General features: G+C 47.2%; 2 protein-coding genes and 1 long non-coding RNA gene across 4 annotated transcripts; 1 reads left to right on the forward strand and 2 right to left on the reverse strand.

The window, feature by feature from the left end:
- The first annotated feature begins 1,234 nt into the window (after positions 1 to 1,234).
- Positions 1,235 to 41,298, forward strand: TNFRSF13B (TNF receptor superfamily member 13B). Its single transcript, XM_070226616.1, has 5 exons — positions 1,235 to 1,356; positions 26,531 to 26,668; positions 29,141 to 29,386; positions 39,977 to 40,162; positions 40,712 to 41,298. Exons 1-5 carry the CDS (start codon positions 1,296 to 1,298, stop codon positions 40,960 to 40,962), a joined length of 882 nt encoding a protein of 293 aa, XP_070082717.1. The 5' UTR covers positions 1,235 to 1,295; the 3' UTR covers positions 40,963 to 41,298.
- Positions 41,299 to 49,520: 8,222 nt separating this feature from the next.
- Positions 49,521 to 90,208, reverse strand: USP22 (ubiquitin specific peptidase 22). Its single transcript, XM_023653689.2, has 13 exons — positions 89,823 to 90,208; positions 74,965 to 75,097; positions 70,487 to 70,600; positions 68,729 to 68,830; positions 67,370 to 67,539; positions 65,821 to 65,968; positions 63,028 to 63,133; positions 61,273 to 61,431; positions 58,885 to 59,011; positions 57,955 to 58,046; positions 57,021 to 57,083; positions 53,463 to 53,612; positions 49,521 to 52,616 (listed from the first exon to the last, which is right to left on the reverse strand). Exons 1-13 carry the CDS (start codon positions 89,991 to 89,993, stop codon positions 52,574 to 52,576), a joined length of 1,578 nt encoding a protein of 525 aa, XP_023509457.1. The 5' UTR covers positions 89,994 to 90,208; the 3' UTR covers positions 49,521 to 52,573.
- Positions 90,209 to 121,721: 31,513 nt separating this feature from the next.
- LOC102147802 (uncharacterized) lies at positions 121,722 to 130,769 on the reverse strand. Of its 2 annotated transcripts, none has more exons than XR_002811728.2 (6): positions 130,599 to 130,769; positions 130,388 to 130,449; positions 129,509 to 129,627; positions 129,190 to 129,350; positions 126,294 to 126,414; positions 121,722 to 122,107 (listed from the first exon to the last, which is right to left on the reverse strand). It is a non-coding gene; the product is annotated as an uncharacterized lncRNA (long non-coding RNA). The 2 variants fall into 2 exon arrangements; XR_011423100.1 differs by lacking the exon at positions 121,722 to 122,107 and adding an exon at positions 122,792 to 123,162.
- Positions 130,770 to 143,736: the final 12,967 nt, after the last annotated feature.

The raw sequence follows: 143,736 nt of genomic DNA on the forward strand, positions 1-143,736 counted from the left end.
CTGGGTCGTGGGTTAGGCGTTTGTTCCACATTTAATTGACCCCAGCAGGTTGCCCTCTGAACTGGTGGGGCCGACCGGCTCCCTGCAGCAGGGCATGCACCCACATTTCCCCAGCTCACCCCCAGCACTCGACACCATCAGCTTGAAGACTTGGCCAGCCTGATGGCTGAAAGTTAGTTTTTCATTGTTAAGTTGTATTTTTCTGCTTTTTGACGAGATTGAGCATTTTTTCAGGGTTACCAGCCATTTGCATTTTCTCTCCTGTTCTGCTCATCATCATGCAAACTGGCCTTTGCTTTTCCCCTCCTGCCCCCTCCAGCCCCCTCCAGCCCCCTCCTGTCCCTCCTGCCCTGACCGCTGCCTGGAGGCCCGCCCTCCTTCCCTCCACCTGCTGGATTCCTTCCCATGCCTCAGAGCTTCCTTCCTAAATGCCCCGGGCTCTCTGAATTCTGAATCCGTCCCACTCTAGCCTTAAGCCACTGGGCTTCCTATCCTCACAGGGCTATGGTACTAACCCTCAGTATCATCTAGTGAGAACTTACTCTGTGCCGAGACCTTGCTCTAAGAATTTGTGTGTTAACTCACTTCATTGTCATAACGACCCATAAGACAGTTACTGTTATCACGCCAGTTTTACAGAAGAGAAAATGGAGGCCCAGAGACGTTAAGTAAACTGCCACCAAGGCTTCCTGCTGGTCAGTGGCCGAGCCCAGATTCGAACCCACGCTCTAGCAGCAGCATCTGTGGTGCTTTGATAGGGTAAGGACAGGGCTTAGGAAGCACAGAGAACGGCCACCTAACCTGGCCTGGGGCAATCAGAGATGGCCTCCAAGAGGAGGTGACGCCTCAGCTGAGCCCGAAGAAGGAACAAGAGGCGATGACGGGGCAATGAGATAGGAAACGGTTGTCCAGGACGAGAGAAGGACCTGGGCAGTGCTTGAAGGCTGGAGAGCTGGTTCACTCCGGCTGAGCCTGGGGCAGGAGACCAGGTCCAGGTGGGAGCTCAGGGCCAGATCTGGGCAGTACCACAGTTTACACCTCATCCCAAGGCAGGGCCAGGCCTTCCCTGCTTTGTGCCCCGGGAGCAGCATGCCTGGGGGCTCAGCGGGCAGCGCCACACAGGACTCCTGGAGCATCAGGCCAAGTCCACCCACCTCAGCACCTGAGACAGAACGCGCAGGCGCGGGGCGGGGATGGGGTGCCGCTGATTTACATCCTACAGGTTGCGGGGAAAACCCAGGAAGTGCAGCCCAGGCACTAATCAAATGCAAGGCTAATAATAAACGTCCTGAGTAATGAGTGGCCTGGGCCGCAGCAGGCGAGGTGGCCGGAGCCGGGCGGACCGGGAGGAGCGGTGTGAGTAGCTGGGGAGGTGGGTGGGTGGGAGCGAGAAGGGCTTGGTGGGGGGCACGCCGCATGGGCTCCGTGGGGTTCGGTGGGCATGACACCTGCAGCAGATGGGCAAGCTCGGGCAGCCCAGGGCCGCCCACAGGCCCCCGCACGTGGAGAGCCCCGAGTCTGGGGGCTTTGGGGTCTGTGCCTTGTGTTCCAGGAGAGGAGCTGGGGCCGGAGGGTCAGCCACAGGGCAGCAATCCCCTCTGAGACTCCCTGCCCCAAGCTGGCCGAGGACCCAGAGCCAGGCTGGCCAGGACATTTTAAAAAATACTTTATTTTGAAGCCGACACAGGCAGAAGTAAGGAGGAGAGTTTAATGCACCCTCCTGCATGTGTCACCCAGCTTCACGTCTATCGATATGTGACCAACCTCCCGTCACCTGCGCCCCCGGCTTCCCCTTCCAGCCCCACCGGGTCATTTTAAAGCTGATCCCAAATATCGTATTGTCTGATTTGTAGATACTCAGGATTTATCTCCTAAAAACAAAACCAAAAAAACTAACCATCATGCCATAACCGTCCCTCCGTCTCTCAAGCAGCCGGCGGGGGTTCAGACACTCCACATTGTCTCCTCCGTGTCTTTTCCGGTGGATTTGCTCACATCAGGGTCAAACAGAGCCCACAGTGTACCTTTGGTGACAGGTTTTACTCTTACACAGTTCCCATTTTTTTTCCTTGCTGCTTATTTGTTGAAGAAGTGGGATCATCTATCAGGACAGGTTTGCTCGAAAGCAAAAACCTGGAAGCATAGGTCACTAAGCAGATGGAAGGATCCAAGTGGTCCCTGTGCAGACGGGGCCTGAGGCTGGGTCTGAGGGGGTGTGGGGTGACGGGTGCACAGTCTGCTCTGTCCCCCACACAGCGTGTAGGGAGCGTGTCTCTTCTCTGATTCCTCAGACGTATCCTCAGCTCAGGGCTCAAATGTAGAAAATCTCGGAGAGAGTTGACCGGGGCAGGGAGCAGAGGTTGTTTCGACACGGGCTGAAAGGCCCTGGGCCCCGGACACGGATTGGGAACCAGTCAGAACTGTGACCTGGCGCTGATGGGAGTTGCCTCATGCAGCAGACTCAGCCCTGGCTGGGGGTCGGGAGTTCTAGCTTCTGCTTCTCACGGACTCGCTATGTGACCTTGGATGAGCCCCTCCGCCTCTCTGGGCTCCCTTCAGCTGTAAAATGAAGAAGAGCCTCTGTTCCACCAGATGTCCCTCAAAAACGCAGAAGCACGTTGAAGCTGCCAGAGCCCTTCTTGAAGAGTCACGAGCAAGCCTCTGAGAAGGGCTCCAGGCAAAAAAACACGCTTTGACTTTCTTGAACCCAGCATTTTCCACACTGATTTGACCACAGAGGTCTTTCTTGGTGCAGCGCCTATTAACAAGCCGCACGCGTGAGGAGGCACAGGCAGGCCTCTGAGAACTGTCCCTTCCGGCCGCTCTCTGGGCTACGGGCACCAGGGAGCCGGGCCGCACACCGCACGCAGGCTGCCCTTGTCTGATCTAACCCACTGTCCGCCCAACCATCACTCCCCAGTGGGTTGGGGTGGGTAGCAGTCTCTCCCTCTTTTAGCCCCAAATGAGGGAACAGTCAAGGGTCTCTTTTGAATTTTGTTTGATCCATTTGTTTTTTTAAATTTGCTTTTTGAATGTATAGTACAGTCACGTGGTTGGAAGCTCAGAAAGTACAAAAAGGTGTGTAATAGAAAGCTTTCCTTGCCTGCTTCTCCTCCGCCTGCTCAGTTCTCGCCTCCCCCACAACAAACGGCTTTTTTAAGATGTAATTTATGTGCTGTAAAGTTACCCATTTAAAGTGTACAATTCAGTGTTTTTTAGTATATTTACAGAGTTGTGCAACCATTACTATAATCTAATTTCAGAACATTTTCATACCCAGAAAGAAACCTTGTCGCTCCTCACTTCTCCCCACCTCAGCCCTGGGCTCCCACTAATCTACTTTCTGTCTCTATAGATTTGCCTGCTTTTCACATTGGTTTTTTTTTTTAAAGATTGGCACCTGATCTAACATCTGTTGCCTATCTTTTTTTTTTTCTCCTCCCCAAAGCTCTCTGGTACATAGTTGCACATTCTAGCTGTGGGTCCTTCTAGTTGTGGCATGTGGGACGCCACCTCAGCATGGCCTGATGCGCAGTGCCATGTCCGTGCCCAGGATCCGAGCTGGTGAAACCCTGGGCCGCTGAAGCAGAGAGTGTGAACTTAACCATTCCGCCACAGGGCCCAGCCCCTCGTTCCTTTTTATCACCAAATAATATTCCATTTTCTAGGTATTCCACATTTTATTTATCCAATCATCAGTTGATGGATATTTGATTGTTTCTACTGTTTGGCTGTGAACATTTGTGTGCAAGTATCGGTGGACATGTCTTCATTTCTCTTGGGAGTGGAATTGCTGTGTTGTGTGGTAGTTCTGTGTTTGACATTTTGAGGAACCACCAAAGTGTTTTCCCAGGTGGCTGCATAGTTTTATAATCCCGCGTAATGGGGGCCGGTCCGGTGGCCAAGTCGTTCAGTTCCCACGCTCCGCTTCAGCAGCCCGGGGTTTTGCCGGTTTGGATCCTGGGTGCGGACATGGCACCACTTGTCAGGATGCTGTGGCGGCGTCCCATATAGCACAACCAGAGGCACTCACAACTAGAATGTACAGCTGTGTACTGGAGGGCTTTGGGGAGAATTAAAAAAAAAAATCCCAGGGCCAGCCCTGTGGCCGAGTGGTTGAGTTTGCACGCTCCGCTACAGTGGCCCAGGGTTTCACCAGTTCGGATCCTGGGCACGGACATGGCACCACTCATCAAGCCATGCTGAGGTGGCATCCCACATGCCACAACTAGAAGGACCCACAACTAAAAATACACAACTGTGTACTGGGGGGCTTTGGGAAGAAAAAGGAAAAGTAAAATCTTTAAAAAAAAAAAAGTCCCGCATAATACCTGAGGGTTCCAGTCTCTCCAGACCCTTGCCAACACTTGTCACCGCCTGCATTTGTCATTATACCCTTCTCAGTAGGTACTCTGTGTGGTTTTGATTTGCATTTTTCTAATGAAAAATGATGTTGAGCATCTTTTTATGTGCTTATTAGCATATATCTTCTTTGGAAAAATGTCTATTTAACTCCTTAATCCATTTTTAAATTGGGCTGTCTTTTTGTTATTCAGTTATAAGAGTTCTTTGCATATTCTGGATACAAATCCATTTTCAGATATATGATTTGCAAATATTTCCTCCATGTCTGTGAACTGTCTTTTTATTTTCTTGATGGTGTTCTGTGAAACACATAAGTTTTTAATTTTGATGAAGACCAATTTCTCAATCTTCTCTTTAATCATTTGTGTATTTAGTTGTCATTGTCTAACCCCAATTCATGAAGATATACTCCTGTTTTCTTCTAAAAGTGTAGTTTTAGCTCTTACATTTAGGTCTAAGATCCACAGTGAGTTAATTTTTGTGTATGGTGTGAGGTAGGGATTCAAATTCATTCTTTTATTCGTGGCTATTCAGTTGTCTCAGCAGTATTTCTTGAAGACTATCCTTTCTCCCATTGAATTGTCTTGGTACCTTTGCTGAAAATCAATTGACCATAAATGTTAGGCTTTATTTATGGACTCTCAGTTCTAGTCTATTGATCTACGTCTATCTTCATGCCAGCATCACACTGTCTTATTCACTATTGCTTTGTAGTAAGTTTTGAAATTGAGGAGTGTCAGTCCTCTTGCTTCTTCTTTTTCAAGATCACTTTGCCTCTTCTGGGTCTCTTGCATTTCCGTATGATTTTGGGGTCAGCTTGGCAAATTCTTCAGAAATCCAGCTTGGCGTTTGATTGATTGCACTGAATCTGTATAACAGTTTGGGGAGTGTTGCATCTTAATGATATCGAGTCTTTCAATCCATGAACATGGGATGTCCCTCCATCTATTTAGGTCTTCTTTAATGTCTTTCAACAGTGTTTTGTAGTTTCCAATGTACAAGTTTTGCACTTCTTTTGTTAAATTTATTCCTAAGTATTTTATTTAAAACACTGTCTTTGGTTTCTTATGTTTCCTTACAGTGTTTCTTTATGTATATGCCAACACTTATAAGTATAGATTAGGACTTTCCCCCTTTTTGCAAAAAAAAAGAAAGAAAGAAAGAAAGAAAAAGAAAAGGAGCTTATGAGTCATGCTGTTAGGTACTTTGTTTTATTTTTATTTTTGTTTTTCCACTTAATATATCTTGGAGTTCTTTCCATGCAATATATAAAGAGCTTCCTCATTCCTCTTTTACTAGCTGCATAACAGTCCGGGGTATAAATGTACTATAGTTTACTCAGTCGGTCCTCTTTTGATTGACGCCTGGGTTATTTCCAGTTGTCTGCTGTTACGAAGATCGCTGCAGTGGATTTATCATTAAGGCTCTGGGGCACATCCTGGCTCCAACCACTGTGTGCAGGGTGAACACATCAGCGTTTTGACCAGTGTTGCCCGATTGCCCTCCCTCAGGGCTGTTCCTGTTTCCTCTCCCTCTCTCAATGAGAGTGCACTTCCTCATGACCTTGCCAACAGAAGGTGTTGTGAAGCCTCCGGAGTTTTCACAGTCTCCTGGGGGAGGATCGCGTCAGGGCGGTCTGAATCTGCCCGTCCCTTTGGACCGAGACCAGCATCTCTGTGCTGTTTGTCCCTGTCTGTGAACTGTCTCTTCGTCTTTGCCCCGTTGTCTGCTGGCTGGCTGGTCTTTTTCTTTCTGTTGACTCTGTAGACCTGAGTTGTAAATGTTTTGTTCCTATTTCTCGTTTGTCTTTGGACTTCCCTTGAGTGTCGTCTGCCATGCAGAAGTCTTTTGTTTGGTTGTATCCTTGTTTTGTGTCATCTATTTTATCAATCTTTCTTTATAGATTTCGGATTTGGGGTCATTGTTAAGAAGGCCTTTTATACCCCAAGGTTATAAAGAGATTATCAGATGATTTCTTCTTTAGAATTTTTAATAATTTTCTTCTTTTTCACATTTAAATCTTTGACTGGGCTGTTTTTTTAATCTAGGGGAAATTATTTTCTGTGCTGGTTTTCTGGCTCAGTCAATTCGTGCCAAGAATTCTCTCACCTAAGTTTTGAAAGCGACAGCTAGGATTTCCGCTACCCCGCCCTCCCCCAGGACACCTTCGCCCTGAGTCCTGCTTGAGTGCAGGAAATGCAGACAGGGGAGGAGGGCAGAATAAAACTAAAATATTACCCTAGCCTGTAACACAGGACAAGAAAATGCATTGCTGTTCATTCCACAAGTCTTTGCTGAGGACAATTAGGTATAAGGTTTTGGGTCATTTATGAGCATTTACCAAGCACCTACTATGTGCCTGTATTGTGGAAGGCACTGGATTCAGAGATGAATGAGACAGTGTAAGGAGGCAGAATGGCAACTCCCCCAAATGGCAAATTACAAAAGAAGAAGCATCTGCAGGGAAAGGGTGCTCAGGCCACACAATCGTCCAGCAAGGCCCAGGTGAGACGGCGTGGAGGAGAAGCACGGTGATGAGGCGGCAATGGGGACAAGTGTTTGGAAAGCTGTGATGCTTGATCCATGAGTTGAGGTTCTGGGAACAGTTCCCAGGCCTGGAGTGCTCGTGTGATATTACCACTGCTATTAATATTGTAATCATTTTGTATTACTATAAAATGGTTATAAGTAACCCATTATATTTTATACCACTTATATCGAAATAATAACTACCACTTGGCAACCATATCTTGGGCCAGTTACACGCATATCATGTGCATGTCCTTGGGAAATCTTCCTCTGCAAGGGAAAGGCTGAGATTCCCATTGTACAGAGAAAGAACACCAAGTTTTGTGCTGCCCAGGTCCTCTCCCCAGCTGACCCGGCGGTGACTCAGAGCTGTGCTTTCCCCGCCACGGGCCCCTTTGCTCTCACACACATTCTGTCACTGAACTGAGGCAAATCACTTTTCAAAATGAGCTAACAGGAGGCAAAAATCACAATGGGTAGAAATAGGCCGCTATTTCATAAACAGAAACTAAGCAAGTGACTTGACTAGTCCCCCAGGCCATAATGTAGTTCTGACTTTAGATCCAGCGTGGAATGGAGTCCCTGAAAGTTGGCTTGGGGTGGGGCTGGGGCTGGCAGGGGTAGGGCTCAGAGCTATTTTCAATATTTCAAAAAAGCCTGTGAGAAATTATGCACCGCTAACTGAAACGAAAAGCCACCTTTTTCTCTTCCTTCTTTTCCCCTCCCCCTCTCCCACCTCTTCCTCCTCCTCCTTCATGATTAAAAACGGCCATTGTCAGTTCTCCAGCGTGTCACCCAGGTGTCAGGCTATGGCCTCCTCAGGGCGCACACCCATCTCTTCACTCTGGAATCTTCTCCTTCCCCCATCCCACCCATGACAGCCTGGCTTGTAGCCCTCAGCTCACGTTGTGTTTGCTCAAAGACGGAATGAGAAATTTCTCCTGTCTTGAAGCTTTTAATGTCCTTTCTTTTCAAGTCACATCTTGTAAAGAGGAAGAATGAGGAGCCAACACTTCCGTCTTCCTGCTCCTTTCTCATGGGGCTGAGAGCCCTCTGCCCACCACAGAGAGAGAGAGGGAAGTGGCTTAGCCCCTTGTGGCAGGCATTGGCCCTCGTCTTTTTGCCTTCCCCAGGTCCAGGCCTTGGCCAGGGCAGTACTCTGGGGGGTGGAGAGCGGCCATATTAACATGGGCAGCGGCTCAAGGAGGGGGAGGCCTCTACTAATGTGCTCAGCAGCATGCTCAGCACAGCCCTCGCCATGCAGATATCACTCACCATGGCCCCGTGAAGCGAGCCATAGACCCCATTTGACAGGGAGGTAAACCTGGGTCTCAAAGAGTGCAGTGCCACCCAAGGTCACACAGCTGGAGGTGCTGGACCCGGGCCTCATAGTCCAGCGGTTCCCGACCATTGCTGCCTGCTGCTTCACCAGCTTGTCCTCAGAGAGCCTCAGAAGATAATATGCTCACACTGCTGGTGCTTAACTTTGCCATTTTAGACATTCTGTATTATTTCCTGCTTTCTAAGATGAGAACTTAACTCTTACATCACCTTACATCTGTGTACACACAGTGTCGCCTCCACCCAGCCTCCCATAGAGCGGTGTTTACTTAGATCCGTGTAGGCTAGGGGCAGTTCTGACGCAAGGAAGGGGCTGTCCCCATGGTGGACATAGTGACCCCAGGTGGATGTGGGAGGACCAGCAGACGTTACACCCAGACAGCCTGGCACCTTTGCCCACACTCGTGCCCTCAGGGGTTTCCAGAAAATCCATGAGCAACTGAAGTTGTCTTGGATCCCCCTAGCCAACACAGGTGCTCAAGGAGAGACGGTCCTCTTTCCTGCCAGCTAATCGGTTTGCCCTGAAATGTAAAACCCTCTGCGTTTTTTCTCTGTCCCGTCTCCTTCCTCTCTCTTCCTGTCATTGCCTTTGTTCATTGACGATGGTCTAATGACTGTCTCCCCGCACGCAAGTGACACAAGCCAAGGCCTCTGAGTCAGTCATTGGTAGCTGTTGACGTATTTATGACAATGTAAACTTTGTTCACAGCTGAGCCATCCGTGCACTGTGATTTTCCTGGAGCTGGCAACTCCTCAGTTTTCTCTGCATGCATCAATAAGTTAGCCCCAGCTCTGGGACAGGTCCAGCCTGGCAAGTGGTCGAACATCCTCTCTTATCTATTGTTTGCACGTGTTCGTTGGAGACACTCCTTCCTCTTTTCTCCTGATTCGTCTGGGATGGGTTTCCCCCGACGCCCACGGGCAGCTGTCCCTGGGGAGACCTCCTTCACCCTCCTTCCGAGAAATCCTGCCTTCGCCTCTTGGCTGAGATGGACCCTGCTTTCCTCCCCTCCTCGCTTTTGTGTTCACTCTCCAGCACGCGGAGGGAACGCGGGCGTGCTCTAAGGCAACGGAGCACGTCCCCCGGGAGCTGCCTGGGAACGGTGCGGGGAGGGAGGAGAAAATGTTTGAGATCTTGTGTGTGTCATTATATTTTTATTCGTGCCCATACTTGCTTGATAACATGTAATGTTCTAGATTGAAAATAATTTTCTATCATAAATTTGAAGCATTGTTTTACTTTCTTCTTCTTCTTCTTTTGTTTTTTTTGTGGTAAAATATATATAATGAAATTTACCATTTTAGTCATTTTAAGTGTGCACTTCAGTGGCATTAAGTACATGCATAGCGTTTTGCGACCATCACCATTATCTATACCCAAAGCTTTTTCATCACCCCAAACAGAAATTCTGTCCCCATTGAATAATAATTCCCAATTCCCCTCTCCCCCAGCTCCTAGTAACCTCTAACCTACTTTCTAACTCTACCGATTTGCCTACTTTAGTTACCTCGTATGAGTGGAATCACATATATTTGTCCCTTTGTAACTGGCCTGTTCCACTCAGCACAGTGTCCTCAAGGCTCATCCGTGTTGAATATCAGTACTTCGTTCACTTTAATAACTGAACAATATTCAAGTGTACGTGTATACATAGCACAATTTATTTATCCTCCCATCTGTTCATCAACAGTTTGGTTTTCCACCTTTTGGCAACCGTGAACAATACCGCTATGAATATTGTCTCTGTTTGAATCACTGCTTTCAGTTCTTTTGGTATCTGACTAGGAGTGAAACTCCTGGATCATATGGTAGCTCTATGTTTAATTTTTTGAGGAACTGCCAAACTGTTTTCTACAGTGACCGCACCATGTTATGTTCCCATGACCAATATGAGGTTTCCAATTTCTGCATATCCTCACCAACACTTGTTATTTTTCCCATTTTTGGTAATAGCCATCCTAATGGGTGCGCAGTGGTGTTTCACTGTGGTTTTGATTTGCATTTCCCTGATGGCTAATGACGCTGAGCATCTTTTCATGTGCTTGTTGGCCATTTGTATATCTTCTTTGGAGAAATGTCTATTCAAGTCCTTTGCCCATTTTTAAACTGGGTTGTTTGTCTTTCTGTTATTGAGTTGGAGAAGTTCTTTATGTATTCTGGATATTAATCCCTAATCAGATATATGATTTGCAAATATTTGCTCCCACTCTGTGAGTTGTCTTTTCACCCTCTTGATAGTGTCTTTAAAAAAATTTTTTTGTTTTTTGAGGAAGATTAGCCCTGAGCTAACTACTGCCAATTCTCTTTTTGCTGAGGAAGACTGGCCCTGAGCTAACATCCATTCCCATCTTCCTCTACTTTATATGTGGGACGCCTACCACAGCATGGCTTTTGCTAAGCGGTGCCATGTCCGCACCCGGAATCCAAACTGGCGAACCCCAGGCCGTGGAGAAGCGGAACGTGCAAACCTAACCGCTGTGCCACCGGGCCAACCCCTAAAATTTTTTTTTATTGAATTCATAATAGTTTACATCATTGTAAAATTTCAATTCCACGTTATTTTTTGTCTGTCACCGCATAAGTGCTCCCCTTCATTCCCTGTGCTCACCCTCCACCCCCTTTCCCCTGGTAACCACTGAACTGTTTTCTTTGTCCATGTGTTTGTTCATATTCCACATAGGAGTGAAATCATCTGGTGTTTGTCTTTCTCGGTCTGGCTTCTGTCACTTAGCATAATTCCCTCCAGGTCCATCCATGTTGTTGCAAATGGGATGATTTTATCTTTTTTATGGCTGAGTAGTATTCCATTGTATATATATATATATATATATACCACATCTTCTTTATCTGCTGCCGAGACCAGCTAGGCAGCGAGCCGAAGGAGCAGACAGAATTAATAAACAGAACACAATCTATATATTCAATGGGCCAGGGGACCATCAGTCTCAAGGACTGAGGTGAGGTCCCTCGGATCACCACATATTTATTTGCGGGTAAAGAATCACAGGCATGTACAATAGCAGAAACTCATGCCTGCAGGGATACTCAAGCCAAAGCCCAAAGGTTCTATCCTTCATCCCTCTGAAGCACACCAGCCCATCCCAGGTCATTCCCTTGGGGAGTATCTTAAGAACAATCAGCAAGGTATGCAGACAGTGTTCTGTTCCTGCAAGGGCCCCGCATTCCTAAGCCCCTTGCCTCCATGCTCGATAACATACTCCCCTCTGGCCTGAGATTCCAAAGCACAAGCAATCTGGTATAATAATTATGATAGTCAGCAGATCATATACCTCCCAGCCATGCGTTTGGAATTTATTTTGAGTAGGCTTAAAGCCTAGCAAGAATGCTGCTATGATCTCCTGCAGCATTTATCCGATCATCGGTCAATGGGCACTTGGATTGTTCCCATGTCTTGGCTATTGTGAAAAGTGCTGTGATGAACATGGGGGTACATATGTTACTTTGGATTGTTGATTTCAGATTGTTTGGGTAGATACCCAGTAGTGGGATGGCTGGGTCATATGGTAGTTCTATTTTTAGTTTTTTGAGGAATCTCCGTACTGTTTTCCATAGTGGCTGCACCAGTTTGCATTCTCACCAGCAGTGTGTGAGGGTTCCCTTCTCTCCACACCCTCTCCAACATTTGTTATTTTTACTCTTAGTGATTATAGCCATTTGAACAGGCATAAGGTGGTATCCTACTGTAGTTTTGATTTGCATTTCCCTGATGATTAGTGATGTTGAACATCTCTTCATGTGTTTCTTGGCCGTCTGTCTATCTTCTTTGGAAAATGTCTCTTCATATCCTCTGCCCATTTTTTGATCATGCTGTTTGTTTTTATGTGGTTCACTTGTGTGAGTTCCTTATATATTATGGAGATTAACCCCTTGTCAGATATATGATTTGCAAATATTTTCTCCCAATAGTGGTTTGTCTCTTTGTTTTGATCCTAGTTTCTTTTGCCTTGCAGAAGCTCTTTAGTCTGATGAAGTCCCACTTGTTTATTTTTTCTTTTGTTTCCCTTGTCTGAGAAGACATGATATTCAAAAAGATCCTTTTAAGTTCGATGTCAAAGAGTGTACTATCTGTATTATCTGCCAGGAGTTTTATGGTTTCAGGTCTTACCTTCAAGTCTTTGATCCATTTTGAGTTTATTTTTATGTACAGCATGAGAGAGTGGTCTTTCATTCTTTCGCATGTAGCTGTCCAGTTTTCCCAACATCATTTATTGAAGAGACTATCTTTTCCCCATTCCTGTTCTCAGCTCCTTTGTCGAAGATCAGCTGTCCATAGATGTGCAGTTTTATTTCTGGGCTTTCAATTCTGTTTCATTGATCTGTGTGCCTGTTTTTGTACCACTACCATGCCGTTTTGATAACTGTGGCTTGTAGTACATTTTGAAGTCAGGGATTGTGATTCCTCCAGCTTTGTTCTCTTTTCTCAGGATTGCTTTAGCAATTTGGGTCTTTGATTGCCCCATATGAATTTTAGGATTCTTTGTTCTATTTCCTCGAAGAATGTCATTGGGATTCTGATTGGGATTGCATTGAATCTGTAGATTGCTTTGGGTAGTATGGACATTTTAACTATGTTTATTCTTCCAATCCATGCGCATGGAATGTCTTTCCATCTCTTTATGTCATCATCTATTTCTTTCAATAACGTCTTATGGTTTCATTGTATAAGTCCTTCTCCTCCTTGGTTAGATTGATTCCTAGATACTTTATTCTTTTAGTTGCGATTGTAAATGGAATTGTATTCTTGAGTTCTCTTTCTGTAAGTTCGTTATTAGAGTATAGAAAAGCAACTGATTTTTGTAAGTTGATTTTGTACCCTGCAACTTTACTGTAGTTGTTAATTATTTCTAATAGTTTTCCAATGGATTCTTTAGGGTTTTCTATATAAAAGATCATGTTGTCGGTAAACAGTGAGAGTTTCACTTCTTCCCTCCCTATTTGGATTCCTTTTATTCCTTCCTCTTGCCTAATTGCTCTGGACAAAACCTCCAGTACCGTGTTGAATAAGAGTGGTGATAGTGGGCATCCTTGTCTTGTTCCTGTTCTCAGAGGGATGGCATTCAGTTTTTGCCCATTGAGTATGAGTGTTGGCTGTGGGTTTGTCATATATGGCCATTACTATGTTGAGGTAATTTCCGTCTATCCTCATTTTGTTAAGAGTTTTTATCATAAATGACTGTTGGATCCTATCAAATGCTTTCTCTACATCTATTGAGATGATCATGTGGTTTTTATTCCAAAATTTGTTGATGTGGTGTATCACATTGATTTGTGGATGTTGAACCATCCCTGTGTCCCTGGTGTAAATCCCACTTGATCATGGTGTATGATCTTTTTGATGTATTGCTGTATTCAAGTTGCTAATATTTTCTTGAGGGTTTTTGCATCTGTGTTCATCAGCAATGTTGGTCTGTAGTTTTCCTTTTTTGTGTTGTCCTTGTCAGGCTTTGGTATCAGAGTGATGTTGTCCTCATAGAATGTGTTAGGAAGTGTTCCATCTTCCTTAATTTTTTGGAATAGCTTGGGAAGGATAGGTATTAAATCCTCTCTGAAAGTTTGATAGAACTCCCCAGGGGAGCTGTCTGGTCCTGGGCTTTTATTTTTGGGAATGCTTTTGATTACTGTATCAATCTCTTTCCTTGTGATTGGTCTATTCAAATTACCTATTTCTTCTTGATTCAGCTTTGGGAGGTTGTAAGAATCCAAGAATTTATCCATTTCCTCTAGATTGCCCATTTTTGTTGGCATATAGCTTTTCGTGGTATTCTCTTATAATCTGTTGTATTTCTGTGGTATCCATTATTATTTCTCTTCTTTCCTTTCTAATTTTATTTATCTGAGCTTTCTCTCTCTCTTTCTTTGTAAGTCTGGCCAGGGGTTTGTCAATTTTATTTCTCTTCTCAAAGAACCAGCTCTTTGTTTCATTGATCCTTTCTACTGCCTTTTTTGTTTCAATAGCATTTATTTCTGCTCTGATTTTTATTATTTCCCTCCTTCTGCTGACTTTGGGCTTTGTTTGTTCTTCCTTTTCTAATTCAGTTAGGTGTAGTTTGAGATTGCTTATTTGGGATTTTTCTTGTTTGTTAAGGTATGCCTGTATTGCAATGAATTTCCTTTTTAGTACAGCTTTTGCTGCATCCCATGTGAGTTGGTATGGGATGTTTTCATTTTCATTTGTCTCCATATATTTTTTGATTCCTCCTTTAATTTCTTCAATGATCCATTGCTTGTTCAATAGCCTGTTGTTTAGTCTCCACATCTTTGTCTCTGTCTCAGCTTTTTTCTTCTAATTAATTTCCAGCTTCATAGCATTGTGATCGGAAAAGATGTTTGTTATTATTTCAATTTTCTTAAATTTATTGAGGCTTGCCTTGTTTCCCAACATATGGTCTATCCTTGAGAATGTTCTATGTGCACTTGAGAAGAATGTGTATTCTGCTGTTTTTGGGTGGAGTGTTCTGTATATATCTATTAAGTCCACTTGGTTTAGCTTTTCATTTAATTCCACTGTTTCCTTGTTGATTTTCTGTCTGGATGATCTGTCCATTGATGTGAATGGAATGTTGAGGTCCCCTACAATTACTGTGTTATTATTAATATCTTTTAGGTTTGTTAATAGGTGCTTTATGAACTTTGATGCTCCTGTGTTGGGTGCATAGATATTTATAAGTGTTATGTCTTCTTGGTGGACTGTCCCTTTTATCATTAAATACTGCCCCTCTTTGTCTCTCTTTCCCTGTCTTATCTTGAAGTGTGCTTTGTCTGATATAAGTATTGTGATGCCTGCTTTCTTTTGTTTGTCATTAGCTTGGAGTATCGTCTTCCATCCCTCCACTCTGAGCCTGTGTTTGTCATTGGAGCTGAGATGTGTTTCCTGGAGGCAGCATATTGTTGGGTCTTGTTCTTTAATCCATCTCGCCACTCTGTGTCTTTTTATTGGAGAGTTCAATCCATTTACATTTAGGGTGGTTATTGAGATATAAGGGCTTAATGCTGCCATTTTATGACTCGTTTTCCAGTTCTCCTGCATTTCCTTTGTTTCTCATCCTGTGTGTTTTGGTCTACCAATTGAGTTATGTAGTTATTAATGTTGTGTTTCTTTGCTTTATCCTTACTTATTATTTGTGTCTCTGTTCTGCTTTTTTGTTTAGTTGTTAACATGAGGTTTGTATTCAAAGTCTCATAGATAAGATAGTCCATTTTCTTTTTTTTTTTTAAGATTTTATTTTTTTTTCTCCCCAAAGCCCCCCAGTACACAGTAGTGTATTTTTAGTTGTGGGTCCTTCTAATTGTGGCATGTGGGATGCTGCCTCAGCATGGCTTGATGAGTGGTGCCATGCCTGCACCCAGGATTCGAACCAATGAAACCCTGGGCCACCAAAGTGGATCGCATGAACTTAACCACTCAGCCATGGGGCTGGCCCCCGATAGTCCATTTTCTGATGGCCTCTTATTTCCTTGGGTTCAGTCCCTTTCGTCCCCACGTCCTAAGTTGCTTTTCTCACATCTTATTCCATCTTGTGTTGTCAGATTGTGGTTAAAATGACAAGATTATCTTTGTTTTTGGTGTTTTCCTTCCCTTTATCTTTAATGCTATACTTAAGTATTTGCTAACCTGTTCTGAAGTATAGCTACAATTTTCTGATTTTGTATACCTATTTATCTCCTTACTTTGTGATTTCTAACCCTTTTCTCCTTTTTTTTTTTTCCCCAGGTATGAGGGCCTTATTGAGGATTTCTTGTAAGGTGTTCTTGTGTCTATGAACTCCCTTATCTTTTGTTTATCTGGGAAAGTTTTTATTTCTCCATCATGTCTGAAGGATATTGTCACTGGATAGAGTATTCTTAGCTGGAAGTTTTTGTCCTTCAAAGATTTGAATATGTCATTCCACTCTCTTCTAGCCTGTAAAGTTTCTGCAGAGAAATCTGCTGAAAGCCTGATAGGGGTTCCTTTGTAGGTTATTTTCTTCTGCCTTGCTGCCTTAATATTTTTTCTTTGTCATTGACTTTTGTCAGTTTCACTACTATATGTCTTGCAGTAGGTCTTTTTACAGTGACATATTTAGGAGATCTAATAGCCTCTTCCACATGGATTTCCATCTCCCCTGGGTTTGGGAAGTTCTCTGCTATTATTTCTTTGGACACACTTTCTGCTCCGTTCTCCTCTTTTCCCTCTGGAATACCTATAATTCCTATGTTGCATTTTCTAATTGAGTTGGATATTTCTCGGAGAATTTCTTCGTTTCTTTTTAGTCTTATTTCTCTCTCCTCCTCTGCCTGGAGCATTTCAACGTGTCTATCCTCAATTATGCTGATTCACTCCTCTATGGTGTCTGCTCAAGTGGGACACGCATATTTTGTTTTATCTCTTGCATTGTGTCTTTCATCTCCAATATTTCTGATCGATTCTTCTTTATAGTTTCAATCTCTTTTGTGAAGTAGCTCCTGAACTCGTTGAATTGTTTCTCTATATTCTCTCTTGAGTTTTTTGATGATAGCTATTTTGAATTCTCTGTCATTTAGATTACATATTTCTGTGTCCTCAGGACTGATTTCTGGGTACTTGTCGTTTTCTCTCTGGTCTGGAGATTTGATATAATTTTTGATACCGCTAGAGGGAGTGGCTCTGTTTCCTTACATCTTGGTGTTATTTGGTCACAGTGACCACCTATCGCCACTGGGTGGGGGTCAAGAGTCATGTATTCTTAGCCCTCTGTGTTCTGCCAAGATCCCAGGGGCTGAAGCTGGCCCTGGGCAGGTGCAGGGAGGGGCACTTTCTCCTGGGTGTTCTTGGGGTTTTCTTGCTCTGCCCTCACTATCTGCTCTCCTGGGGTGTTGGCCTGATGAGGTCACCCCCATGTTAGCTTTCACCTCCATAGCTTTCACATCCTAGGCTGTGAGGAGCCTCAAGGATCTTTGAAGTTCCCGTGAATGAGCGTCCCCACCCCCATTCCTTCCCTCTCTGAGGTTGCCTGTGGTCCCGGATCCCAGTCTTTTGGGGAAGGAGCAAAGTTTTCTCTTACCCTGTTCCACCTCCTTTAAGGGGGGCTCCAGCCTCTCTGCCTTCTGTCATATGGCTGCGTGGGTCTCTCAGACATCTTTTGTGTTGTGTTTGGATGTCCTCTGTTGGAGTATGAATGTCTTTTTCGTTGTATGGTGGAGGGGAGAGATTACTAGGAAAGCTCACTCTGCCATGATGCTGACATCACTCTCCTATAACTGGAAGTTTTGATAGTGTCTTTTGATGCACAAAACCTTTAATTTTGGTGAGCTCCAATTTATCTATATGTCATATGCAAAGCGTCATTGTCAAATTCAATGCATGTATGTTTTCTTTTAAAAATTTTATGGTTTTTTGGGGCCAGCCTGGTGGCATAGTGTTTAAGTTCGTGTGCTCCACTTTGGTGGTCCAGGGTTCACCAGTTCAGATCCTGGGCGTGGACCTGTGCACCACTTATCAAGCCTGCTGTGGCAGGTATCCCACATATAAAGTAGAGGAAGATGGGCATGGATGTTAGCTTGGGCCAGTCTTCCTCAGCAAAAAGAGGAGGGTTGGTGGTGGATATTAGCTCAGGGCTAATCTTCCTCACAAAAAGAATTTTAAAATTTTATGGTTTTAGCCCCTAATTTTAGGTCTTTGATGCATTTTAATTTAATTTTTATATATGTTGTAAGGTAAGTGTCCAATCTCATTCTTTTCCATGTGGATATCCAGTTTTCTCAACATCATGTATTGAAAAGAATGTTCTTTCCCCATTGAAATGTTTTTGCACCCCTATTGAAAATCAATTGACCACATATAAGAGTTTCTTTCTGGGTTCTATTCTATTTCACTGTTCTGTGTGCCCGTCTTTATTCCAGCATCACACTGTTTACTTTAGCTTTGTAGTAAGTTTCAAAATCAGGAAGTGTGAGTTTTCAAGATTGTCTAGACTTGTTTGGTGCCCCTTGCAATTCCGTATGAATTTTTAGGATGAGATCTTTTATTTGTGAAAAATGTCATTGGGATTTTGTTAGGGATTGTATTGAATCTGTACATCACTTTGATTAGCACTGATGTCTTAACAATATTGAGTCTTCCAATCCATGAACATGGAGTGTCTTTTATTTAGATCTTTAATTTCAGCAATGTTTTGTAGTTTTCAGGATGTACTTCTTTCCTCACGTGGTTAAACTTATTCCTAAGTATTTTATTTTTTTATGCCTTTATACATGGAATTGTTTTCTTAATTTCCTTTTAGGATTGTTCATTGCAAGTATATATCAATGCAACTGATTTTGAATCCTGCAACTCTGCTAAATTCTTTTATTAGCTCTAACAGTTTTGTGTGTGTGTGGAATTTTTAGGGATTTTACATCTAAGGTCATGTCATCTGTGAACAGAGATAATTTCACTTTCTCCTTTCCAATTTGGATACTTTTATTTCTTTTTCTTGCCTAATTCCTCTGGCTAGAACTTCCAGTACTATGCTGAATCGAAGTAGTGAAAGGGGGCCTTCTTGTCTTGTTGCTAATCTTTGAGGAGAAGCTTTCAGCCTTTCACCATTGAGGGTGGTGTCAACTGTGGAATTCTCATATACGGCTTTTATCATATTGAGGAAGTCTCTTCTATCCCTACTTTACTGAGTGTTTTTATCATGAAAAGTGTTGAATTTTGTCGAATGCTTTTCTGCATCAACTGAGATGATCATGTAGTTTTTTTCTTCATTCTGTTAAGATGGTGTATTACACTGATTGATTTTCATATGTTGAACCATTATTGCATTCCAGTAGTAAATCCCACTTGGTTATGGTGTATAATCCTTTTAATATGTTGTTAGATTTGGTTTGCTAATATTTTGTTGAGGATTTTTTTGTCTATATTCATAAGGCATATTGGTCTGTAATTTTCTTTTCTCATAATGTGTTTATTAAGATTTGGTATCTGCATAACGCTGACCTCATAGAATGAGTTAGGAAGTGTTCCCTCCTTTTCAAGTTTTTGGAAGAGTCTTAGAAGAATTAGCGTTAATTCTTCTTTAAATGTTTGATAGAATTCACCAGTGAAGCCATCTGGTCCTAAGCTTTTCATTGAGAAGTTTCTGATTACTGATTCAGTCTCTTTACTTGTTATAGGTCTATTCAGATTTTCTTTCTTCGTGTGTCCATTTTGGTAGATTGTATATTTCTAGGAATTTGTCCATTTATCTAGATTGTCCAATTTGTTGGTGTCCAATTATTCATAGTACTCCCTTATAATCCTTCTTATTTCTGTAAAATTTATAGTAATGTCTCCACTTTCATTTCTGATTTTACTAATTTGAACCTCCTCTCTTTTTCTTAGTCAATCTAGCTAAAGGTTTGTCAATTTTGATAATCTACTCAAAGAACCAACTTTTAGTTTTATTGATTTTCTCTGTTACAGTTTTTCTATTCTCTGTTCTATTATCTCTGCTCTGGTCTTTATTACTCTCTCCTTCAGCTAGCTTTGGGTTTAGTTTGCTCTCCTTTTTGTAGTTCCTCATGGTGTCCAGTTAGGTTATGATTTGAGAATTTCTTCTTTTTTAGTGTATACACTTGCAGCTGTAAATTTCCCTCTTAGCATTACTTTCACTGTATCCCATAACTTTTGGGTTGTTGTGTTTTCATTTTAATTTATCTCAAGATATTTTATAATTTTCTTTGTGACTTCTTTTTTGACCCATTGGGTCTTTAAGAGTGAGTTGTTTGATTTCCACGTATTTGTGAATTTTCCAGTTTTTCTTCTGTTATTGATTTTTCATTTCATTCTATTTTGATCAGAAAAGATAATTTGAATGATTTCAATCTTTTCAAACTTATTAAGACTTGTCTCGTGATCCAATATATGGTCTATCTTTGAGGATGTTCCATGTACAATTGAGAGGAATGTGTATTCTGCGTTGTTGAGTGTAATGTTCAATACATGTCTGTTGTATGCAATTGGTGTATAGTGTTGTTCAAGTCCTATAATTCCTTATTGACCTTTTTTCTGGTTCTTCTATCCATTAGCGAAAGTGGAGTATTGAAACACCCAAAATATTATTGTAGAACTACTGATTTCTCCCTTCAGTCCTGCCAATTTTTGTTTCATGTATTTTTTGGGCTCTGTTGTTAGGTGCATATATGTTTATAATTGTTATATCTCTGTCAGTATCAAACTTTTTGTTAATATATGTTGTCTTTCTTTTTCTCTTGTAACCTCTTTTGATTTAAACTCTGTTTTGTCTGACAATTTATAGCCACCTCAGCTCTCTTTTGGGAGAGATAATAATAATTGCATGGAATATATTTGCCCATTGTTTTACTTTCAATCTCTTTATGTCCTTTTATCTAAAGTGAGTCTTCTGTACACAGCATATAGATGGATCTTATTTTCTTTTAATCCACTCTGCCAATCTCTGCCTTTTAGTAGGGGAGTTTAGTCCATTTACATTAATGTGATTACTGATGAAGGATTTTCTTCTGTCATTTATCTATTTGTTTTCTATATGTCTTACACGGTTTTTTCCCCTCAATTCCTCCTTACTGACTATTTTGTCTAGTAGATTGCTTAAAATGTATCATTTTGATTCCTTTTTCTTTCCTTTTCTGTATTTTTAAAGTTATTTTCTTAGTGGCTACCTTGGGAATTAGTTAAAATCTTAAACATAACAACTTAGTTTGAATAATATCAGCTTAGTTTCAATAGTATACAATCACTCTGTTCCTATATCTCTGACCCTTTATATTTATATTGTTATTATTATGATAACAATAACAAGAGTCAAGATTAACTCTTTATACATTTTATACCCATTAACATAGGTTTATAATCATTGTTTTATGCATTGGCCCATGACATCATATATGAAAAAAGAGGAGTTGCAAACCACACAAGAAGTATAATAATACTGGCTTTTATATTTACCTATGTAGTTATCTTTACCAGTGTTCCTTATTTTTTCTTATGGCCTCAAGTTACTGTCTAGTGTATCTTCATTTCAGCATGAAGGTCTCCCTTTAACATTTCTTGTAGGGCAGGTCCACTGGTAATGAATTCCTCCAGCTTTTGTTTATCTGGAAATGTCATAATTTCTCCTTCATTCTTGAAAGATGGTTTTGCTGGATATACAATTCTCCATTGACAGTTTTTTCCTTTCAGAAATAGCTATATCACCCTACTGCCTTCTGGCCTCCATGGTTTCTGAGAAGAAATCACCTGTTAATTTCACTGAGAATCCCCCGTATGTGACAAGTGCTTCTCTCTTGCTGCTGTCACAATTCTGTTTTTGTCTTTGGGTTTTGAAGATTTTACTATAATGTGTCTTGGTGTGGGTCTCTTTGAGTTTATTCTGCTTGGAGTTCATTGAGCTTCTTGAACATGTATGTTCGTATCGTTCTTAAGATTTAGGAACATTTTGGCCATTATTTCTTCAAATATTTTTTTATGTCCCATTCTCTCTTTCTCTTTGCTTTCTGGAACTCCTATAAGCATGTGGTGGCACATTGATGGGGTCCCACAAGTCCTTCATGTTCTGTTCATTTTTCCTCAGTCTTTTTTTTTCTGGGAAAGATTTGGCCTAAGCTCACATCTGTTGCCAATTTCCTCTTTTTTTCCCCTCCCCAAGCCCCAGTTGTATATTCTAGTTGTAGGTCCTTCTAGTTCTCCTATGTGAGCCACCACCATAGCATGGCAACTGATGGGTTGGTAGTGTGGTTCCACACCTGGGAACTGAACCTGGGCCACTGAAGTGGAGCATGCTAAATTTCCACCACTAGGCCATCAAGGCTGGCTCTCCTCCTTTTTTTTTTTTTTTTATTTCTTCATCTCAGACTAAATAATTTCAATTGTCTTATCTTCTGGTTCACTGATCCTTTGTTCTGCCTACTCAAATCTGATGTTGAACCTTCCTAGTGAGGGGTTTTTTTTCACTTCAGTTATTGGACTTTTGAATTCCAGAATTTCTGTGTGATTCCATTTTTTGATGACTATTTTTTAGAGCAGTTTTGGATTCACAGCAAAATTGAGTGGAAAGAACAGAAATTCCCCGTAGACCCCCTCCCACCACACTTGCACAGCCTCCCTCACTTTCCACATCCTGCACTAAGGTGGGACATTCGTTACAATCAATGAACATGCATTAATACATCATTATCACTCAAAGTCCACAGTTTTCATTAGGATTCACTCTTGGTGGTGTACATTCTATGGGATTTGACAAATGTGTAATGACAGGTATGCACCATGATAATATCACCCAGAATAGTCTCACTGCCCTATAAAATCCTCCATGCTCTTCCTTTCTCTCTCCTTCCCCAACCGCTGACAACGACTGATCTTTCTACTGTTTCCATAGTTTGCTTTCAGGATGTCACACAGTTGAGATCATACAGTAGCCTTTTCAGCTGGGCTTCTTTCAGTCAGCAATATGCATTTAAGTGTCCTCCATGTCTTTTCATGCCTTGATAGCTCATTTATTTTTGGTGCTGAATAATATGCCATTGTGTGGATGTACCACAGTTTATTTATCTATTCACCTACTGAAGGAAACTTTGGCTGCTTCCAGGTTTCTCTCACTCTCTCTTTTTTTTTCAGGAGGATTGGCCCTGAGCTAACATCTGCTGCCAATCCCCCTCTTTTTTGCTGAGGAAGACTGGCCCTGAGCTAACATCTATGCCCATCTTCCTCTACTTTATATGTGGGATGCTTGCCACAGCCTGGCTTGACAAGAAGTGCCATGTCCGCACCTGGGATCCGAACCAGCAAACCCTGGGCCACCAAAATGGAACGTGTGAAATTAACCACTGTGCCATCGGGCCGGCCCCAGGTTGCTTCCAGGTTTTGATTCCTTTTTGACAACTTCTATCTCTTTATTCATATTCTCCTTTTGCTCATACATAATTTTACTGCTTTCCTTTAGTTCTTTGTCCATGGTTTTCTTTAGCTCATTGGACATATTTTAAACAGTTGATTTAACATCTTTGACCAATATTTCCAATGTCTGGGCTTCCTCAGGGATGGTTTCTATCAAATTATTTTTTTCTGGGAATGTGCCATATTTTCCTGTTTCTCTGTACGTTTCATAAATTTTTTGAGAACTGGATATTTTGAGTATTACTTTGTGGTAACTCTGGGAACCTGATTCTCCCCCCTCAGAGATTGCTGGGTCTTGCCTGTTGAGGGCTGGAGTCTGTTTGTGACTTTCCCAAATTGTTTTTGCAAAGTATGTATTCCTCTTGTGTGGTCACTGAAGTTTCTGTTCCTTTATCTCTGCAGCCAGCCAGTGACCTGACGAAGATTTCCTTAAATGTCTGTCTCTCAAAAGTGGGGGGAAGTAGTGTCTGTCTCTTTAAATCCCTGGAACCCACATCAGCCCTTGGAGGTTGAAACAATGGCCACCAGCCTCTGGTCTGGTCTCTCAGTGATCAAAAGCAGCAATAAGAGGGGCCGCCCCATGGTGCAGCAGTTAAGTGCGTACGTTCCGCTTGGGCAGCCCGGGGTTCGCCAGTTCAGACCCTGGGTGCAGACATGGCACTGCTTGGCAACCATGCTGTGGTAGGCGTCCCACATATAAAGTAGAGGAAGATGGGCATGGATGTTAGCTCAGGGCCAGTCTTCCTCAGCAAAAAGAGGGGGATTGGTGGCAGATGTTAGCTCAGGGCTAATCTTCCTCAAAAAAAAAAAAAGAAAGAAAGAAAAAGTAGGAATAAGCAATCAGAATTCACAATCCCATTATTTGGAGTTTGAGTGCCTTATTGCCCATCCAGGCTCCAACAAGTTACATGAGGAACGTGGGCGTTTGTCTCCAGTGCTGCCTACGTGCAGCTGGGGGCTGGAGAGTGGTATCCGCCATGATGGGATAGGCTGAAAATGCACTGAAATTCCTGAACATTACCAGCTCTCCATCCAGCTCTCCTCCGGACAACTCCAGAGTTCCAAAATAGTGACTGCAGACAGTGGCTGCCGGCCGGTGCTGTTGAGCGGGAGGGCAGACTCCTGGCGCTTCCTGCTCTGTCTTCCCTGACATCGCTCTCCTCACATCCCAGCTTTGCTTTGAGATGCTCACGGACTTCCTGACTGGCAACGCTCTGTGGTAACCTGCTTGTTCTCAAGAAGGTTTGAGAATCTGCTCTTCGTCCCCGGTGCTGCTCAGTTTCGTGACGATGGGTCTTGGTTTGTTAGAATTTATTGTGCCAGACGCCTGATGGGCTCTTTGAATCTGGAAGCTAATGTCCGTCAAATCTGTTTTTTCTGGAACTCCCATGAGTTAATCTTTGGACCTCCTGAAATGATACAATAATTTTCATATCTTTTCTCTCCCTATTTTCTGGGAAATGTCTTCAATTACAACTTACAACCCTTCTACTGATGTTTTATTCTGGCTATCATATTTCTAATTTCTAGTAATTCTCACTTGTCTTTGCGGCTCGCACGAGGCTTCTCGGCCCGCCTCCTTTGAGCTGTCTGTCATCCGGAGGCGGGGCTCCTGCCTGGGGCGCTCTCGGCTGTGGTTCCCCGCTCAGAGTGACGCACTACCAGCCGATTGGCAGTTCTGGGTAAACGGACAGCGTTGTTAAAGTAGAAGCTTTGCCCTGTGGTCAGGCAGCGCCTTCTCATTTTCTTGAGAGAATCTCGCAGTCTGTGCCTCCAGGTCTCTTCCTCTGAGTTGGGCTTCCCGGAGCAGAGGCTGATGATTTCCTGCCAGTTGCAGGAGGAGGAAGGAGACATTGTTAAACGCGGAGCCACGGCGCTCAGCTGTGCCCGAGGAGACCCCAAGTCTTCTGCTTGGATGGGCGAGGGGCCGTCACCTGCCTGGGCATGGCGATCTGGCTGGGCTCAAGCCCTCTTTCTATAAATTTCCAGCTACCGTTGCTTTGCCCTCCCTTCCCCCACTGTCGGAGACACTGGTGCCCCCAATTCCAGAATCTTCCTGGGGGGCTGTGGCTCAGATCAGCTTCCTTCCCCGATGGGCATCAGAGATCTTAAACTGAGGTCAGTCACCCCAGTGTGTCCACCAAACATCTTCCAAAATGTTGCTGACGTCTGTCCCCTGCTGGGGTAACTTATTCCATTCTCTTTATCTTTGAGGATAAACTTCCTTTTCTGTCCTTTTAGTAGGATTTCAAGGGGGAAGGAACATAAGCTCGTGTGTTTAAGCCGCTGTGTTAAACCAGGAGCCACTGGCCTCTTCTCAGGCAGTTTCATTCAAGAATAAACAAATGCCGTGCAGAATGTTTACAAGAAGTCGTTGGGGGAGCAACGGTGCTGAAATCAGACAGAACATCCTAGAAGAGGTGATGCATTCACACGAGAGGCTCAGCAGCACAAAGGAGCCTCCTCAGGGGCTCAGGGGTCTTGTGGAGCCAGTGACACCAGACACCAAAGTCCAGGAAGGGGCAACGTGAACAACCGACGGTGTAAAAGTCACAACGAAAGTTAGCTCTGGGAGTGGACGTCAGATGGGAGGGGACCCCAGAGCGTCTTCCGGGGGCCGGAAATCTATACCTTGGTGTGGGTGGGGGCAACAGGTGTAGACGTACAGAAAAACTCAACAAGCGCACACTTAGGATTTGTGTCCCTACATTGGGGGTGTCTCATCCCTCGGTGAAAAGGAAAAGGGAAGGAAGTTGACATTATTGAGTGCTTGCAGTATGCTGGGCACGGGCTCCATCTGCTTTTCTCTTTGTTCACTCATTTCATGAGCACCTGCTGTGTCCTGGGCACGATCCGGGCTCTCGGGGCCCAGCAGCAAACAAACATTCAAGTCTCTGCCTGCACAGTGCTCGTGGTGGGGGCGCTGGCACCAGCGCTCACAGAGAGGCGGAATGACAAGGAACGGGCGCATCAGTGTGCAGAGCAGGGCAGTGTCCTGTCTTGGGGAGAGTCAGAAAGTCTCCCTGAGGGAACGAAGCTGAATCAGAGGTCCAAAGGATGAGGAGGAAGTAACCAACTGAGGACAGGGAAGAAGATCATTTTATGCAAAGGGAACAGCATGTGCCAAGATCCTGTGGTGGGAAGAGGTGTGGCCCATTAAAGAAGGCTGAGAACAGGGCCACGGGGGCACTGACACGAGGGAGGGGCCTCAGAATGGCCGTTTCACAGATGGGGAAACTGAAGCTCAGGGAGGTGACGTGGCTGCCCCAAGTCACCCAGCAAGTGCAGCCGGGATTGGAAGCCAGCTTTGTGTGGTTCCCCCTCTGCTTGCTGAGACAGAGAGTGGGAAGGTGAGCAGGAGAGGCCACCCGGGTTCCAGCCTCCAGTGGGTGCCAGCTGCCCTCATGCTCCTTGCCTCTCAGCTCCACAGGGCCTGCGGCCGGGGGCGGCCATGCCATCCTGCCCCGAAGAGCAGTACTGGGACCCCCTGCTGAACGCCTGCCTCTCCTGCAGACCCATCTGCAGCCATCAGACTCCGCGCGCCTGTGCAGCCTTCTGCAGTGAGTTCCGGGCCCGGGCCGGGGGACGGCCGGCTCAGCCCCTGCTTTCCCCTACAGTGGTCCTTCTGGCCCACTGCGCCTGGGGCCTGAGGATGGCGTGATGGGAGGAGATGTACCACGTGGCACCCTTTACCCCTTGATCTTTCTGCTCTGGCCACACGGGCCTCCTTGCAGTTTCTTGAACATGCTGTATTCTTTCGTGCCTCAGGGCCTTTGCCAGGTTGAACCCTCTGCTCCCTGCTACCTAACCTTCGGGACTCAGCCCGAGTGTCAGAGGTCTTCTCTGACTGGCCAACAGAAGTTCGGCCCAGCTTTGTCATCCTCTGTTCTTACTTTCTTTTTGAACTTTTTCTTATAGAAATTATCAAGCATGGAGAGGACAGCATAACAGACCCCTGACTCCCCATCGTCAGCTTTAAAACTTCCGCCTTGCTATTCCCCAACCAAATTTTTTGCTTGTTTAAAGCAAATCCAAGAACTCATATATTTCACCTGTAAAAACTAGATCATGAATCCCGAACACACAAGGGCCTCTGAAATCGAACCTCGACATCTTAGCACCTCAGGCAGCAATTCCTCAACATCGTCTGGATTCAGGACAAATCTAATTTTCTCTGATTATCTTGAAAAATATCTTTTGCTTGCTGCTCTTTCTCATATTCGTTCTTTTCCTTGATGGAACATATGACAGTTTGTGTTGTGTTCTTTCATGTGTGTCTGTTTCATGTCTGTCTCTGTGAGCTCCTCAGGCCCAGCACAGTGCCTGACACATAGGAAGTGCTTCGCAAATACTGTTTGTGGCGAGTGGAGCTCAGAGAGGCTGAGTGACCTGCCCAAGATCGCACAGCATAATAGAGGGAAAGTTAGGATTTGAGCCAGGACTCCAAAACATGATTCTCCAAAACACCATTATCCATTAATGAAGTAGAACATTGATTGTGTCATTGCACAAATGTTCATGGAACCTTCCATCCCCTTGAAAATGACCCTTCAAAGAGGCTTTCGTTTAATGGGAGAAATGACTACATTTTGAGGTAGAAAGTACAGTACATAAAACGCCACACAGCTGGGTGAGACTGCCTCCAGCTGATGGGCTGGAGAGCAGAGATGTCTTCCTGGAGGAAGCAGCCCCTGAGATGGGTCGTGAAGAGTGCGTAGGTGTGGCAGCCCGATGACGGAAAGAGGGACTAGTGTGGGCAAAGGCCTGGAGGTGGGGAAACACTCAGGAATGTCAAGGCCCACAGGGGAGGTCGTGCAGCCAGACAGTGAGGGAGCTCAGGCACCACCTGCAACAGCCACACTAGGGTCCCTGAGGAGGGGCGGAGCTCACAGGGAACCCAGGAATACCATCGCCAGCAGGCTCATGACGTCTCATGTGGCTCAGTGGAACCCGGGGCCAGGCGGCGCCACGGCAACGGAGGCGATGGGGCCATCTGAGTCTGCCCTGAGGTCCCAATTCCACCATCTTTCTGGTCTTTTCCTTTCCTCTGTCAGGCACGTCAGTGTTGGTGTGTTTGCCTTGCAAAGAGGCTAAAATGAGTATTCTCAAACCTTCGCTTAACGGAGCATTTTTTATGATGTGTCAGGCCCTGTGCTGGGGACTTCAAATCCTCACGACCTTAAGAAGTCACTATTACTGTTATTTCTTTCTTGGGCATGAGGAAACTGAAGCACCGACAGGTGTAGCCCTCACAACCTGCAGGTGGTGCAGCAAGGAAGGCCTCCTGGGCCGTGGGGCCTTGCAGTCTGTGCCCTTAACCTCTGCCTCGCGCCGCCTCTGCAATGCGCCCCTCACACCTGCTGCATGCGTCACAGGTGCATGTAGAGAAAGTCTGATTGTAAAGACGAGTGACGAGGAGCCATGCCCGCAGAGCGCAGACCCCGCCTGCATCCCAGGAGCTCTGCCGAGGCCAGCGGGCCGGGTGGGCTTCGGCTCGCGGGCCTGCTGCTCCTTGGCGCGGACACCTGGTTAAGCTCCCACAATTCTCCTTCATTAAGACATAAGAAACACTTCATTCGAGCTTTCCGACCTTCCTGCCCCTCTGACCCTTACGTCACATGAAATGCGCTTCTCCTTTTTGAAGTTTGAAAACTGCAAGAACTTATTTGATGATGTGCTAACCTAATTTAAAAGATAAAGAGACAATCCTTATATGTTTAGAAACTAAGAAATGCACTTTTAAATAAGCTATAGGTCTAGGAAGAAATAATGATGAAAAGTAAAAACACTTTAAACTAGATATAGGAAAAAATACTACATATCAAAATGTGTGTAATGCAGCTAACAACCAGCACTTAGGGGACACAGCACAGCCTTACATTTGCGAATTGGAAAAGGACCTGGATTATCTGGGAATTGCTCTTGGGGAACCGGATTGTGATTTTTTTTTTCACTTTGATGCCCTTTGAGGCCAGACCCGCAGCTCCCGCGGTCTCGGTCACCCAGTGCCATCACTTGTTTCTGTTTCCTAGAGTCACTGAGTTGCCTCAAGGAGCAAGGCAGGTACTACGACCAGCTGTTGAGGGACTGTGTCAGCTGCGCCTCCATCTGCGGACGCCACCCCAAGCAGTGCACGTTCTTCTGTGAGAACAAGCTCAAGAGCCTCATGCACCCGCCCCCGGAGCTCAGGAGGCAGCGGCCGGGCCAGCTTGAAACCAGGTCAGACGGCTTGGGAAGGTACCAGGGACCAGAGCACAGAGGCTCGGAGGCAGGTCCAGGTAAGTCACCTGCGGCTGGCTTGCACAGTGTCTGAGGGTCAGACTGCGGGGAAAGCCAGACACCGGGCCTAAATAACAAGGGTCTGCAAAGCGGGAAGTCCAGAGTCCAGGCAGTTGGCCAGAAGCCAGCAGGGTCATCACGGAAGAGAAAAAAATTTAGACAAATTATCCAGAAGTCTGTGGGCAGGAAGGAAGCAGGAGGAGGAAAGACCTGAGGTTGGGAGCCTTATCATGGAGGCTGAATGAGTTCTTAAGACACAGGGCAGCGAGTAACCGGCAGGACTGGCCTTGTGAGCAAGACCTCTTATTCCATTCAGAGGCAAAGGAGACTTCCTAAGGATGAGAAGGAAGAAGTATTACACAAAAGCTGATGGGGGCCGGCCCCGTGGCCGAGTGGTTAAGTTCGCTCACCGTCCAGGGTTTCGCCGGTTCAGATCCTGGGCGCAGACATGGCACCACTCATCAGGCCATGCTGAGGTGGCATCTCACATGCCACAACTGGAAGGACACACAACTAGAATATACAACTATGTACTGGGGGCTTTAGGGAGAAGAAGAAGGAAAAGAAAAAAAAGAAGATCGGCCACAGTTGTTAGTTCAGGTGCCAATCTTTAAAAAAAAAAAAGCTGATGGTGGGGATTGGCTGCGTTGGATACGGTGGGAAAGGTTCCTTGAACTGGGCATCTGCTAAAGCGCCAAGCACTGAACATGATCTAATTATCCTCCCAGAAGACACTTCTTGGCTGACCTGCTCTGTGTTGTCAGGAAGGTCGGGAGGGGCTGCCATGTGGATCCGTAAACACTTGAGATGTTATGACGCTGCCCTTGGCCTGTCAGTGGAGAGACAAGAGGCTGAAGCTCCCAGCATGCGGATTGATCTCTTCCCTTTGCCGTGACTGCCTCATGATAGCATCCTTTCCAGGTGGCCGGGCCCTAGTGCCAAGATGCCCAAGGGCGAGCCTCGTGTGCCCTGATGAGGGAGGTTGCCCATCCCCAAATTCTGCTTGGTTGGACTGTTGTCTCTCACTCTCGTCTGCTGTCTTGTCCGTGAGCTGCTGCTGCTTCACAAACAGCCTCCAGATTCGGCGGCTTATTCCTCGGGAGCCTGGGGTTTGGCTGGGGCCAGCTGTCTTCGGCTAGCTCAGCCAGAGGTGGCTCCGCTCCATGTGTCTCTCAGCCTCCTCCCGGGTCCAGCGGGCTGGAAAGGCATGTCCTTCTTGTGACGACGGCAGGAGTGTAAGAGGTAGAAATACACAAGGCCTCGGGACGCAGGGGCTGGGAGCTTGCATTACACCATCGCTGCTGCCTTCTATTACTCAAATTGCAAAGCCAGCCAGGTTCAAGGAGGAGAAACAGACGCTGCCTCTTGGTGGGTGGAGAGGCAAAGAATTTGTCGCCATGTTGAGTTGTAATCTAGAACAGCAGAGAGAGAGGGAGGGAGGGAGGGAGGAACAGCACATTCCCACGCAGAGGGTGCGGACACAGAGGGAGCGACGAACTGAGCCGCAAAGTGGGGGCACACCTGCTCCTCCCACTGGCGATCCCGTGCCTGCCCTGCGGTCTGCGACACCTTTGATCCTTCCAGCCAAACCCAGAACCTTTCTCACCTCTGATGCAATAGATTCCTCTTCAGATCAATCCTACCTACTTTACAGGTCAAGAAACCAAGTCTCAAAATTTGACATGACAAGCTGAGGGTTGCACACTGGGTGCGTGGCTGAGCTGGGACTCGGGCCAGTCTGTAGGTTTCAAAGTTTGTTCACGCTGCAAGAGCAAAAGTCCCAGAGTGGTGTCCATGGGATTGTCACCCCCTGAGGGTGACCTGCTGCCCATGGGAGATGGTTAGCTATTCTGATTTGTGACCATAGCCAAGCCCCAGCCCTGGAGGGCGCTGGGTAGAAGCTGGGAGCCTCATCTTGGCACCAGGGATGGATCGCCCAGGAAGTGTGGATGGGGGTTGTAAGGACATGTTGGGGAGCCAGCATCAGCTGTCCCACTTGTATCAGGGAGGGCCAGGGGACATCATGGGCCCTCCCGGGCCTCGGTGACTTGGTGGTGGTCTTGCACGCTGCCCCTGCCTGAGACTCGCTGGAGCTCCGGGGCCTAGGTCCGCCGTGCTCTCTCCTCTGACGCTTCCGGGTGCCGCTGGGGCAGAAGCGGGATTTGAGGTCGATTGTAAACAGGAAGCACCAGGGCCACATGCCCAGAGGAGGGACCAGGTGTGGACCTGTTTGAGGGGACTGGAGAGCACTATGTGGCCAGGCCACATCTGGCTGCACACAGTGGTGGAGCTGATCTGTCCCCTGCCCTCTTATGGGCTCCTCGAATCCTGCCGTCCCCCCACTCATCCCCCCACAAGGCCCCACTCAACCTGCTCCAGGGCCCTCACGCATGCCTCTCAGAGTGGCCTTCCCTCATTTGATGCGTAACTGTGGAGGGCTTGCTGTGCATGAGGGAGGCAGCAAGAGCAGGGCAGATCCTGTTCCTGTCCCATGGACGTCACAGTCTGAGGGGAGAGACAGACAATGCACAAGACTCGTGCAAATGATAAATTAATCTCAGTGCAGGGTGGCAACACAGCTCAGCCTGGGGTGCGACGGGCAAGGAAGGCTTCCCGAGGCGGGGCCTGGCGGTAGACTGCGGTGGTGGTGCAGGCTATGGAGGCAGCCCCTGGTTCCATCCCTCACTCACTGTGTGACCTTGAGCAAGTTGCTTCACCTCTCTGAGCCTTGGTTCTGTGAGACTGAGGTGACGCGTCGTCATGGAGTTGATGCATGAGCGCTCGGTCAGGATCAGAGATGCCCACCCAGCACTTAAGAAGAAAACATGTGTTTCAGAGTCATGGTGGGGGATGGGTGTTCCAGGTGAGGGAACAACACGTGCAAATGCTGGTGGGGGTAGAGGAGCTGTGCCGGGGGGCGGAGGAGCTGTGTGCTGGAGGCAGACCTGGGGGGAACGAGACCAAATCCTGGCGTCAGGGGCTCCCAGCCTAGGGGAGAGGCCTGCACAGGCGCAGGAGGACGACTCCAGGCCCACATGATGAGCTCCCTGCCAGGGGCTGGACGGTCCAGGGAGCCGCCCCTCCACCGCTGAGACTGCGCGAGGCCCCCAGAACAGGAGGAGCACCGCGGCAGGAAGGAGGAGCACTGAGACGGGCGGCAGGCATTTGGGCGGCTGGACGGGGGCCTGGGAGGGACCAGACACCACATGACAGAGGGCCCGTCTGCCAGGCTGGGGAGACTGACACGCTCCGGAGGCAGGGGCAGCCGCAGAACGCGAGGGCCAGTGCTGGGCTGTAGGGAGACCCCCACCGCCCTGGGGTGGCTGGTGGCGATGGCGGCAGGGGCCCTGCGAGAGGCTGTTTCTGGCAGTAATGAAGGCTGCAGATGCCAAGGCCCTGGGATGGAGACAGAGGGCAGGTGCTTTGGCACAGGATTCGTGGGGCGGAAAGGCCATCATGAGGTGAGCAGCGGGGGCCTCCAGCACAGCTGGCAGCTCAGCCCTGCGGCCTCAGCACTGTGCCCAGAGCCCTTCTTGGGACGGTGTTCTCAAGCACGGAAGCTGAAGCCCCCAGGGTCACAGAGAAAGCAGGGTGCTGAGATGCTGCCAAATAGCATCTCAGGAGAGAAAACCAGACGAAATGTGAAATCAAATGATGTCACACAGATTGCGACATCAGACTGAATCTACGTGTTTCTCCATCAATGCATTCAATAGCAGGATGAGGGCTGGCCAGAGGACGACAGTGCTTTCAAACTCCCAGTGACCATAGGCGACACTTCAGGGTAAAACCACTGAGGTGGGGACGGAGACACCTGTGGTTCTGCTCTTAAAGCCACAGTCACTGCTCAGACAACCGGGGGCTGTGGCCTCCACGTCGAGTGGAAGCAAAGGCTAAATTTCAGTCGGCAGCCCGTGAAAATAAAGATTTGTTTTTCTCATCCCAGTCCACGGCGCCCCCCACTCCATCCGTGGCCCCCAGGTCCCCAGTTAAGAGCTCTGGGAGGTATGAGCAGGGCCCTCCGCCAGCCTGCCTGCCCCTGGATCCAGCCCCACCTCCCTGTGTGACCCAGGGAAGTTTCTGGACTGCTTGTGCCTAACTGTTCCCACCTGCCACCATCGCAACAGCGCCTACCTCACAGGGTTCTCGTGAGGCCCAAATGACTTTGGGTTTTGAGTGCACAGGACACGCCAGGCACTGGCAGGATCTCACTGGGCGCAGAGAGCAGAACATGGTTCTTCCCTGGGGGCTGCGCCAGCTTCCTGCAGCTGCTGGACAAGCGCCACCAGCTGGGGGCTCAGAGCATCACAATGTAGGCTCAGTTCTGGACGCCAGACGTCTGATATGGAGGTGTGGGCGGGGCTGCGTTCCCTCCGAGGGCTCTCGAGGAGAATCCTTCCTGGCCCCTAACGGCTTCTTGTAGCTCCAGGCACCCCTTGGCTTGTGACTGCATCACTCCAGTCTCTGTCTCCATCTTCACGTGGCTTCTCCTGTGTGTCATCTGTCTTCTCTCCCTCCCTTCTCTTCTAAGGACTCTTGTCATTGAATTTAGGGCCCACCCTAATCCAGGATAATCTCCTCTTGAGATCGTTAACTTATTACACCTGCAAAGGTTCTTTTTTCCCAAATAAGGTCATATTTGCTGTAACGAGGGGGCATCTCTTTGGGGAGCCACCATTCAACCTGCTGCATGGGGTCAGAGGGGAACCCAGATGGACTGAGATTGCTGAATTGGGTCCCCCCATGGGAGGGTAATGCCAGCCTTGGGGGCAGCCAGGATCCCCAAGTGGGTCTGGAGCTCTGGAGAGCATCTCACCTGGAGAACTTGGATTTCATTGGCCTATAAGGTGGCAGTTGTGGTCATAGGAATAGAAAAAGCTACCTGGGGACCCAGGAGGTGTGAGGGGAGAAAAGGACTGAGGAGGAGGCCCTCTGTGGGGGAGTCTGTACCCCAGGGGCCGACAGAGGCCCACAGACACGCTGGGGAGGAGCAGTCAGGGGTCAGAGCAGAACCCTGGATGTTCACCAAGGCATACAAGGAGGAAAGTTCTAGAAGGAGTAGGTCATACCACAGAGAAGGTGCAAATGTCCACCAGCTCTGGCCACAAGGAGGTCAGGGGACCCTATGAAGGGCCATTTTCAGGTGTCCCCAGGTGAAGGCGCCCTGACCCACGGAAATGGCGGGGGCGGGGGCAAGACGGGGGCTGCGGGCTCTCCACCCACAGGCAGGGGGCCCCTCTCACCATCCCTGAGACCAACAAAGCAGGCCTCTTCCTCTCCCCTGTCCAAACCGAGCCTCATCGTTTATCAGTCCCTTAATGTCCTTGAGTCCATTTTAATCAAAGTCCACCAGACAGGAATGCACGGGGCGGCTGGGGTCAGAGCAGCACAGACTGTCCTCCAGGACTCGCTTGTCCACTGTGAGCCCAGGATGCCCAGCCTAGCCCCGAGCCCCATCAGGAAGGTCACAGGCGGTGGGCCTGAAGCCGACAGGGGGCGGCTGGTGTGAAGCCACCGAGGCTGATATGGCAAGAGAGCTGAGATGGGGCAGCTCGGAGCTGGTGGGCTGGCCCACGACAGGCATCAGGGATGAGAAACCCAGCGGCCAGGCTGAGGGGTGTGCAGGACGCACTGCAGGGTGGGAAATAGCCGCTTTCTTGCGTGGATCACTTCCGTAAAGTCGGGATCAGCATGGTGGGGTGGCGGATGACACTGCTTCTGTCCTGGGAGTTGCTCAGTCTCCCTTCCTTTGGGAGTGGGAGCTGGACTGGGTGCCCCGTGGCTGGTCTGACAGCGGCTGTGCGTTTGTTTATCTCAGGGTGCAGTGTCTTCTCTCCCCCCGCCCCCCGACTGTGACATGCAGCGTCACCGTGGAGGTGTCCACGCCCCTCTGCCTGCCCAGGGCTAGAGCGAGGTCCTTGGAACAGGGTCATCAAGGAGACCTGCTTCACAAGACGCTGGGGGCAGAAGCCCAAGAGGAGAGGGCAGATGGGAAGGGGGCGGTGGAGAGCAGAGGCGGCGCAGCTTGGGAGTGGGCAGGCCCGGAGTAGGACCGCCCGGCTGTCTTGGTTCACTGAGAGTGGGAGCAGCGGGCTGGCCCCTAGGCGTGACCCAGGCCAGGGAGAAGGGCTGAAAGCCTGCAGCCGCCGCCCCTCCCCATCCTGCTGCAGCTGCTGGGCCGCTCCTGCCAGCAAGACAGAGGGTCGCTCTCAGGGAGGGGACACTGAAAGAACGGGCGCTCAGGGGTACCAGGTCCTGATGGGTTTGGGGGTGGGGGTGGAGCAGGAAACGTGGCATTCTGGAAACTGCAACCCCACCTGTCCTTTCCCAAACTTGTCTCCCAGAATGATGGCAGCCAAGTGTTACTCCCACACGCACACGCACGGAGGAGACAGAGGCACCCTCCGTGGGAAAGGCCACGGACGTGGACACTGGAGGCCCTCCAGGACCTGGCAGCGAGGCTCGCACTCCTGCAGGAACCTCCCTCTCAAGTGCGGACGTTCACGCGAGCGTCGGCAGCACGCGAGGATCGAGGGAAGCACGGAGCGTCAGGGCTGCGGGCGGCCGTCCTCGCCACGTGGCCACAAGCCACGCAGGGGGTCCTCCATGAGGGAGGAGGAGCAGAAACCTCCTGTGCCCAGCCTCACTCCTTCCCAAGGACAAACACCCAACCCCCCACCCCCCGCCCCACTGAGCTGCAGGGGTGTGGGGATGCTTGGTGACTTGCTGGAATGTTCTGCCCGGGCCTAGCTGCCTCACACGCATTCGCGTGCGCACCACGGATGCCAACAGCAGCGGTGAGAGAGGAACGTCACACCCCTTTACAGACAAGGAGCGGGGCCGAGAAGCGCAGGACCACGTCCTAGGCCACTGTCAACTCAAGCCATGCGGCTGCGGGCACAGAGCGAGCCCTCCTTCCCGCCTGGCTCAGCTGGCTGATCCCGGCCCGGCCCTGCCACGGCCCGGGGGCACTCGCCCTGCCGCTGAACGACAGGCGACAGCGCTGGGCCAGCGCCGGGGAACCTACTTCCAGGTGAGAGGGGCTTTGAAGACACTGAAAACGAAAGACCAAAACAGAGAGCAGCTCGGAAATCACCCGCCACCGCCGCGGGCCTGTTCGGAGCGCCCAGAGCCGCTTGGGACGCCCTGGGGCTGGTGCTCGGCCCCATCTTCACGCAGGGACGGAGGACGCACCCTTTTTCCAACAAAAACTCTTGCCTGTGCCCCTTCGCTCCCGGGGTCAGCAGACGCGCAGCACGGGCCGAGCCTCTCTGTCCGAGTGGCCAGGTCATGGAGGCCGGCGGAGGGCAGCTTCCGAGGTCGTGGACCCAAGTGATCTTTGTGACTGAACAAAGGGGAGCAGAGACATGACCGCTGCGGCGCCCAGGGGCCCTGGGACCGGGCGGCTCTCCTGGCGTGGCGCAGCGTGGGCCTCCGCCTCCTTCCCTAGGCCTGGAATGCACTCTTGAGAGCTGCGCACTGGCCTCAGAGCAGCTGGGAGCTGATTTTCTGTTTTGAATAGATGACTCATACAGATCATTAAAAAAAGAAAAAGAAGGCATTATACACAAAGGTTTTCGGGAGAAGCCTCCAGCCCCGCAGCCGCTTGGGTTCTCTTCCCGGAAGCAACGAGCCCTGGCAGCTTTGTGTGATCTTTTTTGGGGGGAGGAAGTCTCTTCTTGAACTAACATTCGCTGCCAGTCCTCTTTTTCCTTGAGGAAGATTGGCCCTGAGCTAACATCTGTGCCCATCTTCCTCTATTTTGTACGTGGGATGCCGCCACAGTGTGGCCTGACGAGTGGTACTGGGTCCGCCCCCAGGATCTGGACCCGTGAACGACGGGCCACAGAAGCAGAGCACTCGAACTTAACCGCTACGCTGCCACCCGCTGGCCCCCTGTTGGGTTTTGATTTGCGTTTCTTTTCTCAGCCCAGGGGCTTTGTGAGCTTGTGTTAGGGGAGGTCGCCAGGCAGGAACTAGTTCATTTCCCACAGGAAATCTCAAATCACTGGTCTGGGAAGAGGGAGGAAAAGAAGCTGGGACAAGTCCTTCACTCCCTCAGGAGCATCTCTGTGCTGGTCGTCCGCTGTGGCATCCAAGAGCACCCAAAACTGAGTGACCTGCAGATAACAACAATTTGTTATGTCGCATGGCTCTGTGGGTGACTGGGCTCAGCTGGGCAGGTCCTCTGCTGGTGTCGCTTGGGGTGTCCACATGGTCTCGGGCAGATGGTGCTGGAAGTGGAGTCACCTAGAGGCTCGGCTCCGATGCTGGGCTGGCTGGGCCTCGCCTCTTGTCTCTCTAGTCTCAGGGCCTACCCCTGTCCAAGTGGCCTCTCCAGCTAGACTTCCCAGGGCTCCCTGGAGAGCAAAAGCAGAAGCTGCCAGGCCTTCTCAGGGTGAGGCCAGGACGGGCACTGGGTGACCTCAGCTGCGTTCTCCTGGTTGCAGTGAGATCTCCAGCCCAGCCCAGATTTGAAGGGCAGGAGACGGGGAGGTGGTTCTTTGGGGACTAGCTCTGAACACTCGCTGCCACAGGCTCAGAGTTGGTCTGGGTGTTAGAATTCACACTGAAAACATCTGAAACATGTAGATGTTTAGTCTTTCTCTTTGAATCAACAAGGCAATTGGTTTGTACTTAGCAGCAGCCTGGTAGCTAGGCTTCCACCTCTGATGTGAAGGCTGCTGGCCTCTCCCCTGTGGACCCAGCCAGTACAATGTTTTCATGTTATTCTAGAGGTGAGTAGGAGCAGATGAGCAGATGGAAAGACCTGGAGTTGGGAACTGTGGACGTCACCCTGTTCTGCCCTCTGTCCCTGTGACCTTTCGCTAGATCCTCTCACCTCCTAGGGCCTCACTCTCCAGCTCTGTAGGTCCAGTGTCTTTGTTTTCGCTCCCCCATAGCCTCTCTGAACTCTGGGCAAGGGACACGAAGGACAGTGCCACAGGCCTGGGGTAGTGACACCAGCCCACTGAGAGCTTCCGTCTCCCTCTGTGAATGCTAGGGTGGCACCTGCTGGCTCTGTCTCTTGATAAATCTCCTGACTGTCAGGAGCGTGTGTAAGGAGGGAGGGCAGTGTCTGCCCCGTCACCCCCGCGCACTGGCCCGGAGCACTGGCCTGGCATCCGTCAGACTTGCTCCCAGTTGTGGCTCTGCAGGTGGGACAGTGTGACTTGAGACTTGATTTGTCATCTGCAGAACGGACTGTGAAATGGTGCAGCCGCTGTGGAAAAGAGTCTGGCAGTTCTTGAAAAAGTTAAACATGGCGTCATCCTCTGAGCCAGCAATTCCACCGCCAGGTATCCACCCAAGAAAACTGAAAACATACATCCACAAAAAAGCCTGCACACTCGTGTTCACAGCAGCATTATTCACAGTAGCAAAAGGCATAAACCACCCCGATGTGCCTTGATGGGTGAATGGACAAACAGCGCTGAACGACCATCCACTGGAATGTTACTCAGCCATAGAAAGGAATGGAGGCCTGAGACACTACCATGCGGATGAGCCTCAAAAACGTGCTAAGAGACAGAAGTCAGACCCAAAAGGTCACATAGTGCACGATTCCGTTCATGTGAAATGTCCAGAATAGGCGAATCCACAGAGACAGAGAGTAGAGCAGTGGTGCCAGGGACTTGTGGGGGGATGGGGAGTGACTGTTGGAGGGCACACGGGTGATGGAAATGTCCTCAAATTACATCGTGCTGATGACTGCACGACCTTGTGAATACACTAAAAACCACTAGGACGTACGCTTTAAAGCGCTGACTTTGCTGGCATGTGAATTACATCTCAGTTTCTAGGAGGGTCGTGAGTCCTCCTTCGCAGGAGCAGGGGGACTAAAGGAGGCACTCCGTCATCAGGGTTAGTACGTGGTCCAGTCATGACTATGCTGCACACACATTACACTAATCTGTCCACTCCTGGGGCCGGGGGACACCCCAACTCCAGGGGCAAGGAGAAATTTCAAGCGGAGGGCTTTGGCTCAGGGCTGAGTCTTCCTCTGGCATCCAATCCAGAGACTCAAGGCCCTGAGAGGTAGAGTGAGCAGCGCCCCATTTCCCCAGGGCCCTGTGGGTCACACCTGCTCCCAGACTCCAGCAACCACACCTGGCTCGCCCTCGAAGGACGTGCCCCCCTAGCAAACCTCCTCCTTGGAGGAAGGCCCAGGCCAGGACTGGACTATACCATCCACTCGTTCGTCTGTCCACCTCTACGGCCCGGTCTACATCCCAGAGCCAGAGGAGACGGCAAACAGGGCCAGCTCCAGAGGGGGCCAGCTCTGGGGTCCTGGAAGAAGCTGCTACTGGCCTGAGGTGGGGGCTGACTTCCTGCAGGTCCAAACAGCACATCAGCCGAGCGTCGGGGTGCGCGAGGGAGGCAGCCCCTCCAGGAGCCAGAGCGGCCCACAGCAGGCTGGGGGCTGGGGGCTGGGGCCTTGGCCTTCCGGGGGCACAGGCATGGCCATGTGGCTCGCTTGAGCCTAATGAGGGGAAAGAAAGACCCTAAGACTAAGGGGCTGCTGGCCTGAGGGGGGACACTTCAGAGAAGGGCCCCTGCTGAACTCAGGGCCTCCCGCTGTCTTGCAGCACCCTCAGGGCTGAAGCTGAGCGCCGACCAGCTGGTCCTGGTCTACAGCACCCTGGGGCTCTGCCTCTGTGCCATCATCTGCTGCTTCCTCCTGGCGGTGGCCTGCTTCCTCAGGAGGAGGGGGGACCGGTTCTCCTGCCAGCCGCCCCCAGGGCCGTGTCGGACTCCGGCCAAGTCCTCCAAGGGTGAGCATGAAATGGGGGTCCTTGCCCTCCCACTGCTGTGGGCCGAGCGACGGGCCGTCTCTCTGTGCTGGCACTGCCCCTGCTTCTAGATGGAGCGCGCTTGGTCGGCTCTCCCTGGGCCAGGTCTGGGCAAAGCCCTGCAGTAGTTTTCCTGTCTTGGTGAAATTAGGTTCAAAGCTCACGGCCAGGAGAGACAGGTACCTGAGGAAGGAGGGGGGCAGGGGACAGCCAGCAGGTTGCAGGGGCCTGGAGGGTTTGCCCGGATGCAGGGCTTTCAGGGCCAAAACCGAGAGAAGGTGGCCACCCTAGGGGCCTGGGGGCGCGGACAGAGTGTTAGCCAAGTGTGAAAGCCTGCTCCTGCACAAGCAGAAGGGGAGCTGGCGCTGGCTGGGGCTGCCTGGGGGCGGCCGGGTGGAAGAGGGCACCGCGGGAGTGCAGGACAGTTTACGGTCTCCCAGAAGCATTTCCTTCTGCTGAGAGCCCGGCCTGCTGACCCCTGGCTGCAGGGGTCGGGGACAAGGCCAATGCCCTCTCTCCTCCTGCACACAGATCACTGGATGGAAGCTGGAAGCGCGGCGGGCGGCCCGCCGGAGCCGGTGGAGACGTGCAGCTTCTGCTTCCCGGAACGCAGGGCGCCCACCCAGGAGACCGCGGGCGCACCCCAGACACCCGGGCCCGAGCGCGCTGGGTGGTGGGGGCGCCGCGGCCAGACCGTGGCCGGACAGCCCTGTGCGCATGCCCCCAATGGCAGCCTCGAGGTCGTCTGTGCGCCCGCCCAGGAGGGAGGCCTGGCCACGTGAAACGGGGGGAGGGAAGGGTGAGAGGAGAGGGATGGGGGGCGGGGACTGAGCCAGCGGGCGAAAGAGAGAGGTTGTTGGGGGAGAGATGGGGGAGAGAGGAGGAGAGAGCCGGAGCAGGGAGGGGATGGGAAGAGAGAGATGGTTGAGAGGGAGATAGCAAGAGAAAGGGAGGGGGAGGTGCCAGGACAGGACGCTGTCCCTGCCTTTACCCCAAGTCTCCACTGTAGGTCACCATCACCCAAACACACCTGCAATAAGGTCGCCCGCGCCTGCTGGACACAGCCCCCAAGAACCCTTCTGTAGAAATAAAACCTTCCACGGCTGCCCGCTCCTCACTGTCGTGGTTGTGGTCGTGTCTTCCCTGGGATGCCTCTGGACGGCCCCTCTCACCGGCCTGCCCCGGCTCATGGTGTCGGCACACACAGCGGCAGCTGCCGGCCGAGGACCCGCGTGTGGACTGCCGCGCCAGGCCCCGAGAGCTCGTGGACCCGTCAGTGGGGAGCAGTGGGTGCACACGGGCTCTGCTGCTTGCTTTCTTTGACGAGGGAAAGCGGAGGAAGAGGAGAAAGATGAAGACCGGCCTGCAGAAAGCATTTGTGGCCAACACCAGAACCAGGGCTGGGCTGCCTACATTTCTTCCAGGAAACAAATTCCCATCTTGCCTCCTTAGGGAGGGCATGAGGCACAGAGTGTGCATGCACTTGCGTGTATGTACACGCACGCATGTGTGTGCTGAGGCTGTATGTGTGCACATGTGCATACACATATGCGTGTATGTGCGCGCACGTGTGTATGCATTGGGGTGTGGGGTGGACAGGAAGGGGCAGGCAAGCTGAACCCAGGGCGCCTCGCTGCTCTGCAAGCCTGAGGCTGCTCCCTGGACCACAGCGGGCGTGCTCTCCCCCACGCCCACCTTCACCAGCTCTAGCCACCAACCTGCACTGTTAGTTGCTTAATATTTTTCTTTACATTAACTCACCTTTTCTTCCATACTTACTTAAACCTCATGCTAAATTTTATGGGTTCTGAGTGATAACACTAAGCAATAATATGTGAGTATTCACAAATTTTAGATGCTGCCTATATTTTATATTTCTATTTTTATTAGCATTGAAACCTATATTTTAGTAGCATTTAAACCTTAAAAATGCCTAACTATTCTTAGAAGCATTTACACTGTAAGATAAATACACAATTATGCAAATTAAAATTACTCATCCTTCACCACTCAGAATCACCTTGCACACCTGTTTGCACCACAAGCTCAGGGGACGCACTTTGGGAGGTGTAGACAGGACAGCGGAGCTCTGTCTTTCCACCCTCCGCAGGCCGACAGGCTGTGGGAGCTTCCTAGGGCTGCCGCACAAGGCACCACCCTGGGCGGTTCTCACGCCGACAGTGACGTGGGACAGTTGAGAGACGTCCAAATGCAAGGACTCGACTCCCCCCCCCCCCGAGGGCCGGGAAGGAGGCATCTGTGCCAGGCCTCTCCCCCCAGCCTGGGGCTTCCCCCTGCGTGTCTGCGTCCAATTGTTCCTTTCATAAGGACTCCGGTCATATTGGATTGGGGCCACCTCATGACCTCATCTAACTCGATCACCTCTGTAAAGACTCTACCTCCAGATACGGTCACATTCCGAGGTGCAAGGGGTTAGGACTTGAACGCATGAATTTTGGGGGACATGATTCGGCCCAGAACACAGGCCCTCCCGAAGTCCACCTGCTTCATCTCTGTCCGCAGGCAAATGAGCTTCTAGAGTACCTGTTGACACGTGTCTGACTCGTTGTACAGTCGGCCCAACATGGCAAACGGCAACACCGTGGCCACCAGTTTTCCTACCACTGTGCCTAACGCAAGGGGCTTATTACAGGCTTGACGCTAAAACCCTGTCACTGGTGTAGACAGTAGCTGGATGTCGGAGATGTAGCAGCACATTTGGGAGCTACACAGATGCTGCTTGGAGTGTTAAGGCTTGTCTGAAAGCTGCACAGGTCCCGTTCCTTCTACAGTTTTCAGATTCTGCTCACCTGGCTGGGGCTCCGGGGATGTTTCTGGTCTGGGGGGGAGGGTGGGGCGTAGTTAGGGTTGCTGAAAACACAGGCAGCTGAGTGCCCAACTCCGACTTCCATCTAACAAAAACCTTGCTTTTGTCAGTTTTTCAATTGACATTTTGTATAAGCTCTTGGTTTTTGTGTTTTTAAGACAGATCCCTTGCTAGAAAGAAAATCTGAAAGTCTAAATACTATCCCTTTACCCATGGTCTGTGTTCTGTTGGTTCCAGCTCCAAAATATATTGATTCCCACCACTTGTCACAACCTCTTGAAGCTGGGCTCCCGTCACTTCTCACCTGGGTGACTGCACCAGCCCCCACTGGCTTCCCTGTGGCCCCCTTGTCCCCTAGCCCAGGGCTCAAGAAGCTTTTCTGAAAGGGATCAGATAGAAAGCATCTTGGGCTATGTGGAGCAGTCTCTGGGGCAGGTCCTCGGCAACTGCTCAGCTCCGCCCAGCAGCACCCCTGCAGCCACACGAGAAACAAACAACAGGGAGCGGGTGCTGAGGAACCCACGGATACAAACAGGCAGGGGCTGGATTCGGACCTCGGGCCATGGCTTGCCAGCCCCGCCCTACTTCATGGCAACACTGAGCTTTTTTCTTTTCAGCTTTATTGAGATATAATTGACATATAACATTGTGTAAGTTTAAGGTGTACCACGTGTTGATTAGACACACTTAAATATTGCAAAACGCTTACCACCTAGCTTAGCGAACACCTCCATCCCAGCCCGCAATCAGCATTTCATCCCCTCTTCATAGTGAGGACATTTACGATCTATTCTCTTAGCAACTTTCAGGGACATGAGCTGGTGTTGTTAGCTAGTCACCACACTATACCTTAGACCCTCCTTGTTAATCTTACACCTGGAAGTCTGTGCCTTTGACCAACCTATCCCGTTGTCCCGATGCCCAGCCCCTGGTAACCACCACTCTACTTGGTTTCTCTGAACACTGATCTTTCTATTCATGCCTCTTTGAATTTTTCTTTTTTGAGGAAGATTAGCCCTGAGCTAACATCCATGCCCATCTTCCTCTACTTTATATGTGGAACGCCTGCCACAGCATGGCTTGACCAGCGGTGCTAGGTCCACACCTGGGATCCGAACCGGCAAACCCTGAGCCACTGAAGCAGAGTGCGCGAACTTAACCACTGCGCCACCAGGCCAGCCTCTAAATTTTTTTCAACAGTTGTTTACAATACACATCTTTACTTAATCACAATCAAGCCTCAAATAATATCACTCCACATGTAGTATAATAACCTCACAACAGCACACGCCAATCCCACCCCATCTTTTGTTCTGCTCTCGTACGTATTTTACTCCTACACATTCTATAAACTTGCAAGACATTGCTGCTATTTTTGCTTTAGAAATTCAGTATCTTTTACAGGGATTAAAAATAAGGAAAACAGCATCTTTTAATTGACTTTCATTTCTGGAAATCACTTTTTGTGTGGAGACCCCATTCTCCATCTCGTATTGCACTCCTCCTGTCTGCAGCACTTTCTTGAACGTCCCTCACAGTGCCGTCTGCAGGTAATGAGCTCTGTGCGTGTGTGTGTTTGGGAAGCCTCCATTTTGCTTCCACTTCTGAGAGGCATTTTTTCCGGGGACAGGCTTCCGGGTGCCGGCTTCCTCTCTTCAGCACAGTGAAGACGTCACTCCATTGTCTCTGGCTTGCACGGTTTCCGACGAGACATCTGCCGCGATTCCTATCTTTGTTTCTCTGCAACGTGTGCCTGCAAATTTTTCTCTTTATCTCACTTTTTAGCAGTTTGAGTATGACATGTCGAGGAGCTTTTTGCTGTGGTTAGGTGCGTTCTGTTATTTATCCTGCTTGGGATTCTCCAAGATTTTTGGATCTGTAGCTTGATGTTTTTCATTATTAAAAAAATTATTGGCCATTATCTCTTCAAAGTGTTTGATATTGTCCCACAACTCAGGTGCCCTATTCTTTTAGGGTTTTTTTTCCCTTTCTCTTTTTTCTTTGTGCTCAGTTGCGGTGGTTTATACTGGCCTTCAACGTTCACGCTTCTTTCTGCGGCTGTGCCAAGTTCACTGGCGGGCCTGTCAGAGGCATCCTGCTCTCTCCCCTTGGGTTTTTCTCCTGCCACTTCCCCGTGACTCTTCTTAGAGTGTCCACCCCTGTGCTGAAGCACCCATCTATTCATGCAAGCGTGCCCCATTTTCCATGACAGCTTTCAACACCTTCATCGGAATTATTTAAAATTTCCTGCCTGATGGTTTCGGCACCCAGCTCATCCTCGCGTCCGGCTCCACTGATGGGGCCCCACAGGGTTTTTTTTACTGAAGGCCAGACCTGTGGGGGCAGGAGTCAGACTGAAGTAAGCAGTATTTGTGCCCGGAAATGGACTCGCCTTCTCCCTGGCCCAGCCTTTAGTGTGAGGGATTCAGTCAGCCGAGTCCTGAGTTGGGCTGGGCTGGGTTTTCTGGTTGCTGGGGTCACTCTCAGGACCTCACTGGCTTCAAATCCCCTGCTGTCACCACATGCTCAGGTCGGGGCTGGGTTTCTGCTCCGCCCTCAGCAGTGCAGCTCCCTGCGGCCATGGCCTCAGCCAGGGCCTTTCACCACTTCTCCCCTCTGTTGGTCGGTGCCACCACCGGTACTTGGTGCTTGTTGCCCTGGGGGCGCTGTCTGTCATCCTGTTCTGACTCAGGCTCAGGCAGGCCCTGTGTTCCCTGGTGAGGGAATGAGGCTTTTCCAGTGGCCCTCCCCTCCCCCAGGAGTAGGAGCCGTCTCCTTGGTCAGGCTGGGGACAGTTTCCTGCCCGCTAACCGCAGTGGAGGGTATTTCCTTTCCCTTCCTACCACCCTCAATAGATTTTCACTTGCATCCGGACAAGGCTTTTGTTAGGGAAGAAAGGTCTGTGTGCCATCTGTGCACCACCTGCGTGCCCAGGCCTGTCCACTGCGGGCAGCTCTCTGGTCTGCCACTCTGTGCCCAGTCTTTGTTTTCATGAGGGTGCAGTGGAAGTCTGTGGAGAAGAATCTGCAAGTGGATGTCAGCTCCCCTCGTCTGCAGTCCCCAGGAATTCCCCGCTCTGGTGCTAAGGCACTTGCAGCCCTTGACCATTCTTTACAGCCTGCCGAGCAGCTTGGCAGTTTTGCCTTCTTCCCTGCGCTCGCCCACAGGGGTTCTCTCCTTGGAAGCACTGCCCTCCTTAGACAAGAGATGATTCTGCAGATTGTCCGGCTTTTCACTGCCAGGGAATGACTGGTGCCCTCTCTGGCTTTCTGCTTCCTCAGTGGCAGCCGAAGCCAGATCGATCTTTTCAAAAGCAATTAGATCACGTCTCTTGACCAAAACCTTCCAGCAGTTTCTTGACACACTATAAAGTCTCGCCTCTTACAAGGGCCTTGGACCCCCTGGTCTGGCCCTGCCTTCCTCTCCCTCTCAGCTCCTACCACGCTCCGGGGCCCACCGCCAGCTAGGCACACTTGCCCTGGTCCTCAGAGGCCCGGCTCCCTTCCTCACTCCTGCGCCGGCCCCTCTACCGTGATCCAAAGACGAACCCTCCCATCAAAGAATGAAAGCAGCCACAGTGACAGTCGCTACCGCATCCCCACTTAATGCACTGTGGGCCTGCGCAGTCTGATGGATCTCAGAGGACGCCCGCGAGGCTCTAACCTAACCAGGGCCGTCCATCGCAGCTGCCGGCAGGCTCAGTACCTTCACTGGAGCAAATCAACACAGCCCCCGGCACGAGGTCCGCATCCACTGACCTGGCAATGCCTTGTTCCCCATACCAATTTGGAAGGACCACCAAAGCGGTCTGCTTTTACCCAGCAGGGCCAACAGCATACCTTCACCATATAGTCTCAGGGCTGCATTAATTCTGCTTTCTGCTATCACAGTCTACAGACATACTGACCATCTTGACATTCCATAAAATATCACTCTGGCCCACTCTATGGATGACATTTTGTCATTGGCTCTGATAAGAAGGAAGCAGCAAATTCTATAGCTGCTTTAATGACAAGTGAACCAAAGCATAAGAAACAAACTCCTCCAAACTCAGGGGCCCTCAACTCAAGGAAATTTCTGGGTATTCAGTGGTCTGAAGCATATCCAGCTGCCCTGTTCAAGGCGGAAGACCAGCTGCTGCACCGGGCACCTCTCACCATGCGGAAGGCGGCCCAGCACCCGGCAGGTCCTGCTGGGTTTTGGAGGCAGCACGTACCACAGTTGAGTGTTAATCCGACCCGTCATCTGGTGGCACCACATGTCTCCCAGTTTCAAACGGGAACTGAGTAAGTTCAGACTGTTGTCTGTGCTGCAGTAGCACTCAGATCTCTTGATCCAGAAGATCCGAAGATACTCCAAGTGTCCATGGCAAATAAGGATGCTTTACGGAAACTCCAGCAAGGACCAGCTGGGAAGCAACAGCAGAGACCTCCATGATTTCAGAGCAGATCAAATCAATGTTCTCTTCTGCAGATATTTATTCTCCCTTTTAGAAATAGCTTCTGCTCGTTTCTCAGATTTAGCAGAGACCGAACACCTAATTCCGGGGCAGCATGCACAACCAAACGAACTGTGTGACCCACTCAGCCCTAAGACTGAGTGCGTGCAGCAGCCACCTATCATCTAGTGGACATGGCATGTAGAGACTGAGCTCGGGAGTGTCCAGAGGGCACAGTCAACTGCATGAGTAGATGACAGACTCTTTCAACAGACACGTGGTGCAAGGCCTCCTCCCGTGTTCCCTGTGGCCAGACGACTGGGTATGATTCTGAAGAACAGTGATGGAGGAAAATCCTCCCCGAGAGTGGACTTCGACCGGCCCATCTGGTTGTCTGCCTCGTCCAGATGAGACAGGGCCAAAGCACCGATCCACGTTGGTTCACGGGGAGCAGCTAACAGCTTCACTGGAGGGTTGAGGACTTGGAACAGGACTCAAAGATTAGTGACAAGATCTGGGTGGGGACAGACCTCTCAAAGTGGGCACAGACTGTGAAGATATCTGTATCCATGTGTGCCCACCAGAGAATCCTTACAGAGGATGCTCGTAACGATCAGAGGGACAGAATGGCATGCCTTGTGAATGCAGTCAGCTTCTTTCCCCAGCCACCATGCTTGCTCAGGGGACCCATGAACTCAGTGGCCATCTAGACAGGGATGGAGGCTAGCAGAGGCTCAATGCCACAAACTCACCCTGAACAAGGTCACCTGCCACTGCGTGCCTCAGCGCCAACAATAGATCCTAGCACGCATTCCTAGAACAGCATTTCCCAGGAGGACCAGCCAGCCACCTGGCAGCAGGCTGACTACGCTGGGCCTCTTCCATTACGGAAGGGGCAGAGATTTGTCTTCACTGGAATAAACCCACATTCTGGACGTGGATTTGCCTGCCCTGCCCGTCAGCACCACCATCCACCATCACACTCCACACAGCACTGCTTCATCAGGGAACCCAAGTCACAGCAAAGGACATGCAGCAACAGGCTTGTGTCTGTGGAACTAACTGCTCCTGTCACCTCACTCCCCACCTGGAAGCAGCAGGGCTCACTGGAGACTCAGTTCTGGTGAAGGGTTGGGGCTGTTTTCCAGGATGGCTTCCGCTTTAACCAGAGCGCCCCCATCCCAGCAGCAGGTGCGAGTCCGAGGGGCAGTGGGATCGGCACTCTTCAGTATCATATTGAATAACCCAATCACACACTTTTCTTATTCCTGTCCTGGCAAACTCAGGCTTTGCTGGTTTGACAGTCTTAGACCTCGAGGCAGGAGTTTCCCCGGGGGGGCACAACTATGGTTCTATTTAATTTGAAGAGACTGCCACACAACAGGGACAGGCAGTCTAAGCCTGGAACCCAGTGGGATTCTCTGACACCAACGGGTCTTCCACATAAGGGAAGGAAAGGAACTTGTCACAAAGGCATCCAAACAAGGACACCTCAGGAACGAGGGTGCGGGTCAGCCAGGTTACAACCAGCTGCAGTTCCCAGGACAGCAGAGGTGGACAGGGAGGGGCAGGAGATGCCATAGGCATCGACAACAGCCCTGTGACCAGAGTCAAGGGCAGCACTCAGCACATACCTCGTCTTTGCTTATTTATTTATACACGCTATTTTCTCATCACGTGGGGAGCTTGCTACACCTGCAGATCCCCACACCACATCCCAGGTCTCGTAATCCAGCTGGGGCAAGTACTCCTGCACGTGGAGAAGACCCTCGGGTGCGCACACCAGAGTCTGAAGGCCCATGGCTCTCCTGGATCTTGACTATGCCACCATCCTGCCCAGAGGAGGAGGAAAAGGTCAAAGAAGCAGTGGGCCACTCACAGAAACGAGACCAGGCAGGCTGCACGGACTTCCCAACGCCCAGAGCTGGCACAAGCTGGGCCCGCGGCTCCAGCACTGGACTCGGTGGGTTCTCGTCTCAGCAGGGTCTGTCCTGCGGGCGTCCACAGACAAGGAGGGCCTCTCATCCCCTGGCCCCCGTTTGGCCGCTGGCATCAGTAAGGGGACGGCTGGCCGATTTTCAGAATAAAACGTAGCTTTATTATGACATAGGAACGACTACAAGCCATTGGGGTGGAAGGTAGAGTCAAACAGTTGCTCCAAACGACAGGGAGAAAGGAGGTGTAAACGTCTTGGCAATAAAGTCCACAGCATGATCAGTGGAGTCCTCTCCTAACAATTTTTGTTTTCAAGGTTATAGCAAGGAAACAGTCGCTTTAACTGTCAGAGAAGAGCAATTTTACGTAATGAAAGCACACACACCAAGCTGGACTACAACAGCACAGGTGGACGCGGCGTGGGCTGCTCCGGCGCCCGGCCTGGAGGGGAGGCCTGGCCACTCCACCTCCCCGGCCCCACTCTCCTGGCACTTTACACTGCTCGGAACTCACTTCAGACACCAGACGGAGAGTCCACTGTTCCAGTGTGAAGCGCTGAAACGACAGCCGTCATCTCAGGAACACAGGACATTTTAAACACACTGCTGGGAGTGGAGGGGGTCACCAACGATTCCTTAGTGGTCAGACGTACTTGGTCATGATTGGAAAACCGACACAGGGGTAGTTATTAGGAAACAAGAAAACCATTTTCCTGAATTTAACAGTCAGATTGGGAGCTAAAAGGAAAGAAATTCCCAAACCCATCATGTAATATTTTGTTCCCAACACGATGAATTCAGACGAGCGCGTCGACGGCAGGCCCTCTGGCCGGCAGTGCAGCACCAGCGGCTCCTGAAGCAGTGCGCCAGCCGCAGGAGAACTTCTCAGTAGCAGAGAGGGGGGTAAGTGCTTAGAATGCCAATGCCAAAGGGAATAAAGAGAACTAATTTGGATACAAAAGTTTAATGTCTATAAAACATAAACACGGCCTCACTGTCTCTCCCCAGTCCTCCTGTGCTCAGAGCAGCTGAGCCCCTGAACCCGAAAGGAGACAGGAAGGGGTGCAGGGGAGGAGACACATGTGGGGAAGCAGGGCTGGCAGGCCACAGGGAATCTGCCAGGAAACCCCACAGCCAATCCATCTGCTTTGCCCCCACTTTGCACCCAGGCCCTGCAGCAAAGCGAGGTGGCAAACCAGAGGAGATCTGCGGGCTCAGAGCTCTGCAGACCCGCTTCAGTCCCTTCTGCCTTCCCTTGGATTTGTTCCTTATTACAAGACAGCACCTCCCCAAAGGAACTTAGCACAGCACAGTCACACACGCACACACATCCCTTGGGCAAATGGGGACATTTCCGGAAAGCTCGCACCCACCCATATTTCTCTGATAATGCTATTTGAAAACATGCTTTAAAACTTACGCTCCTTAAATGCAGAAATACAACTGAGAATGAACTGTGCAAGTGCTTAAAAAATTGTATCACTAAGGATTTTGCCATATATGATGATTCTGCAGCATATGATTGCTGATTCACATACTCTAGCATTTTCCAGGCTGTGCAGTAACTACTCAACTCCTAACTTAACTATCTAATGAGCCAGATCTGGTCCACTGACTGTTTTTCTATGTCCTGTCAGCTAAGAATAGGTCACACATTTTTAAATAGAGAAAAAAATACATATCAGGATGTGAAAAGTCCCATGAAATTCAAATTGCAGCATCCATACACAAAGCTTTATTAGAACACAGCCACACTCATTTGTTTACATATTACCTAGGACAGAAACCATACGGCCCACAAAGCCTAAAGTATTTACTATCTGGCTCTTCACGAAAAAAGTTTGCTGACCCTTAAACAGCTGACTCTCTTCTTCTCCAGGAACAAATGCTCCACAGCTCAGATGCAGACTTGGCTCCCAGGACAAGCACAGCTTGTTCACAAACTATAGGAAAGCAACACTGCCTCCCCCACGGCTCTGGGTTGTAATTTCTCAGAAATGGACAATCTAAGTTTGGGTTTAAGTAGATACATGCAGGCAAGATATCTTACAAGGAACAAAGTGTTCATCTCCTCACTCAGCTCTTCCCAAAGCTCCATCACAGAGTCATCTTTTCCTGCTACAATTGCAACGACACTGGACGTGGGGCAGAGGCTCCACAATGAAGCGTGGCTCCGCTGGAAGCCACTCAGCCTCAAGCCGGCCAACAAGCAGTGACGGGACAGCCAGCGGGACAGGAGGCCAGGAAAAAAATACAAGGAAACAACTGAAAAACACTTCATTTACTTCGAAGACTACTGTGATAGAGCAGTTGTGAGCTGCAGCCCCATCCTCTGCTGCACCTGCCAGCTTCGACCAGGACACAGATGCTTCCAGACGGGAGGGAGACGGAAAGCAACAAAACCAGCACCAATTCAAAAGCAAGTTCACTCTCGAGAATAAAGGGAAAACTATCTAAATTTCAGTATAAACTCAAGAATTCATTCACATCACTATCATTACATTTATGAAATTCACCACTATGGAAAAAGATGAAGAAGAGGGAATAAGAAAATGCCTATTTTTAGAAATCCAACAGACACCTGGCTGGCGCTTCCACATGCAGTCTGACGCTACGTCATCCGCAGAACAATGCGACTCGAACCCCAGTGAGCACCTTCCGTTCACAGGTGCTGGGGGTTCCTGATGTCTGCTGATAAAACGGAGGCTAAGGGTTCCACACTACGTAGATTTCATACGCAGACTCACACAGAGAAAGACACTTGCAAAGCCCTTGGTCCTTGCACAGCATCTCTGTCTCTACTGCTCTAATGCATCCATAATTCTAGGATGGGCTGGCGCCTTTTCAGCTCCACACTGCTGTGCAGAAGCACCAGGACAAGGCTGCCCTGTGCGGAGGGCACCCACACGCTCTCTTGAGGAGCACAGGAGAGACACAATGACTCATCTCCTCTGCCCCATCCCGCACAGAGCACAGCCTTCAGGTCGTGAGGTTCCTGGAGCCTCGCCCGGCCGCAGTGCTTGTCCAGTCGACCACCCGGGCACCCACTGTGGCCGTCTCTGGCCAGGCTGCCACGGCCCTGACACTCCTGGGGCGCTTCTGTGCGGGTGGCAGTGTCCTGTCGGGGAGTGGGGGATCATCTTGAGAGGCGGGCCAACTCATCGCCTTCCTTTGCTGAGCGGCTGCGGATGCGGTTACTCGTACTCCAGGAACTGTTTGTGGTAGAACAGCAGGTACCTGAGAACATGAAAACACAAAGCTGCTTGCCTCCAACCCTCCCGGCAGGAGCACCTGCACCAGCACGTGCCAGCAGGCTGACGCCTTGGCTCGGTGGGTTTTGGCTCTTAGTCCCCAAGGAGGAGGATCCTTAGCCAAGGAGCAGGAGTGCCCCACCTGACGCCCGAGCCCCCAGGCCTGTCCTTCTGCCCAGCTACAACAGTCACGAGCCCCGCCAGTCCTGCCTCCCACACAGCTCTGGAACTGGCCTCTCCTGTCCAGGCCTGCTGCTGCCTTCATGTTGGGGCTGTTTTGGTGAGAACCCTGCAGTGGGTTCCGGTCCAAACCGGTCCAAACCCACCTCTGCTCTGGCCTCCTCCCTGTCACAGGGCCGTCCTCTCAAACACAAACTGCTCTACACGCAATCTCCCACGGGGCCTGCCCCACTGCTTGGGACACCAAGTCCAGGAGCCTCGCAGAGTTCACGGCAGCTCATCTCTGGGGCTAGGACTCCTACTGACAGGCTCAAGACTAAGGACTTAGTGAAGCTCAAGGTGGATGACAACGTGCCAGGAAACAACGACATGGCCAAAGCAGAGAGGGGCCACCAGGGAAGTGACATGCCAGCTCACGCCGCGGCCACAATAAATGATCGCCCATGTTTGCTGTGTTAAGGCATTAATCAAGGGTGCCCTAGTCAGGTATATTCTCTCCTATCCAGGGACTGATCACGGCTGGTGTCCTGTCCAGAACAAGCCTCCTGACTTCAGCAACCAAAGGGGAACATCCTTCTACAGTACTAAAAACAGATGCGGCTTTGGATTCCGATGCACACATGGGGAAGCGAGCTGCCACCCCCAGACGTACCCCTCACTGTCTAGCACGTCCTCGATGCTGGCCTTGGTGATGATGGCATCGTCACACTTGAACCACTGGTCCTTGTGCTGCCTGATGAAGCTGGTGTAGTGGCCGCTCTCCAGGGTCCCCTGGTGGTTAACAACGGCAAACAAGGAGTACCTGGCAGGGGACGAAGGAGCGGGGAGACAGAGCAGTCAGCTTCACGACCGTCGGAAACCAGACAGCCTAAGCAGTCAGAAGCCTGTACGGTGAGGGGCGGCCCATTGGCCCCCAAGGGAACAGCCCAGGCAGGAAGCAAGGCCAATGTGCAGAGGAGAGCGAGCGCCCGCCGGCCCCACTCAACCCTCGCGCTGCTCTGCTGGAGCCGCCGGAGCCACGTGCAGAGGAGACACCGTAACCGTGCTCTCCTTTCATTCTTCCTACCACAGCAACAGTAAAAAGCACGGCGAAGGAAAAACAGAGGCTTTACTGCAATGCCGGCAGAGGCAGAGGAGACACCGTAGCCGTGCTCTCCTTTCATTCTTCCTACCACAGCAACAGTAAAAAGCACGGTGAAGGAAAACAGAGGCTTTACTGCAATGCCGGCAGAGGCAGAGGAGATACCGTAACCGTGCTCTCCTTTCATTCTTCCTACCACAGCAACAGTAAAAAGCACGGTGAAGGAAAACAGAGGCTTTACTGCAATGCCGGCAGAGGCAGAGGAGATACCGTAACCGTGCTCTCCTTTCATTCTTCCTACCACAGCAACAGTAAAAAGCACGGTGAAGGAAAAACAGAGGCTTTACTGCAATGCCGGCAGAGGCAGAGGAGATACCGTAACCGTGCTCTCCTTTCATTCTTCCTACCACAGCAACAGTAAAAAGCACGGTGAAGGAAAACAGAGGCTTTACTGCAATGCCGGCAGAGGCAGAGGAGATACCGTAACCGTGCTCTCCTTTCATTCTTCCTACCACAGCAACAGTAAAAAGCACGGTGAAGGAAAACAGAGGCTTTACTGCAATGCCGGCAGAGGCAGAGGAGATACCGTAACCGTGCTCTCCTTTCATTCTTCCTACCACAGCAACAGTAAAAAGCACGGTGAAGGAAAACAGAGGCTTTACTGCAATGCCGGCAGAGGCAGAGGAGATACCGTAACCGTGCTCTCCTTTCATTCTTCCTACCACAGCAACAGTAAAAAGCACGGTGAAGGAAAAACAGAGGCTTTACTGCAATGCCAGCAGAGGCAGAGGAGATACCGTAACCGTGCTCTCCTTTCATTCTTCCTACCACAGCAACAGTAAAAAGCACGGTGAAGGAAAAACAGAGGCTTTACTGCAATGCCAGCAGAGGCAGAGGAGATACCGTAACCATGCTCTCCTTTCATTCTTCCTACCACAGCAACAGTAAAAAGCACGGTGAAGGAAAACAGAGGCTTTACTGCAATGCCGGCAGAGGCAGAGGAGATACCGTAACCGTGCTCTCCTTTCATTCTTCCTACCACAGCAACAGTAAAAAGCACGGTGAAGGAAAACAGAGGCTTTACTGCAATGCCGGCAGAGGCAGAGGAGATACCGTAACCGTGCTCTCCTTTCATTCTTCCTACCACAGCAACAGTAAAAAGCACGGTGAAGGAAAACAGAGGCTTTACTGCAATGCCGGCAGAGGCAGAGGAGATACCGTAACCGTGCTCTCCTTTCATTCTTCCTACCACAGCAACAGTAAAAAGCACGGTGAAGGAAAACAGAGGCTTTACTGCAATGCCGGCAGAGGCAGAGGAGATACCGTAACCGTGCTCTCCTTTCATTCTTCCTACCACAGCAACAGTAAAAAGCACGGTGAAGGAAAAACAGAGGCTTTACTGCAATGCCGGCAGAGGCAGAGGAGATACCGTAACCGTGCTCTCCTTTCATTCTTCCTACCACAGCAACAGTAAAAAGCACGGTGAAGGAAAAACAGAGGCTTTACTGCAATGCCAGCAGAGGCAGAGGAGATACCGTAACCATGCTCTCCTTTCATTCTTCCTACCACAGCAACAGTAAAAAGCACGGTGAAGGAAAACAGAGGCTTTACTGCAATGCCGGCAGAGGCAGAGGAGATACCGTAACCGTGCTCTCCTTTCATTCTTCCTACCACAGCAACAGTAAAAAGCACGGTGAAGGAAAACAGAGGCTTTACTGCAATGCCGGCAGAGGCAGAGGAGATACCGTAACCGTGCTCTCCTTTCATTCTTCCTACCACAGCAACAGTAAAAAGCACGGTGAAGGAAAACAGAGGCTTTACTGCAATGCCGGCAGAGGCAGAGGAGATACCGTAACCGTGCTCTCCTTTCATTCTTCCTACCACAGCAACAGTAAAAAGCACGGTGAAGGAAAACAGAGGCTTTACTGCAATGCCGGCAGAGGCAGAGGAGATACCGTAACCGTGCTCTCCTTTCATTCTTCCTACCACAGCAACAGTAAAAAGCACGGTGAAGGAAAAACAGAGGCTTTACTGCAATGCCGGCAGAGGCAGAGGAGATACCGTAACCATGCTCTCCTTTCATTCTTCCTACCACAGCAACAGTAAAAAGCACGGCGAAGGAAAACAGAGGCTTTACTGCAATGCCGGCAGAGGCAGAGGAGATACCGTAACCGTGCTCTCCTTTCATTCTTCCTACCACAGCAACAGTAAAAAGCACGGCGAAGGAAAACAGAGGCTTTACTGCAATGCCGGCAGAGGCAGAGGAGATACCGTAACCGTGCTCTCCTTTCATTCTTCCTACCACAGCAACAGTAAAAAGCACGGTGAAGGAAAACAGAGGCTTTACTGCAATGCCGGCAGAGGCAGAGGAGATACCGTAACCGTGCTCTCCTTTCATTCTTCCTACCACAGCAACAGTAAAAAGCACGGCGAAGGAAAACAGAGGCTTTACTGCAATGCCGGCAGAGGCAGAGGAGATACCGTAACCACGCTCTCCTTTCATTCTTCCTACCACAGCAACAGTAAAAAGCACGGTGAAGGAAAAACAGAGGCTTTACTGCAATGCCGGCAGAGGCAGAGGAGATACCGTAACCACGCTCTCCTTTCATTCTTCCTACCACAGCAACAGTAAAAAGCACGGTGAAGGAAAAACAGAGGCTTTACTGCAATGCCAGCAGAGGCAGAGGAGATACCGTAACCGTGCTCTCCTTTCATTCTTCCTACCACAGCAACAGTAAAAAGCACGGTGAAGGAAAAACAGAGGCTTTACTGCAATGCCGGCAGAGGCAGAGGCCAAGAAGCCCAGATTTCAGATGCTGAGCTTTCTCTCTTGGACGGCAGCAGCCAGACTGAGCCTCCCTCACACACAGGGCCGTGGGAGAGGGGTCCCGCCCGGCGACAGGAGGGGGTGTTTATGACGCGGGCGTGAAGAGCCCTTTCCTAACAGAGGGCTCAGGTGTTTCAACACAGGACAACAGACAGCGAGACAGGAAGCAGGCCAGTGGCCAAAAGGAACGAGAGGTCTGCCACCACCACTTATGAATCAGGTTGCCTCCCCAAGAAACGCTGGGAGGGCCTCTCTGCTCACCTGCAGGGACACTCAGGGTACACCCAGAAGGGACCACTTACTTGTTATCGTTGTTGAGACTATCCATGGGCTGCTGGTACTGTCCATTCATCCTGCTCTCTTTGCTGTAACCAACGACAGCAAAACTCAGCATCACTTAAAACAATGAACCAAAGGGAGACCTGGCTTGAATGATGACACCAATACTGCTGGGGGCCCACTATGCCAGACACCATGCTGGGTACATCCTATACAGGCCTTCCAGTTCTGCCCACAACTCTCCTTTTTAGGAGAGATTGCCCCGCATTAAGGTGAGGAAACAGAGGCTCAGGGTGGTGAAGTTAACTGCTGAAAGCACACCTGCGTGAGACACGGAGCCAGAGAAGGTCCAGATCAACGTGGCCCCAGCTCCGGCAAGGGCGGGATCTTCCTTCAGCCCTGCCAGCACCTTGTTGCTTACGTGCCCCCACGTTCGTGGCAATTTGTTACAGTGGCCCTTGCAAACTACCACGTGTCTGAGGTGTCAGTGCTGCGGTTTTCAGGAGGGTAACTTTCTTTTTTACAATAATGAACGATGCTTTATTGATGTGGTACCTTGGTTGATCATACTGTTTTTCTAATCTGCTTTTCTGAAAATTAGGTCATCAAATTTATGCTTTTAGCAAAATGATTTTTTTATTGTAGTAACATTGGTTTATAACATTATACAAATTTCAGGTGTACAACATGCATTTCCATTTCTGTGTAGACTATATCATGTTCACCACGCAAAGACGAATTACCATTCGTCACTGTAAACACGAGCCCTGTCACCCCTTTCGCCCTCCTCCCCTCTCCCTTCCCCTCTAATAACCACCAACCCAATCTCTGGAGGGTGACCTTTAAGATCAGGTCATAATTCGGTTTGAGCAGGGGCGGTTGTATCGATGTCTACAATCGCCTCCCCAGGGACCTGTGCCCTGACCCAGAGCCACACCCCCACAAACCCTCTCGTACCTGGACGCCATGAAGGGGGTCATGTCCAGCTCCAGGGGAAAGGACACGTATGTGGTAATCTTCCGCCTCAGTTTGGCCGAGTGTTCGAATCGCTACAGAAATGGGGGAGAAGTGGGAGGGGAGAGGAACGGAGCTGTGAGGGGCTTCCTCTGATGGCAGTTCTCTGTGCACTCCCAAACGTGGGCTTTCCATCGACCTTCTGAACTGCCTTCTGGCCACGTCTAGAGCTTACAGACTCAGTAACACAGTACCAACCCAGAGAAATCTAATCTATGGGGTTCGAGTCAAGGCTTGAAATGAAGTGGTGGTTCAAAGTGATAAACACCAGGTGTACAAAAAAGTAATCTCACCACAAACCCTGCAAAGCGCAAGGTGAGAGAAAGCAGAACGAACACCCACAGCCTCTGGGAGCAAAAGCGAATATACCACTCCTGTCACCAGACAAGACATTCCTCTGACCAGATCAGGGGCCACCAAAGCCAGCCGGCAAGCTAGGAATTGTTTTTTTAAAAAAATCATAAAACAAAGAAGAATATGAAACAGAGGTGGCACGTGGCCGTGAAGCCTAAGCTACCTGCCATCCGGCCCCTGAGGAGACCCCAGTGCCAAGGGCCTTAGTTTGCTTTCAAGTAAACCCTTGGGAGGCAGCCGGAAGAATCGGGCAGGAGCAGCAGCAGCCCCTTAGCACCCCCGCGCCCAGTGGAGGGGCTCACGCCCTGGTTTCCCGATGGAGCAATCACTTTTCTTCTCCACAAGCCTCTCCCGGCTCCGGAACTGGGAACAGAGCCAGAGCTCGTCACCCGCTGCTTCCTTCAGGGCTCCTCACTGGGTCTCTGCGTTATAACGTACTCCACATCCCCCAGCGGGCTCCAAGCTGCACTGGGACAAACAGCTGAGTCTGCCCCCGGAGGCTGCTCCCTGGAGACCCACCTTGAGGTGGAAACAGGCCACGATGGGCAGTTTCTTCATGGTGAGCTGTTTGGTGGACTCCTGGTAGCTATGGCAGCCGCTACACTTGATCTTGGCGCTGCTGCCTAAGTGCTCTGGCCTGGTAAATCTACAATGCATTTTAAAAAATGTATTTTTAGGAAAAGAAGATGGGAGAGGTCAGAGAGAAGAGTTATCACTTTCAGTGGTTTCAATTAACCGATTTCCCTACTAAAAACATCAAGTTAGGGACGTTTACAATTTTATGACGATGACAACAAACTATTTCTTCCTTTCTCCCCTCTATCACTTTAAAAAATATCTTAAACTTTTTTTTAAAGAAGTCTGGTGAAATAGTAATAATTTTCCAACTACCATAAGATCCAGAAGTCAAATTTGTCCCAGAAAAATGAAATCTTGTGTTCACACAGAAACTGTACATAACCTAAATGCCCTTCCATGGTGAATGGTTAAACAATCTGTGGTACATCTTTACCATGGAATACTAGTCAGCAATAAAAAGGAACCAACTACTGATACACACAACCTGGGTGAATCTCCAGAAAATGATGACGAGTGAAAAAAGCCAATCCTGAAGGGTTACAGGATGTATGACTGCATTTACGTTATATTCTTGAAATGTGGAATTTACAGAAAGGGACAACAGATTCGTGACTGCCAGGGACTAAGGAGGCAGTTGTGGTGGGAGGGCAGGAGGTGTGGCTGTAAGGGATCCTGCAGTGACGAAATGCCCTGCATCTTGGCTGCATCCATGTCAATATCCTGGCTGTGATACTGAACCACAATTTTACAAGATGTTACCACTGGAAAAGAGTACACGGGATTGCTCTGTATTATTTCTTACAAGTGCATGGGAAACTACAACCATCTCAATATAAAAAGTTCAATTAAAAAAAGGAGATGTTTGCAGAAATGGTAATTTTCTAGTGATGATGAGACAGACTCAGCTATGCTGAGACAGCAAGCATTTCTGGCACAGGTGGTAGCTACTAAAGATAAAAATCCCTAAAACAGATGTTTCAATATAGTTCATGCCAAATTTTTAAAGTTTAAAGCTGAAAAACAAATATAAAATTCAACCTTTTCACAATTGGATCTGGAAATGCTCATTTATCCTTTGGAAATTCTGTCACCCCACGAGGGTGAGATGATGCTGCCACCCGAAGCTGAGCCTGTCTGCCCATGAGGTGCCTGGAGCCGGAGCGTGGATAGAACGGCTGGGTCTCATGGAGGTGGCAGGACGGAGCGTGGCATCTGAGCCGCTCACTGCAACCTCAAGACCCAGCCCACAATGCACCAGCAAAACCCAGAGGTGGGACAGTCTGAGGATAAACCATCTTCTTTTCAACAGAGAAGGGGCACGGAGAGAAGAGATGGCAGCTGAAGCCTGCGGATCTGAAAGGGACTCTGAGACCAGCACCAAATGTAACAGGGGGACCTAGTTTGGATCCTGCTTTGTGGGGAAAGCTTCAATTTTATTGAAATTTACAACTAAATTTAGTTTAGTTATAGACTCGCTTGAAAAATGTTTTTTTTTGCTTTTGATTTCTCATTTCCATATTTTCCAAATTAAAAATTTCATACTCCATTTCTATCTAGACATATCAGTGTAACAAAGCTGATGCATTTTAAAATTCTAAACATGCACCTCTGGGCCTGCTGACGACACAGGAAGGTAACAACCTGGAAGCTTGTCTGTCTTCATAAGGAACACTTCCACCCAACAAGGACTCGTCTACAGTGACCCTTAATTGATGCAATTAAAAGAAAATAAAAGCTATGAAACTTCAAACTCAATTAAAGTTTTGGAAGGGGTTCTGGTTTCCCCACAATTGTACGTCACCGCTATTTAAACGCGTTTTACAGCACCCTAAATCTTATCGCTCATCTCAATCAACAACGTGTAAGTGGACAGGCGGAGCCTGGACTGTGTGGGCAGCACTCCAGGTCTGCATCACCGGCAGAAGTGGATGCTGCCACAGCGTGAGGCCAGCTCGTCCAGTGCAGGCGCTGGGGTAGGTTACTATCACAAAAGGGGAGGGAGCTTCGCCTGCTGCTCTGTGGCTCTGTTAATTTACATGGCGGGGGGGGACAATAGCTGTAATACAGACATTCTAAAACACAAAGCTGGGTGGATAGAAAAAGCTAGCCATCCTGCAAAAATGTGACAAACTAGTAGGAGCCACTGGGCACCAACAACAGGGTGACATATCTTCTCTGTTTTATACCGGACGCGTGAAAGAAAATCCTACAGCGGCCCTGGGCGGCCCTGAACTTACCAGGACTTGACTCTGACAGCCTCGAGGCAAGGAGACGACACTGGCCAGGAAGCCCTTACTTTCCCTACACAGCGCAAGACAGGCTTCTCACCTTCGCAGGCAGTCCGTGAGAGTGGTGGTTCCTGACACGTGGCTTTCCCCGTTCACCACGCTACCCTCGCTCCCTGGGCTCAGGGGCCAGAAGGGGGTGGAAGAGCCAGGCAGATCTAAACTGATGTCCCAGAAGGGATCTATTGTGGTGGAGACGCCACTAGAAGCAAACGGAGATGAAAGCCCATGAGAACTGACATCCACACACAGCTTCAGAAGTCCCACTGGGTGGAGCGAATCTCAACTCCGCCCTTTTATGCAAACGACATCGAAAGTCAGAAAAAGCAGAGTGCTCACACAAATGTGTCCTGGGCTCCTAAGAGGGCCTGGGAAGGGAGCATGTAAACCACTTCAGGCAAAGGCTGCTCCTAAAGCAATGGTTTGCAAACCAGCAGCTCATCAGTCACTGTGGGATCTTTGGGAAAATATAAATTCCTGGGCTCCGTGTCCAGAGGTGCTGCATCGATGGATCTCTCTTGGCCGCATGTGTGAACTGCAGAATTTCTTCCTGGGAACCGGGCACTGCCGGCCTTGGTAGTAACTTAGACCTCCAAACACACGTCACACGGAGAGCAGGCACCAACCAGGCCCAGCCCACAGGCCGCACAGCTGCATCTCGTGTTCTACTTAGCACAGCCAATTCCCTCCCAGAGCTCTATTCAAAATACGCCACGAGAAACTCTCACACTAGGAAATCCACTACACATGCGCAACAGGATGTGAACCGAGACGACCTCCTGCTGACGGAGTCGCGCACCCCAGGGCCCACAAAGGCCACCGAAACTACGAGTCTAAACCCCGCTCAGGGGGCCAGCCCATGACGACGTACGCTATGGAACAGAACGGTGCATTTTTAACACAGGCAAAACTGACCATTTTCCAATATCTAGTCTATCCTACACAAACTGCAAGCGGCAATCCATCACATTTTCTGAAGTAATTTTCGTGGATCATGGCCAGGGTTTATAAAAACTGAACTGAAACGAAAACGTGGGGGTGCACGGACACTGGGTGGGAGGGTCGAGGCCTCACCAGCCGATCGTGCTCCTTCTGGAGAGGGAGCACGGAGCTCCAAGGACAGAGCCTCCACTTGTAAAGAATTAGGGACACTACTGTGAAGAAAATGGAAAAGGAAACCATAAAATAATTAAAACTGACACGGTTTGGAGCACGTATACCAAGTATCTGCCACGTGTGGTCCAGTCCTTCTGGGGCTGTTTTATTAGGGTCCTGGTGTCAGCGACCCCCAGGAAAGCTGAGACGTGGGGGGAAAGATTCAAAGCACACAATGATGGATATGGACGGTCTCCACATGAAAAGCCACATCCCCCCTGGGGACCCTGCCCCAGACGACGTCAGCATTCAGGGTGACCTGCTAACTTCTCCTGTCCTTTGTATTGGAGCTATTTTACCTCGACACATGCCTCTGGCGTGGCTGTCTGCACTTCTCCTGCTTCTCAGCTGGCTGCTCCTCTGTAAGAGCCACACGACCTACTGGCACACCACAGAGAAGGCAGGACTGGGGTGGCGCTGAATACACGTTCGGCTCCAAGAGTTTGAAACCTTCACAAACCTCTCAGAACGCACCAGTTTTACTGACTGGAAACGCGCCCCGATGTTCACTAAGCAGTGCCGGAGTGAAGTGAGTCTCACTGGCGGGCCGGGGGTCCCACACAGTGGCCTGGCTGGCATGGCCCAGACGGCTCCCCGTGTTGCAGAAGCACCCCCTGCATCCCTCGGGAAGCCCTGCACTTACTGGCAGACCTGGCAGGTGACGTCCGACTGCAGTCCGCCTGTGAAGATCTGGTCTATGATGCAGCTGCAGTGGTTGGGGTTGTTGGCCTTCTTCCCGTTGTCGTCACCTGGGGAAAGAACGCAGCTCTGGGATTCACATCCACACCTGAGTCAGCAAGTTTCCAAGAGCCACATCCCAGGGGTGAGGCCACTCACCCGTGGAGGCAGGATGAGGCCAGGAGAGCTGACACTTTCAAAAGGGCAACAGAGAGAATTGGCAGGGAAAAGGGGATGAGCCAGTCAGTGTATTTCCAATTTTCTTCTTTCTCTCCACTCCCTAAAAGGATATCCTTAACTTCTATCCTGCCACTAAAACGTATCCAATGACCAGCAGCTGGGGAGGGTTCCTGATTCCCTTAGTGGGGCAGAGAATAACTGAGTGAAGCTTTCCACTGAGGTGGCCTGACACACTGCGGGTCAGAGGCTGCCAGGGAAGGCCCTCCTTCTCCCCCGGACTAGACACAAACAGGGGCCTCACTTCAGAAAGCATTACTGCAGAATGCTTTTCTCATCAGCTCCTGCACTCTGGGACCTCAGAAACAGCTGTTTCCCAGTCAGCTGCATCTAGGTAAGTACCACTCCCACCCTTTCCAGCTCAAGTTTTATTCATACTTGTGTGTAGACATATGAACACACGGTGGAGTGTAATACATATTAATACATATTGTGTATACATTCTATTAACTGTCATTCAACTAGACGATGGGGATAGAGAGTGTGTCCGTATGTATACATACAACACATATCAAAAAAGTAAAATTATTAAAGAGGGATAAAGGACGGACATTGGGTCTTCTGATGGCAGCTGCCTGGAGAGATTAGGGAGAAATGCTACTTAGATGGATTTCAAATTCATGGGACAAAATGCTAGGATATGGGACAATACATACAGGAAGATGCAAATAAAAATAAGCCAAAAAGACACCTGAAGGTCACAACACCATACAAGAACGCCTAACCCAGTGCGTGGGGGGGCCCGGCTACACGGCCTCCCCACGTGCTGTGAACCAGTAGCCTGATGAACTCAGAAGAATTCTGATGACGTGCTTCTATGGCAAGAGCCTTCCATTCCTTTTCAGACTCTTCAAATGGAACATGTCAGAGAAGCAGGTCACAACGGTTTCATCGTTTTTTTTTGTCATATGAAAATTTTAACTAAAGCAATGCATTTCCACACAGCTGATTTTTAGAACAGATTAACAGCAGTTACAGAAGGCTCTCAAGTGGTGGAGTAATAACGCCATCACCTTCCACGGTGGCTCCTTTCTGTCGTGGACTGCACTCGATGCCAGGAAACCAAGCCTTACCCAAGCTGCTAAGCAACGCTCAGCGGGCTCCTCGGGCAAGCACTAAAAAGATCACATGTGTGTTTTCAGGAGAAAAGAACTTAAGCACAGTCAGGTGTCACTTAGTGACAGGGACAGGTTGTGAGAAACGTGTCGTTGTGCGAACGCCAGAGTGTACTAACACAAACCTAAATGGTACAGCCTACTACACACCTAGGCTGTATGGGACTAATCTGAGGGAACCACCGTCATACGTGTGGTCCACTGTTGACCAAAATGTCATTATGTGGCATACGACTGCACACATACAAAAACCCTACAACCCAAACCCATGATGACCAGAACAAGCCATCTTATTTCCGGTCTGGCTCGGCTCTGAGCTGTAACCTCAGACCACACAGGGCACTTACGAGAGACTGAGAAGCAGCAGCATGAGGCCGCTCACCAAGACCTGGACAACCAGGGTTTTGCTTCTTAAACAACATCAAGGTGAAAGAAAATTAGCCAGAGGGCTATCACCCACAACTAGCTGTCTCAGCCCAGAGGCCACAGGTAACCAGGTAACTCTGCTACCCCAGCACACTCCAGTTCTACCCGAGCATGCTCTGAGCCAGCCTAGAACTCATTAGGAATGAAAAGTGCTGACTTCACTCCAGGCCCACCAGGCAGAAACAGCAGCGAGCCCTTGGGGTGACTCCGACCACACTCAGGCTTGATAACCTCACTGGGCTAACGCCTGCGTCAGTAAACTTCCACACAGAGCCTTCAAACGGGGAGCCCGCGGTGGGCAGGGCAGGGGGACCCACTGCGGCTTCCTGCTCAGTCCTAATCTCTCGCCTGCTGCCCCTCCCCCAAACCCGCAAATCTGCAAACTGGTGAGGCCGCCGCCCTCTGGGGCCAGGCTGTGGGACTCGACTACGAGGAAGCCCAGCTCCAGCAAGATCCTAAGAGGGACTTGAAAGTAAAGGCCCTTGGCTGGATCCAAAATGAACTGACTCAGGGTCAGGGAAGCACTGGCACGGGCGAGGCTCAGGCTCCTTTACAGCACGGCCCCGCGGCCTTTTGGGAGCCCCTGAGGGGGCGGGAGCAGGAGTGCCGGTTCAGCTGTATCTGGAGCACATCTGGACGCTCCCGGTCTGCCACCACCACAACAACTCATGGGAGCCGCAGACAGGCCCCTCCCAAATCAGGCCAAGAGGAAGCTGGCGGCAGAGGACTCAGGGCAAAGGCCCATCAAGAAGGGAGAGCTCACTGTCCACCGTTACGGGTGACACAGGACCGACCACCATGCTGCTCCACTCCCAGCAAGGTCAGAAGACAACACCCAAATGGCTTCCTCCTTTCAAAAACTACGAAGAACCTCTGTGAGGTACTAACGTGCTCTTCTTACTGGGAAAAACATGCGATCCTAACACACATGAACTCTGAGAGGCCCGCACGGAGCCCGGGCTGCAGGCGCACGGCCGCACCTTTGCAGTGCCGGTGCAGGACGTCCAAGGCCGCGATGAGGAACTCGTGGGCGTCCTGCTGCTCGTAGCCTGCCAGGTGCCGGGCGTGAGTCCACACCAGGTGCAGCAACTTGTACGGGATGTGGGGGGACCGGTGCCCAGAGTAAAACTGCTCAGAGACAGGAAACGAAAACGCTGGTCAGGAATGAATGCTACATTCCAAACACAAAGCACACACAATGGAAAAATATTTAACAGCTGCCTAGAACTTCTAACGGCTACTCTGACAAAAATGACTCCATTTTGTTTTCTTCTTTTTTGCAAACTGCACTGTTATTTGGACTCACTGACTTTTTGAGTCTGTATATCGTTTTTTCCCTTCCCACCATCTGTCTTCTACAGATAAGCCAAAATGATTTGTCAAAACAAAGAGATCTGTACACCAAAAGGTGAATTATGCCGTTTGTAAATGATACCTTAATAGATTTGAGCCTAAAAACCAATCAGATAGAGATGAATTTATCACCAGAAGTGCCCACCGGAAATGACTGGACCCACACGTGTGTAGCCCCCCCTCATTAGTTTCTCTACCACACCGCCTGTCTCTGTGTTTGGCCCGGCGACACCACTCAGCTTGTTCACTGCCGTAACCCCAGCAGTCACTGCACGCTGCAGGTACGCAGGCACCGGGTTAGGCTAGACCAAAGGTCGGCAGGCATTTTTTAACAGGTCCAGATAGCACAGGATTCCGGCTTTGCAGGCCAGATGGTCTCTGCTGCAATGGCTCGATCACTCCTGCCTCTGCTGCGGGCATGTGAGGGCCGCCAGAGCCCCCTAGGTCACTGAGGGGCGGCTCCCAAGTGGGTGTGAGACACTAAAGTACATCCAGGTGCTCTCAGCAACCTGTGGGGCAGGAAGCACTGCCCACCGTAGTCGGGTGCTGAGGGACTGTACTTGCTGAGGCCACCAAGCTGAGTGTGGAGGGTCCAGCCCAAGGATGCCTGAGCCCAGCCTGAGCTCTGCCACGCTGTAAGCACTGGCTGGAGACAGACATGGCCAAGCACGACCTGAGTGCAGCTCACGTCCAACCAGGAGAACGGAACCTGATGTTCAGAGCAGAGGACACAGAGACAGGGACCTCTGGTGAAGCAGACTGAGAAGGCTGGGCAACAGAAGACAAGACCCACTCTCTCTGAGAACAAAGCAAACAAGTGGCCTGCGCATGTCCACATGCCTCACTGTGAATCAGGATGGCAGACATCACAGAGCAGGAACGCCACAGTATTTAGGGACAAATGTCACCCACCAGCCGTGCTTCTTCCAAAGGGCTCTTTTTCATCCTCTAAGTCAGCAGTGTGCCTCTAAAAATGATGCTAATAGCCTCTTATCTAACAATCTCTTTTAGAAAAGATGTGTTCCATAATAAACGCACATATTAAATATTTACTCACTACATAAGGTTTTACAAATTTGCTTTTCTTTATAGTCAACCTTATTTTCTCTTTTTTAAAAGAGAAAACACCCCATGTAGTTAGAGAAATGTTACGCTGCAGAAGTCAACAGTGCTCACCTCCTGAAAAAGTGACGACATCTCGCAGACCAGGCAGGAGCTGGGGCTCTGCATCTCACACCTGTGCCTGTCAGAGAGGAAGAAGTCTCGCAGCAGCGGCGTGTGGGTGAGCGCCTGGACGATGCAGTTCATGAAGCAGGTATTGCCAAGGTTGATGAGCCCTCGCAGACCTGGGCAGGAGGCAGGCGGGAAAGCAGGACTGGCTTGGGCACTGAACTACAGCAGTCCCGCCTTATCTCTGCTTTTGCTTTCCATGGCTTCAGTTACTGAGATCAATCTCAGCCCAGAAACATTAAATGGAGAACATTAAATGGAAAAATAAACAATTCGTAAATTTTAAATCGTGCACCATTCTGAGCAGCGTGACAAAACCTCGTGCTGTCCCGCTCCATCCCATCCGGGAGGGGAACCATCCCCTTGTCCAGCCTGTCCACATTGTATATGCCACCCGCCCTTTAGTCACTTAGTAGCCGTCTCAGTTATCAGATTGCCTGTTGTGGTCTCTCAGTGTGAGTGTTCAAGTAACCCTCATTTTACTTAATAATGGCCCCAAAGCCAATTGTTATTAGTTATTGTTGTTCGTCTCTTACTGTGCCCAATTTATAAATTAAACTTTATCGTAGGTCTGTATGAATAGGAAAAAGCACAGTGTATCTAGGGTGTGGCACCATCTGAGGTTTCAGGCATCCGCTGGGGGTCCTGGAACGCCTCCTCTGCGGTAAGGGGGACCGCTATGTGAGTACTACTGAGTCCCAACGGCACTGCAGGGGCTTCCTCTACAGTGCGCGCTGAGTCTCTCACTCAGTCATTCAAGAAGCAAAAAGAAATGTAACATTCTTCTAATTTTTACAACACTTTTATACGAACTGTTCAGAGGAATGTTCATCACCACCCACCCAACTTCAGCCACTGTATGTTTTGATAGAATTACCCAGAGATATTCTATAACAACAGGGCAGGTCAACAAGAAGCCTCTCTAACAATCAATCAAAATTATTTTAAAAGTTTCTAAAATGTTATTTCTTGAAGTCTTAGAAAACCCAGGGAACCCTCCCCCCTACACACACATTCCTCTCCCTCAAGATCACTGTACACAGCATCGATCTGGCCAGAATGAACTTGAGCCGTTTCATGCAATGGTGTGAGGGCCGTGGGCAGCGACTGCGTCTGCCCATCCCTGCCCCAAGCCCGCTGTGGCTCCCCGCAGAGAAGACGGCTCAGGAAGTGGCTGGTGAGCAAACCGATGGGTCAGATGAATGCAGGGTCTCACAGAGAATAGTGATTCGAACACCAGCTGTAAACCCCGAGAAGTAAGCCTAGCTGGATGCGCGCAGAGCCCCCGAGCACGCGCCCACCCACCTATGGTGCAGTTGGAGGTGATCTTGCGCCTTTTGGGGTTGTGTTTCAGCAGTTCAAGCTCCCGTTTGGTTGGTTCCCAAGTTGAAAACTTTTCTCCAACGCCTAAGCAGACGAAAGACAGTTCCAGATGCCTTTAGCCCAATTTTCATCAAGTGTGTTAATAAACAAAAGCAGTGGGATATAATACTTATATCAGGTTGTATTTCAAAGAGGGACAGCCACAGCCTGAGGTCATTCTAAAACCCTCTGACACTGTAAGGGACTACACAACATGCGCAGGCCTTTCTTTCAGAGGATGTGCTGTGAACAAGCTGTTTGCTGCAAGAAAAGCAATACCTCCAGTTAAAGCTAGCCTAACACTAAGGCCCAAATGGTGGTTTCTTCAAGGCCTTTAGTCCTTGAGTAGAGAGTGCAGCAGGGGCGCCAATGGGAGTACTTGGCAACCCAGATGAAGGCGTCTCCTGGGAGCGAGAGAAACTGACAGCGATGAAATGCACTTGTTGAAAGGTACTTTGAAAATACACCTTGTTGAACAGCTACACCCATAAAAGATTTAAACCAAAGACAATACCAATGTAAATGCTAGGCAGTGTCACATTTCATCCTAATACTCATCCTATTCCATGCTCCCGAAAATTTCTGCACGATTCAATCAATATTAAAAGACATAGCATCTTGCTGACAGATGGAACTGTGGAATGGTTTTAGAAGAATTCTATTTTATTCTGGGACAGACATTTCTTAGCCCTATGGTTTAAGTATTCTGCACAGAGAAATAATATACTCAGACTTAGTTGCAATGTTACTAAATTTTTGAGTGGGAAAAGAAGAGGAAGTTGGTTAAAAGGATTGTTTTCCAGAAAAGATTTGTTAAACACAAATGATTCTGATCCCTGAGAGCACCTGTTCCTACTGTGCCATTCCCAGGAAATGAGGTTTTTAAAGCAGAACAATAAAGGCAAAAAACTAAAAGAGATACTGGGTTTCCACGTTCTCTTTGTAAACAGGGACAGTTCTGCTTGTTGAGATGCTCACCCGTCAAGGGGTAACTGTATCTATTACTGTTGTTGTAACCCATGAGCGTCTGTTGGAAATAAAAACTGAAGGAAAAAAAAAGATCAGGTGAACCAGAAAGAAATAAATGAACAATGAAGAAAACAGATACATGATATTCATGTGTGTCCCTGACTATGAATCTGATGAAGAAATCGTGTGTGGACAGGGAAGTGACAGCAAGTGAGAAACCCACACTGGTACCAAAGCTACCCTGAGACAGAAAAGAGATATACTGGCCTCTGTCCCTGGCTCCTGGCACAGGCTCCTAAAACCCTGATCACATCCTAAATGGTAAGAGCACTAGGAGCATCTTTCCTTCTCTTGAGGTGACTTTGGGAGGACTCCTAGATGGCTCCTAGGTGGGGGCTGGTTACCAGAAAGATCAAGACATGATCAGAAGCTTGGAACTGTCAGCCCTACCCTCCCACCCTCGAGAGAGGGGAGAGGGCAGAAACAGAGTAATATCGATCATGCCCACGTGAGGAAGCCTCCATAAACGCCAATAACAGGAGGGAGCAAGCAGGCGGCTCGTCCCACCGAATGCAAACCCAACCTGCAGAGCCCAGCTGCCACCCTTTCTCCCTGAACTCCCTCTCTCCTGAGATCCTGATCTTTTATTTCTGCGAGTTTTGTCCTTGACAGCCAGGAGAGAATGCAGGACTAAGAGACAAATCAGGCACACAGTTCTAGACAGAACCAAACCTTGCATTTTCCAAGCTTTCCGCTGCTCCTCTTTGGCAATGATTTCCATGTCCTTGTCATATATGTAGTCCTGACACAAAAAGCAGTAGATACCGCCATACATAAGCTCTATGGCTGAAAAGAGAAAGGAGGGAAGAGAGAAAAAATTTAACTAAAAATTGAAAGACAGGGCTTAAAGACAAATTAAACATAAGGTTTTTAGACATCTGACTGCACCATTTTTCTACTCTCTAATCATAGAATTTCCTCCCACGTCAGTCAGTTTATCCTACATAGATGAAGCATGTGTATTTTCTTTTTTTTTTTAGATTTCACTTTTCCTTTTTCTCCCAAAGCCCCCCAGTACGTAGTTGTGTATTTTCAGTTTTGGGTCCTTCTAGTTGCGGTATGTGGGATGCCGCCTCAGCATGGCCTGATGAGCGGTGCCATGTCTGCACCCAGGATCCAAACTGGCGAAACCCTGGGCCACTGAAGCACGAACTCAACCACTCGGCCCCGGGGCAGCCCCAGCATGTGTATTTTCTTGGGAAGCTCCTGCCAAGGTAAAGGGAGATGCCACACCCACATTCCACACAGGACCGTCTGCCTCTTCTCTGAAACAGTGGTATTTCGAACAAGGGAAACTTCCAGAGAGTATGATGAGCCCATGAGGGCTCTCGGCCACCTGACGTGCCGTGGCCGTGCTTCACTCCGTCTAGAGCTGACACCATCACGACAAGGAAAGCAACAGCTCTGTGCCCGCGCTCCCTGTCAGTACGGCGGTAAAGCAGCCTCTGAGCAGAGGGCCAGGGCTGCCTGCTGCCCACCCGTGTGTGGGTCCTGCACTCTCTCAACTGCCCCATCTATGACACAAGGATGAGAGCAGGTTCCTAGTTACTTCATCATAAAGATAAATAAGATCAAGTCCTTCGAGTACCTGAAAGAAAGGGACTATCTCCGCTCAACAATTAAAAAGGATTTTTTGTCTTGGATTCACCAAGCGCTATCAGGAGTCTGAGAGGCAATGTGGCCGGAGCAAAGAGCACCGACTCAGAATAAATAGCATTAACCCTGGCTCTGCCACGCACGAGTCATGTATCTTTGATAAATTACACTTCTTAGACTTGATGCCAAAAGCACGAGCAACTAAAGAAAAAACATAAACTGGACTTCATCAAAACTGAACTTCATGCATTAAAGGACATTATTAAGAAAGTGAGAAGACAACCCACAGAATTGGATAAAATATCTGCAAATCATCTCTCTTAGGGGTCTAGTATCCAGAATATAGACACATTTCCAAAATACTTACACATATATCATAAGGTACAACAAAAAGACAAAGAACCCAACCCAACCAAAAAACGGGCAAGCGACCTGAAAAGACATTTCTCCAAAGATGCACAAATGACCAACAAGCACACACAAAATATTTAACATCACTGGTCCTTAAAAAAATGCAAATCAAAGCCACAAGGAAGTATCACTTCACACCCATTACGATGGCTAAAGTTAAGAAAGAAAGAAAATAAGTGTCGTCAAGAATGTAGAGAAATTGGAACCCTCATGCGTTGCTGACAGAAATGTACAACGGTACAGCAGCTGTGGAAGAGTCTGACGGCTCCACAGAAAATTAAACACAGAATTACTGCATGACTGACACCTCACTCCTAGGTATATCAAGGAAAATGAAAACATCTGTTCCACACAGAAACTTCCACATGAATGGTTACAACAGCATTATTTCTAAGAGCCAAAAAAGGTGAAAACAATCCAAATGTCTATCAACAGATGAATAGATAAACAAAAGGCGGGATGTCCACAGAGACTGTTCGCCATACAGAGGAACGAACGACTGATGCTGCTGCAACACGACGAGCCCTGAACACACGCCAGGAGAAAGCAGCAGACACGAAAGGCCACACACTGTATGATTCCTTTTACAGGAAACATTCAGATTAGGCAAATCCAGAAACAGAAAGGAGATCAGTGGTGCCAGTGGGAGTGGGCTGGGGGAGGAAAGGGTGGAGAGTGACTCGTTAATGGAGATGGGGTACTCCTCTGAGGTGGTGGAAAGTTTTGAAAGCAGAAAGAGATGGCGGTTGCACAACACAGTCAATGACTAAATGCTGCTGAACTGTATACTCTATGACGGCTAATTGTATGTTATGTGAATTTTGCCTCAATATATAATTTAAAAACCCAAAGCAACACCCACAATCAAGGTAGTTTCCTTGGAAAAGTATTTCATAGCCAAGATAACTATTCTAAGGATGAAGCCTTGCCTGCAGCAAGACAAAAGGATCAACGATAGGAATCAGACACCTGGATAAGAGTGACACGTCGACCAGTAAGTTGGAGACAGGCCCTAGGATTGTGGGGCTCTCCCACGGGTCTTGTTTTCACACTTCGGCTTACTTGGGAATTCCCAAGCCTCAGCTGACATAGGTACCATGCATGGACAGGGCCTTTTCCCTTGGTCACAGGATGACCTTGAGAATAGCGGGGGGGAAAACATCATCAACTCAGAAGTGAGCTGATACCCACACTCCCCAACCCCACACATGTACTATCTTTTTTGGACAACTAAAATAACTCTTCTGGGATGCAGAGAACAAAGCTAAAGGCAGTACTTTTAGACCTTCTGTGGCTCCTACAGGCAAAATCCACGTGCCCTTGTGACTTAACATAAAACACAAACTTGTATGAAACTAAAAAGTGTGAAATCAAACTTCTCCAGGTTTGTCATCTTCCGCTACTGCACAGGCCTCACAGTTACCTGAGACCCCAACATCCTGTCTATGCCACCTTCCAGCACAGACGTAGTCGACCAGCAAAGGTGACTGACTACACCACGTTACAGTAAGCTCCGTTCTCTAAAGTGTGCACTTTATCACATCACATCAAGGCAATTCTGGAGGACAGGTGGGACAAAGGCAACAGACCCTTCCAGCAGACCGCTATCACACCCGTCGCATCCCACGCCGGCCGTGCTCACCGGTCCTTGCATAAGGCCTTCAACAAAGGCCCACTGCTACTGACAGTCTCTGTGGAAACGCATCATCCACAACATCCAGACAGGCCTCTCCTGCTACTCAATGAAAACTGGATGCCCAGCGAGAAACGTTTCCAATAATCCACTTCAGGTACCAGTATAAGACTGAAGGGTATTCCAGGAGACAGAAGAACTTGGCCACAGGAAATCAAGGCTCTTCACTCCTGATACGACACTCAGCTGCTCAATTAAACTGCCCTTGAACATTCTGCAAAACATCCCCCATAAAACAACCACCAAAATACCCAGAGCCTCGGACGCTGCTCTGCGGGGGCGGGCGGGAGCTGTGGAGGGAGAGGAGCGGAGGGCGAGCCTGCGCGGGACGCGGACACCGTTTCCTGCCAGGGCAGGCCGCCCTTCAGCGTCCTCTCCTGCTCCCTGCCCTCCTCCCCACCTGGACACACACGACTACTTTCTAGTCGTGTAGGAAGGAATCACCGGCCGCCTCGCCCGTCCTCCGTGTGACAGGCCGCCCGCACAAGCGCAGCACTGCGGGCACTAGAGCTCTCCCTCCAAAGAGGCCAATGAGCCCATCGTCACAACCTGAGCCCCCAACTCCAGCCGTCCTTTTGCAAACGCTTCCTTTAAGTTAACAGTTACAAATGAGATAGGTCCACGGGAGATGACTGAGTTGGTACAATTTCATCTCTACTACTTAAAAAGGCCTACACAATATCTTTAACTGGAATTGCTAGACCCACGTGATATATTTTCTAGAATAGCTTCTCTGGCTTGGACCTTTTGAAAGTGATTTTCTTAAGGATATCCTAAAACCTCACAATCATTTAACAGAAAACACTATTCTGAAGGAGAGAATATTTAATGACCACAGTTAGAAAATACAGTTGAGCAAAACTCTGCTTTATGTAACTTCCAGAAGGTATGACAACAGTTTGAATTCATAAGTCTATGAAATGTAAATTATCTTAATGCCACAGTGCTGTTAGCCTTTTCACGAACCAGTATTATTGAGAACAATGAAAATCCATTACAGAAAGCAATAAAAATCACCTATGGACGCCCAACTCCATGCTGACATCACTAACCTAACACTCCATTTAAGATCTTTCTTTGCAAAATTTTGCCTAATCTAATTCCTAATCATGCTTTTCAGAGGGAAAGATGAGCCTCTGATATTCCATTAAAGAAAAGGCACATGTCAAAGAAAGCTGGCTGAAACAGTGAGCCACCATAATTTATCACTTCAGGCTGCATAAACATTAAACCAACTTAAAAGCCTCGGGGCCAGCTGGGCACATAGTCCATCTGAGTTAGTCTGTCCCTTCCATCTCCTCTGCGGAGTGGCACAAGGAGGGCACAAATTATTTTAGATAAAGGAAGTGGACTTCCGCAAGAGTGGAACTGCGAATCAAGATTCAGAGAGCAGGAGTTGGGGCAAGGACGGTCCCCGAGCCCAGTGGGACATCGCAGAAGGGTGCCTTACCCAGGTGGTGCCGTTTCGACTTCGCATGTTCATGAATATGTTTCTTTGTGAAACAGCCGAAGAAGACACAGTGGAGGCAAGAGTGAAGCCTGTTCAGGTGGACACCACAAACATGACAGACGCACGACTTTGCCTGAAATTCAAAGAGAATTAAAAATCAGCACATGCTATGACAGGAGTTCTCACAGGGAACATTCCAGCGCAGTGACCCACAAGGGGCACACTATGGGGGAAAGGAAGGCGCGGATTTCTTCGCAGTCTCACCACGCTAAAAGATCACCTTGTTAATCCTCTCAAGTGCCCCAAAAGGTACTTAGTTCATTCAGCTCAAAACTAGCTCCATGTAAGAAAAAACAGCCCATAATCTCAATTACCAAAACCAGCAAGTTTACCACACGAAGCTATAGGAGCAGTGTCTTTGTGTTCTCCTCCGAGTCCCGACAGGGTGCCCACCCCAGCTCCCGTCCCAATCCCAGACCAGCAACTCACAACCTAGTCCCCCTTCACCTGACAGCATTTTAAGCTGTATACTCCAGGACCGTGGCGAATTCGGAAGCACTCCGTCACTCACTCAAGAAGAACGTGAATCAGAGCAACATACACAAACAAGGGAAAGGAATGGTTTACTGCCAAGAACTAGACCACAGAAACCTAAAATTGAGGTCACAGCAATTATGAGCAGAGTGGCAAACAGCTCTTATACACCCAAACCACCCTGAATGCCACTGTTTCCTAGCACCCTATGACCATTACAGTTATATTAGCTATAAATCCCCTGCAGATAATCAAACTGAATTTCCAGCCTCTGAGATGACACGACTGTATGTACTTCTCTTCTGTTTCGAGGTGGGAGATGGAGCAGGGAGATGAAGGAAAGTAGAAAATAAATAGGGTATGGGGAAGAGAAGCCTAAATAAAACAGAAAGGGTCTCTGAAAACAAAGGCTGGCGACACGAACACTGCACACTATCTGCCAGATGCGCACCAGACACTGGTGCTGGGGTCTTTCGGGCAGTCTGTCCCATTCAATCCTCACAACCACGCCACAAGGAAGGTCAAGCCCTTCTGACGTATGAAGAAACCTACTCAGTCACAGCTGGAGGACACTGCTGGAACATGGACTACGACCTGCCTGACCCCAAGAGTCCACACTCTCCCCTGCAGCTCCAAGGCAGCCACTTCTAAGCTTCACTGCACACACAAGACCAAGGCAAGGGCCCAGCCAGCAGCGACAGGTGAGCACTCACCCAAGTGGAGGGCCGAGGGAGGGCAGGACAGGGCAGGAGGACCAGTCTCACACCTGTATTTACAGAAAACGCGAATCGTGACTTCTACCCAGAGAGTAACTGCCTTAAGGGGACCTGCACAGGGACCTTAAGAACTTCTCTGGCCTCCAGAAGAGGCAGAGTCAGTGCAGTGGGTGAGGCAGGACGCAGGAATGCTCACTCCAAGAGTGCCCTGCGGCTGAGCCCCAGGTGAGAAGCCCCAGCAGACAGACGAGCACCGCACACCCCCTGCAACTGCATGGCAGGCGCTCCTTTACAGGGGTGCTCAGAGCGCACGCCCACCCAGGCCAGTGGGAGGTGCAAGTCCTCAGGGGCAGCCCTGGGCTAACGAGCCCCGCGGGAGGGCCCCGAACAGCCCTGAAAGGAGCTCGGCACACCATCAACTCCACCGACAATTTTATCTGTGGACTCACATTCAAATCTAATCATTAAAACGCCATTTCTTCTTGATTAAGCAGTTACTCTCAGCGGTTACTTTTTTTAAACAATATGAAGAGTTTCTCTCTGCGAACCCCCTAAGGTTTAGCTGCGTCACGGGACTTCTCAACAGCAGCACCACAGACGTCTGGGGCCGGCTGATCCTTCGAGGGTGGGCGGGTGGATGTGGGGTGTTTCCACGCAGTGCAGGATGTTCAGCAGCAGCAGCAGAAACAGCAGGTCTATCATCTATTTACTCTTCCAACAATATATCAAAGGACTTAAGTAACTATAATTGCTTCCAGTAATGCAGGGGACATTTTTAAATTACATATGCAGTTATGATGAACAGACAACAAATGACACTGCCAAGTATCTTGAAAATTTCCCTTTAGCTATAAATGCTGTTGGGAACAGACTCCTGGGGAGCCTCATCCATCCTCCCTCTGGGTGACTGGTCACGTGCGCACAGGCTAAGGACGCTCAGCCCTCACCAGTGAAGACAAGCTCACAGACTGATGGAGCCAGGAGCAAAGGGACCACCTCTCTAACAGCCATCAAGCAGCCAACCAACAGGGAACCGGCACTGAATAGAGAAAACAGAAACCTGTCTTTGACATACTCATAAAATCTCAGCTGTCTTCTGTATTACGATGTCTCTATCAGCACCATTCAATAGAACGCTATGATGCTGGAAACGTTCAGTAACGGCACTGTCCACTACGGCAGCCACTGGCCACATGTGGCTACTGAGCTCTCGACATGTGGCTGGTGACTACAGTAATGGACAGCACAGTTCCAGGTCCTAAAATGAGCAATTACTACGTTACACACAGAGTTCTTTTCCTAATATCTGTCTCCTGAGTTCACTTCCTCCAGAAGCTAAAGCACGGCCAGAGCAGTTGGAATTAACCCTGGATGCCCTAAGATGTATCGTACTGACACCTGTACGTCTGAACCCAAAACTCCAGGCAGTTGGTCAGTAGCACCAGAAACTAGTGAAAGTAGTTAGGTGTTAACGTGAATTACTTATCCAAAGCCAGCTGCTGACTTCTAGTTTAGTGCAGTTGCAGCCGCCACCGTGACCCACTCAACATCTGTTACAGGACACAGAGGGTTCAGCTCCTGCTTCTGCCACTTCCTGGCTGCAAGACACTGAACAAGTGACAGAGTTCTCTTTACCTCCGTTTCCTCACTTTTAAACTGTAGACATGCTCCTACCTCATACACCTATTATGAGGATTAAATGAACTGATGCTTTCAAAGTATTTAGGATACTGCCTGCACAGATGAAGATTTGTAGTGGGCTGACAGGGGCCCCCAAAAAGCTAGTGTCTGTCCTAATTACCAGAGCCTGTGGATGCCACTTTCTGTGGAAAAAGTATTTTTGCATATTTAATTAAGAGTTTTGAGATGAAATTATATTTGATTACCTGGGTGGGCCCTGAATGCCATCACCAGTGTCCTTAGAGGGAGAGGCAGAGGGAGATTGGACAGAGGAAGGAAGGCAGTGTGAAGGTGGAGGCAGAGACTGGCGATGGTGCCAGAGTCCTCCAGGAGCTGGAAGAGGCCAGATCGGTTCCCACCCTGGAGCCCCCGGGGGGCCCCTGCCAACACCGTATTTCGGGCTTCCAGCCTCCAGAACTTGTTCTGCACCACACAGTGTGTGGTCATTTGCTGCAGCAGCCACTGCAGACTAAGAGAGTTCACATTAGCTATGAGTCTTTTGACTTCCTCCCACTGACCCTGAGATGATTAGAAACCAAACTCCCTGGACACTCTCGCCTCACGGGCAGTGCGTATGAGTCGGCCGACGGGCTGCATGGCTCCTCCTCGAGCGGGTCTCACACCTTCCTCTCAGGGAGGCAGAAGGATTCTGGAGGCTGGCGGCTGTTCCAGGTAACTCAGTCTAGAATCTGCCGCTCTGGAGGCCTTGCAATGATTTTTGGACTAAATTCCTTTCTCCTATAAATTAATTCAAGCAGCTTCAATAGCCTGCAAGTAAATCCTGAAACACAGCTAGGACCTGTAGGAACAGCAATGGGGAATCAACAACTTTTAAACCAAGAGTTGTTGATTTCACACAGTGCAAGAAACACACTGCAAGTCCATCAATTCAGCCCCAATATTAAGAACATTCCTCTGGATATCTTAGTCTCTGTTATCTCCCTTCTCCTATCTTCCTCTTAACCCCAAGAAGGATGGGGACGGGGCAGAAGGGGCAAAGCCCTTGCAGCCGACACACATGGGCTCACACCAGTGGGCTGACTCAGTTGTGCGGTGAATTCTGAGTTCAGCGTAAATTACACACACAAACCAGCACCTCAAGAACTGGCGCACACCTCAGACATCACCCCCGCCTTCCAACCACTGCCGGGCTATTAAACCCAAAGCTGCGAGAAGGAAAGCTCAAGTCTCGTGCCTTCTTGTCAGTGACTTTTTCGAAGGTTCAAAATACATCTCCACCACCATGAACTCGGATGTAAGCAAAGAGACAGGTACGCACACTCCATTTTCCACATGAACAAATGAAAGAACCAGAAGGTAAAGACTTGACGAAAATTAGACAATCTCCTCAAGTTTCCCAACCTCGGAAAGCCAGATTCAGACCTTTGCATCTCCGAGCTAAAACAGACCTTAGCATCATTCTAGTCCAACTCCTTCAATTTACAACAGTGGTGACATAACTGTAGTCTAGTGAAAAATTCACATTTTGGTCTCAATCCACAGTTGCAAGCACAAAGCTCCTGAAACCCTTGGCATTCTTAGGTGATTAGATGGATAGAGGCATCTTTCGTTACTCAAACAAGTCCCTTTCAACCATGTCTAAGTGCATGTCAATGAAGTGACTTCTGGAAAGCTCCTGGATAGCTCCAGATGGGGACTGGCTGCCAAGGGAACCAACCATGTGAGCAGGGGGTGGAACTTTCAGCCCCATCCCCCGACGAATGGCCAATGCCTCAATCAATCATGCCTATGTAATGATTTGACCAATGCCTGTTTAATCAATCGTGCCTATCTAGTGAAGCCTTCATAAAAATCCTTAACGACAGGGTTTGAGAGCTTCTGGGTTGGGGAGTGCATCCTTGTGTGGGGAGGGCAATGCACCCCAACTCCACCGAGACAGACACTCCTGCGCTTAGGGTCCTTCCAACCCCACCCTGTGCACCTCATCTGTATCCTTTATAGTATCCTTCATAATATAAACAGGCACGCGTAAGTAAATGGTTCCCTGAGCTTTGTGGGCCATTCTAACAAGTTACTGAACCGGAGGAGGGGATCATGGTCAGCTGCAAGCACAGGTGACAACCTGGATTGGTGTCTCAAGTGGGGGCAGTCTTGTGGGACTGAGCCCTTAACCTGTGGAATCTTACACTATGTCCAGGCAGTGTCAGAATTGAGTCAAATTTGTAGGACATCCAAGTGGTGTCTGCCAAGATTGGAGAATTACTTGGTGGTGTTTGAAAGCTTTCCAGAATAATTTAATGGGAGCATGAACTTTAGCGTCAGACCGACCTAATTTCAAGGCCCAGACCTGGCATTTAACATCAGCGTCCTTGGCCAGGTTAGGACTTACCTGCCAATCCTACCTCAAAACTGTTTATCACAAGTACCAAAACCAAAACGAAATTACATATGAAAAATGCTTTATAAAATGGAAAATTCTATGTAAACATAAAGTACTATTGTCATAAATGAGAGATGAGTGAAGGCCAAGAGAGATGTGGGGACCTACCCAAGGGCACACATCTGTGTGGAAGCAAGGCTAGGGCAAAGTGCGCGGGCACTGCCTGCCTTGGGCTGTTGATTTAAATTTCAGATCACTTCCCAACTGTCAGTTACAAGCCCCTACAGGGAGTGATCAGATTATCCTGAAACTTCATCTTAACCTGCTGCTCCCCTTTACTCCCTGCCGTCTTTTACCAGAGCTGCTAACAAGTAACAATAAAAGTTACCGACACACGAGTCTATGCTCTTCACCACTCTCAGCTGCAGGTGCTGGCCAACATAAAATGCTAGGCAAGAAAGAGATCTAGATATCGGTAAGGTAGGTCATTTCAGTCCCTGAAAACCAAGCTTGCTTACTTCCTATCTAATCTTCCAAGTGTCTGCTTGATAATGATCTCATCAGGCCTGTGCACTGAAGACAGCAGAACCTTCATAAAAGACACGTGACTTAAGATCTCGCTAAAGGATTAAGCTAAAGTCTGATGGAGCCTCTGGCCCGGCTCCTGATGGGGTCCAGGGCAGGCAGCCCCGAGATGCGCCACTCTAGGATGCGAATTATTTTGAGACAATAAAGGGTCAGAAGACTCAGGAAGAACATCTGACCTTCCTTTAAACTGCCTAAAAGAATTCAACATAGAAGGCCTGTTCCAGGAAAGAGCTAATACCATGAGATAGCTACAGTATAATGTAAAATAGGGTGATAGAAAGGGACCAACAAGCCCATTTCTGGCCCAGCAAAAAACTTGTTTAACAAACTTGCATTTCCATCTCCATATAAATTGTCTTTTTGGGGCCGGCCCCGTGGCCCAGTGGTTGGGTTCCTGCGCTCCACTTCAGCAGCTGGTTCACATCCTGGGCACGCACACGGCACCACTCTTCAGGCCATGTTTAGGCGGCGTCCCACATGCCACAACTGGAAGGACTCACAACTTAGATATACAACTACGTACTGGGGGGATTTGGGGAGAAAAAGCAGAAAAGGAAAAAAAAAGAAGAAGAAGAAGGTTGGCAACAGTTGTTAGTTCAGGTACCAATCTTTAAAAAAAGAATAAATAAATAAATAGTCGTCTTCTCCTCTGAAATCCCAAAACACCACCCCCCAAATCCTCCTTTGTCTTTAGCTGAAGACATATTTAAGGTGGCAGCTTTGGCCAGATGACTGAGTTGCTCAATTTTCCTGGGTTTCTCCCATGTACACACGTTGTTAAACTTTGTTTGACTTTCTCCTGCTAATTTGCCTTTTTAATTGTTTGACCAGCCATAAGAACCTTGGGGAGGGGGGCGGGATTCTCCCTCTTCCCCCACACCACCGACTTACAGGAAACACAGAGAACAAAAGAAAAGCTGAACTTGCACCAGAAACACGCAATCAGCAAATCCCCAACTGCGGGAAAGTCAACAAGTCACAGGCCCAAGTTCTTCAGCATGTCAACTGTAAGGAGAAGGAAGGGATGGAAGCAGAACCTGCAGATTAAGAGACTTACAGGACACATTGTTACCAAACCAGAGCGGGTCTGCTCCTCGGGGAGCTGAAAGCCACACCTTCACCAGAAGCAGCTGTCACACAAAGTGAGGTTCAAGTGCAGCATGTAAGGAGCCCACAAGGAATTATTCCAGAGCTGCGGCTCCCCAAGCAAGGGAAAGCAGGGGCCTTTTATCTGAGTTGGGGAATAAATATTCAAAAACGAAGTTCCGTCACCACATGTAGAGGTGGGTATAAGCCTGCACAGGTGCAGCTAGAAAACATGCTTCCACATACATTGCATGGTACGGTGACAAGGCCCAAGCTCCTCTGGGGGTGGAGATCTCAACATGAAAATGAACCCTTGGGCACTTCCCGGCCCCCCTGCACTGGCGTCACTCCTGCGCTGGGGTCTGGACAGGCTCAGGGCAGCTGGTAATTGCATCGTCTCTTAACTAAAAAAACATTTCGAAAAACAGTTAAGCTTTTCCGAAACCTCCTTTGAGTTGCCCAGGGCAGTTAGTCGGTGTCAAGATCAGTAGAGCCATACGACGGAATACTGCTCAGTGACAAAAAGGAATGAACTGTCCATCCACGCAACACTAAGCGCGTGCTGATAACCACAGAAGCCAGGCTGAAAGGCTACATGGTGCATAAGCCGATTTCTACGACACCCTGCAAACCGCATAACTAGAGAGACGAATAGCGCCGTGGTTCCTGGGTTTGGGGAGGGTTAAGCAGGTGAAGCGTACGGTTTTTTCAGGGCAGTGAAACCGTTGTGTACAGCACTGTAGTGGCAGACGCGTGACACCACGCATGTGAAAATTCACTCAACTTCACAGCACAAAGAGCAAACCTTAATGTACACAAATTTTCAAATAATTGCTTAGGCAGTCAGAGGATGGAATGCAGGCTATGACAAAAGAATCTGACTGTATTACAAATGTGGGACACAACCTCACTGAGGGGTGAGGAGGACAAGTTACCTAAGTAACTCAGGAACGAGTGGGGAGTGTTAAACTGAAGGCGAAAGGAAGCATGTCCGAGCGCCGTACTCTGGATGACGCAGTTCCCCAGGAGAACAGAGGTTACTAATTCTGAAGCCACTAGACGTATACACTGACATTCAACAGTCAAGTACACGGATGGGGGACGACAGGGCTAGGTTTCCCTCTGTTGGACAGAGAAGTTACAGGTAAGTGAGAAGAAAAGGCTAGAATGATCCGTGGAGTATAGGATTAGAGCTGGGAACATCAGCCTAAACTCAGGTATACTTTAATATGGGTGGAAATGGATCTCCATATACAGTCGTGTGTCTAAACGGAGAGGATACGCTCTGAGATATGCATTGTTCGGCGATTTCCTCATTGTGGGAACATCATAGAGTGTACTTACACAAACCTAGATGTTACAGCCTACCACACACTTATGCCATATGGTACTTACCTTATGGTGCCACCAGCGTGCATGTGGTCCACTGGTGACTGAAACGTCATTATGCAGCACATGACTGCACTGAAATTGACGTAGATGTGTTTATACACATCTGTCTCCTAGCTCTGTCCCCTGAAGGCTGAGAAGCCACAACACTCCAGTATCAACAAGCACAGCCAGTGTCCAGACTGTATTTCCCTTTTTTTGAGAAAGATGAGCCCTGAGCTAACATAGACTGCCAATCCTCCTCTTTGCTGAGGAAGACTGCCCCTGAGCTAACATCTGTGCCCATCTTCCTCTACTTTATACATGGGACACCTGCCACAGCATGGCTTGCCAAGGAGTGCCATGTCTGCACCCAGGATCCGAACCAGTGAACCCCGGGCTACGGAAGCAGAACATGTGCACTTAACTACTGCGCCACCGTGGCCGGCCCTAGACCGTGTTTTCTAATTCCATTCTCCAACAAGAAGAACCAGAGCTCCTTGGAGAAACGGCAGACTCTAAGGCTAGGGCAGAAAATACACAAAGTGAGCCTAGAAGATCTTGCAGTACAAGAAAGCAGGAAGTGCTCAAAAACAACAATAAACAAAAAAATAACGAAGAAAGGGCCAGCCCCAGGGGCCTAGTGGTTAAGTTTGGTGTACTCTGCTTAGGCAGCCTGGGTTCAGTTCTCAGGCATGGACCTACACCACCCATCTGTCATCAGCCATGCTGTGGTGCTGGCTCACATACAAAATGACAACGACCGGCAGTGGATGTTAGCTCAGGGTGAATCTTGCTCAGCAAAAGAAAAAAAAAGACAAAAGCATGTCAAAAGGACACAGAAAAGCTCCCAATGGCTGCAGCTGGAACAATTCGGGCAACAAAATAAGTAACAGAGTATTGGATTATAACCTATAGTATCAAATAAATATCAAGTCCATACTGATATAAATAACTGAATAAATACTAAATGAGTGAGAAAAGACAAATCTTTCATATAGAAAAATTCCAAATAATACACGGATAGATATTCTGGCCTTCAGGAGGTGGAGCATAATTGCCCACTCCTTAAGTGTGACTTGTGCAGAGTGACTTCACTCCAAAGACGACAGAACTGAAAGGAGGGAAAAGAGTCCCTTCCCAGTGAAGGGATTCGACAGCCACGCGGTCAAGCTCACCACCACCAGCGATGAGTCATGGTGACTGCTTTACCCTGGACAGGACTTGGGGGGGACTTCACCTCTGTGCTCTTTCTCCCAATACCCGTAATGGGCTATGAACCAGGAGAAAAACATCAGACAAACCCAAACTGAGGGACATTCTACAAAATACCTGAGCAATACTCCTCAAGATACCAAGGTCATCAAAAACAAGAAAGTCTGGGAAACTGTCACCATCCAGAGGCACTTAAGGAGACATGACAATTCAACATATGAGCAATTCTGGATGAGATTCTAGGAAAGAAATGAGAGACCAGGGAAAAACTAAGGAGATCTAAATGAGGTACGAAATTTAGGTAATAACAACATATCAAGCTCGGTCATCAGCTGTGACAAAACCCACCACAGTAATGTAAGATGTTAACAATTGGGGAGATTGGGGCCCGGCCCCAAGCCCGAGTGGTTGGGTTCACTGGCTCTGCTGCAGCAGCCCAGGGTTTCACCGGTTCGCATCCTGGGCGTGGACATGGCAACACTCATCAGACCACGCTGAGGCGGCATCCCGCATGCCACAACTAGAAGGACCCACAACTAAAAATACACAACTATGTACTGGGGGGATTTGGGGAGAAAAAGGAAAAATAAAACCTCTGTATTATTTTTGGTAAATTTTCTGTAAATCCAAAACTACTTTATTATTAATTTGCGTACAACTATACACACACAAACGAGTAAAATAAACTGGGGAAATCTGAATAAAATGGGTGGATTGTATCGAAGATGACTGCATCAGTGTGGACATCCTGGTTGTAATACTGTATTACAGTTTTGCAAAATGTTACCACTAGGGGAACCGAGTAAAGGGTGCATGGGATCTGTCTGTATTAGTTTTTACAACAGTATGTCAATCCATGATTATCTCAAAAGAAAAAACTTTTGCATTTTAGCCTTTTACTTGGAATGGCCTGCCCCCTGCTTAGTATCAATGGTGTAATGCTTCATCATGATTTGAAGGATCCAATTTATCAATAAATAAAGCAAAAGTTAATTCCTAAAACAATAAAGTTTGAATAGGAAAAATGTTTATTTAAAAAAAAGAACACAAGGGGCCGGTCCCATGCTGTAGTGGTTAACTCCAGCACACACTGCTTTGGTGGCCAAGGTTCACAGGTTAGGATCCCAAACGTAGACCTGCACCACTCGTCAAGCCATGCTGTGGCAGCGACCAACATACAAAACAGAGGAAGACTGGCACAGATGTTAGCTCAGGGCTAATCTTCCTTAAGGAAAAAAAAAAAAGGAAGATCTGCAACAGACGTTAGCTCAGAGAGAATCTTCCTCACACACACACAAGAAAAAGACATATACAAAAAAGAACTAAAAAAAAAAAATGGATGAAAGACAGGCGAGAGCTCTCAGCAGCACTCTCATCACCCTGAGTGCCTGGCTGAATCAAAAGAGATGACCTGAGTCACTGGTGGAGCCAGTGACATGCATGCATTTTTCACGGTTCTCAGGCTACTATCTACCAGATGGTGGGCTGCGTCACTCCAGGCATTACATCTAAGCCACGCTGAGGCGGGGTCCCATATGCCTCAACTAGAAGGACCCACAACTAAAAATACACATCTATGTACCGGGGGGCTTTGGGGAGAAAAAGGAAAAATAAAATCTTAAAAAAAAAGTATTTACTATAGCTACAAAAAGGGCTCTATGGTTTTTTTTCTTCTTTTTTGAGGAAGATTAGCCCTGAGCTAACTACTGCCAATCCTCCTCTTTTTGCTGAGGAAGACTGGCCCTGAGCTAATATCCATGCCCGTCTTCCTCTACTTTATTTGTGGGACACCTGCCACAGCATGGCTTGCCAGGCGGTGCCATGTCCACACCCAGGATCCAAACCGGCAAACCCCGGGCCACCAAAGCGGGACCCACACACTTAACCACTGCGCCACTGGCCACCCTGAGGGCTCTGTGTTTTGAGGACAAGCTGCTGGAAAATTTTAGTGTCAGAGAAACAGTTCAAAGAAGACAGAAATGATTATTTTAAAAACATTACCTGCCCCCCCAAAGTGTCTACCCGCTCAAAATATAACATAGACTATGTTGTGTCATAATAACCAGTAGAACTGAAAATTCCTGATGTTTTTATGGCCAGTTTCTATTTCAAACACAAACCCTAAAGTGGTAAGATATTTGTTCTATTTAACAAATGCCAGAAACGCAGAGGAGAGTTCACTGTGGCAGCGAGGAGTCCTAAATCCGGACACAGTTTTACATTCAGTAGTTAGAGAAGTTTTACAGCAGTTTAAGCCTAAATTGAGCAGAAAGTTATCAAATCTGATCATGACATTCTCACTCTCTGCCTATCAAAAGAAGATCAAAGTTTGGATATAAAAACCACAACCCACCTCTACTTTGGACTAGACAAAGTTTTAATTCCCGTTCATCCAGGAATCGTGTCTCTAGTCACATTGCAGCTGAGACACCAACCTCAAAAGGCACCTGGTTCATTTATAAAGACTACAATGTAACTTGAAGTACTTTCCTAAGAAACTTCACATCCCTAAAACTGAAAGTGTCCTGAGCCTAGAGACCTGCTGAGAACTCTGTGCGAAGTGTCAAACGCGCAATGACGACTCGTTGTTAATCCTCAGGGGTGAACTGCTTCTCAGAGCAAGTCTTCCTTGGCTGGGCCACTAGAGCGCGCCAGAACGCAGTCACACAGGGCCCGGCGAGCCAAGACCGCGACTGCCCCAAGCTCTGAGAGCAGCAGGGAAGGCCACTATGATTCAGTGCTGGTGGACCACCAGCGAGACAGAGACCAGACCCGTGAGAGAAGGATTCACCACCACGGCGGTCCGCCCGGAGCTCAATCTCTTACTGATAAATAATACAGACCCGGTTCAACAGCTTTCAAACCTACAACTGACATTAAAAGACATTCATCTGGACAGCAAGAAGGACCTACAACTAGAATATGCAACTATGTACTGGGGGGCTGTGGGGAGAAGAAGGAGAAAAAGAAAAAACAAGATTGGCAACAGTTGTTAGCTCAGGTGCCAATCTCCTAAAAAAAAAAAAAAAAGACATTAATCCGGGCCGGCCGGGGGCTGAATGGTTAAATTCATGCGCTCCACTTCAGTGGCCCAGAGTTCCGCTGGTTCGGATCCTGGGCGCGGACACAGCACCGCTCATCAGGCCACACTGAGGCAGCATCCCACACAGCACAACTGGAAGGATCCACAGCTGGAATATAGAACTATGTACTGGGGGGGGCTTTGGGGAGAAGGAGGAAAAACAAAAAAAAAAAGGTGGGCAGATGTTAATTCAGGTGCCATCTTTAAAAAAAACCAAAACAGTAATCCAAGTCATACATAGCAAAAAAAAACGTGATTTCGTCCTTTAGAAAATGAGGCCACGTTAATGACAGGTTAAACTTGACTCTTTCAGGTTTGTTAAAAATTACAGGGGAGGAGAAGGGGGAAGATAAGGAGGGAGAGAAGAAGGAAAGAGAGGAAGAGATTCCCCACTCAATCCAATGTGGAGATAAATCTTACACACCTCACATAAATCTCAACCAATTAACTAACAATACAGAGCAGCAACATATCATCGTTTCAACCAAGAGATTTTTTTTAAGGCACAATTCCATGAGCAAGAATCTCACTCTGATCTAATAGAAATTTGTTTCATCTCTGATTTTAGTTCATTGTAAGAAGTAATGCTTCCCAACGCCACTACTGACCAAAAAAAACAAACAAACAAACAAAAAACATGGTGCTTAACAGTCCCTACAATCTCAGTGGATCTGTTTGCCCATAAAAAATACCATTCAAGGGGCCGGCCTGGTAGCGCAGCAGTTCAGTTTACACGTTCCGCTTCGGGGGCCTGGGGTTCACTGGTTCAGATCCCAGGTGCGGACATGGCACGACTTCGCACGCCATGCTGTGGCGGGCGTCCCACATACAAAGTAGAGGAAGATGGGCATGGATGTCAGCTCAGGGCCAGTCTTCCTCAGCAAAAAGAGGAGGATTGGCAGTAGTTAGCTCAGGGCTAATCTTCCTCAAAAAAAAAAAACACTATTCAAGATGGAAACTGCCTAACGCCTCCTAACCTTGCAGACGGCAAACTGCAAAACTGTTACACTGTAAAAACAAGGTTGATTCCGATAACAGTTTTATCTTATTTTCTGACTTGCAAATCATTAATTAACCTAACCACTTAAATGGGGCGTCTACCTGAAAAATGTAACACCAAATACAATTCCTGAATGTCTCACGAAGGTGGAACAGTTCCGTGCCAAAGGCTCTTCTCTTAGAAAGCAGGCCAAGGCCCACCTTCTCATCAGACTAACCTTTTAAACGCCCTCCCGCGGAGCTACAAGGACTCTGCAAACCACAGCCGTGCTGAGAACTAGGCGGCCTCGCAGGTCCGGCCCTGAACGGCGACACGATTTACAACACTGCTAACTGCTCACCACCTCCACCCACATCCAAATCTGAGACGGGGACGGGAGAGACGCCATTCCCCTACACTGGCTCCTGCAGACCCTCGATCCAGGGAGGGTTCTGCAGTTGTAACTACACCCTAATAACCCCCAGTCCCGACGTACGGTTCTGTTTCTTTGGCCTAGGTAACCCTAATGAACACTCTAGAATGACGTATACTCAGGATGGAGTCAGGGGACTGACCCACAGCAGACCACCAACAGGCTCCGGATAGTCTTAGTCCCTGTATTAGCTTTTTGTCCTATTTTTCCTCGGGGCCCCCAACCGCGCCCCGAACCTTCCCACCCCGGGCGGATTCCTCGGAGAAGCCTCGCGGAACGCCGGCGCCCGTCGTCTGTCCCAGGCTTCCAGCCCCAGCCCGCAGGACAAGGCCGCCCCTCCCCAGGCCTGCGCTCGCCCAGCCGCGGGACTGGACGCGCCCCAAACCCCACCCCTGCTCGTCCCACCCCCGCGCCCAGAGCCCCGCGGGGGAGGGGGAGGGGAGGGGAGGGGAGGGGGGCGAGGGGGAGGGGAGGGGGAGGGGAGGGGGAGGGGAGGGGGAGGGGAGGGGGAGGGAGGACTGAGGAAGGGTGGAGAGAAGGGTGGGGAGCGGGGGGAAGGAAGACTAGGGGGAGGGGAAGGGTGGGGAAGGGGAGGAGGAGGAGGAGAGGGAGGGGCGGGGAAAGGTAGGAAGGGGGAGGGGAGGGAGTAGGAAGGGGGAGGGGAGGGGGTAGGAAGGGGGAGGGGAGGGGGTAGGAAGGGGGAGGGGAGGGGGTAGGAAGGGCGGCAGGAAGAAGGAAGGTGCCGAGCCCCGCGCCCCCAGCCCGGCGCGCGCAGCCCGCCTCCCCGCCCCCGGGGTCCGCCGCCGCCCCCGCCCCCGCCCCGGCTCGGGGCGCACCTTGCGCTTGCGGGCCTCGGCCGTGCCGCTCCACACGAAGCACTGGTAGATGGCCCGCAGGTTCTGCTTCCAGTTGTCCACCTTGAAGCTGCCCAGGTGCGAGCAGCCCGGCGGCGTCACCACCAGCTCCGCGTCCATGGCCTCGCTGTCCGGCTCGGGCCGGGAGCCCATGGGCGGCAGGGCCCGCCCGCGCGCGGGGGGCGGCGAGGGCGGCGAGGACGACGCCAGCGCGGCGGGGACTGCTCGCTGCGCGCCCGGCCGGCCGGGGACGGGCCGGCGGACAAAGCCGGGCTGCGCGGACGCGGAGGGAGCGGCCGGCCAGGCGCGCCCGCGCTGCGCTCGCCCGGGGCGGGGGGCGGGGGCGGGGCGGAGGCCGCCGGCGCGGCTACGTCACCCGCGGCCGCACTGCGCAGGCTCTGGCCGCCCCGAGCCCCCGCGGGCGGCGAGGGGTGGGGCTAGCGAGGGCCCGCCCCTGCGCCCGCGCCATTGGTTGCCTGCCGGCCGCGGCACCGGCAGCAGTTGTCATTGGCTACCAGGACAGTCCGTCTGGTTCGGGGCCGCCTCCGGGGACGCTGGCCGCTCGACGTTCACGGTCTCCCACCAGCTGGGAAAGGGGGGCGCGCGGAGGATTGGGTGACGCGGGCTGTCCGTCAGGGCACCGAACCGGTTTGCACCGGCCCGAGCTCTACTGCAAAGAGGCGGAGCCACAGGCGGGGCCGCTCGAGGCCCTGCAGTGTCGCCGGGTCTCGGCGTCCGCCCCAAGCCCCCGCCTGTGCTCTCTGGCCGGCGGCGCCGCGCTGGGTGTCTGTCCGCCCCGTTGGCCACGGGAGCCCGGCTCTGGGACTGCGGGTCTCTCCGGCCCGCGTACCCGGTCCCGCGCTGCAGCGCCAGCGTCGTGCGCCGCGGCCGCCACTACCTGCTTCGCGCTGCTTCGAGGAAGCGGGCTGAGCGTGGGTCCCTGCACCCCGGGAGGCGGCGTCCCCCGAGGGCCTAACCCAGCGCCCTCCAAAGAAATAGGACTCGAGAGCGTGTCTAATTTTAAATTTTCTGATAGCTACATTTTTAAAAATGAAAAACTAGTGAAATTAATAACATACTTTAATCCAATATATCATCTCAACATGTAAGCAATATTGTAAAATTATTAAATGAAATGTTTTACAGTTTTTGAATGAGTTCTTCGAAATATGGCATTTTACCCTTAACAGCACATCCAATTCCTGCCAGCCATGTTGGAAGTGCTAGTGGCTTCCATATTGGACAGGAGGGGTCTGATAGGTACGGAGGTGATGGAGCCAGGGCGGGGAATAAAGAACATGCAAACAGTGCCTGGGGGAGGAAAGGCCCGAAGGATGTGGGAAAACGGAGGCAGCGTGGTGCTGCTCGCCTGCGCCACTGCAAACTGCTTTGCTGCCTTCCAGCACAGGTTGAGACGGGGCAGTTGCTGGCGAGGCCAGTCCAGAGCTATCACAAGTTAAAAAATAAAGACAATCTCCAGCAATTAAAGACGCGGGGCTTAATGAGCAGAGGACTGAGACAAAGCGCTTGTCTTTAGGAAAAATTGCCAAGCACACTTGGGCCTCAGGCCTTGGTGCTTGTTGTCCCCTCTGCCTATAACTTGTTCTACCCCGTATTCCACGGCTTAGACTCCCTAACCTCCTCAGGTCTGGTCAGGCACGGCCTTCTCAATGGGGCTCCCCTTGCCACCCTATTGAAAATTCCAACCCCCCAAATTCTCCATCTTCTTACCCTGCTTTATTTTTCTCCAAAGAATCTGTTTATTTTTTATTGTCTCTTCCTCAGTAGCGTGAAAACTCTATGAGGGTAATGATTTTTGTGTGTTTTATTACCTTCCATATCCACCAGTCCCCAGAGTAGTAGTGGCTACATGCAAGGTCTCAAAAATTAATATTGAATTAGCTAATTAATTAACCCAAACAAACTTTTTTTTAAGATTTTTTTTCCTTTTTCTCCCCAAAGCCCCCCAGTCCATAGCTGTATATTCTTCGTTGTGGGTCCGTCTAGTTGTGGCATGTGGGACGCTGCCTCAGCATGGCCTGATGAGTGGAGCCACGTCCGCACCCAGGATTCGAACCAACGAAACACTGGGCCGCCTGCAGCGGAGCTGGCGAACTTAACCACTCGGCCACGGGGCCAGCCCCCAAAACAAACTTTTACAGAAGAATCGAACAAGATGATTCTCAGAATAAAACACTGGTTAAGTAAGGCACACTATGGATATGTTAAAGAAAAGAATGTCAGTTTAATAAAAGGTGAGATCATAAATGGTCAATAAGTTAGGAATTACAAATTATATGTTATTTGCATCTATATATATTACATATGATGACTATTCCAATATCACTGGGCTTATAGATATGGTTTGGTTTCAAGAATCTGTACTTAGCATTCCAGACCCCTAGTATCTATCAGTGAAGTTTTTCATCCACATGGTCATTAACCATGAAAGGATTTCTGTGCTCGCTACTTGAGTAATAGATAATCACTTACAACACTCTGGAATCATAACAGCCTTATACGTAAATAAAATGTGGGATATATCCTGAAGAGGATACGATCCCCAAAAGAGACATGGACAAAGCTGCTTAGTACTATATATATATTTTTTTAATTGCTCAGACACAAAATCTTTTTTTAAATTGAGGTAATATTGGTTTATAACATTGTGTAATTTCAGGTGTACATTATTATTTATCAGTTTCTGTATAGACTGCATCGTGCTCACCACCAATAGTTTAATTTTATCCATCACCATATAGATGTGCCCCTTTACCCCTTTCACCCACCCCCTCAACCCCTTTCCCCTCTGGTAACCACTAATCTGTTCACTTTATCCATGTTTTTATCTTCCACATATGAGTTAAATCATACACTGTTTGTCTCTCTCTGGCTGGCTTATGTCGCTTAACATAATACCCTCAAGGTCCATCCATGTTGTTGCAATTGGGACCATTTTGTCTATTTTTATGGCTGAGTAGTATTCCATTGTGTGTGTGTGTGTGTGTGTGTGTATACTACATCTTTTGTATCCAGTCATCAGTCAGTGGGCACTTGGGTTGCTTCCTCCTCTTGGCTATTGTGACTAATGCTGCAGTGAACATGGGGAAGCATAAATCTCTTTGAATTGTTGATTTCAGCTTCTTTGGATAAATACCGAGTAGAGGGATAGCTGGATTATATGGTATTTATATTTTTAATGTTTTGAGGACTCTCCATACTGTTTTCCATAGTGGTTGCACCAGTTTGCATTTCCACCAGCAGTGTACGAGGGTTCCCGTTTCTCTGCATCCTCTCCAAAATTTGTTTTGTTTCTTTGTTTGTTTGTTGAGGAAGATCAGCCCTGAGCTAACATCTGCCGCCAAGCCTCCTCTTTTTGCTGAGGAAGATTGGCCCTGAGCTAACATCCATGCCCATCTTCCTCTACTTTGCATGTGGGATGCCACCATAGCATGGCTTGTCAAGCAGTGTGTAGGACTGCTCCCAGGATCTGAACTAGTGAACCCCAGGCTGCTGAAGCGGAACGTGCAAAGATAACTGCTGCACCACTGGGTGGGCCCCAAAATTTGTTATTTTTTGTCTTGGTAATTATAGTCATTCTGACAGGTGTCAGGCGATAGCTCGTTGTAGTTTTGATTTGCATTTCCCTAATAATTAGTGATATTGAATGTCTTTTCATATGTTTGTTGGCCATCTGTATATCCTCATTGGAAAAATGTCTGTTCATATACTCCGCCTATTTTTTGATTGGGTTATTTGGGTTTTTTGCCATTGAATTGTGTGAGTTCTTATATATTTTGGAAATTACTCCCATGTTAGATATATGACTTGCAACTGTTTTCTACCAGTTGGTGGGTTGTCTTTCCGTTTTGTTGATGGTTTCCTTTGCCTTGTAGAAGCTCCTTAGTCTGGTGTAGTCCCATTTGTTTATTTTTTCTTTTGTTTCCCATGTCTCAGTAGCCATGGTATTCAAAAAGATGCTGCTAAGACCAATGCCAAAGAGTGTACTGCCTATGTTTTCTTCTAGGAGTTTTATGGTTTCAGGTCTTACCTTCAAGTCTTTGGTGCACTTTGAGTTAATTTTTGTGTATGGAGAAAGACCCATTGGTTTTTCAGTAGTAAGTTGTTTGGTCTCCACATATTTGTGACTTTCCCAGCTTTTTTCTTGTAGTTGATTTCTAGTTTCATACCATTGTGGTTGGAGAAGATGCTTGATATGATTTCAATCTTCTTAAATTTGTTGAGGCTTGCCTTGTTTCCCAACATATGGTCTATCTTTGAGAATGTCCCATGTGCACTAGAGAAGAATGTGTATTCTGCTATTTAGGGATAGAATGTTCTATATATATCTATTAAGTCCATCTGCTAAAGAGTTTCATTTAAATCCACTATTTCCTTGTTGACTTTCTGTCTGGATGGTGTATCCATTGATATAAGTAAGTAGGGTGTTAAGGTCCCCTACTATTATTGTGTTGCTGTTAATTTCTCTCTTTAGGTCTGTTAATACTTGCTTTGTATACTTTGCTGCTCCTGTGTTAGGTGCATAGATATTTAGAAGTGTTATGTCTTCTTGGTGGAGTGTGCCTTTTGATCATTATACTGCTCTGCTTTGTCTCTCACTGCCTTTTTTATCTTGAAGTCTGCTTTGTCTAAGTATGGCAACACCTGCTTTCTTTTGCTTGCTGTTTGCTTGGTGTATTCACTTCCATCCTTTCGCTCTTAGCCTGTGTTTGTCTTTAGAACTGAGATGTGTTTCCAGGAAACAGCATATTGTTGGGTCTTGTTTTTTCGTTTGATTGTTTTTTGAGGAACATTAGCCCTGCGCTTCTGCTGCCAATCCTCCTCTGTTTGCTGAGGAAGACTGGCCCTGAGCTAACATCCATGCCCATCTTCCTCTATTCTATATGTGGGATGCCTACCACAGCATGGCTTGCCAAGCAGTGCCATGTCTACATGTGGGATCTGAACCAGCGAACCCTGGGCCACCAAAGAGGAAAGTGCAAACTTAACTGCTATGCCACCAGCCCAGTCCCTGTGTCTTGTTTTTTAATCCATTATAACACTCTATGTCTTTTTTTTTTTAAGATTTTATTTTTCCTTTTTCTCCCCAAAACCCCCGGTACATAGTTGCATATTTTTAGTTGTAGGTCCTTCTAGTTGTGCAATGTGGGATGCCACCTCAGCATCGCTCGATGAGCGGTGCCATGTCTGTGCCCAGGACCCAAACCGGTGAAACACTGGGCCAGTGAAATGGAGCATGTGAACTTAACCACTCGGCCATGGGGCTGGCCCCTCTATATGTCTTTTGATTGGAGAATTCAATCCATTTACACTTAGAGTGATTATTGATATATGAAGGCTTGATACTGCCATTTCCTGTTTTGTTCTCTGGTTCTTCTATATGTGCATTGTTTCTCTTCCCTTGTATTTCTGACGGCCATTTAATTTTCATGGTTTTCTATGATGCTTTCCTCAGTTTTCTCTTTATGATTGTGTCTCTGCTCTTATTTTTTATTTAGTGGTTACCATGAGGTTTCTACCAAAAAAAATCTCATAGATAACCTGATAAAGAGTACAACCTAATAATCATAAGGATGTTCATGGATCTTGGGAGAAGAATAGACAAGTTCAGTGAAAACTTCAACAAAGAATTGGAAAATATAAAAAAGGACCAACCAGAAATGAAAAATACACTAATGGAAATGAAAAATTCACTAGAGGGACTCAATAGCAGAGTAGATGATACAGAAGAATAGATAAGTGAGCTGGATGAAAGACTAGAGGAAATCACCCAAGCTGAACATATAAAAGAAAAAAGAATTAAAAAGAACAAGGACAGTCTAAGGGACCTCTGGGACAACATCAGATGCACTAACATTCGTGTTATAGGCGTCTCAGAAGGAGAAGAGAGAGACAAAGGGACAGAGAATCTATTTGAAGAAATAATAGCTAAAAACTTTCCTAACCTAAGGAAGGAAACAGATATGCAGGTACAGGAAGCACTGAGAGCACCAAACAAGAAAAACCCAAAGAGGCCCACACCAAGACACATTATAATTAGAATGTCAAGAATTAAAGAGAGAATCCTAAAAGACACAAGAGAAGGACAACAAGTGACATACAGAGGAAACCCCATAAGGCTATCAGCTGACTTCTCAGCAGAAACCTTACAGGCTAGAAGGGAGTGGGACGATATATTTAAAGTGCTGAAAGGAAAAAACTACAGCTAAGAATGCTCTACGTGGCAAGGTTATCATTCAGAATGGAATAAAGAGTTTCCCAGACAAGCAAAAACTAAAGGAGTTTATCACCAAGAAACAACCCTTACAAGAAATGCTAGAGGGGCTTATTTAAGTGGAAAAGAAAAGAACAAAACTAGGAATAAGAAAATTATAAAAACAACACTAACAACAATAAAATCACTGGTAAAAGCAAATATACAGTAAAAGTGTCAGATCAACTATCTATGAAGCTAATAGGAAGGTTAAAAGACAAAAATACTAGGCCAGACCATACTCATCAGCCATGCTGTGGTGGCATCACACATACAAAATGGAGGAAAATTGGCACAAATATTAGCACAGGACTAATCCTTCTCAAGCCAAAAAAAAGAGAGAGAGAGAGAGAGAGAGAGAGGAAGATTGGCAGTGGATGTTAGCTTAGGGCAAATTTTCCTCACCAAAAAAAAAAAAAAAAAGGCAAAAGTAGTAAAATTAGCCATTTCCCTGATAAGAGAGTAACAGAGACACGTGCACAAAAAAGAGATTTGATATGATATCAAAAACATAAAATGTGGGAGGACTGGAGTAAAAGAGTAGAGCTGTTAGCAAAAGGTCAAATTTAAGAGATCAACTTAATGTGTATTGCTATACACGTAGGTTATTAGACATGAACCTTATGGTAATCACAAACCAGAAACCTATAATAAATACACAAAAAATTAAGAGGAGTGAACTCAAACCACAAGGGAAGAGAGCAAGAGAAGAAAAAGGGAACAAAAAGAACTACCCAGAAAACACCCAGAAGAAAGTCACAAAATGACAATAAGTACGTTCTTATCAATAGCTACGTTAAATGCCACAATCAAAATGCTAAATCTACATCAAAACTAAATGCTACAATCAAAAGACATAGGGTGGCTGAATGGATAAAAATACGAGATCAATATGTATGCAGCACACAAGAGACACACTTCAGACCTAAAGCCTCTCACAAACTGAAAGTGAAGGGATGGAAAAGGATACTCCATGCAAATGGTAAAGAAAAGAAAGGTGGGGTAGCAGTACTTATATCAGACAAAATAGACTTTAAAACAAAAATTGTAGCAAGAGACAAAGAAGAGCACTACATAATGATAAAGGGAACAAGCCAACAGGAGAATGTAACACTTGGAAATATCTATGCACCCAACATAGGAGCACCTAAATATATAAAGCAATTATTAACAGACATAAAAGGAGAAGTACACAGCAACATAATAATAGTAGGGGACGTTAACACTCCACTTACACCTATGGATAGATCATCCAAACAGAAGATCAGTAAGGAAACACTGGCCTCAAGTGGAACATTAGACTAGATGGACCTAGTAAAGATATAAAGAACATTCCATCCCCAAACCAGAGAATATGCATTCTTTTTGAAGGCACATGGAACATTCTCTAGGGTAGATCACATATTAGACCATAAAACAAGTCTCAATAAATTTAAGAAAGCTGAAATAATACCAAGCATCTTTTCTGACCACACAGTATGAAACTAGATGTCAACTACAGGAAGAAATTCAGAAAAGCCACAAATATGTGGAGATTAAACAAAATGCTACTGAAAAATGATTGGGTCAATGAAGAAATCAAAGGAGAAATAAAAAAATACCTGAAGACAAATAAGTATGAAAATATGACATGCCAAAATTTATGAGATACAGCAAAAGTGGTTCTAAGAAGGAAGTTTACAACAATATAGCCTACATCAACAAACAAGAAGAATCTCAAATAAACAATCTAACAGTGAACTTAAAGGAACTGGAAAAAGAACAAATGAAGCCCAAAGTCAGGAAAAGGAAAGAAATAATAAAAATCAGAGCAGAAATAAGTGAAATAGAGACTAAAAAAAAAATAGAAAAAAATGAATGAAATGAAGAGCTGGTTCTTTGAAAAGGCAGACAAAACTGACAAACCTTTAGCTAGACTCACCAAAAAAACAAGAGAGAAGGCTCAAATAAATAAAATCAGAAGTGAAAGAGGAGAAATTACAACAGATACCTCAGAAACACAAAAGATGATAAGAGAATACTACAAAAAGCTACACGCCAACAAACTGGATAATCTAGAAGAAATGGATAAATTCTTAAAATCATACAGCCTTCTAAAACTAAATCAAGAAGAAATAGAGAATTTGAATAGACCAATCACAAGCAAAGAGATTGAAACAGTAATCAAAACCCTCCCCAGAGTAAAAGTCCAGGACCAGAGGTCTTCCCTGGTGGATTCTGTCAAAAATTAGAAGAAGACATAACACCTGTCCTTCTCAATCTCTTCCAAAAGAATTGAAGAGGAGGGGAAGCTTTCTAACTCATTGTAGGAGCCAATATTACCCTGACACCAACATCAGACAAGGACAACACAAAAAAAAGAAAATTACAGGCCAGTATCACTGATGGACATCGATGCAAAAATCCTCAACAGAATACTGGCAAATCGAATGCAACAATACACTAAAAAGATCATACACCATAATCAAGTGGGATTTATTCCAGGAATGCAGGGATGGCTCAACATCCACAAATCAATCAACATGATACACCACATTAACAAAATGAAGAATAAAAATTACATGATCAATGGACGCAGAGAAAGCATTTGACAAGATACAGCATCCGTTTATGGTTTTTAAAAAACTCAGAATAAAATGGGTATAAAAGTAAAGTACCTCAACATGGTAAAGGCCATATATGACAAAGCCACAGCAAATATCATGCTCAATGGAGAAAAACTGAAATCTATCCCTTTAAGAACAGGAACCAGGGGCTGGCCCAGTGCAGCGGCGGTTAAGTGCACACGTTCTGCTTCAGCGGCCTGGGGTTTGTCAGTGTGGATCCCAGGTGTGGACATGGCACTGCTTGGCAAGCCATGCTGTGGCAGGCATCCCACGTATAAAGTAGAGGAAGATGGGCATGCATGTGAGCTCAGGGTCAGTCTTCCTCAGCAAAAAGAGGAGGATTGGCAGCAGTTAGCTCAGGGCTAATCTTCCTCAAAAAAAAAAAAAAAAAAACCGGAATCAGACAAGGATGCCCACTTTCACCACTCTTATTTAATATAGACTTGGAAGTCCTAGCCAGAGCAATCAGGCAAGAGAAAGAAATAAAAGGGATCCAAACTGGAAAGGAAGAAGTGAAACTGTCATACTTGCAGATGATGTGATTTTAATATATAGAAAACTCTGAAGAATTCACCCAAGAAACTTTTAGAAATTAGTGAGTGAATAATTAATGAATGAAAGAAATGAATACAGTAAAGTAGCAGGATACAAAATTCAATTGTGTTTCTATACACTAACAACGAAGTAACAGAAAGATAAATTAAGAATACAACCTCAGGGGCCAGCCCGGTGGCACAGAGGTTAAGTGTGCACATTCTGCTTTGGGGGCCTAGGATTCACAGATTCAGATCCCGGGTGCGGACACAGCACCACTTGGCAAGGCAAACTGTGGTAGGCATCCCACATATAAAGTAGAGGAAGATGGGCACGGATGTTAGCTCAGGGCCAGTCTTCCTCAGCAAAAAGAGGAGGATTGGCAGCATATAGATGTTAGCTCAGGGCTAATCTTCCTCAAAAAAAAAAAAATACAACCCCATTTACAATTGCAACAAAAAGAATAAAATACCTAGAATAAATTTAACCCAAGAGAGAAAACACCTGTACACTAAAAACTATAAAACATTGTTGAAAGAAGTTGAAAAAGACACAAATAAATGGAAAGATATTCTGTGTTCTTGGGTTGGAAGAATTAACATATTTAAAATGTCCATACTTCCTAAAGCAACCTACACATTCAATGCAATCTCCATCAAAGTTGCAAAGACATTTTTCACAGAAATAAAACAAAGAATCCTAAAACTTATGTGGAACAACAAAAGACCCTGAATAGACACAGGAATCCTGAGAAACAAGAACAAAGCTGGAGGTAGCACAATCCCTGATTTCAAAATATACTACAAAGCTATAGTAATCAAAACAGTATGGTGCTGGCACAAAAACAGACACACAGATCACTGGAACAGAATCGAGAGCCCAGAAATACACCCACACATCTATGGACAGCTAATTTCAACAAGGGAGCCAAGAACATACAGTGGAGGAAGGAAAGTCTCTCCAGTGAATGATGCTGGGAAAACTGGACAGCCACAAGCAAAAAAATGAAAGTAGACCATTATCTTACACCACACACAAAAATTAACTCAAAATAGATTAAAGACTTGAATGTAAGACCTGAAACCATGAAAGTTCTAGGAGAAAACATAGGCAGTATGCTCTTCAACATTGGTCTGAGAAGCATATTTTCAAGTCCCATGTCTGACCGGGCAGGGGAAACAATAGAAAAAATGAACAAATGGGACTACATCAGACTAAACAGCTTCTGTACAGCAAAGGAAACCATCAACAAAACGAAAAGACAACCTAACAATTGGGAGAAGATATTTGCAAACCATATGTCTGATAATGGGCTAATATCCAAAATATATAAAGAACTCGTACATCTCAACAACACCAATACTGACAACCAATTAAAAAATGGGCAAAAGATCTGAACATTTTTCCAAAGAAGATATACAGATGGCCAATAGGCACATGAAAGGATGTTCAATATAAATAAGTATTAGGGAAATGCAAATCAAAACTACAATGAGATATCATCTCACACCTGTCAGAATGCCTATAATTAACAAGACAAGAAATAACAAATCTTGGAGAGGATGGGGAGTAAAGGGAACCCTCGTACACTGTTGATGGGAATGCAAACTGGTTCCATCACTATGGAAAACAGTGTGAGGATTCCTCAAAAAATTAAAAATAGAACTACCATACAATCCAGTTATTCCTCTGCTGGGTATTTACCCAAAGAACACAAAAACACAAATGTGTAAAAATATATGCATTCCTATGTTCATTGCAGCATTACTCACAACAGCCAAGACTTGGAAGCAACCTAGGTGCCCATGAAGGGATGAATGGATAAAGATGTGGTATGTATACACAATGGGATACTACTCAGCCATTAAAAAAAAAGATGAAATCTTGCCATTCGTGACAACACGGATGGACCTTGAGGGTATTATGTAAGAAAAATAAGTCAGAGGGAGAAAGTCAAATATCATATGATCTCACTCATAAATAGAAGATAAAAACAACAGCAAACAAACACATAGAGACAGAGATTGTTTTGGTGGTCACCAGAGGGGAAGGGGGGAGGGAGGAGGGTGAAAGGAGTGACTAGGCACATGTGTGTGGTGATGGATAGTATTAGTCTTTGGGTGGTGAACATGTAATCTACACAGAAATTGAAATATAATGATGTACTCCTGAAATTTATATAAGATTATAAACCACTGTTACCTCAATTAAAAAAATAAAGTGAAAAAAAAAGATCTCATAGATGAGATAGCCCGTTTTCTGATAGCCTCTTATCTCCATTAGCCTAAGAAAGTTCCATCCCTTTCCTCTTCCCCTTCTGAGTTATTGTTGCCACAAAATTATTATGTTTTCTGTTATGAGTTTGTGATTAAAATGAAGTGTTATATTACAGTTATTTTTTATGCTTTTCTTCCCTTTATCTTTCATGTTGTAATTGTTTGCTAACCTGTTCTGATATCTGCCGTTTTCTGATTTTGTCTGTCTATTTATCCCCTTGCTCAAGACTTTGTAAACCTTTGTGTTTTTTTTTCAGGTGTGAGGGCCTTCTTGGTCATTTCTTGTAAGGGAAGTCTAGTAGCAATGAACTCCCTCAGCTTGTGTTTATCTTGGAAATTTTTTATTTCGCCATCATATCTGAAGGATAGTTTCACTATACGGAGTATTCTCGGCTGAAAGTTTTTGTCTTTCAGTATGTTGAATATATCGTTCCACTCTCTCCTAGCCTGTAAGGTTTCTGCTGAGAAATCCACTGAAAGTCTGATTTGGGTTCCTTTGTAGGTTATTTTCTTCTGCCTTGCTGCCCTTGATATTTTTCCTTTGTCATTGACTTTTGCCAGTTTTACCAATATATGCCTTGGAGCAGGTCTTTTTGCATTGATGTAATTAGGAGTTCTATCAGCTTCATATACTTGTAATTCCAGCTCCATCCTCAGGTTTGGGAAGTTCACAGCTCTTATTTCTTTCAACAAGCTCTTTGCTCCTTTCTCCCTCTCTTCTCTCTGGGATACCTATAATACTTATGTTGCATTTCCTGATTGAGCTGGATATTTCTCAAAGAGTTTCTTCATTTTTTTAAAGTCTTAGTTCTCTCTCCTCCTGCAAATGAAGCAGGTCCATAAATCTGTCCTCTAAATTACTAATTCTGTTGTCCATAATATCAGCTCTGTTTTTCAAGGTTTCTAGATTGTTTTTTTATCTCATTCATTTTGTTCTTCATCTCCAGAATTTGTTTGGTTTTTTTTTAGAGTTTCAATCTCTTTGTTGAAGAATTCCTTCTTCCCATTAATTTTATTCCTAATTCCTTGAACTGTCTTTCAGAGTTTTCTTGTAACTCATTGAGTTTCTTTATGACAACTATTTTGAATTCTCTGTCATTTAGATTGTAAATTTCTGTGAGCTCAGGATTGGTTTCTGGAGACCTGTCATTTTCCTTCTGCTCTGGAGCATTAATGAATTTCTTCATGGTGTTCGATGCAGTGATCTTTGCCAGTGCATAGTGGTAGTATCAGGTTGCAGATTCCACCTGCCACTGTTGGTGGGGAGGGGCAGGGGCTGTGTTTTCTGAACCTGCTGCATCTGCTGGAAGTTGTGCCAATAGGGCTCATCTGTATTTGCCTGCTGGCCGCAGCCACATTGTAGGTCACACAGGCATGCACAGGTGCTCTGATGTGGACCACAGCCTTGGCCAGGGACTGGCTTTGCTGGTGTGCTATGGGGGGGGGGGGGCACTTTCTTTCACACACTTGTGAGCCCACTTGGGTAGTTTGCCTGGGATGCTATTCTTGGTGGGTGTGCCCACATGGTGTCTAAGCCACGCCACTCGGTGTGCAGTGTCCCACTGGCCAGGCTGCAAATCTGAAAGTGAAAGCATTCACGTGCAGGCCAGCCTGCTCCCCTGCCTCCTCTTACAGTTACACGCCAGCTGCTGTGTGAGGACCCGCAGCCTAGATCACTGCTGCTGGGAAGGAGGAGGGGATCCACTCACCTCCTTCCACTGCTTGCTGGGTTCCAGTACCCCCATCTTCAGATGTATGGCTGCATGGATCTCTCAGACATTCTATTGTGCTTTGTAGGGAATCCTCTTTTGGTTAATGAATGTCTATTTGGTTGTAGCTTTGGGGAAAGAAACTAAGGGAACAGTTCACCGTACCATGATGCTGACATCACTCCAGCATTTTTTTCTGATGATAAAAAAGCTGAAAACATCCTAAATGACCCTTAATAGGAGAATGGTTGAATAAACTGTGGAATAGCCATTCTAGGGAATACTATGCAGCTGTTAAAAAGAATGAAATAGATCTATAGGTACTAATATGGAAACTCTATAAGATGTAAGTGAATAAAACAATCTGCAGAAATATACAGATATTATGCTGACATTTATGGAAAAATAATACCATACTTAGGTGCTACCACCAAAAAAGGGGATTCTTCCACTTGCCACAAGACAAGCAAATAGTCAAGAGGCAGGGTGGTAGGAGAGAAAGGGTTTTTATTACAGCTTGGTAGCAAGGTGGAAGACGGGGTGACTAATGTCCACAATAACCATCTTATAGAACAAAGACTACAGGCCAGCTACATAGGGGCTGGTCTTTGGGTGGGGCCGACATCTGGTCTTAGTTCCTGATAATCTTTTGTTTTCCTGGATATGCATCATAGACCAGTACAATGTCCTATACCCTGATTTAGTTTAAAAATAATAAGAACAAAGTCTTTAATATGTATAGTAAAGATTACTGTTTACATGACTGGCACCCACATAGGTATATATTAAAGAGCTGGAAGAAACAAACAAATGCATCCATCATAGTAAACTGTGAGGGAGAACTTTATAATATTTTATTTTTTTTACAATGAATATTAATCATATATTATTTTGTACTTAAAAATCAGTAAAACTTAAATGAGAAAATGTCATGATACAAGGGAGTGTAAAGAAACTAAAGCCCTGAGAAAGATAACTTGCTGAAGTTCACACATTCATACTGTCCCACAACATCCAGAAAATAGTCAAGTGTCCAAAACTTCCATTTGTTCATCTATCCAGAAAACAAGTCAGACCGCTACATTAGAGTCCTGGCTCTGCCACTCACTATCTTGTAACCTTGGGCAGATGCCTGATTTTCTAAGTCTGTTCACTTATCTGTTAAAATTGGGGTAATATCAGTTCACTGCCTACATTAAAGAGTTGTGCCAAGGAATAAATGAGATAATCCATGGAAAGCTCTTAGCACATGCCTGTCATTTATTAAGAGCCCAAGAAACATTAGCAATTATTGATCTGATAGTTACTGAGAATTGAGATGACTAAGACAATATCTCACTTGAAGAATCCTGCATTGTAGTGGGACAAACAGCCACATTTGTAGGCAATTATAGTAATATGAAATTTCAGTGATAAAAGAAAGTCCAGGTAAGATGAAAACACTCCAAGACACCTCTCACCCTATCCCTGCCCAGGCAGTCACAGTGGAGGGGAGCGGGAAATGTTTTCTGTGCCCTACTTAAGTGTACTAGTATGAGTAGGAGTTGGCCAATTTTTAAAAAATAAGTGATATGGTAAGGAATTTCCCTCAAAAGGCATTTCCCACCATTCATAGGACCAATGGCCTAAAATGTTATTCTCTGTATTTATCTGTTATTTATTTTATTTTTATTTTCAAGTTTTAAAAAATTTAAAACATTCATGGAATTATGCTTCCAAGATGGTCAAATAATATACTAGACCAGTCCTCCCTCAGAAAACAACTGTGAACTCTGCACAGAATACAAAAAAATGCCTGAAGCCACTGGAGAGTGAATCAATGCAGGCAGACTCAAGAGGGAGTAGACACTTGGAAGAAGAGACCTGCCCAAAGGAAGTAACCTGTTTTTTATGGCTTACGGGACAGGCTACACTTGGACAGGCTGCACTTGGAGGAGCCCAGACTGGGAGGCTGAAACTCTGATAGAAAACCCGCAGTCTTTCTGGACTGAAGAAGCAGAGAACAGAGTACAGAACAACTAAAGCTACTGAAAAGTGAGGAGAGAGTCAGAGAAGAGGGGTCCTAGTGTCTGTGGATAAAATATATCCAACTATCTAGTTGACCACTGAACTGCCCATGTGTGGAACAAATTCCAAACAGCCCAACTAGAACAAAATGAAGTGAGCAGAGACTGAAGCTGCTGCCCAAGAAATAGTTAAATTCTAAGTTAGTTGCCTGCTAAAAGAAAAATGTCAATTCTCTATGGAGGTATATGACAAAATCCATATTTTCAACAATATAACATTCAAGATAGAATCCAAAATTATTTGATATAAGAAGAAAAAGGCAGAAAAATATGATCCATTTTCAAGAGATGGAACAGTGAAAGGTGAAAAATCCAAAGATGTATCAGATGTTGAAATCAGCACATGAGGACTTCAAAGCAGCTATAGCTGTGCTCGGTGAAGTAAAGTAAAATATCCTTGAAATGAATGAAAAGATAGGAATATCAGCGGTAAAATACAAACTATATAGACGAACCAAATAGAATTCCTGGAACTGAAATATACAGCATCGCCAATAAAAAGATCACCAAGCGGGCTTGAAAGAAGAATAGAAATGACACAGGAAAGAGTCATTAAACTTGAAGATAGATCAATTGAAATTATCCCACCAGAAGAACAGAGAAGAAATATTGAAAATAAACTGAACAGTCACAAAGACCTGTGGGACAATGTCAAAAGCTCTAACATATGTATAATTCAAGTCCCAGAAGGAATAATGAGAGAATATGAGAGAGAAAATATATTTGAAGAAATAATCGCAGATATTTTCCCAACTTTGGTGAAAAATATAAATGTACAGATTTAAAAATACCGTTGAGTCCTAAGTAGGATAAATGTGAAGAAAACCTGCCTAGGCACAGCATGGTTTAACTACTGAGCAAATCTTGACAACAGCTACAGAAAAACAAGCCACTATATACAGGGGAACAAAGACATATTTTTTTATTTTAATCAGAAACCATGGAGGCGAGAAGACAGTGGAAGAATATCTTGAAAGTGCTGAAAGACAAAAATTGTCAACCCAGATTTCTTTATGTAGTGAAAATACCCATCAGTAATAAAAGTAAAATAAATAACTTTCATAAAAATAAATAGAGAATTTTTGTCCAGCAAATCTGTACTACAAGAAATGATAAGGAAGTTCTCTGGCCAAAAGGAAAAGATACCAGATGGAAACTTGGATATTCAGAAAGAAATGAAGAGCATCAGAAGTGACGATTATCTGGGTAAATATAAAAGTCTATGTTTTTTCTTAATTTATTTAAAAATACATATGACTATTTGAAACAAAAACTATAACATTGTCTTAAGGGGTGCTACAGACTGAATGTTTGTGTCTCCCCAAATTCGCGTGTTGAAACCCATCCCCCAACGTGATGGAATTTGGAGATGGGGCCTTTGGGAGAAGATTAGGTCATGGGGGCAGAGCCCTCATAAATGGGATTAGTGCCCTTGTACAAGAGACCCCCGAGAGCTCCCTCCCCAGCTCTGAATTCAGGGAGGAGACAGCTGTCTACAAACCAGGGAGCAGATCTTCGTCTGACACTGAACCTGCTGACGCCTTGGTCTTAGACTTCTCAGCCTCCAGAACTGTGAAAAATAAGTTTTTCACAGCTGTTTACAAGCCACTCAGTCTGCAGTATTCTATTATAGGAGCCCAAACAGTCTAAGACAGGGGCTTTATATTATAATATAGAGAGATATAATACATATGACAACTATTACACAAAGGACAGGAAGGAGGGGTCAATGGACTTATGAAGTTAGAAGATTTCCATATTTTATGTGAAGTGATACAACGTTAAATTTAAGTAGATTATAGAAAGATAAGGATTTATTTTATAATCCCTGGAACAGACACTAAAAAAGAATGCAAAGCAGTATAGTTAAAAAGTCAGTGGATAAATTAAAAAATAGAATTAAAAAAACATTCACATAATTCAAAATAAGGCAGGAAGGGGGGAAGAGAGGAACAAAAAGCAGAGATAGCAAACAAGAATCAAATAATAAAATAGCAGACCTAAATACAAACGTATTCATAATTCCATTAAATGCTCCTAAGTAAGAGGACTTCCAATTCCACCCATGATGGAAAACCAGGGGCAGATATGTCTCCTGCTGTAAACAACAACGACAAAACCAGAGGAAATATAAGAAATGATGGTTTTCAAACACTGGAAATCAGGAAGCACAGAACAGTGATCCCTGATGGAAAAGAAACAAATGCAATGAGCCCTCTGGCTGGCACAGCTACCTGCATGACAAGCACAGGGAAAGGGAACCCAGAGTGGGGCAACTGGGACATTCCCAGTTTTAGCACTCAAAGTTCTGTGTCCTGGGAGCCCCGTCAGTCCAAGGCTAATGGGGGAAGGTTGACCACTCCACCAATCAGGGAGCAATAACCGCCATGACTTGAGGAGGTAGGGAGGTCCGGGTGGTTAGAAGCGACAGGACAGCCAGCCAGCAAAGAGAGCTGTCCAGAGAAAGTGTTCCGGAAATGTGCCCCTGGCTCCCTCGAGTCTTCAGCTTACAGGCCAGCATAGACATGTAGGTGAACCTGGGTGGGGGAATAAATGCCAGTCAGGAGCGGGTGAAACACTTCCTGGAGCTCACGTAGGGCTGGAGAGAGTTCAGATTCCCAACAGCCAGACTGCAGAAACCTTTAATAGGTAGGGCATCGGGGAGAGTACAGGGAAGGGTGTGGCTCAGTTGTGGGGGCAAAGCAACCTTAGCATAAGGCTGTTGGGGGGCCGGCCCTGTGGCCAAGGAGTTAAGTTCGCGCACTCCACTTCAGCGGCCCAGGGTTTCAGCAGTTCGGATCCTGGGCGTGGACATGGCACCGCTTGTCAGGCCACACTGAGGCAGCGTCCCACATAGCAGAGCCAGAAGGACCTACAACTAGAATATACAAGTGTGTACTGGGGGGCTTTAGGGAGAAGAAGCAAAAAGAAAGAAAGTTGGCAACAGATGTTAGCTCAGGTACCAATGTTAAAAAATAAAGAAATATGGAAGATATAAAAAGAGAAGCAAACAAAATGAAAGGAGTATCAGTAAGCTGCAGGACAACTTCAAGAAACCTAATATACACGTAATTGGAGTCCCTACAGCAGGAGGGGGAATAAATTTGGAGTGACATACCCAAGTCACTCCAAACATACTTAAGAGTTTTCCAATAACTGAATCAAGCATCTGTTTTTTAATTTCAATTAATTAAAATTAAATAAAAGTAACCATTCAGTTCTTCGGTCACACTAGTCACATTTCAAGTGCTCGATAGTCAGACGTGGCTAGTGGCCACCATATTGGACACCACAGGTATAGAGTTAGTGAAACTGGCAAACAGCCATTGATGACTAAGTATCTAGGTACTAAAGTTTTTTCCTTTTTGCAATTACTGACTATGGTTTTTAGCTGTTTAACCCGCCCATTGTTACCTGTGCTGCTGAGGCAATATGCTGTCTGACTCCCACTAGGTTCCTACAGGTAACGTCTCCCTGGAGCCTGGGTCACCATGGAAATGGGTGTGAGCTGTTTTTCAGGAATTAGAACTCCTTGTCCACTTCGGGCCGGTTGAGACCACCAACTCATCAACCGGCCAGCGCAGATGTCCGATAGGCGACCTTTTGACGTCAAGAGGCTAAAAACTCCACTGTCAGATCATGCTCACACCACCATTTTGTGAACATGGGTCCTATGAAGAGGCATGGAGTCTGACTGCATTTGTGCAGATCACCAATGACCTCACCTCTCCTCACCTCCAATCACCTCTTTCCACATTTCAGACCACCCTGCCCCCATCCCATAAATATCCCTGAGTCCCTATTTTTGGGGAAGCGAGTTTGAGGCTCGTGCTCTCACTTCCTCACGTGGCTGCCTTGTGAGTAAACCCTCTCTCTGCTGCAATGTCTTCATCTCAGTGTTTGGCTTTCTGGGCAGCAGGCAAAAACGAACCTGGTTCAGTAACATTAGGAGAATAATGACATTTACCTATCTTAAGACCTGGTCAACTTGGGTGGGAACTGCAGTGTTCTATTAGTAAACAGAAGGGGTAGGTCATGTGTGCAACTTAATCCAGAGATTTGGGCCATGTTGAAGTTACAGAATCACTGACATAACAACCATAACTGGCAGTCAGCTCAGTCCATTTGGGTCACAAACTAGAACCTGGGCACATCTCCGTTCATAGTTGAGATCACTACAATCACAGAGGCTACAAATGGCCTGAGGCCCTCAGTTATCATGATGGATGTGTGCAGCACACCTGCATGCACACTGACTGGGGGCTCCAGATCTGAGGAAATGATCCACAGGCGGGCAGCGGGGCTGCCACACACCATCCAAGCAGATTCGAGATGTGGACCCCAAACCAAATTTCTACTAAATTAGATGTTGCTTAGACATAGCACTTATTGCTTGAATATCTCTTGCCATCTAAATTTTCCTGGACTTTATAATAACATGTAGAGGAAAGCCATATCAAACAGAATTTTTTTCTTTCTTTTTTTCCATCTGCATCAGAGTTTGCAGTTACAAATAATGCAACACCCTACAGCTTGTTTAAGCAGAGAAGGAGACCACCAAAACTCTAGGAGGCCAGAGTCTGAACCTCTCCACAGCTACTTTCGCCAGAACACGGGTTCCAGGAAACATTTGTTGCATGCCCTACTGCCTTCTCCTGAAGTAGGCCACACGGGCACGCCTGATGGGCGGTAGAGGCCAGACACAGTCTGCACCTTTATGGAAAGAGAGTCCGCGACAGTGAGTTTCTAGCTTTTCTATCCTGAAGAAGAGACAGCCTTAATGTGGGACCGTACTCAAACACAGGATGGTGTGCATGAAGCGCTGGGAGACCATGCAGAGTGACAGACGTCCACGCCAGCACCCAGCTCGAATCACAAATGGAAACAGAAACTTAACGTATTTCCTTTAATGTTGGCATCGAAGTATAATTTTCAAAATGTTAAAAATAGAATTCTCCTATAAACAGGTGGTGAGAGACACGTAGATCAACAGAACAGAAGAGAGGGTCCAGAAATAAACCCATGTGTATAAGGTCAATTAATTCATGACAAAGGAGGTGAGAATATACAACGCAGAAAGGAAAGTCTCTCCAACAACCGATGCTGAGAAAACTGGAAAACCATGTGCAGAAGAGTGAAACTGGCTGCCTATCTTACACCATACACAAAAATCAATTCAAAGTGAATTAAAGATTTGAATGTAAGACCTGCAACCATGAAACTCCTAGAAAAAAACACAGGAGGTGAGCTCCTTGATGTTGGCCTGGGCAATGATTTACTGGATCTGACACCAGAAGCAAAGGCAACAAACACAAAAATAAACAAGTGGGACTCCGTCAGCCATGTGGATGTAATGCACAGCATGGGGACTACAGTAAACAACACTGTATTGTATATTTGAAAGTTGCTAAGAGAATAAATCTTAAAAGTTCTCATCACAAGAAAAAACCTTTTGTAACTATGTGAAGTGATGGATGTTAACTAAACTCATCGCAGTAATCACTTCACAATATATATATATACCAAGTCATTACATTGTACACCTAAAATTAATATAATGTTATATGTCAGTTGTACCTCAATTAAAAAAAAACGGGTTGTGGGCACACATCACAGTTTTGTTTAACTCATTAACAAGGGAACCAGCAGGAAGATAAAGATGGGCCAAAAGATTGCAACGAAGTTTTTTTAACTTCAAAAAATCTCCCCTGGAGCAAAAAACTGAGATAAGCTTTGCTAACTGCAGCTGCGCGCGTACTCAGCATAATCAGCTGTTGCTGAAAACCAGCCAGGTCTTTGTGTCTCACTATATGGGTGAGCTGCTTTTCCCGCGAAGTCAAGGTCCAGACATCAAGACTCAGTCTCACAAGGCCAAAAGCAGGCCGAAGATGAAAACTAACCAGAGAAGTCCAGACAGTCAGGGAAGAGAAATTCAGTCTTCAAGGCGAAACGGAGGCTGGTGGGAAGGTGCCAACCGGCACCGACACATGCTCCCCGGCCCCACCTACAACCCCAGCACATGCTCTGCCTCCCCTCCCCCACCTGCAACCCCCAATAAAAACCTCTCCCTTTGAGGAGGTGGATTCTAACTCCCATCTCCTCATCTGTCTGCCTTCCAATAACAAACCGCTTTCCTTGCCCCAAGCCTGGCATTTCCAATTTTTGGCTCTCCTGTGCTGTGGGTAAACAAACCTGTGTTTGTGTTCAGTAACAAAATCATATGGAAAAACGGGATCTTTTTGTAGTCAGTGGAAAAAAAGGGAAGGATGAGATAATATTTGCTAATTGGATTAAGACAGTTAATGTCGTTCAGCAGTGGTTCTCAAACTTGAGCACTTAGAGTAAGCTTGTGGTGCTGCGCTCCACCCCCAGAGCCTGTGATTTCACAGGTCCAGAGTACGTTTTCTTACACGTTCCCAGGTGAAGCTGATGTTGCTTTCCCGGGAGCACCCTTTGAGAACCACTCCCCTCCAAGAAAATGTAACCGTAAGCTTTGGGTTGGTCTTTTCTGCTAGTCATAAAAGAAAGTCATTGCAACTTATGAGTCGTCTATCATTAATCTTTAAGTTCAGACAGTTGTAAATTATCTGGGTCCTAATCAAGAGGGATAGCAGGTTACGCAGAGCTGCGTTCCCTGGAGAGCAGAGGGTCCATAACGTCCCCACGAAATTAAAAGTCATGCAGTCATCTTTTACCTGGTTTCCAAGCTTTTGCTAATTTTTCTTAATAGTGATGCTTTTTCAAATGTCTTATTAGATGATTTATTTTGTACTGAGTCACCCAAACTGCTAAAGTAGAGACTGCTGTAAATCACTTCGGATAATATTTTCCACTAAGAAGAGAAAAAAAAGTGGAGAAGAAAAGCAATATTACCAATTTTGTGTATCACCCTTTGTTATGTTTCACAGGGCTTTTACTTGTACTGTCTCATTTGACCCTGGTCCAAACCCTGTGAGGAACACGGCTCAGCCCGCTTTTAGGGACAGATAAACTGAGCCTCAGGGAACTTACAGTGCTACCCAAGCTCAGGGAATGCGGAGCGTGTCATTTGCATGAAATGCGATATGAATGATGTTCCGAAGTCAATGAGACTGCGGCTCTGGCCACAGCCTTGCAGCCTCATTCATCCTCGCCGTTTTGTTATTTTGTCACTAATTCCATTTTACAAAATGAAAGCCTTGCTCGTTTGCCCTAGCATACTAGGGCCTCTTCGAATAGCTTAGCTATTAAAATTCTGCTCTGTATAAAAGAAAGTGCAGAAGAAAGGTTTTTCCAAAATCGCTAGAAATACTTATCTCTAAAATGGGCAAAATATGGCATTCTGCATCAGAATTCAAGTCAGAAATTCCAACGACCTATTCAGAACTTGACAAATGTCTTGTTTCCTCTGTGAGAAATACTTTTTGGCAACGGTGTTCTGCCACTCATCAGCCTGCCAGGGACGCCAGAAAGCAAATCACAGCCTGGCTGGTCTCCTGGCTGCTGCACTGTGAGCTGGCGGCGCCGCCCGTGCCCTGGAGGCCGCCCTTCAGCAGTCTGAGCACGCAGCCCAGCCGGCGGAGCGGCTCCGCAGCCTAGCAACGAGGTCGACTGCCAAGGCACACAGGAGAGGGACAGTGCGCTTCCTTTACAAAGCCGCCCCCCATTCTCTTTTTCTTTTTATCTCGTACTCCCATCTCCATGTCATCTCTGTGGTCCCTGACAAGTCATTTCTGCATGTCCCTGCATGCAGGGAGAAGGCTGCGTTTTGAACACTGATGAAGCTGCAGCTGGGGAGGGAACAGACGACTCAGCGCTGGGCTGGCCACATGTTCTTTCCTCTGTGCAGGCATCGCCATGCTAACAAAGAGACTCCCTGCTGGCTTACAAGAAAAGAAGGGGTGTGTGTGTGTGTGTGTGTGTATGTGTGTGCTCACGTGCATGTCAAGGTACATCTACAGCTCACTGAATGCTTGAACCAGATGACCCTTGTCTCCTCCCCCTTCTACTGCCCCTTTCACGTTGCTGCCCACCTCCTGGGCTTCCATCCTGACCACCTCTTGTCCCCGCTTCCCCTCTCTGCAGAGCCGGGCAGCAGAGCATGGTGGATTGGAGACTAGGTCTGGGAGCAGACTGCCTGGGTTCGTTCCCATCGCCAATACTTACAGGCGTGTGACTTCTGGCAAGTCAGTTAATCGTCTGGTGACTCAGTTTCCTCATTTGTAACATGGGTTGAAGACAGTATCCACCACATGGGGCTGTTGTGAGGACTGAGTGAGTTACCACCAGGAGAGAATTCAGGACCATGCCCGGCACGTGGCAAACTTGAGTGGTGCATCTGGCCCAATCATCATATGTGCACGTGATTTAGAAGTGTGGGGACACAGACTGGATGGGATCTTACAGAAATGACCACCATCATCCCTACCAGAGCGTTGATTGCATTCCTACTTGTGTGCGGAGCGTCGGGCTGGGCATGTGAGATCCAGCATCCTGCAGGAGATGCTATGAACCCCCCCTTTACAGATGAGGGGATTGGGACCAGACAACCTTCGCAAGGCCACAGGTGTCCAGTCCCCAAACTCAAGTTCTTCTCCCGTGCCCTGCTGCTCCGGCCATGGAGTGGGCCAGAGATGGAGTCTCCTTCTGATTTTCATACTTGCTGTTAACATCATTACTGCCCCATAACAAAACAAATACACATGGCCTTATGCAAGCCAACTCCGTAAGTCTCTGGCAAGACAGGGAGGAGGATGGGTGGCTGCCTCTCCAACCCAGGAGCAGGAGGGCTAAGAACAGAGGAAGATGGCCTCTATAAGGCCAAGCTCGGCAAACTTCATGCTTTCCTGGGCTCTAGCACTGAGATTGTCCACACTAGGGGCTTCGAACTGGGCAGGAGGTCAGTTTGCCAGAAACTTCCAGCCCAGCCCCACCCTGCAGTCATTCTCAGCGTGTTCTTGATGCTTGGGTCATTGGACACCGGAAAGTCTAGCTCAGAGTGGAGTAGGAACCAGCCTTCATGTGACTGCTTTGTGTACTGGGCTCATAAGTTTTTCAAGGGACCAGAGACCTGGGGTGTGCCAAAGGGACGAGAAGACAGCTCTTTACTTGCTTCTGCCAGGAGCCATAAAGGTAGAACCCTATGCGGGCCGCCGCCCCTCTGGCATCAGGATGCTGAGGCCCAGGGGCGACTGGAGCTGAACAGACTGCAAACGCACGCACACCTGGGATGGCTGCCCCAGAGCTCCCAGGGCCAGCTCAGCCCAGGCGGCAACCGGGGAGGGGCCAAGTCTTTGCAGTACACGGAAAGAGGAGGGAGGGCCTGCTGGCCACCCCTCACCACTCAGACCAGGGAACTCAGCTGGCCCCTGGGATTGGGGCAGGAGCACGTGGCTCTCGTTTCTATCCTGCAGATGTGCTCCTCACTTCATGGGTCTTCTGGTTTGGGTGACAAAGGCTCTGTTTTCCCTCGGCCCTCCATTGCTCCCGGTCTACGAGGAAGCCCTCTCCTCGGTACCCAGGCGGCACTCCAGCACATCAGAGACCCTAGCAGGACAGTGAGCAAAGCCAGCCACGGAGCGAGGGGCTCGCAGAGCGCAGGAGAGCTCGTCTGCAGGGTGCCTGCCCCACCCTCTGGCCCCCTTCCCTTCCCAGCTCTTGGGGCTTCCAGACCACGCTGTCCAGACTGGCTGTAGGAAGGCCAGCACCTCCACTACCACCGCTCTCGGCCAAGCAGCCACTCTCTCTTACCCGGATGCTTGCGCTCAACCAACAGGTCTCCCTTCCTGTCTGTTCTCTTGCAGCCGCCAGAGGGGTCCTGTCAGAACACGCGCCCAACCCTGTCCTCTGCTCAGAGCCCTGCAACTTCTGCCACCCCACTCAGAGTCAAAGCAAAGTTCTTGAAACAACCAAAAGTTCATCAACGGATGAATGGTCCGGTCAACAAGTTGTGGGACGTCCATTCAATGGCATGTTTCTCATCTATAAAAAGGTGTGAAGTTCTGACACTCCCTACAATGTGGACAAAGCTTGAAACTTTATAGTAAGTGAAAAAAGCCAGACACAAAAGACCACATATTTAAAATCTTTCAAAAAAACAAGGGGGCCAGCCCCACGGTCGAGTGGTTGGGTTCATGTGCTCCCTTCAGTGGCCCAGGGTTTCACTGATTCGCATCCTGGGTGCAGACATGGCACGGCTCATCAAGCCATGCTGTGGTGGCGTCCCACATAGAAGAATTAGAATGACCTACAACTAGGATACACAACTATGTACTGGGGCTTTGGGAAGGAAAAAAAAAAAAAGAGGAAGACGGGCAACAGATGTTAGCTCAGGGCCAGTCCTCCTCACCAAAATAAATAAACAAATAAAGTATTGCATTGAAATAATAAAAATCATTAAGGTGATAAATATTATGTTTTGTGTATTTTACCACACACACACACACAAGTTAAGTCCTTGCCACGGGCCGTCCATCCACAGCTGTCCCCCTGCTGACCCCTTGCTCTTACACTGTAGCCACTCTTCCACTCCTTCCAGCTCCTCCAACACACCAGGAATGCTTCTGCCTCAGGACCTTTGCACCTGGTGCTCGAGGCGGGGAAGGCCCTTCCCCAGATCTGGTGTGCTTCCTGAGCAAGCCTTTGTCAGAGGTCACCTTCTCACTGAGCTCTTCCTGACCCTTCTATTTAACATTGCAAATATGTCCTCACTTGGCTTTCAAATCCCCTTTAGCCTACTTTGTATTTTTCCATATCATATTACTTTTTTATCATGTTTATTTTCTCTCTGCCTGCACCAGAATGTAAGCCCCCTATGGGTAAAAGTTTTCATGAGTTGAGGTGTCCTCAGGCCCTAAGCCATGCTCGACACTCTGGAATCCTGTAAATGGATCAGCAGGTTAGCCCACCCACCTTCCCGGAGGTTCAGCATCGCCCCCCTTTCCCATGTGCTCTCCTGCCCCCAACCCTGCAGCCCCCTCCTCCCCAAGGCCCTGCCTGTTGTTGTCTCTGCCGAGAAGCTTCCCCCAGAGCTTCACGGACTTATTCCTTCTTGTCCACCCCCAAGTCCTGCTCATTCCTCGCCCAGAGAAAATCTCCTTCTTCCTCTCCACATCCATCCCCTGGTCCGGAGTCCTCCACAGCCAGTGACCCTGCCTCAGTCCCTGGTCCCTTTCTCTAGAGTGATCTTTCAGAAGCACAATTCAGATTGCGGCTCTCCACTTGGCTTCCATTGCCCTTGGAACAAAATACAAACTCCTTGCCACAACCTTTGGGGTCTGGAGTGACCCCTGCCCCCTCACTCCCACCTCAGGGGAGTGGCACTAGCTCTTCTCTCTGCCCCTGATTCTTACTGTCACTCAGGTCTGCACTCGGTGGTCAGCGCTCAAGCAGCTTCCCTTGACCTCCCTAGGAAGCCTCGCTGTGCCCGGCTGGCACCCGGCATGGCGTCAGGCTTTATTTCCTGTACAGCACCAAACTTCTCTCACAGCTTGTCTCCCTTCCTGCAAAGATGCCACCCCTACGGGGCCCAGGAGTGCACATCCTGGTGCAGAGCAGCACTCTGCAGCCCCCACTGCTCTTTAGGATCACTGGGGGACTGTCTCTAAAGGTTCACACCCTGTGCCTTTCAAATCCCTTTTAATCATTCTGGGGTGAGACAGAGGCACCATTCGTTTGTTTGTTTAAGCTCCTGAAATTATTCTAATGTGCCACCGGATTGAAAAGAACACCTATTCCTGCCTCTTCATAAACGTTGAGTCATGTTTGTTGAATGAGTATATGAACTTTGACTCAGCAAACTATTATAGCATCTTCCTATGTATGGAGCCCTACTGAGGCTCTGGGGGTCCACCAGCTGAGGCCAGTACTGACAGTATCATCAGGTCACTTTCCACGCTGGGAAACGGGTCGCATGAGTAGGGAGGTGGTTGGGTCAGAGGCCAACGAAAGGATGTAGCGAGAGAGGAGCCCTGACATTTGTTGAGGGACCGATTGACGTGTGCCAGACACTGGTCTGGGCATTAACCAACATCGTCTCATTTAATTTCATTTAATGAAATCATAGATGTTGTTTGTTTCCCTTTCAAGGACGGAGCTCAGAAAGCAAAAGGAGTAGGGCAGAACAAGGATTCTAACCAAGGTCCTGGAACTCCAAAGGGGTGGGCTGAGTAATGACAGCTCAAGACATCCACATCCTAACCCGCAGGAACTTGAGATGGGAGGGGATCCTGGATTATCCCGGTGGCCTGAGGCAACCACGGGCAAGGCAGGAGGGTCAGTTAGCAGGAGCAGGAGATGCGACAGTGGAAGAGGTTGCAGGAGTGAGAAGAAGGGGCCGCAGCCAAGGGATGCAGGCGGTTCCTAGAAGCTGAAAGGGGCAAGGACATCATTCTCCCCTTGAGCTTCCAGAAGGAGCCAGCCCAGCCAACACCCTCACTTACGGGAGGTGAAACGGATTTCAGACTTCTGACCTCCAGAAATATCCTCCAGGGAATAAATTTGTGTTTTAAGCCACTAAATTTGTGGTGATTTGTTACAGCACCTACAGGAAGCTAACATACTCTCCTTCCAGACCAGCCAACTGGGGGGGATGCCAAATGAGATTCCCCAGACATAAGCTGCCAGAAATTCTGGAGAAATAGTCACCAAATACAAGAGGAAAAGGACCCTGCACAGCTGCTAATAAACATGTCACCTGTCTGTTCCCTTACAAATGGCTGACTGCAAGTGACCAAGTGGAACAAACAGAATGAATTTTGGAGGCTGTAAGTGGGCAATGCTTTTGGACAAGGCCACAGGTCCCAAGCAAGCCAAAATCCAGCAGGGCAAAATCAATTAGGGTTCACGGCCTGAAAACAATCTTCCAGGGCTTGAAGCTTCACTTCCGGGCCTGTGGCAGTCCCATTGACCCCCACTTGTAGGCCTACAGAGGCAAACACCCTGTCAGCCTCCCCGACCTCTGAGACACCAGACCATTCTTCCCTTTTCTACCTTTAGAATCCCAGAAGTCTGACAGCCTTCCTTCATTTCATCCTGTCTCTCTCCTCTTCAATCCAAGCGGGCAGTGTTTTTGGTGCTATACCATTCTCAAAACCATTGTGGGTCTCCTATGTATGTCAAGGGGATCCACACCATCAAACACAAGGCTCTCCACAGATACCTCCTGGGTAATTGCAGCTCTATTCCCGGCTTCTGCAGAGACACTTGGTTAGATCCATGAGTCATATACTTAATGTGACCAGCAGGTTGTCCAGCCACACCCTTGGTGTTCTCTCCAGAGCATGCTTTAGTGTCTTTTGCATGTGGATACATGGAGAATCTCCCCAAGCATCAAGTTCTGATTCCTTTTTGCTAACGATTTATTCCTCCATTCATTTCTTTCCTCTCACTTTTACTATAAGCAATGAGGGGAAAGCAGACTTTACCTTTCACGCTTTGCTTGGAAATCCCCTCACCTGAAGACCCGAGTTCATCCCTCATAAGTTCTACTTTCCACCCAACAGAGGAACACAATTCAGCCAACTTTTTGCCACTTTTAGAAAGGATTGTCTTTCTTCTAGTGTCTAACAGCATGCTCATCATTTCCTTCTGAGGCCTCAAATATCCACCCTGAACGTTCACATGCCAGGCAGTCTGTTCACAATGACATATGGATTCTCTGGGATGACAGGAGCTTTCTCTACAGCTCTCCTTATTTCCTTCTGAGCTTTCACCAGAATCACCTTTCACGTGCATAGTTCTATCAACAATCTCTTCAAAGCACTCTAGCCTGTTTCCATCATGCACCTCAAAATTACAGCAACAGAAATACATTCTCTCACAGTCCTGGAGCTATAAGTCTGACATCAAGGTGTCTGTGGGGCTGGTTCCTACTGGAGGCTCTGAGAGAGACCCTATTCCACGCTCCCTCCCAGCTTCTGGGGGTTGCCATGATCCTCGGTGTCCCTTGGCTCGTAGATGCATCGCTCCAGTCTCTGCCTCCATCTTCTCGTGGTCTTCTCTCCTCTGTGTGTCTGTCTTTGTTTCCTTTTCCTTTTTTGTGTTTTCTTTTTTTTTTTGAGGACACTGGTCATCGGATCAGGGTCCAGTCCAATCGAGTGTGGCCTCACTCTAACTTGATTACATCTGCAAAGATCCTATTTCCAAATAAGGCCACGTTCACAAGTACTGGGAGTTAGGACTTGAACATATCTTCTAGCTGCAACTGGGTCACGACATAGAGGCTCTCTAAACAGCCAGGGAGAGGCAGGTTGTGGAGAGCAGGCGCTTTTCTTCTGACTCAAGCTGCCGTGAGCCCTTCAATGAGGTTGCAGAGCTCAGTTTTTCTCTTAGACAGGAACCACTGGTGACCACACCCCAGGCTTGGTCATCAAATTGACCTCTCAGCTTTGTCCCGGTTCAAATGATTGCTGCTCTGAAGAACGAGGGAAATGTCCACTAGCCCCTGCGAAGCTCAGGAAAGCAGAAATGAAGCTGGGAGGTGCGCGGGCCGAGAACGCTCCTGGCGGAGGAGCAGCAGGGACAGAGGCCCTGGGGCCGAAGCGGGTCTGGTGTGTTGTAGAAATCACAGGGTAGAGCACAGGCAGGCAGAGCTGCAAGGGTGACCCCGAGGGGGTGAACAAGACAGACTCAGTTGTGTCTCCCAAACTCACCAGTCAGAGAAGTGATTTGCCTTCTTTAAGATAATGTGTTTTCCCCGCAGACCTCCCATCTCAGAAGTGGAGTTCGAATTCCCGCTCTTCTCAGGAAACGTTGACTGTCAAGTGTGTATAATAAAGGGTCAACTTAGCAGGCTCGAGTTGCTGAAATTCTGCACGTTCCAAAGAAAGAACCAGCCTTGATCATCTCCTGGGAGATGACGTCTGAGCCCTTGGAATATCCTGCCTAATAAGAGTGTCATTGTTGACTTGGAACTTTGGCCATGCCCATCATTTCTGCTGACAATGTGATTGAGAGTGAACGCCTGTCTCTGTGTGCTAGGAGCCCTGGGCCATGCTGTATCACTGACCTCTGGATGGGTAGGGGCTGGAGAAGGAGAAGCTGAGGTTAGTCGTGTGGACACTCCATGCCTAAGTGACTGACACCCAATTAAAACCCTGGAAACCAAGATTTGGGTGAGCTCTTCTGGGTGACAATACTTTGTGCGTGTTGTCACTCACTGTCGCAGGGAGAATGAAGCACTGTCCATGCGATTCCACTGGGAGAGGACGACTGGGAGCTCACCTTGGCTTCCCCCGGACTCTGCCCTATTGCACGTTTTTCTTTTGGTTTTAATCCCTATCCCTTCACTGTAACAAACTGTAACCATCAATATAACAGCTTTTCTGAGCTTTATGAGTCCTTCCAGTAAATCACTGAACCTGAGACTGGTCTTGGGGACTCCGACACAAAGTTGCCTTTATTCCATCTCTCTTCCCTCATCCGGCTACTCTACCTAGGGGTCAAAGGCCCAGCAGGACAAGTCTGATTGGCTGACCTTGAGTTACCTCGCCCCCTGTAGCCAGCAGAATGCAGGGCACCTGGATATGCAGCCCCAGGAAGGCCGCGCTGAGTGGGAAGGAAGATACTCAAAACGGCTGGTACTAGAAAAAGGGAGAAGGGATGCTGACAAACAGCTAATTTGGCACCAGGTGGAACATGGGAGTCCAAGCTAACAGAAGGAAAGAGTCCTGAGGAGACAGTTTCCAACAAGCTATGTGGTATCCAGGTATGTGTCTACCTGGCTGTTGGCATCAGGAAATCACACCAGACGATGGAAGGTCTCAGCTGCAGGATGGAGACAAAGAAAGTCAAAAATCTAGAGACTTTCATTGTGTGTCGAACTGTGCCCTCCCCTGCCAAAGATATTTTAAGGTCTTAACTCCCAGTACCTACGTATGTAACTTTATTTAGAAATAGGGTATTCGCGGAGGCAATCAAGTTAAGATGAGGTCATACTAAATTAAGATGAGCCCTAAATCTAATGACTGATGTCCTTATAAGGAGAGAGGGAGAGAGGGTTTGGTGACACACAGACACATTGGGAAAAATAGCACGTGAAGACGGAGGGAGAGGTTGGGGTGCTGCAGTTACAAACCAAGGAATGCCAAGAGTTGCTGACAACCACCGAAGCCAGAAAAGGCAAGGAAGGATTCTCCCCTAGAGCCTTTAGAGAGAGCGTGGCCCTGCCGCCATCTTGATTTCAGACTTCCAGCCTCCAGAACTGGGAGAGACCACATTTGTGTTGTTTTAAACCACCTGGTTTGTGGCAAACTGTTATGGTAGCCACAGGACACTAATGCAGTTTTTGGTACTGGAAGTGGGGCACTGCTGTCATAAATGCCTTCAAAAATGTGGAAGAGCCTTTGGAATTGGGTTATGGGAAGAATTTTGAGACGTTTGATAGAAAAAGGCTAAATTGCGTTTGTCCGCCTAAAAATAAAACAGCCAGTTATTTTACCAGCAAAATCAGTTTATTTGGGAATAGGAAAGGAATTGCAATTTGGGACAAGCACACTATAGCAAAAGCCACAGTCAAGTCTAGCACACAAAGGAGAGGGACTTTATTTTATAGAGAAAAAGGAGGAAGTTGGGAGGGTTGTTTTGAACAGAAGCCCATTGGTGGAAAACAAGGTCTTGTTCAGGGTGGTGACTGTTTCTCGTTGGCTGGGTTGCTGGAGTGGTCTTTCTTGTCTGGAAGGCAGTGGACGTCTCTTCCGGGGCCTGTGACGGACGATCTTTCCTGGAATTGACGCAGAGCGGTAGTGCTGAGGGCTCCCCCTTCTGGCCTCCCCACTCCATTTTGTGTAAGGTTTCCCTTTATTAATTTTCACACCTTGAAGAGTCTGTTGATAGAAACAGAGACATTCAAGGCGATTCTGTGAGAGCTTCTGAAAGAGTCAGGAGGGCTGTAAGAAAGCGTCTGTTCCCTTAAGGAACATGTATATTATCTGCACAGAATGTTGGTGTGGGGCCTGGTTTACGAACGCTGAAGGTGCTGCTGGGGAGGCTTTCGAGGAAATGATGAACACGTTATTGGACACTGGCAGAAAAGCAGTGCTTGTTATAAAGTGACGGAAACTTGGCAGAATTGTGTTCTGTTGTCAGGTAGAAAGTAGAACTTACAAGGGGTGAACTTGGATATTTTGGTGAGGAGATTGCCTAGCAAAATGTGGAAGGTGCAGCCTGGTTTCTCTTTCCTGCTTATAGGAAAATGCAAGAGGAAAGAGGTAAATGGAGGAATGAATTGCCGGAGAGATTAGGAGTGTGACTTGCAGATCTAACCAACCGTTTCCACAGAAACCCTGCCAGCGGGACTGAAGTAGGAGAGAAAACAGAGATACAGAGACACACAGCAACACGGGAGAAGGCCGTGTGAAGATGGAGACAGAGACGGGACTGATGCGCCTGCAAGCCAAGGATTGCCCAGGGTGGCCAGCAGCTGGTGGAAGCTAGGAAAGAAGCGTGGAAGTATAACCGAAAGTTCAGTCCCTGAACCCGATGCCAATTCAAATAACGAGAACGGTCTTGAGTAGAAGAGGAAAGTCTTTACTATGCCAGGCACAGGGAGCAAAGCAAGGGCTCATGCCTCAGAAATTGCTGGCTCCCCGACAAGGAATGGGTAGGGGTTTTTATTTGGGGTTTTGGGTAGGTGAGGGGGAACACGTAGCTTGTGCAGCTCGGTGCTTTTCCACCAGCCTGCGTTTGGCCTTGAGAGGCTGCTTGCAGTGAGGCGGGGGTGGGGGGTGGGGGGATAGGAGGATGGCAGGTGGGCGTCCTTCATCGTTGTCTCTTGTCTCGTCTTCCTGTTTGAGGCAGGTTCGTGCGCCGGGAGTGAGGAGTTGAGGTCTGGGAAGCCTGCCCTCCTTGATATTCTTGAGACAGCGGCTTTCCTGGCAGACTTCAAGGACATATGATCAGCTAAACTTTAGTGTGCCTCCCATTCCAGGCCACCTGGGCTTTTCACAATTTGTAACTCCCATTTAGTTATAAAGCTCAAGGAGGCAAAGGTTAAAGAAAGAGGTGTTTACATATGAGCGGAGCTAGAGAAGCAGGAAAGGGGGTGGGGGGGTTAGTTTTAACCCCATATACGCTGCGTTCAATGTGGGGGAACAGATATCAGGGCTCATGTTAAGAGCCTGTAGCAGAAATCTCTGTCAGAGGCTCCAGTAGGAACCAACCCTGTCAGCACCTCGATTTTAGACTTCCAGCCTCTAGAGCTCTGAGAGAATAGATGTCTGTTGTTTTAAACCCCCAGGCTGTGGCAGTTTGTCATGGCAGCCCTAGGACACTAACACACAGACTTTTACAAGTAATGACATGGCAATGACCTTTGGGGAGGCAGGCACGTGAAAGGCAGGCACGTGAAAGGGTGGACAGCAGTAAGCTCCTGGAGGACAATTTGGGCAATATCCATAAAAATGGACAGGCATGCGCCACTGACAAAGTAACCCTACTTCACTGTTGGTCACATACATTGTAACGTTGTTTGAAACAATAAGCAGGAGTCTGGATAGATATATTATGGAACATCCTTTCAATGCAATACCTCACATAAAGAACACAACAGTGTAACATTTCATTTCTTCAAAAAAGAGATTTGAGGCACATATGGTGAAATGTTTTTTAGAATAAAATCACATCATGGGGATGCAATAGCAAGATATATAATGGGGGGCCAGCACCCTGGCCAAGGGGTTAAGTTCGTGCTCTCTGCTTCGGCAGCCCGGGATTTCGCTGGTTCAGATCCTGGGCGCAGACATGGCGCCGCTCATCAGGCCATACTGAGGAGGCGTCCCACGTGTCACAACTAGAAGGAACCGCAACTAAAAATATACAACTATGTGCTGGAGAACTTTGGGGAGAAGAAGAAGAAGAAGAAAGATTGGCAACAGATGTTAGCTCAGGTGCCAATCTTTAAAAAAATATATAGCTCTATCTATCTATCTATCTATCTATTTATCTATCTATCTACACACACACACACGCATACACGCACAATGTTGCGGAGACCTCCATAGGACAAACTATCCAATTTCTTAAACAAGTAAATTACAAGGAAGGAAAAAACAGAGGAATGAGACACCTATAGCTTAAAAGAGATTGAAAAGGATTCTGTTCCTGCTGTGCCAGAGTAAGCACCTACTGGAACTGACCTGTCTGCAGAGAACTAGAAACTCTGAACAAAATTAAATAAAACAAAGCAATGACCATAAGATACTAGAGAGCGAAGAGTCTCTGGAGAGTAGTCGACACCGGAGAGAAGGGCTAACTTGGAATGAATTTCCTGTTTCTATAGCTTTTAGCTTAAAGGTGAGCAATAGTCCGTGTGGCATGGGGTGGCTAAAACTCCAATAAAAACCCTGCAGTCTTTCTGACCTCAACACCTGGAGGACAGAGTTCAGGCAAACCACAGCTGCTAGAAAGTGAGCAAGGGATTCTGGAAAAAAGAGGAGACAGAGAAAAGAAGCCCTAAATTCTCCTGTAAGGAGCCCGTATAGACGGTTCCCCAGTCTCTGGCTTATCCCTGAACGGCGCCTGCGCCGGCAGGCTCGAAGCAGCCCAGCAAAGAATAGAGAACTGAACTGAGATTTGAGCAGCCATCCAAAAAGACAGAATCTAAAGTCTGAGTTCAAGTGAGCAGGTTAATTGTCTACTAAAAAAGACAGTTTTTTCTAAGACACTCTTCAGAAGACTGTAACAGAGTTTAGAGTCTCCACGACATACCAGTCACATTATCTACGTCACAATAAAAAATTACTCCACTCTGAAGAGCCGGGAAGAAATGACCCATTCTCAAGAGAGGAAAGCATCCTTAGAGACTACTCCCAAGATGACCCAGATATTATATAGCAGACAAGAATTTTAAGGCAGTGATCACAGTTATGCTCAATGATGTAAAGAAGAAGTCAGCAAATTTTTTCTGTAGAAGGTCAGATAGCAAATGTTTTTGGCTTTGTGAGTCACACAGGATCTCTGTTGCAACTGCTCAACCCTGAAACTGTACTGTGAAAGCAGTCATAAGATAGTGTGTGTAAACAAAAGATATAGCTGCTTTTCAGTAAAACTTTATTTACAAAAACAGACAGTGAGCCAAATTAAATCCACAGACTGTCATTTGCTGACCCCTGACATAAAGAAAAATATCTCACAATGAATGAAAAGATAGGAAACCTCAGCAGAGAAATAAAAACTAAAAAAAGAACCAAGAGGAAATTCCACAACTGAAAAACAGGATGCCTAACATAAAGAATTCACTGGAGGGGCCAGCCTGGTGGTGCAGCAAAGTTCCCATGTTCTGCTTTGGTGGCCCGGGGTTTGCCGGTTGGGATCCCGGGTGCGGACATGGCACTGCTTGTCAAGCCATGCCATGGTGGGTGTCCCACATATAAAGTAGAGGAAGACGGGCATGGGTGTTAGCTCAGGGAAAAGAGGAGGATTGGCAGCAGATGTTAGCTCAGGGCTAATCTTCCTCAAAAAAAAAAAAAAAAGAATTCACTAGATTGGGTTTAACAACCAAACATAGATGACAGCAAAGTAGTAAGTGAGCTTGAGGGTAGGGCAATAGAAATTATTCAATCTGAAGAATAGGAAAAATAAAAACCAAATAGAACCCCAGGGATCAATGGGACAATATCAAAAAGGGTAACATAAATGCAATTGGACTCCCAGAAGGACAGAAGGTGGGGAGAGAGGGTTAAAAAAAAAAAAAAAAAAAGAAGAAGAGGAATTGATAGCTTAAAACTCAACAATAAGAAAACAAACTCTGATTTTATTTTTTTTTAAGATTTTTTTGTTTTTCCTTTTTCTCCCCAAAGCCCCCCAGTATATAGTTGTATATTTTAGTTGTGAGTCCTTCTAGTTGTGGCATGTGGGACGCTGCCTCAGCATAGCCTGACGAGCAGTGGCATGTCTGCGCCCAGGATCCAAAGCGGTGAAACCCTGGCCACCGAAGTGGAGCGTGAGAACCCAACCACTCGGTCACGGGGCCAGCCCCATAACTCTGATTTTAAAATGGGCGAAAAAGTTTACCTGGCAGATGAGATGCCGTGATCACAAAGGTGGTTTCCCCAGGACAAGGCTCATCCAATGCTCACCCCTGTGATTTCCCCACGTGTCCTAGGAGGGGACTGCTCTGTGTTCACGTTCTCCCCTGAAAAAAATGGGCAAAAAGCCTGGACAGACACCTCACCAAGGAAGATATACAGAAGGTACATAAGCCAAGTAACTCATGAGTCAAAGAAATAATCACAAGAAAAATTAGAAAAGATTTTGAACTGAATAACAAAAATATCAAAATTTGAGGAGCTAAGGCAATGCTTAGAGGAAAACTTAGAGTCCTAAATGCCTGTATGAGAAAAGAAGAAATAAGTGCCTAAAGTCAAGTACCTGAGGATCAACCTTAGGAAGCTGAAAGCGAAGAGCAAAGTAACCTCAAAGTAAGTAGAAGAAAGGAAATTCCAGTTCCAGAAACAAAAAACAAAACAAAACAAAATAATTGTTAAAACAGCAAGGCCAAAAAGTAGTTCTTTGAAAAGATCAACAAAATTGATATACCTTAGCTAGAGCAATTAAGAAAAAACAGAAATACACAAGTTAGTAAGATTAGGAATGAAAGAGGGCTATTGCAACAGAAATTGACAGCATTAAAAGAAGAATTAGAGAATATTCTGAACAATGTCAGCGCTACAAATTCAACAGGTTAGAAGAAAGGGACAAATTCCTTGTAAAATGCTGACACAAGATGATAAAATAGAAAATATAAATAGAATTGTGTCTATTAAAGAAGTTGAATTCATTAAAAAAAAAAATCTTCCACAAAGAAACTCTAGGCCCAGATGATTTTACTGGTAGATTCTACCAAATATTTAAGGAAGAAATAACACATATCTTAAACAAATTATTTTTAAAAACAGAGGAGGATGGAACACTTTCCAAGTCATTTCATTGAGTCCGTAGAACTCTGGTTCCAAAACTTAAAAAACACATTTTAAAAATTGCAAGCGAATAGTCTTCGCTTGGGTGGAAAACTCCATAAGAAAATATGAGCAAATTCAATCTAGCAGCAGATGAAAAGGATAATACATTATGAGCAAGTGGGATTTATCCCAGTCATGCAAAATGGGTTTGGCATTTGAAAATCAATGTAATTCACCATACTAGCATCATAAAGGATAACCATACTTCAGTAAATTCAGGAAAAGCATTTGACAAAACTCAACACATTCACAATAAAAACTGTTAGTAAACTAGGAATAATAAGGAAATTCCTCAATCTGATAAAGCCCATCTATTAAAAAAAAAAAACCTACCGTTAATATCCTGTTTAATAGTGTTCCGTAAGACTGGGAACAAAGTAATACCAAATCTATTTAACATTGTACTGGGGGTCCTAGCCACTGCAATAAGGCAAGGGAAAAAAGGCACAAAAATCTGAGAGAAGAATTAAAACTGACTCTCTTTGTTGATGACAAGATTATTTAGATAGAAAATCCTACGGATTCTACAGCTACTAGAACCACAGGATACAAAATTACTGTCCAAAATTTAACTGTATTTTATATACTGAGAGCAAACAACTGGAAATAAAATCTTAAAACATTTCCATTTATACTAGTCTCCCCCAAACCGTGAAATTAGAAGTAACAAGAGACTTGCAAGACCTACACTGAAAACTATAAAACATTGTTGAGAGAAATTACGGGATATTTAAATCAACAGAGCAAAATGCCATGCTCAAGATGTGGAAGGCACACTACCCCGAAGACACCAACTTCCTCCCGCACGGATCCATAGGATTGGCACACTTCTTCTTAAAGGGCTGGATAGCAATTATTTTAGGCTTGTGTGCCATATGGTCTCTGTTGCAACCTCTTAACTCTGTCATTGTAGCGTGAAAGCAGCCACAGACAATAAAGAAAGGAACAGGCAGGGCTGTGTTCCAATAAAACTTTATTTACAAAATAGGTGGCTGGCTGCCACGGGCTGGGTTTGCCCAAATTTATAAATTGAACACAATCTCAATTGTAATCCAAGCAGGATTTTAGTGGAAATTCACAGTCTGATCCTAAAATTTATTTGAAAATTCAAAAGACTTAGAATATCCAAAGCAGTCTAAAAAATGAAGAAGAAAAAGAACTTACATTATCTTACTTTAATACCGACCATAGAACCACCATAATCAAGAAAGTGTGGTCCTGGCGAAAGGACTGACAGACCAACAGAATAGAAGGGAAAGCCCCGAAATGGAGCCGTATTTCCACAGTCAGTTGATTTTGAAAAAGGCATCAAAGCAATCCAATGAAGAAAAGAAAATCTTTTCCACAAATGGATCTGGAATCGCCATACGTTCTTACGGAAAAAAATGAGCCTCAGTGCCCATTTCATACCACACAAAACTCAAAATGAATTCAAGACGAATCATAGTGATAAGCATACTAGACAAAGCCATAAGCTTCTGAAGGAAAACAGGAGAATGTCTTCAGGATTTGAGGGGTCGACAAAAATTTCTTAGGTCACAGAGAATAAGATAAAATTTGATAAATGAAATTTTATTAAATAAAAAACTCCTGCTCATCATCAGGTTTCGTTAAGAAAAATAAATAGGCAAGCCACACTGGGAGAAAATATTCACAAAACATATATCTGAAAAAGGACTAGTGCCCAGAATATGCCTATTTTTAAAATAGGCATATAGTCCTTTTGCAGAACGCCTATTTTTAAAAAGCCTCCAATCAATAAGGCTGAGACTAGCAACTAAATTTTAAAACAGGCAAAAGATTGGAACAGGCACTTTACTGAAGAAGATGTATGAATAGCCAATAATGAAAAATATTCAACATGACTATATTCAACATCAGGGACGTGTAAATTAAAACTATAGCACACATCCATTACACACGCATCAGAACGGCTAAAATTGAAATACCTGACAGCATTAAAGATTTCTGAGGATGTGGAGCTGGAAATCTCAGACGTTGTTGGTGGGAACGTGAAATGGGACAACCGTTTTGGGAAAAGGTCTGGGAGTTTCTTGGAGAACTAAACGATGCCTACCCGATGACACAGAGTTCCACTCTCTGATGCGTGCTGAGAGAAATGAAAGGACATTTTCACAAAAAGTCTTGCACGGTCATGTTCACAGCCACTTTATTCATAACAGCCCCCAGTTGGAAAGAGCCCTCGTAGCACCAGTAGGAGCACGTTGGAACAAACCGCGGTTCGTTCCCTCACTGGAATCTACTCACCAACGGGAAGGAACGAGCTGCCGCTGCCCACAGTAAAGGTGAACCTCAGAAACATTGCCCTGAGTGAAAGGAGCCTTACACAAAGGAAGCGTAGAGTATGACCACATTTATAGGAAGTCCTAGAAGAGGCAAAATAAATCTGCGTTGGAAGAAAATCAGAACAGGGGATGCCTCTAGGAGACTGCAGGTGGGGATTGAATAGAAAAGGGCATGAGGGTACTTTCTGGGTTATGATGATCTTCTGTATCTTGACATATTTCAAATTATACTCATGTACGTTTTTGTCAAAACACAGAATATGACAGCTAATATGTGCACATTTCATTGTATATAATATCCCCCCCTTTTTTTTTTTGCTGAGGAAGACTGTCCCCGAGCTAACAGCGTGCCAGTCTTCCTCTATTTTGTATGTAAGAGCCGCCACAGCGTGGCCTGGTGAGCCGTGTATGTCCACGCCCGGGATTCGAACCCACAAACTGCAGGCCGCAGAAGGGGAACGCGCAAACTTAACCACTATGCCACTCAGTGGACCCTCCATTTTTTTATTGTGGTAAAATATGTTACATAAAGTTTTCATTTTAACCATTTTTAAGTGTGCAATTCAGTGCCATTAATTACATTCACAATGTTGGGCAACCGTCACCACTATACTTGAAACCTCATCGCCCCAAACAGAACTGTGTCCCCATTAAGCAGTAACTCCCCACTTCCCCCTCCCCCAGCCCCTGTAACCTCTCATCTACTTTCTGTCTCTAGAATTTGCCTATTCTAGATGCCCGGAGCTGCGCTGTGCTGGGAGACGGAGCTGAGCTGTCAGTGCTGGGGCAGCGGGTGAAAGCAACAAGCCAAAGACGAAAGAGGGAAGCTTTAATCACTTACTGCGGTGACAGAAGCGAGAAGGCACCGACGCCCCGTTCCATCTTCCCCCATGAGTGGCGCACCTGTGGAGGGTCAGGTGGAGCAGAGCACGTGTTGAGGGGACCCCACAGGGAGGAGGAGGGGTGGGTGTGGAGGAGGACAGCGGGGAGTGGAGGAGCACTGGGCCCTGAGTCAGGGGGGCAGTATCTTGGTGGTCCCCCCTCATCCCCACCTAAAGAGGCCTCACAGAGGCGCCTGGAGAAGAGCCCTGCCTGAGGTCGCAGATAGCGACCTAGGAATGGAGGCACCCGGCTAGGAATGTAAATGGGCGAGGAGAAGGCCGGCCAGGGGCAGAGTCCTCGCCTGCAGCTCCCTCAGAGCCCGCAGTGCCCGCCGCCGGGCCGGGCTGCTGGGGGGAGGGAGCTTCCCCACCCCTCCCCGCATGGCCACCAGGGAAAGCGTTTGTAATGGCCTGTGGCGGCCAAAAAGTCGCACAAAGACGTTTAACCCGGAGCCCGACTCCTCACTACATATTTCAAGTAAGTGGCATCTTACAGCGTCTGTCCTTTGTGTCTGGCTTATTTTACTCAGTATAGTGTTTTCACGGTTCATCCATGTTGGAGCGTGTGTCATACCTGTCAAAACAGGTATGTTCGAATGGTTGTTTTCAGTTCTTTTGGGTAAATACCACCCAGTGGAATTACTGGGTCATATGCTAACTCTATGTTTAACATTTAGGCGAGCTGCCAAACTGCTTTCCACAGCAGCCGAACCACTTTACATTCCCGCAAGCAGGGCGTGAGGGTTCCAATTTTTCCGTATCCTTGCCAACGTGTTATTTTTCTTTTTTGTTTTTTTAAGTTATAGCCCTTCTAATGGGTGTGAAGTGGTGTCTCACTGTGGTCTTGATTTGCGTTTCCCTGATGCCTAATGACGCTGAGCATCTTTTCATGTTTCTTGTTTCATGTTTCTTGGCCATTTGTATGTCTTCTTTGGAGAAATGTCTATTTAAGTCCTTTGCCCATTTTTAAATTGGGTTGTTTGTCTTTTTATTGTTGAGTTGTAGGAGTTCTTTATATATTCTGGGTATTAATCCCTTGTCATATATATGATTTGCAAATATTTTCCCCCATTCTATGGGTTGTCTTTTCACTTTCTTTATAGTGTCTTTTGATGCACAAAAGTTTTTAATTTTGATGAAGTCCAATTTATCTATTTTTTCTTTCGTTGCTTTTGCTTTTGGTGTCATATTTAAGAAACCATTGCCAAATCCAAGTTCACAAAGATTTTCTCTTATATTTTCTCCTAAAAGTTTTAGCTCTTAAATTTAGGTCTTTGATCCATTTCGAGTAGATTTTTTTTTCCTGAGGAAGACTCACGCTGAGCTAACATCTTTTGCCAATCTTCCTCTTTTTGCTTGAGGAAGATTTGCCCTGAGCTAACATCTGTGGCAGTCTCCCACTATTTTGTTTATGGGTCGCTGTCACAGCAAGGCCACCAACGAGTGGTGTAGGTCCGTGTTCGGGAACCAAACCCAGCCCGCCAAAGCAGAGCGGCCGAATTTAAAGCTAGCCCCTTTTTTGAGTAAATTTTTGCATATGGAGTAAGGTAAAATTCCAACTTCATTCTGCAAACCGATATCCAGTTTTCTTGCACTATTTGTTAGAGAAAGTATTACTTCCCGATTAACTGGTGTTGGCACCCTTGTCTAAAATCAATTGAACATAATTGGGAGGGTCTATTTCCAGGCTCTCCACTCCATTTCCTTGGCCTACATGTCTCTCCTTATGCCAGCGCCACACTGTTTGGTTATTGTAGCTTTGTCATAGGCTTTGAAATCGGGAAGTGTAGGTCTTCCAACTATGTTCTTTTTCAAAATTGTTTTGGCTATTCCGGTTCCCTTGAGATTCCATATGAATTTCAGGTTGGGTTTTTCTACTTCTGCAAGAAATGCCATTGGTATTTTAATATGGACTGCACTGATTCTGTACAATGCTTTGGGTAGTATTGACAGTACTAACGATATTCTTCTGATCCATGAACACAGGATCACAGATGTCTTTACCCTCACTTAGGTATTCTTTAATTTCCTTCAGCAACGTTTTGCAGTTTTCAGAAGAAGGATTTTCTTCCACATTTATCTGTTTTCTGTATGCCTTATATGTTTCTTGTTTCTCAATTCCTCCATTACTGCTTTTTTTTTGGGGGGGGGGTAGTGTATCATTTTTATTTCCTTCTTATTTCCTTTTCTGTATATTTTTAAGTTATTTTCTTAGTGGTTGCCTTGTGGATCACAATTAACATCTTAAACTTAGACCGACATAGTTTGAATAAACCAACTTAGTTTAAATAGTACACAAACACTGTGCTTCTAGTCTTCTCCATGGCTCCCTCTTTATATTATTGTCACAAATTACGTCTTCATACATTGTGTACCCATTAACATAGATTTATAATTATTGTTTTATGTATTTGCCTTTTAATCATATAGAAAAAAAAGAGTTACAAACCAAAATTACAGTAATACTGGCTTTTATATTTACCTATGTAGTTACCTTTACCAGTGTTCTTTCCTTCTTCATATGGCTTTGAGTTACTGCCTGGTGTCCCTTTATCTCAGCCTGATGGACTCTCTTTAGCATTTCTTATAGAGCAGGTCTGCTAATGACTAACTCCTTTAGCTTTTGTTTATTTGGGAATGTTTAATTTTCTACTTCAGTTTTGAAGGATAGTTTTGCCAGATATAGAATTTTTAGTTGACAGGTTTTTTGGGGCTTTTTGAGGAAGATTAGCCCTGAGCTAACTACTGCCAGTCCTCCTCTTTTTGCTGAGGAAGACTGGCCCTGAGCTAACATCCGTGCCCATCTTCCTCTACTTTATATGTGGGACACCTACCACAGCATGGCTTTTGCCAAGCACTGCCATGTCTGCACCCGGGATCCGAACTGGTGAACCCTGGGCCACGGAGAAGCCAAATGTGCAAACTTCACCACTGCATAGTTGACAGATTTTTTTTCTTTTTTTTTTTCCCCTGCTTTTTCTCCCCCAATCCTCCCAGTACATAGTTGTATATACTTTTAGTTGTGGGTCCTTCCAGTTGTGGCATGTGGGACACCACCTCAATGTGGCCTGATGAGCAGTGCCATGTCTGCGCCCAGGATCCAAACCAGTGAAACCCCAGGCTGCCAAAGGTGGAGCTCGCGAACTTAACCACTCAGCCATGGGGTTGGCCCCCTAGTTGACAGTATTTATTCTTTAGCACTTTAACTATGTTATCCCACTGCCTTCTGGGCTCCATGGTTTCTGATGAGAAATCAACAGTTAATCTTATTAGAGAGCCCTTGTATGTGACAGGTGGCTTCTCTCTTGCCGCTTTTCAAATTTCTTTCTTTGTCTTTGGCTTTTGTGCGTGTGTGTGTGTGTGTGTGTGTGTGTGTGAGGAGGATTGGCTCTGAGCTAACATCTGTTGCCAATCTTCCCCTTTTTGCTTGAGGAAGATTGTTGTTGAGCTAACATCTGTGCCCATCTTCCTCTATTTTATGTGGGATGCTGCCCAGTGCTAGGTTCACACCCAGGATCCGAACCTGCAAACCTTGGGCCCCTGAAGTGGAGCGTGAGAGCTTAACCACTACACCACCAGGCCAGCCACTTGTCTTTGGCTTTGACTTATTGATTATAATATATCTCAATGTGGATCTCTTTGAGTTTATCTTCTTTAGAGTTTGTTGTGCCTCTTGGATGTGGAGATTTATGTGTTTCATCAAATTTGGAAAGTTTTTGGCCATTATTTCTTCAAGTATTTTTTTGTGCCTCTTTCTATCTCTCTTCTCCCCCAGGACTCCCTTGATGCGTATTTTGGTTCTTTTGCTGGTATCCCACAGCTCCCTCAGGTTCAGTTCATTTTTCCTCATTCTTTTTTCTTTCTGCTCCTCACACTGGATAATTTCAACTGGCTTATTTTCAAGTTGGTCAGTTCTTTCTTCTGCCTGTTCAAATCTGCTGCTGAACCCTTCTAGTGAATTTTCGTTTCTGCTATTGTACTTGTGAACTCCAGAATTTCCATTTAGTTCCTTTTTATAATTTCTCTCTCTTTTTTACGTTACCTATTTGTTCATACACTAGTCTCTTGATTTCCTTTAATCTTTCTCCATAGATTTTCTCTTTTTTTTTTTAAGATTTTATTTTTTCCTTTTTCTCCCCAAACCCCCCGCTACATAGCTGTATATTCTTCGTTGTGGGTTCTTCTAGTTGTGGCATGTGGGATGCTGCCTCAGCGTGGTTTGATGAGCAGTGCCATGTCTGCACCCAGGATTCAAACCAATGAAACACTGGGCCGCCTGCAGCGGAGCACACGAACTTAACCACTTGGCCACGGGGCCAGCCCCCTTTTCTTTTTTTTTTTTTTTAACTCATTGAGAATATTTAAGACAGCTGATTTAATGTCTTTGCATAGTAATCTCAGTATCTGGGCTTTCACAGAGATAATTTCTATCAAATAGTTTTTTCCTGTGAATGAGCCATATTTTGTTTCTTTGTATGCTTTGTAATTTTTTACTTGTAATTGGACATTTGAGTATTATAATATGGTAACTGTGAAATTAGATTTCCCCTTCCTCAGAATTGCTTTTGTTTCTTGTTGATGGCTGCAGTTGTCTGTTTGTAAAGTGACTTTTCTAAAATATTTTTCAAAGTTTATTTTTCCTTGTTATTTGTGGTCACTACAGTTTCTGTTCCATTATCTCTGTGGTTAACTTGTGACCAGATACAGATTTCTTTAAATATATGGATCAAATAAAATAAAATAAAAGGTGCGTATGTCTCTTTAAACCTTCTAATAAACGCGGCCAGGGAAGCAACTGCAGCTGATATCGGCAGCCTCTCCGTTTGTCAGATAGTCCCCTGGCTGCTATGAATGTCTGATCACATTCTAGAGTTACAAAGTAGTTGATTCTGATCCTTTTTTCCTGTTTCATGGTCATTTCAATGAGGGGAACAAGCTCTGGATCTTCCTATCCACCATTTTCTAAGACTTTACTATGCATGTAAATTTTACAAGAAAAGAAAACTGTAAACAAAAATTGGACTCTAGTTAACGATACGCATGGTAAAGTATTTAGAAGAAAGTATATGATGGCTGAAATCTATGTTGAAATACATTTAAAAATACACTGGCTTAGCAGACAGATAGATGGGTAAATGCGTGATAAAGCAAGTATATCATTCGGGTTCAACTAGAGAAACAGAACTAGTAAAAGGGGTACATTAAGAGATTTGCTGTAAGGAATTGGAATTACGTAAGGAATTACGTAACAGTAGGGCGCCCTGTCAGGAAGGGCAGGCTAGAGCTTAGGGACATGGGCTGAAGCTGCTTCTCTCATGGAAGCCTCAGACTTGATGTTGAGGCCTTTCAATGGATCGCCTTGGGCCCGCCCAGATTATTCTAGGTCATCTAGGTTCAACCACATCGACACAACGCCCTCACAGCATGCACGTAACTTGTGGACACATAGGACATCTCTAGAGCAAAATGTAAGTAGCAGGTAGCCACCATTTCCTCTGAGGAGGAAGAGGGAGAGATAGAGGCTTATTAAATCCCTGTTTTGCAGTGTTTGAATTTTTACCATGGGCCTGTATACTTTCTTTAAGAATAATTTTAAAATATAAAAATATAGCCAGCTGTTGTTTGGGGGTCCTCTGCTTCACGCCTGCTGTGCCATAACTTCCCTGTATTTCCAGAAACAGAAACCCAAAATCTACATTTCCCAGGGTCCCAATTGGAGACCAATGAGTGATATTTGCCGATGGGAGCAAAGAGGCAGCTTTTCTGCTGCTGGCAGCCTCTGCCAGCAGCAGGGTCAGTGTGGGTTCACACCTCCATCAAAAGGTTAGGCCAGCGTCTCTCCTTATCTCTCAGAAAGGCTATCTTCCCATTTTTGCTCCTCTAGCCTTTTCAACAGCTTTTTTTTTTTTGAGGAAGATTAGCCCTGAGCTAACTGCTGCTCATCCTCCTCTTTTTGCTGAGGAAGGCTCGCCCTGAGCTCACATCCATGCCCATCTTCCTCCAGTTTATATGTGGGACACCTACCACAGGATGGCTTGATGAGCCGTGCCGTGTCCGCACCCGGGATCCCAACCGGGAAACCCTGGACTGCCCAAGCGGAACGCGCACACTTAACCGCTGCACCACCAGGTCGGCCCCTCAACAGCTTTAACTGATCCCTTGCAATGACTTGAAAAGAACTGAGGAGGAAGATACCGGGTGAATTTGGGTAAATCTGAGGCCCTTGAACCCATGTTCAAGCCAAGGCTTTCCTTACTCGGAGCACATGTAGCGACCTCGTCTGAGGCAGTTGCTGGCTCACTGAGTTTCCTCCAGACCCACCTCCATCTCTCCTCACTGCCTTCAGTCCCTAACTAGAGTCAGACCCCAGCACGCCCCAAGGAGCTAACGACAGTGTCTGATACCACAGGAAATGGCTTAGTCACCAACACTGAAAGAATTATAAGACTTTACCAACTTACATCTGCTAAAATCTGGGGAAATCTGTGGAAACGGATTTTAAGGGCAATAGATAGATCAAGGAGAACAGAGCAGTTTGTCGGATTGGACAGAATTTAGGGGTATGGGTTCATTTACTAGAAATTCTGGGTTTAATGTATCAGCATGAGCAGCTGGAAGCGGCTCTAACGGATTGTTTGGCTGGCTGGCTACAACCTGAGTTCATCTCAGCCTTCCCTCGGTGAGGCTGAGAGGCGGAACAAGCCCAGTGTCACGTTAACTGGTTGCTCTTTGTCGTGTTGAAACCCAGGCTCCTGGCCCCCACCCGAGAGGCTCTAACGCAGCAGGTTTGTGGTGGGGCCCAACGGCTCTAAATCTAACAAATGTCGCCACGGTCCAGACTGCACTTTGAGAACCACGGATATCGAGGACAGAGCCCAGGCTGAGAGAGCTAACATGGCAGAGGGAGTTTCAGGTAAGCGACTTGCCTGAACTGCCTCCCCCAACATGTCCTCTAGGGCGCACAGAGAATGCCTTTCACCAGGGCATTGAGAAAGACCTTGGTGTGGGAGCCTCAGCATCTTTGAAAAGCTTTTAGAATGTTGGTATGGCCTATAAAAGACTTAGTTTGCGTGCCAGCTGAGAGAGAATGTCTGCAAAGTTGGAGGCTGTCTTATGGGATGCAGCACATATGTAGAGCCAATGATCAGCATATGGGGCTGTTTCTCTCCTCCAGCCAGAACCCTGAGGCCGGAAACCACAGGTGGCAGTGGAAGTGGCTCCTATCATTCCTTTTGTGTGTGTGTGCAGTAAAATACTGGGAAGATAAAATGTACCATCTTAGCCATTTTTAAGTGTATAATTCAGTGGCATTAAATTTATTTACACTGTTGTACACCCATCACCACCAGCTATCTTCCAAACTCTCCTCACCTTGTAAAACTGAAACCCCATACTATCAAACACTCGCTTCCCATTCCTTTCTCCCTCTAGCCACTGGCAGCCGCCATTCCACTTTCTGGCTCTGGGTACCTCGTATAAGTGGAATCATACAGTATTTGTCCTTTTGTGACTGGCCTATTTCACTTATCATAATGTCCTCCAGGCACATCCATGTTGTAGCACGTGTCAGAATTTCCTTCCTTTTAAGGGCTGAATAATATTCCAATGGATGGATTTACCACTTTTTGTTTATCCATTCATCTGTTGATGGACACTTGGGTTGCTTCCATGTTTTAGTTATACTGAATACTGCTGCTGTGAACATGGGTGTGCAAATACTTCTTCCAGACTTTGCTTTCAATTCTTTTGAGTATATGTCCAGAAGTGGAATTGCTGGATCATATGGTAGTTCTATTTTTAATTTTTTGAGGAACCTAAAAACCCACTGTTTTCCACAGAAGCTGTACCGTTTTGTATTCCCATCAGCGGTGCCCTCATCACCACATCCTCACCAGCACTCGTCTTTTTTTTTTTATCGTAGTCATCCAAATGGATGTGAAGTAAGCTTTCGTTCTTACACGTAATAATTCACTTGCAAAAATTTTGCTTCTGATCCACATAATGTTGGGCTCAGTGAGGATAGAGAGCTTCCTAGCTCCTAATGGAAGAATGCTTCCACAGGGGACGCAGCAATTATTTGATTTAACTGAAGTTAAGACCACCTCCCAGCTATTTTTAGCCATTCCATTGAACCAACAGACCATTAAGGGAGTTACTGTTCTGGCCTGGGCGACTGATCCTGATTACCAAAGGGAAATGTGTTGCTGCTGCGAAATGTGGGCAGGGAAGACCACGTTCGGATCCTAGGTGCTCTCACAGTGGGTATGTGTGACTCTTGGTGTTTCAATGTCCAGTAGTAAAAGTCAATAGAAGGGGGCCGGCCAGGTCGCACAGTGGTGACGTGCACACGTTCCACTTCTCGGCGGCCCAGGGTTCACCGGTTCGGATCCCGGGTGCAGACATGGCACCGCTTGGCAAAAGCCGCGCTGTGGTAGGCGTCCCACGTATAAAGTAGAGGAAGATGGGCACAGATGTTAGCTCAGGGCCAGTCTTCCTCAGCAAAAAGAGGCGGATTGGCAGCAGTTAGCTCAGGGCTAATCTTCCTCAAAAAAAAAAAAAAGAAAGAAAGTCAATGGAAGATTTTAGCCAACTAATAGAAATGAGACCCTAAGGGCTTAGATCCTTCTGGAATAAAATTTTGAGTCACCCACCAGGTACAGACCCCTACTCAGCTGAGATGCTGGCTGAGGGTAGAGGTAACATGGAACAGGAAGTGAAAGGAGTTATAAATACTATTCATGGCCTCTGATGAGTTATAGTAATGAAAACTGTAGGGCCCGCCCTGTGGCCGAGTGGTTGAGTTTGTGCGCTCTGCTTCAGCGGCCAGTTTGGAGCCTGGGTGTGGACCTTGTGCCGCCCATCAAGCCGTGCTGTAGTGGAGCCCCATGCAGAACTAGAAGGACCTACGACTAGGATACACAGCTATGTACTGGGGCTTTGGGGAGAAAAAGGAAAAAAAAACCAAATCTGTACTGAATATGCATGCTTTGTCTTTGCTTGTATTCGTGTAAATTAATCAATCTCGATTTTCTTGATTCCTCTTTTCCCCAGTGATTTTTGATAAGGATAACGGTGGTGATTAACCTCCTAGTGTTTAGGTACAGACTAGACTACCCCTGACTTGACTGAAATAGGAGAGGAATTCACATCACAGAGATTTATATACAGTGACTGAAGGGACTTTGTGTCTCCCCCTTTAGGGAAAAAGACGAGACTTGTAAGAAGGAGACTTACATATTTAAGGCAGAAGCATGATGTCGTTATCATTATGGGGAAAATTAAATAAAGGTGCCCACTGACAACTGCTATGTGATTTTCTTGATGAACTCAGGGCTCACGTTTCTTATGGAAACCTGTCATTTTCCTTCCTCTCCTGCCTCTCTCTGATCCACTGACCCCTTCCAAACAGGACAAAGGCCTGTTTGAATTTATGAAAATTAAAATTCCACCAAACTGTGTTAGGACTTTCCAACCAGAATTAAGTGTTGACACTATAGGAATCACTGTGTGGTTTCCCATGTCTCTTTTCTTTCTGCCTTAAGATCAGTAATGTTCCAAATGGAGGCTTCTCCAACAGCCTGGGTCCTAGAATGAAGAAATTGAGGGGTAGGACTGTAGCAAGCCCACAGTGGACGTGTACCTGAGCAAGAAGCAAACTTCTGTTGTAAGCCACTGAAACACAGGGGTCATTGTTTCCACAGCATAACCTAGCCTACCCTGACAGATACAAGGTCAAGGACAGATCCTTGGTGAAGGTACAGAATAGACAGAGGAAGAGAAGATGTAGGAGGGGACCCTCAGAGGAGGATGAGAACAGGAACACACGTGATACAGAAACGAAAGTGTCTTCTTAATCTCATCCAGTTTCAACTGGTTGATCAATATCATTGTTCTTGGTACAACTCCTCACATATGTATGGATTTACGTAGGGACTCTCAATCTAGTCCATTGACTTAAATGTCTATCTGTATGCCAGTACCACACAGTTTTGATTACTGTAGCTTTTTTTTTTTTTAAAGATTGGCACCTGAGCTAACAACTGTTGCCAATCTATTTTTTTTCTTTCTGCTTTTTCTCCCCAAATCCCCCGAGTACATAGTTGTATATTTTAGTTGTGGGTCCTTCTTGTTGTGGCAAGTGGCACGCCACCTCAGTGTGGCCTGACAAGTGTTGCCATGTCCATGCCCAGGTTCCAAACCAGTGAAACCCCTGGCCGCCGCAGTGGAGTGCGCGAACTTAACCACTCTGCCACAGGGCTGGCCCCTGATTACTATAGCTTTATACTAAGTTTTGAAACCAGGAGGTGTTGAGTTCTCCAACTTTTTTTTTTTTGAGGAAGACCAGCCCTGAGCTAACATCTGCCACCAATCCTCCTCTTTTGCTAAGGAAGACTGGCCCTGAGCTAACATCCATGCCCATCTTCCTCTACTTTATACGTGGGACACCACCACAGCATGGCTTGTCAAGCAGTGGGTAGGTCCGTGCCCAGGATCCAAACCAGCGAACCCCAGGCCGGCGAAGTGGAGCGCACAAACTCAACCGCCGCACCACTGGGCTGGCCCCTCAACTTTGTTCTTTTTCAAAATTGTTTTGGCTAGTCAGGGTCCCTTGCAGTTCCCTATGAATTTGTTGAATGAACACAAAGGAAATGGAAAGTAAGGAAATGAGGCGCATTTCTCCACAAGAGATAACTTGACTGGGGAGGATGCCTTGTCAGTGCTCTCCTGAGCACCTGCAATATACGAAGCCCAGGCCTGAAGTCCTGGCCTCTAGGGAGCTGAATCTGCAGGCTCCTGGGCTCTCACTGCATGATCTTCCACATCCTCCTCGGCAGGCAATGGTGGGAGCCCTCACTTCCCATTTCATCTTTGAGATCAGACGAGTTTAAGTTAACACAGAAATGTCCCAGGCCCCATACCATGGCTGATGGGGCTGTATGTGGGCAGTAGGGGTACAAATAGGCTTTTATAGATCCTTAAACAGAAAGTTTGAGGATCATACATGTTTTCAAAAACCCGAAATACCTTCTTGATGGCACAAAGTCCCTAAGGTGCTAAATGGCAGATGCTGCAGCTTTTTAAGCCTTGACCATTCAATTCCTTCCTGGAGAAACCTTGAGATCAAAGCTTATTTGTCTTAAAGAGGGATGTGACCACCTCAGCAATACAAGCACGTTCAGAAACCCGCAGCCTCTTCTTTGGATAAATCTGTGCTAAAGGAATAGAGAAAAATTGAACTGACCAGCTCTCTCTGTAGCCTCCTTCAATGCCCTCTGTTAACAGTGAAGGGGAAGCGGAATGGCTTTATGAAGCTGTTTCCTTAAGGGAACAGGAAGAATGGAAGAAATCTACTATGCTTAACCAGAGTTATTTATACACAATTTTAAAAAGAGGAGCTTAAAATGCACGGTAGCTGGTGATAAATAAATGACAAGCAATAGGATATATTGGAGTATACAAGGAAGCCATTTGGGTTAAAACTAATTTGATCTGACCTTATTTTTCCAAAAGGGCCTGACCTGGTGGCTGAGCATGCGATGTACATCTGCTTTAAAGATTTCCTATGTCTCAAAGACAAGAACAATGTCCTTAAAGATCAGGATGTAACTTCCCCCACACGGGCATTTCTTTAAGGATAAGCTTCTCTCCCTCCACTACGGACTGATTGCTGACCTGCTGTGCTCACCTTGTGACCACCTGTGTTCACCAAATTGCGGTGCCAGTGAAGCAATCTCGTGACTATTCTAAAAGGGACATTCCTGTCACATGTGATGTATGCTCTTTGTTCCAAGATGATATATAACCACACTGTACACCCCACTTCTTTGGCGCCCTTCCTGCCTCGGAGAAGGACCTAGTCCCCAGATCTGGCTCATAATAAGCTCACCCCAATTTTCATTTATAGATGGACTATGGACTATTTGTGTTGACACTGGCAAGAAGGGAAGGAAGGGAGAGACAAGTTAAGTCACTCTTCTCAGGAATATCAATGCTGACGCCTCCTGGGAACCAGGAGAAAATGGAAGCTGAAGGGCCCGCCCCAGATGTCTGGGGGGTGGGGCAGCCCTGCAGCACCGGCACCAGCTGCCCGGAGAGTTGGGGACGCGCCATTCTGCAGCATGGCTGCCCTTCCCGAGCCCCGGGCTCCTGTTCCAAAGAGTGCCCAGGTTTAGACTTCTGACTTCCTTGCCATGTGAGGCCAGAGTCACAGAGACGCTGACGGGAGAGAGAAAAATGTCACTCCTCACGCCACCTACACTGTTATCCTGGCACCATCTCTGGGGCAGCTGTCAGTAGATTTTCCCACGAATTCTGGAGTTGTCTTATAAACAACACGAGACACCACAGTGTATTTGTGTGTTAAAATCATTGATTTGTTAAAGGGAAACTTTAAAAGTATTCCATCACTATTGTAATTCTGTATTGGGATTTTTCTTTCATTTATTAAGTACACCAGGCAGCTTAGAAAGTGAAAGCCCTGGGATTGTAGAAGAGAAAAGCATGTAAGACCCTCTCTCCTCAAGCCAGGATTAAGATGTAGCAGCCATTAAATTGACATATTGTCAAACAAAACCCCAACAGTTCCTGGTGAGCATAAAGTGGAATTGGTTTCTTAGGAGGTCTCCTGCACTGTTTGCGCATGTCTGAGGCAGCGTGTGTGTGTGTGTGCGGGTGGGGGGGGGGGGGCGGGTGCTTTTGTGTCCTCAGGACTCTGAGTTGGACAACTTACTCCCTGTGGAGTGGAGACAGCCACGTGGGCTGCAGAGCTGTCTCCATCACTGGGAAAGCCCACGTGTAGCTGCTTCCAGGGGTATGCTCTGGCTCCAGGCTCAACCCAGTGTCTGAGAGTTAACTGTTTTCCATCTGACATCAGCTCGCTGTCTGACACACAGATGTCTTCAACAGGAGTAGAAATACTGGTAGACATGACAGAGGGGTTGTTTTTCAAGCTTAATGTGCCTTCACTGTGACTCCTCTAGGGCCGTCCTATAGAACTTTCTGAGATGCCAGAAATGTCCCACATTTGTACTGAGCACTGGAAATGTTGCTAGTGTGACTGAGGAACTGAATTTTTAACTTTATTTAATTTTAACTCATTTTTACGTAAATAGCTGCATATGGCTAGTGGCTGTTGTATTGGACAGCACAGTTCTAGCCTCAAATGCCACCAGCTTCCTTTGGAAAAATAAGTTTTATTAAAATGTTTATTCTATTTGACACTCAGCCTTTACAGATAATCCTCTTGAATATTATATCCGCTTAAGGATTTGGAGAAATACAGTGTAGACGTTATTTGTTAGAATACGCC

This window comes from Equus caballus, chromosome 11, assembly GCF_041296265.1.
Source record: "Equus caballus isolate H_3958 breed thoroughbred chromosome 11, TB-T2T, whole genome shotgun sequence".
Classification (NCBI taxonomy): Eukaryota; Metazoa; Chordata; class Mammalia; order Perissodactyla; family Equidae; genus Equus; species Equus caballus.

Coding starts and splice junctions, on each gene's coding strand:
- TNFRSF13B (XM_070226616.1), top strand. CDS start 1,296: ATGAGTGGCCTGGGCCGCAGCAGGCGAGGTGGCCGGAGCCGGGCGGAC. Junction 26,669..29,140: donor CGCCTGTGCAGCCTTCTGCA/GTGAGTTCCGGG, acceptor TCTGTTTCCTAG/AGTCACTGAGTTGCCTCAAG. Junction 40,163..40,711: donor TCCGGCCAAGTCCTCCAAGG/GTGAGCATGAAA, acceptor TCCTGCACACAG/ATCACTGGATGGAAGCTGGA.
- USP22 (XM_023653689.2), bottom strand. CDS start 89,993: ATGGGCTCCCGGCCCGAGCCGGACAGCGAGGCCATGGACGCGGAGCTG. Junction 59,012..61,272: donor CTCACGGACTGCCTGCGAAG/GTGAGAAGCCTG, acceptor AATGCATTGTAG/ATTTACCAGGCCAGAGCACT. Junction 53,613..57,020: donor AGTCTCAACAACGATAACAA/GTAAGTGGTCCC, acceptor GTCCCCTGCCAG/GTACTCCTTGTTTGCCGTTG.